General features: G+C 39.6%; 1 protein-coding gene across 1 annotated transcript; it reads right to left on the reverse strand.

Annotated features, from left to right (window-relative positions):
• Positions 1-18,870: 18,870 nt before the first annotated feature.
• On the reverse strand, positions 18,871-97,141 carry HTR2A (5-hydroxytryptamine receptor 2A). The gene is made up of 3 exons (XM_007521214.3): positions 95,520-97,141; positions 91,820-92,020; positions 18,871-21,039 (listed from the first exon to the last, which is right to left on the reverse strand). Exons 1-3 carry the CDS (start codon positions 95,932-95,934, stop codon positions 20,240-20,242), a joined length of 1,416 nt encoding a protein of 471 aa, XP_007521276.1. The 5' UTR covers positions 95,935-97,141; the 3' UTR covers positions 18,871-20,239.
• Positions 97,142-144,179: the final 47,038 nt, after the last annotated feature.

Below are 144,179 nucleotides of genomic sequence, written 5' to 3' on the forward strand. Positions count from 1 at the left end.
ATCCTATGACTCTGCAATTTCTCTTTGGAGATTTATCCTAAGGAAACAAAGGTAGTTCTCCAAAGACATCTGTTTGCATCCATATATTCATAGAAGCACAATTTCTTTTTCTATTTTTTAAATTTTTATTCTTTTTTTAAAAAAATTATTTATGAGGGGGCCAGGTGGTGGTGCACCTGGTTGACTGCATATATTACAATGTGCAAGGACACCGGTTCGAGCCCCCAGTCCCCACCTGCAGGGGGAAAGCTTAGTGAGTGGTGTAGCAGTGCTGCAGGTGTCTCTCTGTCTCTCTCCCTCTCGATGACCCCCTTCCATCTTGATTTCTGGCTGTCTCTATCCAATAAATAAAGATTAAATTTTTAAAAATTATTTATGAAATAAAAAATATCAACAAGACCATAGGACAAGAGGGCTACAACACAGTTTCCACCACCTTCTCCCTTGAAAGTTTCCCCATTCTTTTTTTTTTTTTTTAATAAAATGGAAATCTTGACAATTTCTAATAGTCCCAACTTGGAAGCAACACAGATGGGTGACCAAGAAAGTTATGATGTATTATCTATGTCTATATATTACCCATGGTGTATAGCACCAAAGCAAAGGACTGTGGGAAATGAGGTGATGGGAGGGGGTGGAGGGGACATTGGAGTCTTGGTGCAGCATAATGGTGGAAAAAGTTGGGAAGATGGGAAATTGTCCCCATGTGTCAACAACTGTACTGTAAACCATTACTCTCCCCCCCTCATATAGTGACTTGCAAAAAATTGTTTTAACAGCTTAAAAATAAATAATTAATTAAAAAGTTGAATAAAATACTCTTTTCAGTATTTGTTTTGTTTTACCAGGAAACTGCCCAACTCTGCTTTCTTTTGATTTATTTATTTATTTATTTATTCCCTTTTGTTGCCCTAGGTATTTTTTTATTGTTGTAGTTATTATTGTTGTCGTCCTTGTTGGATAGGACAGAGAGAAATGGAGAGAGGAGGGGAAGACAGAGAAGGGGAGAGAAAGATAGACACCTACAGACCTGCTTCACCACCTGTGAAATGACTCCCCTGTAGGTGGAGAGCCGGGGGCTTGAACTGGGATCCTTAGCAGGTCCTTGAGCTTTGCGCCATGTTCGCTTAACCAGCTGCGCTACCGCCCAACTCCCTCAACTCTGCTTTCTGATGGTGGGAGGGGGGATTAAACCTGGGACCTCAGAGCTTCAGGCATGTGAGTCTTTTTCTGTTTGTTTTGTTTTTTAATTGTCTGATGCTTTTAAAAATTGATTTAATAATGATTGATAAGATCATAGGATAAGAGGGGTACAGTTCCCACCACCAAATTTTCGTATCCCATCCCATCCCTTGGAAGCCTTCCTATTCTTTATCCCTCTGGGAGTATGGACCCAGGGTCATTATGGAATGCAGAAGGTGGAAGGTCTGGCTTCTGTAATTCCTTCCCTGCTGGACATGGACGTTGGCAGGTCGATCAATACTCCCAGCCTGTTTCTATCTTTCCCTAGTGGGGCAGGGGTAGGCATGAGAGTCTTTTTACATAACCATTGTGTTATCTTTCCCTATCCCAAAGATTTCTTTTTAAGAAGAAATGCCTTGGGGGGGTTGGGCCATGGCACAGTGGGTTGGGCGCATGTGGCGCAAAGCGCAAGGACCTGCGTAGGGATCCCGGTTCGCCCCTGGCTCCCCACCTGCAGGGGAGTCGCTTCACAGGCAGTGAAGCAGGTCTGCAGGTGTCTATCTTTCTCTCCCCGTCTCTGTATTCCTCTCCATTTCTCTCTGTACTATCCAATAACGAACAACATCAACAATGGCAATAATAATAACCACAACTAGGCTACAACAACAAGGGCAACAAAAGGGGGAAAATATGGTCTCCAGGAGCGGTGGATTCATGGTGCAGGCCCTGAGCCCAGCAATAACCCTGGAGGAAAAAAATAATAAAAGAAGAAATGCCTTGGAATTGTTTAGAGGACTTAGCGCAAAAATTATAAATAATTATAGGAAAGTGCTATATAAAGAGTTAAAAACTATACCCACATAAAAAATTAGCCAGTTTTGAAGAAGCTTAATATATCCCAGACACATGAATTTTTAAGATATGCATAATTTACCCATGTGACAGTAATTCAGAAAAAAATTATTTGAGTTAGCTAGGTTCTAAATTCCTATGGAATCTTCTTGAGTATTCTGACTCCTTTCTCATTCTGGATAGTGGTAGTTTTGAATGTCTTAAAACCAAGTCAGGAACAAAAGTTTTCCTTGCCATTATTCTTGGGCCTGAATGTTGCTGCAGCTTCTTTAGGTCAGGGAAATTCCATCATTTTAGTTTTCTTTTTTATTTTATTTTATATTTATTTAATTTTCCTTTTGTTGCCCTTGTTTTTATTGTTGTAGTTATTGATGTCATCATTGTTAGATAGGACAGAGAGAAATGGAGAGAGGAGGGGAAGACAAAGAGAGGGAGAGAAAGATAGACACCTGCAGACCTGCTTCACCACCTGTGAAGTGACCCTCCTACAGGTGGGGATCCAGGGGCTTGAACCAGGATCCTTATGTCTGTCCTTGTGCTTCACGCAACGTGTGCTTAAGCCACTGCACTACTGCCCAACTCCCTCATTTTAATTCTTATGAGTTCACAAATTCTTTTTTTATTTTTTATTTTTATACCAGAGCACTGCTCAGCTCTGGTTTATGGTGGTGTGGGGGATTGAACCTGGGACTTAGGAGTCTTAGGCATGAGACTCTGTTTGCATAACCATTATGCTATTTACCCCTACCCCAGGACTCTTTTTTTAAGCTCCTGGGACCAGATGTGTTTTTGAATTCAGATTGATCTGGTTTCAGAAAAGTTGTTTGTAGTCTAAACTATACATTCCATAATATCCCAGAAGGTTTAGAATAGTTCCCACAAATCATATACAATTGGTGATTGGAAAGGACAGACTTGAACTGTGTGGATTAATTTACACACAATTCTTCTTACAAACAGGAGATGTAAACTTATACTATCAATACATACAGTACAGTATTATAAAATTTTTCATTTGAACTATTTTCATGATTGAAAATCATTTTTTTCTCTAGCTTGCTTTTTTTGTAAGAATATAGTGTAGGGGCTATGTTATGCATGTACAAACTATTGTATTTACTGTCAACTATAAAATATTAATCCCCCAAAAAGAATATAGTGTGGGGGCTGGGTGATGGTGCACTTGGTTGAGCACACATAGTGCTCAAGGACCAAGGTTCAAGCCCCCAGTCTCTACCTGTTGTGGGGAAGCTTCACAATTAGTGAATTAAGTACTGCAGTTATCTCTCTTTCTCCCTCTCAATCTTCCCTCCCACTTGGTTTCTCTCTGTCTGTATCCAATAAGTGAATAAATAAATAAGATATTTTTAAAAGAACATACTGTATATAAATGTATGTATGTATCATACAAAATAATTGATAATAGACTATATTATTGACAGGGCATTAGTCAATAGTAGGCTAGTTGTAGTTAGGTTTTTGGGAAATCAAAACCATACATGAACTCTGACCCACTCGGGTTAGCACTCCTATCCTTCACATTGTTCAAGGATCAGTCATATTCTGTTCCGTCCTATCCTATCCTATCCTATCCTATTCTAATTTACCAAAGCACTGATCAATTCTGGCTTTATAATGGTGCAGGGGATTGAATCTGGGACTTAGGAGCTTCAGGCATGAAACTCTATTTGTATAATCATTAGATTTTTGGGTCCATTGAGGGTTGTTGTACTATACATCACCAAGAAAAAAAAAAAGTTTGCAGGGCAGCTCGCTCTGGGTTCCCCCACCTCACCAGCCTTGGGCGACAGAAGGTCAGAGCGGCCCCCCTGGGGGTCCCAGGGCAGCTCAGCATGTCGAGGGCAATGTGTGCAGGGAGACAAGCAGTGAGCCCTGGGAAAAGCCTCGGAGGGCAATTTGTTTATTGAAAGAAAAAGTATATATATATGCCATAACTCAGGGGGAAGGTTTGGGGTATCCATTAACCCAAGCACAGGGCAAGATAATCCATAGTTACATTTTTACCAACAGACTGTTTGATCATAAGCTTTACAATGTACATTTCACGGGAGGTAAATTGCAGGCACTTTAGAGCAATAAGAGAGAGGGGAAAAGCTGAGCAATGTTTGCTGGGGTTTTAAAGCTAACACAGACATCCATGGCTTTTAATTAAAGAAGGAAGGTGAGGGGAGGTGGCATGTGTAGAAAGGTGCCCATGTCCAAGGGTCCAGCTGTCATAAATTCCAGAGACCAGAGGAACCAGCCCTTCTCTCAACCTGAAGGGAAAGTTGGAGGTCAACCCGCTCAGATCTCATGGAAACAATGGCCTGGACTTTCCGGGACAGTGGGCCCATTCTCCAACAACAGTTCAATTCTTATTTACATTAAAAAAAGGAATTTTAAGATGAAGACTGTGTCAGCCACCAGCAACTTTAAAATCAGTTTATTGGGTAGATACAGGAGTTAAAAGGGAAACTAAGAGGAATGGCAAGCAAAAGTGCACCCCACAGGGTTGGGGGTTGGCAGGCCAGGAGAGAAAGCTCTGTCTTCAAATCAACTATTAAGATGAATTTTTGTTTCCAGAGCTTTTGAAATTGAAGATAAAGGATTTGGGAAGTGAGGTTAAATAATTTGTGGGCTTGATACATAACAGTTTCAAGAAAGCTTGATGCTGTAGTTCTTGTATCACAAGTCCATCCTTTGTAATAGTGAGCAATTTCAACATTTTGTACTCCTTCATCCCAGTTGCAGTTGCTTTGGATAATTCCCTGGCCTTAGATAATTCCACTGCAAGTGTTTGTAACTTCATTTCCCCCCACACTTTCACCTTCAACAGTGTGTTCTCACTGGTGTCCCAGTGATCAAATGTACAAATCTGATTGACTGTTATTTCACTAATTCCATCAAGCACCCCCAACATACTCTCTCTCTCTCTCTCTCTGTTCACAAAAGTAGTTTCATGTTAGAACGTGTCCACCGCAGGGGTTTCTCTTTCTGACCCTTATCTGTACAGTCCCAGGTCATGTGCATAGGTATAGAGTTTACAGTTCACAGAATGTACTTTCTACACCCTCTGGACTTGTCTGTTATTATTTATTTCTATTATTTTTAAATATTTTACTTATTTCCTTTTGTTGCCCTTGTTGTTGTTTATTTTGTTGTTGTTGGATAGGACAGAGAGAAATGGAGATAGGAAGGGAGACAGAGAAGAGGAGGGAAAGACAGACACCTGCAGACCTGCTTCACTACTTTTGAACTACTCCCTTGCAGGTGGGGAGCTAGGGGATTGAACCAGGATCCTTACACTGGTCCTTGTGCTTTGCACCACATGGGCTTAACCCGCTGTGCTACCGCCTGACTCATCTGTTATTTAAGTGTTTTCCCTCTGTGTCAGCCTGGTGAAGTTATAGTCCTTTATGATGTAACCCACACATTTCATCTATAAAAGCTCCTTAGTACAACCGAAGAAGAGATTATCACTCTTTGTGTAGTCAGTGTAACTGGTGTCCGTAAACCTTTGTAACCTTGAAGGCAATATTGCACAACTCATTTACCTGCCCTTATTTCCATCCTTTCCTTATTTCCAGGCTGTAGATTTTCTGAAAACTGAAACCATTTGTCATCTTTTTTTCTTTTCTTTTTTTTTATAAATCAAATTATTATCGATTTACTACACTGTGAAGTTTTCATCCCTCTATATATGTGTAAAATACAACACACACTATCTGCCATCTTTGCATTTCCAGCAACCAACCAGTATCTGGAAGCACTCCTGATAAATATTATTTGAAGGAAGTATAATCACACCTTCAGGTGACTGTTTTCTAAAAATATGGTCAGAGATCTAATTGTTACAGAAACGTCAAGGATATTCTAAAAACTTAGATCTCTGGGTCCAATCTTAGGTGGCTTCAAATATAACTCCAAAATGGGAGCCATAGATTTTGTACTTTAAACCAAATCTCCAATTATTCTCAAGACTAAGGAGGGGCTGGGTGGTGGTGCATCTGGTTGAGTAAACATGCTACAATGCACTAGGACCCACGTTCATGCCCCTAGTCCCCTCCTGCAGGGGGAAAGCTTTGCAAGTGGTGAAGCAGTGTTGCAGATGTCTGTTTCTGGCTGTTACTGTTCAATAAATAAAGACAATAATTAAAAAAAAAAAAAAACACTAAGGATCATTGTTTGGGGTTCCTTTGAGGCATATGTATCTGTAGCCAGGAATGAAACTGTCCTAAGTTGGTTTTCTTCCCCCATACACATTGTAGTTTTTCTTCTTGTCCCTTGATTATGGTGTACAAATATCCTTTAGAATCTATTTTTACCTATTTTCTAATATTCTGTTTTATACTATTTTGTAATAAGAAGCTAGACAAACAGTAATTAGCAGTTCATCCTGTGATCCTTACAAAAACTCTAAAACACATAGAACTTCATGTTTATAAAAGTTGTAGTTGATATAATTTTTATTACTCTCATAGATTACTCTGAGTCAGGAATTGGTTACATTTTTTTGTGGGGGAAAAAGGGCAGAATATAATATATGCTTTGATGAAAATTGTTTTGACCACTTAGAAACTCTTTTCACTTATTTTTATTCTCATATTGTGTTGGAGAACCAAGTTTGCTAAGGATGCTAAGAATGTATCGGCCAGGGGTATAAGAATATCTCTTACAACAGGATTATTCCAGGGACAGATTAACTGGAATGAAATGAAGCCTCCTTCTGCATGGGAAGGCAGGACTGAAAGTTCTGCATATCATAAAAGGCCAGAAATATCATTCCCATTTTACAGATGTGGCTCACAGGGCTTAATTTTCCTTTGAAGAGAAAATGTAACTCTATATGAAAATTATGGCATCCTTCTTGTGACAGCTCTATATAAATATCTTTATAGTTATAAAGATAGTCAAGGATGAAAAGAATAATTCAATTTTTCTAACTAAAAATAAAATTGAGACGTGCTTCTCTTATTCTCCAAGCTTTGGTGAAATGTTTGGTCACTGTTACCAGAATGAGGGAGACATTTCCAAAGTCACATGGTGTATTGCACCAAAGCAAAAGTCTCTGGAGAGGGAGGCGAGGGAGAAAACTTTGGGGCCTGGTGTATAATGAAAGTGTATACATTTGTCATTGAATCCATTGTAAAGCATTAACCCTCTCAAAAAAAAAAAATTCCAAAGTCTTAGTCCCAGAAACTGATATGCTTGTACCTGGGTGATTATGCAGTAGAGGGAAACTAGGAAGTTCACTCCTCTGTGCCTACCTCAGGCCTAGAGTTCTTTCATCAAGGTGTCTGTTTTTCTCTGCCGTTCATCATCAGCCTGGAAGAGGCCTTAATATTTCTGAGTGGGGCACAAGGTAGATATATTTGTAGAAATACTCAACCTTGAACTTTTCTAAATGTCAGACTATCATCTCAGACTGCCTCTTAAAATATTAGTTCCTATTATTTGTGTTTCTGATATGATATAGCTTAGGTGGACCAGAAACAAGTCACTCTCTCATCCACTTCATAAGAAGTCACCCTGAGGCCTCTAGATACAGGTGAAGGTAGGGAAAAATGCTTCTACTGTGTAATTCCATGTTGGTTAGAGAGCCCCAGACAATAGAGTTTTGCGGGGCTAGCATCGTGGTGGGGAGAGATGATCCAGGAACCAAGCTCCTGGCGATAGCAATACAAATCTTTGTTTATGCGGGAACCCCAGAGTCAGGCTGAGTGCAGTGGGTTAAGCCATGTGGAGCCAGCCGCAATGGCCCGCATCTGCCTCCCGGTCTGCAAGCCTGACCTCCTCTAGGTCGGACTTGAAAGAGAGAGAAACCAGAAATGGAATTGGCTTTTATACCATAAGTGGGAGGGGCTGGAAATGGTAGGAGCTTCCCTAGCAACGGTTGCCAGGGATTCAGTTGGCAGGAATTAGCAAGTACCCTGTGGGGACTAGGAGGGAGATCTTTAATCAAAGCAGAAGATTGGTATGTAGATAAAGGAATGGCCCATGCTAGCATGGAAATAGGGTGGCTTTTGGGCCCTACCAAGCTCGACCACATCTGCACAATTTCCCAACAGAGTTTTTTTCTTGATTGTTTTCATCATGGATAACTCATCAAGATGGATCTGGATTATTGTGAGGATCTTGCCAGATTAGATGTATAATTTATAACTATGGCTTGTTAACTCTGGAGGTCTTTTTGCCTTCATTTTTGCCCCCCCCCCACTCCTTTTATGGGATATTGTTTGATGGGAGAGAGAGAAAGGAAGAGAAAGAGAGAGACACCTGTGACCCTGCATCACCACTTATGAAGCTTTTTCCTCTACAGGTGGGGACTGGGGGCTTGATCTCAGGTCCTTGCACATTATAGCATGCGAGTTCAACCAGGTGCACCATGGCCCAAACCCTGGACCAGAATTCTTTATGAGATACAGAAGGTGGAAGGTTTGGCTTCTGTAATAGCTTTGCCACTGGACATGAGCATTGGGAAGGTTGAGCCATATTGCCAGCCTGTTTCTGTCTTTCCCTAGTGGAGCAGGGCTCTGGAGATGTGAGGTTCCTGGACACATTGGTGAGGTCGTCTTCTCAGGGAGTTCAGGATGAAATCATAGTAGCATCTGCAACTTGGTGGCTGCAGTACAATAAGATATAAAAGCATGTTTAATGAACAGGAACCATAAAGTAGGAATAGAGCAGATGGGAATAGGTATTTTAGGGTTGATAGAAGCTAGTCTTTTCTAGAAGGAAGTCTATTTTATGTATGCTCCTAAGGGCTTATGGCTGGTAGTTCTTGCTGAAACTTGATAGCTACCCTTCAGGTGGACTAAAAATGTTGTCTGAGAAGATGGTATCAGAATTCAGAATAGGACTAGAAAGCTGCATAAGGGCAGAGAGTAGCTCCCAAACTTGAAGAAAATATATAAATACAATTAACTATCATGTTGATCTGACCTAGGGCTCATATCTATTTATATTTAGCACAGTAGCCTATATAAATTCAAAGTCCCTGTCTGTGTTCACAGTCTATGGTTACAGCTAGGAACATTCTAGGATGCACTTATTTCAGGATCAATTTTCCTTGAGTGGCAAAGTAGAATGGCCCAACCTCTCTTTGGAAAGTAGGACAATCCTTACCAGTTCTGCCTTTTTTGTAGATAATTAAATTCATGCTTCCTTGTGCTCACAACTATAAGCTGAGAGCTAAATGTACATGTATCCTCATAACATTGGTAGTTGATGGTTGGAGGGCTACATCAGCCCAATGACAAGTACTTCTAATACAATTACTAAATGATTTTCTCCTCTACTGAGGCTAGACAGACTTTTCCTCCTGAATTGTCAATTATATATATATTAGATTCAAACATAGAGGTGTTAATCATGTTGCATTTGTGATTGCTCCTTGAGGTCATCAAATCACAATTCTCAGGGCAAGTGTTGGAAGCTCACTAAATTTGGCTCATCCCTTGCCCATTTTATTTCTGTGATTTTATATTAAGACTTCTGTAATTTTTAGCAATGACTATTTTCAGATTGCACCATAAAAGAAAATTGACTAGCTTGCTTTTTAGTGACATCCTTTAAAGTGTGATGGTTTTCTTTTATAGACTAGGTAATAGACAGGAAATTAGAAATAGTTGTATTTGAAGGTAAAAATGTAAAGTAAGAAATAGTAGTGCTATTTGAAAGAGATCATTATTCTTGCCAGAACTGGAAGTCAATAGATTCTTTTCCCTTTTAAATAAGGTGCTGATTAGACACTGTACTTAGCCCTGTGTGTGAAAACTCTTCTTCTCTCCAGGAGGATCATTCTGTACAGTAGGGGAACATGCTCTATAACCCACCACAGCTGATTTGATTGTGAAGGACATCTTGCCATAGACTACAACGGGCTCAGAATAAAATTTCCACCCGAACAGGAAGAACTTGGACCAGTGTGAGACCCCTCTTCTAATAGCATATTGAAAAGGTCAAGTAATTAAAAGTTGAGAGAGGGGGCTGGACGGTGTCTCAGCCAATTAAGAGATTAAGAATACTATGCTCAAAGACCCACCTAAGGACCTGGCTTCCAGCCCACCTCTCCCCACCTGCAGTGGGGAAGCTTCATGAGCAGTGAAGTAAGTTTACAGGTGTCTCTCTTTCTCTCTCCCTGTCTACCTTCACCTCCCCTCTCAACTTTTCTGTATCCTCTCAAATAAAGTAAGAAGGGGGGGGGGAAAGAAAGAAAGAAAGAAGGAAATAAAGGGAAAAAGGATGAAACAGGTAAGGAAAAGGAAAAGAATGGCCACTGGGAGCAGTGGATTCATAATGCAGGCACTGAGTCTCAGCAATAACCCTGGTGACAAAAAATAAATAAATAAAAAATAAAAAAATTGAGAGATGCTGTGGTGCATCAGGGCGAGAACTCCAGTTTTACTAAAAAAAAAAAGTCCACATCTTTGTATTTGCTTATTGTCTATGACTGCTTTTACACTACAAGAACATTGTTGAATGGCTGTGACCATTTGTTTGACAAAAATGAAAATGCATACAATTGGTCCTTTATAGATCCCCCCTGACTTTCCGTCTGATGAAAACAGAAGGCAATGAAAAAATTAATGACAGGGGGCCGGGCAGCAGCGCAGCAGGTTACGTGCACAAGAGAGGGGGAGAGAAAGATAGACACCTACAGACCTGCTTCACTGCTTGTGAAGTGACCTTCAGATGGAGACCCGGGGGCTCGAACCCAGATCTTTACAACCATCCTTGCACTTTGTTCCATGTGCGCTTAACCTGCTGCGCTACCACCCAGCCCTCTCTGCTTCTGAATTTTAATTCTATTCTCACATTGATTATAATGAGGCATACTATCCTGATTATATAGATGAATATTCTTAGCACAGAGTAGTTGTTGGTATATATTATAGGTACATTAGGGACTGCAAAATAACTCACTTAGATAGTGTACCCCTCTTGCCATGTGTGAGTCCCAAGTTTGTTACTGTTCCCCGCCACACTGTGAGAAGGTTTGGTGCTGTGGTGTTTTCCCATCTGTCTCTGCGTGTCTGTCTGTCTGTTTGTTGGCTTCTATCTGAAAACCCCAGTGAAGCACCAGTAAGTGACAAAAATAACTAAATGAAAATATTAATGCCAGTAGTTTCCTTTATATTCATTTTCTGTGTCTTTCTTGTAGTAAAAAAAAAGATTGAATTCTTGGACTTGTGTTTGGATATTTAGTTTGGATTCATGTATTGTTTTCAGAGTTAGTTTTCTGGGGTTGAGCAATGATGTACTGGTTGAGCACAGTTACCATACACAGAACACGTTTTCTGAACTCTGCCTCTGGCAGTTTTTTCCAGATCTATGTACATCTGATCTTTTCCTGTCCTAACTGCCATTTGACCATTTAGATTTATGCATTTAAGCTTGGTTTCTAGAGGTGAGCTGGTAGGTAGAGCTGTGGCAATATTGCTGGATTTTCATGATTGCATATGTATCATATTGGGGAGGGAGGGGATTCTATGATGTATTACTGGGCCAATGAACTGCCTGTGAAGGCAGAATACAGTTTTGTTGCCTAGGGGTAAAGGGAGCTGTTTGTTTTTCTTTTTTTGCTGTAATGAGTAGTATCTGCTGAGGCCAACACTGACATGGTGGTTTTAGTTCTCATCACATTTTTCCTGATATGCTGGTAGACACTTACTAGCAGTTCAATTTCTAGATGCTCCTGAAGTCATATCAATGTGTTCTGGAGCACCACTTCCCCAGAGCCCTGCCCCACCGGGGACAGCGAGAGACAGGCTGAATTTTGATTGACCTGTCAACGCCCATGTTTAGCTGGGAAGCAATTATAGAAGCCAGACTTCCCACATTCTGCACCCCATAATGATCCTGGGTCCATACTCCCAATGGTTAAAGAACAGGAAAGCTATCAAGGAAGGGGATGGAATACGGAGTTCTCGGGGTGGGAATTATGTGGAATTTTACCCCTCTTATCCTATGGTCTTGTCAATATTTCCGTTTTTATAAATAAAACTTATAAAATTAAAAAAATCCTACGTTCCTGTAACTGAGGATGTGCTCTGCTAAATAGCTTCTAAGATGGTGCCAGCTACCCTTTGGAACTGCTTCTAGGGGCCTGGTGGCTACTCAGCTGACTGAGTGCGCATGTTACAATGTACAAAGATCAGGATTCAAGCTCCCAGTCCTCACATGCAGGAAGAAAGCTTCATGAGTGGGGAAGCAAAGTTGCAGGTGTCTGTTTCGCTCCCTCCCTGTCTCTCCCTTCCTCTCAATTTCTGGCTGTCTCTATCCAAAAGATAAAGATAAAAAATAAAACAGCTTCTATCTCACTCTCTTTCACCTCCTTTCCCACATGTGCCTGCACTCACCTGTAGCTGGATGAATTTCTTTTCTTTTCTTTTTTGTTTCTTTTTTCTTTCTTTCTTTTTTTTTTTTTTTGCCTCCATGGTTATCACTGGGACTCTGTGCCTGCACTAGGAATCCACTGCTCCTGGAGGCTATTTTTTTCCTTTTGTTGCCCTTGTTGTTTATTGTTATTATTGATGTCATCATTGTTGGATACGACAGAGAGAGATGGAGAGAGGAGGGGAAGACAGGCAGACAGAAAGATAGACACCTGCAGACCTGCTTCACTGCCTATGAAGTGACCCCCCTGCAAATGAGGAGCCGGGGGCTCAAACTGGGATCTTTACAGGCTTTGCGCCATGTGCGCTTAACCTGCTGCACCAGCGCCTATCCCCCTGTAACTGAATGAATTTCTTTTGGAGTCCTGGTTATAGTTTGGAGAGGTTTCAAGAGTTTTGTTTCTTTAGTTGTTATTGCTTTATCTAGTTGATGGGGGGTGTGTGATTGTGAAGTTACTGTTATTCTACGACCATAGCTTTATTGCAACATTTTAATACAAATCTTATTTTTTTTATTCTTAAAATGCTTATTTTGCTTAAGTTTGACATACTTAAAATTAGTCGTGAATAAGTAACAATTTATATTTTCCCACTAAATCTTAAAAAAATCATCATCTTAATTTTTTAGTTAAAAGTTTATAGATATACCTGATTCTCAGAGTACCAGGAAATCAAACTACTAAATAAGTTGGTTTTAAACATGTGTTGTCTCAATTGTACTATTTATTTTGAGAGATGCAGGCATGATTAATTTTGATTTTTGTCATTGTTTAATTTCTTTTAATTTCCTTTTAAAAAGTCTAACTTTGAACACATTCCTTTGTTGACTTACTCCCCATCTTTTAACTGTTTCACCATTGTGAATATGGGTATTATAATGCAGAACATTAATAATGAAAACTGGAGAGCATGATATTGAACATTGTATTTAAAAATAATTTCCTATTAAACTACATTCCAATTATATATATTTAATATTTATTTTCCCTTTTGTTGCCCTTGCTTTTTAAAAATTGTTGTTGTAGTTATTGTTGTTATTGATGTCGTCATTGTTAGATAGGACAGAGAGAAATGGAGAAAGGAGGAGAAGACAGAGAAGAGGAGAGAAAGATAGACACTTGCAGACCTGCTTCAGCGCTTGTGAAGTGACTCCCCTGAAAGTGGGGAGCAGGGGGCTCGAACCCAAATCCTTATGCCAGTCTTTGCTCTTCGCGCCACATGCACTTAACCTGCTGTGCTACCACCCCACTCCCCCAATTATATTTTTATAAAATATATTATTATATTATTATAATATATAAATATATTATTATATTTTTCCAATGACCCCCATATATCTGCTTTACACTAAAGTATATAGTGACTGAAACATCAAACTTGAAACATCAAGAAAAACATCATTTAGGCTAAATAAGTAGAACTCATATAATAATTAATTTATCGTGTAAATTTGTCATGCATGAGTGATAACGGCAACCATAACTAGCTTAGCAAAGCTGGAAAGAATTACTGGCGGCATGCTTCTGAGATTTACTGTATATGAAATATACAGTATTTCATATATATATATATGTATATGTGTTAGTCATATATATGTGTTAGTCATTGAATCTCAGAAAGAAGTTTAGACATAATTGAGTGTAAATTTTTCCAATATTGTTACTAACTTTAATGATGTCACTTATTGAAGGAGACAGTTTGGGATGCATTGGATCGACCTTCTTGTGGTGCATCCCGTGAGTACCCATTCATTGGGGAAACTGACGATCCTTCCTAGCCGACTGAATCCACATGGATCCCAGTCACTTTCAAAACCAGCAACAAGCAGCTCCTGACAGCTTTCAACCTGACCTGTTGACTGGCTACATAAGGAGGGCAAACGCTAGAAGAAGAAGAAGAAGAAGGAGACAGTGATTTCATATAATATTTTGAGCAGGTATCTTTGGCCCATCTTTGATTTTTCTTAGTTTTTTGTTTTTTTTGTTTACCAGAACATTTTTCAGCTTTTGTTTATTGTGGTGCCAGGAATTGAACCTGGTACGCTACCCACCCCACCCCTTGCCCACCTTTGATTTTAGTTACAGCTTTGATGATGAAGTGTTTCATTCAACTAAGGATTGCTCCAACAAGGACAAGAACATCTGAATAATGGCATATTATTATCTTTTGATACCTGAAGTAAATGTTGAACAGGAAGTACAAATTGTGATGTTCTCTAGTGGACCAGAATAAACATCCTTTTAAGAGCTCATAATCTTAATTATAAATAAAAACTTAAATGACCTTGGCTCTTTTTCAATTACAGTATAGCTTTAAACAAGAACATCTCTACCGTGATTTTTAAATCTCTTTTGAATTTTAAGTTTTTAGCATTTTGAGAGCATTGAGCTTAAAAAGTAGGAGCACTCATCCTTAAGGAAGGCAAGGATCTGTTGAAAAAGAGAAGCTTGGTGCCTTGTAGCAGCAAGAGCAGAAGAGAGGCTGTGAGAAAAGTAGTGTAATAAGAATTATTTATGTTGATATCTAACTCTTGGTCTCATATCTCAGAAACTCCTTCGGTCATCAACAAATTGATTTTTCTTATTAGGATTTCCGTATAAAAATTAGAACTGTCATTTATTTGGAATCCTGCTGTCAAACCAAGGTGAATTGTGAATGCTGGAATTTTCTTTGCACATGATGCTGCATGTACTTTGGTTTGTCAAAATCTGATGTGAACTCCTCTTTTTTTTTTCTTCCTAAATTCTGAAGCATTAAAATAAACACAGGCTTAGAAAAGAATTCCTGCAGAAGTGGTTGACTCTTAACTCATTACAGTTGTATTGACTTGAGGAAAACTATATATTAACTTGTTCAAAGTTTGACAGTAGTTACAAACAGGATCTAAGTTTCCTACTCAATCTTTTGCTGCAGTTGAGCTACACTAAAATTTGGAGCTTCATATGGGTGTTAGCTTCCCACAATATGTTGACTCAGGTAGACATACTCATGTTAAATATGAAAACAAAATAAAACAAAACAAAAAAAAAAAAAAGAAGAAAGAAAAGAAAATGAAAGAGCCAAAATCAGGGTGCAAACAACTAGTAGAAAAGCTGTTCGTTTTTGCAAGCTACTTACACTGATAATTAAAAATAATTAACAAAGCAGCTTTTTTTTTCTTACAGGGCAAATATCCATTGCTGTAAAACTTAAGAGAAAAAGGTGCTACTATTGATGTCCTTGATTTAGAATAAAATCTTAAAATCCACAGATGTTTCTTTCAAAATTATCATTTTTATGGATTCAATTATAATGTTTAAGTTGTAAGTTAAGTTATAGAATTTTCTGTAAATCAAAATGTTTCACAAGTCATCAAGTAGTCTTATATAACCACAATCTCATTTAGAGGACTTTGCCCCTTCTTCAGGACAAGTATTAGTATTTACATATTAGAGATTATGAAATCATAGCACAGGGCTATGAAGTGACTTGTTCTAGTTCATATAACCAGTGAGCAGGGAAGCTCAGATGGGAAACAGAACCATTTGGTATTACTTTTATCCTGTACCAGATTGGGTAGAGAAAGTGATTTTTGTTGTGGAGTCAGATGATTGCAGTTTACCTTTGCCACATTCCTTACCATCTTGGGCACTAATGCTATCAATACCAGTTTATCTTTGAGAAAGGGAAGAAAATATACCTTGTAGGGTTCATCAGGTAAAGAAAGCAGAGCAACCAGCTTAATACCTGGTAATTGGTACATAAATGTATCAATACACTTGCAAAGTGTCTGAATTCCTAAATGTTTTCCTATGTGAAAACCAGAATTGTTGCATTAAGGAAATGTGATAACATATCTCCTTGATTTACTTAAATTCCTGAAACTATTCTGTGCAAATGTGTGTGCACGTGTGAGCTTGCATGTGTGCACCCATGTGCACACATGAATGTTTATGTACCTTTACATGTCCTGGAGCGTACCTGAACATGTGTATCAACAGGTACATATGTAAATGTGTACTTTACAGCAGCAGTTCTCTTTGTCTTTAGTCTGTGTAGAAACATGCATAGTTATCAAACAGGGAGTGTGTATGTGCTACAGAGAACTGAAATCTTTATCAGAGATAGGACTTGAATTTGAATCATCTGAATAATTCAACTAAGTAAGTCCTATTTCACTTAGCCCAGGAAACCCAGGTTTTATACTCTCAGAATATTTGATTAACATCTGAAGTTTTCAGCTTCATAACCTGAATATTTTGAGGCCACTCCTTTTAATAGACACAGCTATGGACTCACAAAATCGCATCAATTTTTGAGTATACTTTATTTATTCATTCTTTTTTGATTTTTTTAGGATGGACTTGATTAAAACTATAACATAAAATAATCTTTACTGTATTTGTTACATATGGCACAGAATAATTTAACACTTTATAAATATATTTCATTGATGCACAAATGAGGGGGGAAGCACCCTTTGCCAAAAGCAGTACAGTAACTTAGTTCAATACAGTGCTACAGTAGCACTTTAAAAATGACCATGAGATGGCACTGTGGCCAAGTAGATTAGGAATGCATTAACCAATTTCCCCTAATTATGGTATTTGATTCCTTTCTTAAAATGTAGAAGAATCTACCATTCAAAGTAAACTAGAAGGTTACTCTACTTAATACTGTTGACTAAGAGCTAGTCACATAGTCACAGATCCATAAATCATTCGAGAACTGTGTTTCTCTAGAGTGTAGTTTGTATCTAAAAAGTGAGAAAGTTCCCAGACTAAACAAAGAGCCCAAAGGCACCATTTTATTTAATATCAATCTACTATATATAAGGACCATTGTTTTCACTGTCCTCATAAAATTGTATTAATGTCTTCCCACAAAATTAAATCAACTTCCAGTTTATTTACAGAGGTGATACTTCTGTTACATTTTAATCTGCTTTGACAGCAATGGAGTTTCTTAGAAACATTAGAACATGAATTCACATTACATTGACATAACACAAACATGCACACAGGCGTATATACTCAGTATTTTCAATAATCATTCTTGCTTTTCCTCCATATAAATATATAAATAAATAAAGTGCATGAGAACATGTCTGTACATGTATACAGATGAGTTTGTCTATATACATTTGAATACTTATATAGAGAAAAACACATACATTTGCAATATATATGTTGTCGGAAGACACCTGCCAGACAGTATTTCTGTTTATTCTGATCAAGATTAAGAATATGGGGGTCAGAGACTATAATTTTTCTCTACTATATTATGAGATATGTGAAATTATAATCTAAGGCAAAATATATTAAAACAGAGAGTTTATAATATGTGCATTTTTAGCAGTTAGTGTGTGGCATCATCGTGAAAAAATAGTTCAGTTCAAAAGCAGCCTTGATATTAATGGTAGACTATAAATTCGGCTTTTAAATAAACACCTTTTATTATATCTATGATGATATAATTAGGGTAGCCTTCATGCATTTTAAAATTACATGGTGCTATCCCCTCCATTCTCTAGTTTTCACATTAACTATTTTTTTCAAAGGGTTAGGAAAAAAAAGATTGCTCGGAGGATATAAATGCTTCAGTATTATAATCACATATATAACATCTATTCCAGTAAGATTGTGCAATATAACCTATCGGCAGGTCAGTAGTAATATCAAACTGAATTAACTTTTACTGTGTAGCAAATGTTTATTTTTTTTCCCCTACTAGGATTTTCACTGGGACTCAATGCCTGAATTACGAATTTGCTGCTTCCAGCAGCCATTTTTCAGGGTTTCTTCTAATTTTTATTAGAAGAAACAGAAAAATTGAGAGGGGAGGGCAAGATAAAGGGGGAGAGGAAGAGAGACACCTGCAGACCTGCTTCACTGTTCGTGAAGCTCCCCTGCTGCAGTTGGGGAGCCGGGGCTTGAACCAGGTCCTTGCATTTAGTTAATATGTGCACCACCACCTGGTCCTGCAAAAGTTTCTAAAAGCACTACTTGAGTGCCTTTTTGGAGGGAGCCTTGTGTCAGTGAGTAATAAATGAGTTAATTTTGAAGGAAGTGGGACTAAAATTTTGCTCAAATCTTTGGTAGATACAGTTTGGGAGTAAGTTGAAGTGTGTATTTCTAAGCTAATTGAAAATTATAACTTTACCCCCCACCTTGGTTTAATTATTATTCATTGGCAACCAGTCAGGAAGCGTACTGAGAAAACTAATGTCAGAATTAAAACAAACTTGTTTCTTAACTTGGTAAAAATAAATAAAGAAATAAGTTGAATTGATTCTGAAAATCAGTTAACATGGACTGGGGTGAGAGCATAATGGTTATGCAAAAATACTTTCACGCCCAAGGTTCTGAAGTCCCATGTTTAGTCCCCAGCACTATCATAAGCCAGAATGGAGCAGTGCCATCATCCCCTCTCTCTCTCTCTCTCTCTCTCCCCTTCTCTTTCTCCCCCTTTCTCTCATATTAAAAAAAAGTCACCTCCCCACCTGCAGGGGGAAAGCTTCACAAGTGGTGAGGTAGGGCTGCAGGTGTCTGTCTCTCCCTCTCTATCTTCCCTTCCCTTCTCAATTTCTCTCTATCTCTATCTAATAAATAAATAAAAATTTTAAAATGTCATCTAACATTTGCTGTTAAGGACAATTTTAATCAAGTCATTTTATTTAAAGGTAAAGATTGTGTTTTACTTATGTTTATGTCTCTAGTATCTAGAAAAATATTTCTTCACAAATAGTAAACACTCAACAGACGATTAAAGTGTAACAGTCTCATAAGTGAACTTGATTATGATCTGAAAGCCAGCTTATCTGATGGGTGACAATAGGAAAATCACTTGTATTTTTTTACACTGATAGCCTATGACTCTACTGCTGTCAGTAGCCAGATCTTGAGTTTCTTTCTCAATCAGGACACAATTACATCTATACTGCTTACTGCTCAGAGGAGCACATGCAGGATGCAGTCATTAAGGAGCAAGTTACCAAATACCCCTATGGTGCTTTTAGCAGAAGCAATTTCTAGAAATACATTTGGCAATGTTAAATTACTCTTTTAATAATTACCACAGTAGAACAAACACTAAACAAGTCCACATTGGAAATTGAGAATAAAGCACAGGTTATAGAAGAGAAAGCAACAGTACTTATTAAATAACGTTTAAAACTTTTTTTTTTTACTTATGAATAGAATTAACTTGAAATGCAGCAATGCTAGCAAGTTGTGAATATTTCAAAATGGAATCTATTTAAAAGTAGGATTGGAAATTTTGTCAAGTATTTCATTAAATTACTTTAGTAATATAGATTTCAGAACACTGGTCTTAATGTCTTGCTGTTGTTCAAAATATGTAACACAAGTTTTAAACATAATTGTTCTAAGAGGCCATCATATTCAACCATTTTTTCAATATTTATAGCTATTTTTATTTACACCAATAGGTAACCAACTCATGCCATCACTTTACAACATGGTAGCAAGGTTTCCATTTGAAAATAGAAGTTAACTTGGGTTTATTTATGGCCTCATTGTAATTATACAATAAAATCTATTTTAAAGACATATCATTTACAATATTAAAAATAAGTATCATAAAGCTCACAGCTGAAATGCTGTCAGAACATTTTTGAAGTGCACATTTTGTGGCACGTAACCCTGCTTTTCATTGACAGAATAAAATGAGGCAAATAGATTATTGTTGGTTCCACTAGACTGGTCTAATGTCTTCCACTTTCCATATTTTCCTTTTTTTAAATTTATCCCCAGTTCGGTGAAGATTTGTTCAATGTGCCCTTCATGGTTGCCATGACAACAAACCCATCACACACAGCTAACCTTTTCATTCACTGTGTTGATATTGCCTGTAGGAACATCCTCTGAATCTTGTTTTCCTAGAGTAACCATAGTGCAGTCATTATCTGCCATCTTTGAATCCTTCTTTGAATTATTTTTTGGTGCCTCTTGGAGTTGACTGGACTTGTACGCCAAGGCCGGTATAGTGTTTACTAGAATTAACTGCAGCGGTTTTTTGTTTTCCTTGTACTGACACTGAATATATCGCGAGAAAGCAGACCTGTAGGTCTTATTGAACAGTGTGTATACCAGTGGGTTGACAGCAGAGGAGAGGTATCCAATCCAAACAAACACATTCAGTAGAGCTCCAATGACATCCTCGTTGCAGGACTCCTTGCAGATGACGGCCATTATGTTCGTGATGAAGAAGGGGCACCACATCACCACAAACAGGAAGAAGACGATGCCCAGCACCTTGCAGGCTTTCTGTTCATTGCTGATGGACTGCATAGTCCTCCTGCCGTAGGAACCTGGCTCCCTGTGGATTGATCTCTGGAAGAGCTTTTCTGAAGACAGGGAACTTTGAGGGAGGAAGCTGAATGAGGATAGCTTGGCCCGTGTGCCAGGATCACTCACACATAAAGTAGCTTCTTTCTGGAGTGACTTGATAGTTAGGAAGTAGGTGATCACCATGATAGTTAAGGGGATGAAAAATGACACAAAAGAGCCAATCAGGACAAAGTTATCATCGGCGAGTAGACAACTCCCTTCTTTAAAGACCTTGGAGTCATCCTGTAGCCCGAAGACTGGTATTGGCATGGATATACCTGGAGTTGGACAAAAAGTGAAACCTGATTTACTAAGGGATTGAGTACATAAAGACAAGGGTGTGACATTATGTCACCTAGTGACATAATGGTCATAGTAAAAAGGATTTTATATCAGCATTATTTATTAATTTTCAACATTATTAAAAAGCTTAACAAATAATGAGTATTGTATTGCTTTAGTATTGGTTTACAATAATAAATACATTTGTTAATTACAATAGCGCACCTTTACCTCTGCATAAACCTCACTACATCTAAAACCAAAGCTGTACTTGTATGAGATTGACAATCTCTCTACCTTTTTTCCCTCCCTGAATTTAATATAGACTTCACTGAGAGTTTAAAATTCCATTAGGCTTCTTTACTTATCTTATAAGCTATATATTATATCATATATTTAAAAAACCTTTTCCCCTTTTTCTTTTTTTTTTTTTTTTTGCCTCCAGGCTTATTGCTGGGGCTCCGTGCCTGCACTACAAATCCTATAGGCTATTTTTCCCATTTTGTTGCCCTTGTTGCTGCTGTTGTTGTTGTTAGATAGGACACAGAGAAATTGAGAGAGGGGGTGGAGGTAGATAGCATAATGGTTATACAAAGAGACTGTCATGCCTGAGGCTCTGAAGTCCCAGGTTCAATCCCCCGCACCACCATAAAGCCAGAGCTGGGCAGTGTTTTGGTGTTCCTCTCTCAAAAATAAATAAATAAATAAAAAAGAAAGAAAGAAAGAAAGAGTGGAGGGGAAGACAGAGACGGGGAGAGAAAGACACCTGAAGACCTGTTTCACTGCTTGTGAGGTGACATCTGCAGGTGGGGAGCTGGGGGCTCAAACTGGGATCCTTGCATTGGTCCTTGTGCTTTGCGGCATGTGTGCTACTGCCTGCCCCTACCTTTTCCCCCTCCCCCCATTTTTAATGATGGAGTCAGAAAGAGAGATGGAAAGGGAGCGGGAGAGTAGGAAAGAGAAAGAAAGATATCTGCATCATTTTTCTATTTCTGAAGCTTCCCCTACCACATGGGGGTGCTGGGGATTGAGTCTGTGTCTTCAAGCTTGGTAATATGTGCACCACCACCTGGCCCTTTATATCTTCTACTTACATGTTATATTAGCCTAGATAGATAATATTTCAATAATAGATAAAAATAAGCAAACCTAGCTTTATTTTTTCATGCTCTGTTTTCTATTATACATATTAATTGAAGAGAACACACACACACACACACACACACACACAATCACTCATTCCACTACCTAGATGTAGCCATCATTATTTAGTAGATACTGTTTATTTTAAACATATACACACAGTGGATATATCACACACTTTAAAAAATATTTATTATTTATTCCCTTTTGTTGCTCTTGTTTTATTTTTGTTGCTATGATTGGTGTCGTTGTTGTTGGATAGGACAGAGAATGGAGAGAGGAGGGGAAGACAGAGAAGGGGAGAGAAAGATAGACACCTGCAGACCTGCTTCACTGCCTGTGAATCGACTCTCCTACAGGTGGGGAGCTGGGGGCTCGAACCGGGATCCTTATGCTGTTTCCTTGCGCTTTGCACCACGTGCGCTTAGCCCGCTGCGCTACTGCCCGACTCCCTATCACACACTTTTAAACATGAATTGAAATTTTATATGCCATTATACAACTCTTTTCTAACCTGACATATCATGAGCATGATTTATAAAAAATCTATAGAACTATCAACTACATTTTTGTTATAGAAAATTTGGAAAATATGAAAAATTAACAATGATAAAGAAAAAAATGTATGTATTCTTGTTCATGGGGTCAGTAACCATACAAGTTATGCATTAAAAAATATATAGTATTGTAACAATCCCATTCTTACTCCTAAATGGAAAGTTAATGTTTCCTTATTATTACTGGAAATAGAGTCAGTAAGTGTAGCATCCAATTATCCCATAAAGGTTATTATATTTTCTTGGGCTTGGGAGGCAGCATAATGGTTATGCAAAAGTCTTTCATGCCTGAAGCTTTGATGTCCCACATTGGGTCTCCAGCACCACCATAAGCCAGTGTTGAGCAGTGCTCTGGTATAAAAACTAACTCTGTATACGTGTGTGTGTGTGTATGTGTGTGTGTGTGTTAGAGTATTCATCGGGATGGATAACAAAGGGAAAAAATAAGTAGGAACTGGGTGGGGTACACTCGACTGAGCACACATTTTACAATGTGCAAGGACCTGGGTTCAAGTTCCTGATCTCCACCTGCAGGGGGAAAGCTTCTTGAGTAGTGAAGCAGTGCTGCAAGTGTCTCTCTTCCTCTCTTCCTCTCTATCTCCCCCTTTCATCTTAGTTTCTCTCTGTTTATATCCAACAAATTAATTTAAAAAATATAATATAAAAAGCAAGTAAACATGTTTATTGACAAATACTTGAGCTAAGTACACAATGAAACAACATATGGGAGCATGACCTCTAGGTCATCTGTCGTATCACTTGAATTTTTGGAGAACTTGAAATCTCCTTCAGGAATAGGATTTATGCGCAAGAGGGAATATAAATGAGTAAAAGCGACACTTAGCCTCTAAGCATTGCTAATTTATCTTCCATGGTGATATGACCTTATTGAAGGAGATATATAGAATACTGCCACTTTTGTACAGTTTGGTGAGGAGTGATGTGTCTTTCTTTACTGGTCTGAAATAGGCCAAGGCAATAAGCCATAAAAGAAGAATTGGGATGACTGGAACAGAAAAAGAAAACAAATACTTGTATAAGTGTAGACACCAAAGGGGCTCCCTGGGAAAAAGTCAAAACAGTTTCTAAAGATTGATGGATAGTGTCTCTACTATCCTATCTTTTCTGATCTTATCTTATCTTATCTTATCTCATCTCATCTCATCATTGTGTGAGATAGATAGATGGAGATAGAGATAGAGAGAGAGAAGCACTGTGTAGAGATAGAGATAGATAGATAGATAGATAGATAGATAGATAGATAGATAGATAGAAAAGCACTGTGCAAGGGAGAGGAGGATCTTCATCAGGAAACTGATTTTGTGTAGTAAACTTTCTTTTGTGTTTCCTTTTCTGTTTTGTTTTGTTTTGTTTTGGTCTGTCTGTGCAAGACCTGCAGCTGCTGAAATCAGCTTTGCCTTTAATTAAACCATGTTCTCTCCAAAAAAAAAAAAAAGAAAGAAAAGAAAAAGAAAAGCACTGTGCAGCTCTGGCTTATGATAGTGCTGATATTGAACCCAGCATTGATTCTCTAACACATTTGGCTACCTCCTTGGCTCAAAACAAAGTTTCTAACTCTTGCCCATGTTTCAGAACTAGTAGAACTGCACAAAGGGAGTGCCCTGATAACTTCTGATCATCCCTTAGTATCTAAATGTGATTAGAACCTAGTCAAGAGCATAGTGCCTTACATTTGCTCTTTATCTGGAAAAAGTTTCTTTCAAACTTAGGCATACTAAAAACAAAATGCAACTCCATACAACCAACTGTTCTAGGCTCATGCCACCTCCTAGTAATCTTTGAAATGCAGGACATTAACCTGAGTGAATGTAACATTTTCATTAGTGATTTATGGAATTATAAGATAACAGGGATATAATTCCACACTTTTCCCACCACCAGAGTTCTGTGTCCCCACTAATGGGACTTTTAACACAAATCTGTCTAGATGATACTTGCCATTAACTTCACAGGCCTAATTGATAACTATTTGTCTCTGATCCCTACAGTGTCATTCCCAGTATTCTTGGAAGGTGAAGAAAAATGACATCATAGCTGTTCTTAAGGACACTGAGTGCATTAACGATTCTCATTTCCTTCACTTTTCTCTGTCCCTGGCCTCTTGTCGGGAACATTCTGTGAGCCAAGAAGAGTTGGAAGAGCAGTAACTCCAAGAGAAATCTCTTTTGAGACTTTGGATATACAACAGTTTTGTTTTTTATCTTTCAGAAAACTCTTGATTGTAAATGTTAAGATGTGACTTTTTTTTTTTTGCCTCCAGGGTTATTGTTGGGGTTTGGTGCCTGCACTATGAATCCACTGCTCTTGAAGGTCATGTTTTCCTACTTTGTTGCCCTTGCTGTATTTGTTATAGCTGCTGTTGTTGGATAGGACAGAGAGAAATCAAGAGAGGAGGGGAGACAGAGAGGAGGAGAGAAAGATAGACACCTGCAGACCTGCTTCACCACTTGTGAAGTGACTCCCCCTGCAGGTGGGGAGCCAGAGGCTTGAACCAGGATCCTTACACTGGCCCTTGTGCTTTGCGCCATCTGTGCTCAACCCGCTGTGCTACCACCCAGCCCCCAAGATGTGATTTTTTTTTAAAAGAAGAATATTTTCTTTTCCAGGTGTTTAAACATGTAGCTGTGAAAGATGTATTTGCTCTTTCATTAGAATAACAGCTTTGGCATGAGACAGACCTGGATTGATGTCCTAATCCTGTGCCCACAGGGGGGTTACTTCATCCCTGTACAACTCAATTCATTATCTGTAATAAGAGGGTGCTAAACATGTGCTCTACCACCGAGCTACACACCCCCCCTCCACCTCTCCAGAGCCCTGCTCTGCTAGGGAAAGATAGAAATAGGCTGGGGAAATGGATTGACCCACCAACATCCAGGTCCAGTGGGAAGCAGTTACAGAAGTCGGACCTTCCACCTTCTGCACCCCACAAAGGATTTTGCTCCATACTTCTAGAGGGATAAACTGTAGGGGAAGTAAATCAAAGGGCTTGTACCCTCATCCACAAAGACCTGAAGGATTTGTCACTGGGAATCTTGCTTTAAAAGGGAAGAGAATCTGGAAAACACCAGAGGAACTAGGCAGTTTCTCTTATCTGAGAAAGAAGAGGAAAAAGGAAAGACACCTGCAAGTAGTAGTAGGTGTAAGGGTGAACTAGAAAGGAAGTGAAGGACTACTGGGGGAAAATGGGGAAAATACATATACATAGGTATACATAGTTATAGAATCAGCCCAGATCGATCTTGGGAGAACTACTGCAGTTTCCAGTGGAGACGATGGGACATGGAACTCTGGTGGTGGGAACTGTATGGAATTCCACCCCTATTATCTTACAGTTTTGTCAATCAATATTAAATCACTAACAGAAAAGGAAAAAAAAGAGGATGCCACCAACATGCCTCCATGGGTGTGGTGGGGTTAGAATGAATAAAAAGTACAGGATAAGAATGGGGAAATAGTTTAATGGTTATGCAAAACCTTATGACTGAGGTTCTGAGCTCCCAGCTTTAACTCCCTGCACTATCATAAGCCAGATTCAAGCAGTGCTTGGATCTATTTCTTTCCCCCTCTTACCCCCTTCCTCTCTCTGCCTCTCTCTTATTTCTCATTAAAATAAAGTAAATAAAATTTATTATAAAAAAGAAGTGCAGAATCCTCAGGGAAGTGCTTAGTACAGAGGTTTTACCATGGCTAGATAAATGCAAGCATTTTCTCTGAAGATATTCAGATTAAATGCATTAACTAGATTTTCTTGTATTTGCTTTGCTCATATATACTAGATTTTAATATGATAGATCTTAAGAAAAATAAGTTCATTTGAGTATAGGCTATTAGATATATGGTTAAGAGTGAATATATGGTTAGATATATGGTTACTTACTAACTTCTGCTATGATGACAAAGGATGTCAATTTTAAATTTGTACAGCTAAGATGGTTGACTACTTTTTCCAGTGTGTTGTCTTGCTACTAGTCATGATACACATAATGTGTCAACTACCTAAAAGAAGTATATTGCTTTGTTTTTGCAGTCTTAGTTACACATTTTCCAGATCAATGCAAAGGAAATCACTGCCTCAAGAGCCTTTCACCTTATTTATTTATGAACTGGTGGTGTATATAAATGGAAATTTTCAGTTAAGCTGAATGTGGGATTACCTAAAAATGTCAGATTCTCAAGATATCTGGAGTTCAAGAGAGTGTCCTTGTTTATGAAACACACACACACACACACACACACACACACACACACACGCATGCACACCATCAGAATAGCTCAGTTTCTGTGATTAGAAAGGGAAAGGGAGGGTGGTGTTCAATTTACAAAAGTAGAATTTTTCCCTTTCATCTATATGGGCTGAAGAGCCATGTATGTATGTAGCCACAAGGCACAGATTGGTAGTTTAAAGGAGAAACTTAGCTTGAAGGGGGAGAATCCAATTGATTAGTCCTTTTAATCACACATTCCTCTTCACACATGTCAAAAATATCCTGAATACTCTTATCTACTGCTTTTTCTCAATGCCTCCCTCATGGTAGGGAGTCAGCAGAGTTTTCAAAAAGTAGAACTAGCTTGTTAAAGCACTCTAAACAAGGGTAACTTTTTTTTTTTTGTCAAAGAACTAGAATACTTAGATAAAATTTGTGTGTATACGGGGGTTGGGCGGTAGTGCAGCAGGTTAAGTGCAAATGGTGTGAAGCACAAGGACTGGCATAAGGATCCTGGTTTGAGCCCCCTGCTCTCCACCTGCAGGGGGGTTGCTTCACAGGCGGTAAGCAGGTCTGCAGATGTCTGTCTTTATCTCCTCCTCTCTGTCTCCCCTCCTCTCTCAATTTCTCTCTGTCCTATCCAACAACAACAACAGCAATGACAACAAAAACTTTGTGTGTATACTATGCAGTTCAAAACCCTGCTCCTATCAAGAGAGATGAAGTCTCTGAATGATACCCACGATTACAGTCACAGCCATCTCTATTGCATTAATTTTCTGGCTGCTTTGTTTGATAATAGCTGCATTTGGAGACCTGACATCTCCTCACATTTGAAATTCTGCATCTAAAGCACTTTTCTTTATGAGCAAACAGGCAGTATTTTGAGCTAGATGAGCACACATTTTTGTTTATCATATATTTTTTGAAGAGTGGAAGATAGCAGTAAAAATTTAATATCCGTATTGGGTCTCCATATGCATTTTTTCCTTTTCCTTTAAAACTCAATTAAATGAATGGAAAATGCTGAGGAATGTGAGGAATACGAAGACTTTGGTTTGTGTCTTCATTTGGGGGTCCTGTTTAGTCTTTGCATTTAAAGTTTGTACCTCTAATAGCATCTTAGCTTACCTCAACCTGACTAAATGACCTTAACTCAGAAACACTGGCTGTGAAAGAAAAGCTAATTTATGGACTTATTTTTGCCTCCAGGTCTGGGGCTAGATATCTGCACTACTAAGGCACTGCTCCCTGTGGCCTTTTCTTTTCTCTTTCCTTTTCTTTGGGAAAATGATGATATTCTCGAAGTGATCAGCATTTGGATTTAGGAGATAGAATTAAAAAAATTATTTACTTATTTATTGGATAGAGACAGAGAAATTGATAGGGGACGAAGAGATAGAGAGGGAGGGGGGGCCAGGTAGTGGCACACCTGGTTGAACGCACATATTACAATGTGCTAGGACCCAGGTTCAAGCCCCAGGTCCACACCTGCAAGGCAAAAGCTTTGTGAGTGGCAAAGCAGTGTGGCAGGTGTCTCTCTTCCTTTCTGTCTCTCTCATACCTCCTGATTTATGGCTGTTTCTATCCATTAAATAGATAAAAATAATTAAAAAAATTAAAAGACACAGAGAGGAAGAGAGACACCTGCAGCATTACTTCACCACCTGTGGAGCTCTCCCCCTGCAGGTGGGATCCAGGACCTTGCACCAGGGTTCTTGTGCATGGTGACATATATGCTAAACCAGGTACACCACTACCTCACTCTAGGGAGGTAGAATTTTTAACGAGATAATAGTAAGTTTTCAGCTTTCAAGGGGAGGGTAATAACCAGAGAATTTATTTGTCCTACTTACAGTGCACACACATGTGTGCAACACACATTTACTCTTCCATGATGCTCTAACCTTGATACTTTTGCATTCTTTTTTTTTCTTCTGGATTTAGGACCTCACACATAAAAATTTCACTCTCCTGGACACGTTTCTTTTCCAATAGACAAAAAGAAAGTGAGACAAGAGCACTATAGCTTCTTCCAGACCCACAGAAACTCCTACAATAGAGATAGAGCTCCAACCTGGGTCACGTTCAGTGTAAGGCACACACACTGGTGAATCCATGTTTTTTTTTTTTTCATTCTGTAATCTCAAAGTCAAAGTTACTTGTAGTTAGACATTGTTCTTTGTGGCCACACAGGTATTTTAAAAGGGAATACTTCATACTCAGCACCTAGGTTCCTCTCTCCCCACCCGCCCCGCCCCACACCTGCTCACCCAGAGAATCTAGTGTACAACCAGGGCTGAAATCCTGAATGTTTGGAATTAATAGCATAGTATAAATATGTCTGGTCTGAAATAAAACTAGGCCAAATAAAGTTTTACAGTTTCACCTTTTGTCTTCATTAAATAAATCTATCAATTTTCCCGCAGGCTCGGACTCACTTCTCACAGCAAAACAAAGCAGAGAACTGATAGGAAAAGAAACCTTCCCAACCTTTCTTCACCTTGGTGGTGAGTTATTGGAAAAGAAAATAAAACAATATTGAGTGACGTTACGTATGAATTCATGAACTTTTGTTTCAGTCCTGTGATGCTAACTATCCAAAAAAGATATTAAGCTTTGCTTTCTGTCCTAGTCAATATATGAAATTTGAAGAAATGCTCAAGGTCTTATGAAGTATAAGCATCTGTGTCCTTCCCAAGCGGCACTACTCCACCACTCCCAGGGGATTCTTCTTTTTTTTTTTAATTAAAAATTTTTAATATTTATTTATTTATTTATTTATTTTCCTTTTTGTTGCCCTTGTTGTTTTTCATCGTTGTTGTAGTTATTATTGTTGTTGTTATTGATGTCATTGTCATTAGATAGGACAGAGAGAAATACATAGAGGAGGGGAAGACAGAGAGGGGGAGAGAAAGATAGACACCTGCACACCTACTTCACCATCTGAAAAGCGACTTCCCTCCAGGTGGGGAGCCGGGGGCTCAAACTGGGATCCTTATGCTAGTCCTTGCACTTTGCGCCACGTGAGCTTAACCTGGACTCTTCTTTTTTCTAGTTAGAAATTGAAAGAGATGGAGGGAGAGATGGGAGAAGGGACAGGGGAGGGAGGGGGAAAGAAAGAGAGATAAGAGTGATACCACAATTACCAGTCCACTGCTTGTGATGCTTCCTATTTGCATAGTGCTCTCATGTGATGGCCAGGGGCATGAATCAATGTCCTCACACATGATAAAGTGTGCACTCTATTGGGTGAGCTATCTTCTACCAGAAAATAATTCTTTTCTAGACTGCATATTTAGCTTCATGCTCATGCAGAAGTTTGTTTACAATTAAAATCAGTCTGTCCCACATTATAAACCTTATCTCTAATATATTACCTGTTGTCTTCTAATTCATTTGAGTGGGGGCAGATTCTGGAGTGGTTCTTTCTGAAAGCTCAAACAAGAAATGTTACCTATGAGCCTAGCCCCCTATTTCAGATGTGTAGAAATATTGCTGGGGGGAGGCTGGGCAGTATCATGACATGAAGTGTAAGGACCCATAAAAGGATTCCGGTTCGAGCCTCTGGCTCCCTACTTGCAGGGGTGGGGGGTCGTTTCACAAGTGGTAAAGCAGGTCTGCAAGTGTCTTTCTCTCCCTTTCTCTGTCTTCCCTCCCTCTCTTGATTTCTCTCTGTCCTATCCAACACCAACATTACATTATATATTATAATAACAATCAGAACAACAAAAATAACAATAACAACAAAAATGGAAAAAATGGCCTCCAGGAGCAGTGAATTCGTAGTGCAGGCACTGAGCTCCAGCAATAACCCTGGAAGCAAAAAAAAAAAAAAGAAAAAGAAATATTGCTGTGTTTAGAAAGTGAGGATGTAGCATTTGCCTGCATAACTCAGGCTCACAGGCAGGCAGCTCTTCCCCAGCACAGCTTCCTAGAACACCACATTTATCATGACATGAATAGAAGTGATAGAGTCCCTGGTGCTCAAGCCACTAAACTACTCAGTTAAATGATGAACACTGAGGGTTTTCCTTCTTTCCTTCCTTCTTTCCTTCGTTCGTTCGTTCGTTCGTTCCTTCCTTCCTTCATTTCTTTCTATATTTTTTCTTTCTTTTTTACATTATTTGAATAAATTCAAGTATAGTTTCAATATTTTAGCCTTTCTGGGAGGTGGCTAGGTCATAGGACTTTAAAGTTCCATCTATGGCATGTCATGAGCAAGAATCTTCTTCTTCTAGCGTTTGCCCTTCTTCCGCAGCCAGTCAACAGCGTCAGGTTGAGCCTGATGTAAAGTTTCGAGACCTCCTTTGAATCTGGAGAGGTGGCAGTCGTTGACTATGTGGGTCATAGTTTGTCTGTAGCCGCAGGGGCAGTTCGGGTCATCTCTGGCTCCCCAGCGATGGAACATAGCGGCGCACCAGCCATGGCCTGTTCGATAGCGATTGAGGAGGGCCCAATCATAACGTGCTAGGTCAAAGCCGGGTTGACGCTTGCAGGGGTCTGTGATGAGGTGTTTGTTCTTTACCTCAGCTGACTGCCAACTCTGTTTCCAAGAGTCTGGAACAGAGAAGTTCAGTGTAGGCGTAGGGGACCAGATTGGGTGACGAGACGTCAAGCGTTGGACAGGGTGGGAGAAGATATCCGCGTATATTGGCAAGTCCGGTCGAGCGTAGACGTGGGAAATGAACTTAGATGATGCCGCATCCCGACGAATATCTGGCGGGGCGATGTTGCTAAGAACTGGCAGCCATGGAACCGGGGTAGAACGGATGGTTCCAGAAATTATCCTCATGGAGGAATATAATTTGGAATCGACCAAGTGGACATGGGGGCTACAGAACCATACTGGGGCACAGTATTCTGCAGTGGAATAGCATAATGCCAGAGATGATGATCGTAGTGTGGAAGCGCTCGCGCCCCATGAGGAGCTGGCCAGTCTTGCAATGATGTTATTCCTCGCGCCCACCTTTGCTGCAGTTTTTATGAGATGTTCGTGAAATGACAGAGTGCGATCGAGAGTAACGCCAAGATAGACTGGCTGGGCTTCATGCCGGATTCTCGTACCGCCAAGCTGCACATTAAGCTCACGCGAGGCCGAGGCATGGTGTAGATGGAAAACAGATGATACCGTTTTTGCAGTGCTAGGAATTAGTCGCCATTTTTTACAGTAATCAGATATCAGAGACATGTCTTTCGTGAGTGTTTCCTCGAGGATGTCAAACTTGGATGCCTGAGTTGCAGAGCAGATGTCACCGGCGTAGATGAACTTCCTTGAAGAAGTTTCTGGAAGGTCATTGATGTAAATATTAAATAGCGTAGGAGCCAGAACAGAGCTCTGGGGGAGGCCACTTGAGACAAGTCTCCGTCTGCTAGACTTGTCACCCAGATGCACCTGGAATCTTCTGTTTTGGAGAAGAAATGATACAGTGTTGGCCACCCATGGAGGCAGGCATCTTGAGATCTTGACTAGGAGACCACGGTGCCAGACCGTGTCATAGGCTGCTGTGAGATCAACAAAGACAGCACCCGTCTTTAAATTCTTCTGGAATCCATTTTCAATGTAAGTTGAGAGGGCCAGGACTTGTTCGCAGGTAGATCTTCCTGGGCGGAAACCAGCTTGGGCGGGTGATAGGAATTTCTCTGTAAGAGGAGAAATACACGTGACAGAAGCAGCCTCTCAAGGAGTTTGTAACACACGGAGAGGAGAGAGAAATTGGTCTATAGCTGGCGGCCAGTGTTGGGTCTTTCTTTGGTTTCAAAACTGCTATTATCTTTGCACGAGGCCAAATTTTGGGCATCGATTCGGATTCCAAGATGTGGGACAGGAATGTAGTGAGCCACTTCTTTGCTGCGGAGCCCAAGTTAAGAATGAGTTCTGGGGTGATGTTATCATAGCCAGCAGCCGTTCCCAGTTTAACCCTCTTCAAAGTGTCTTCCAGTTCAGACAGTGTAAAGGGAGAGAGTTTTGGAGATGGACAATATAAACGGAAGTGGGATGACCACTCATGGGAAATTTCTCTTTTCCAGACTGGGTCGATCTTAGCACGTCCAACTTGAGTTAGGTGACTGGCCACTGAGTTTGGAGATACGGGAGGATGGGAGACGGGAGAGGGTTGGCTACCGGCACCCAGACTATGAAGAAGCTTCCAGGCCTTCCTACTTGAGTGGGTGAAGTTCAGACTTTCCGTGAGTTGTTGCCAGCGGGCTTGGTGTGCTGCATCCAGGGAGGCAATGAGATGGTCAGCCACATCTGGGTCGCCCGACTCATCATACTGCTTTAGTAGTTGCTCGCATTCAGCATCAAGACAAGGCGTATAGTTAGCACGTCTCCCACGAGGAATAGCTTGGGAAGCTGCTTTGAAGATGGCTTGGCGGAAGCGCCTGTAGGAATCTTCAGAGGGGATAGAGTTAATTGGAATTGCAGGAATAGATTTGTTGGTAAGATCACTGAACAGACGCCAGTTTGCTTTCTGAAAGTTCCATCTTAGTTTCTCCGAGCACAGAATCAGTGGGAGCTGGAGACCAATGTGGATGATAGCTGGGCGGTGATGACTGTGCGGGAAGATCTTGAGAACTTGTCTTGTAGCGGGAAAGGCTTGAATGAGCCAGAATATGAAGCTTGAGCTCTCTCTCTTTTATTTCTTTCTCTTGTGTTATTCATCAATCTTAGAAGAGTGGTATTTTAGACTTGGTGTTATTTTTGTCTTCTCAAGTATTATCAAAATCTGAAAATTATTATTTGGGCAAGTTATGGGTTTATTTTAAACTCTGCAAAAAAAAAAGAGAAAGAAAGAAAGAAAAGGAGAAAGAAGGAAAGAAAGGGAAATAGTTTTTATAAAGACTTTATGGTCTGGTCTTACTGTGTTCTAAATTTTAAGGTACTCATGTGCTGTCTTCTCTCTTCTTTGTGGTGAAACATTGAAAACTGTAGCAGGGTTTTCATACACAGCTTGAATTTCTAGCTCATCATATAGTATGATCCAAGGAATTCATCACATGCACCTTCCAGCAGTAACTTGCTTGATGAATTGCAATATATCAATGTTGCAACAAGAGGGTTCAGTCTGTGTCCTAACGAACTCAGCAGGATTCCTATTAATCTAAGCTCAGTGCAACAAAACAGAAAAATAAAGCTGGGAATAGTCCTGAGGGCTTGACCCTTGGAAAGAAAGGCCATCAGAAGAGAGAATACAGCAGATTATTCAGAGATGAGCTCTGAGAGGAATGCAGTATTCTGGGTAATTGTCCCTGGGCCCCCTAGGAGAAGGTGTATGGAAGGTAGAGGGGTTCACTTCTCCAGTTCTGATGGCATCCCTTTCCCTGAAATACTCTACCAACCTGAAGGGGCTCCAGAGTTTCTCTGTAGAAAGGGGCTTAGCAGTGGCAGCTGATTGGTTATGGGAAGCAAGGTGACCTATCTTGTGGCTTCATTTGCGAAGGATAGACACTGCTTTTGTTCTGACTGTATGATTATTTGGGGGATAGGGAGTCGGGCTGTAGCACAGTGGGTTAAGCGCAGGTGGCGCAAAGTGCAAGGACCGCCATAAGGGGGTCATTTGGGGATTACAGATAGAGGCTATATTCCCAAACTATAGCCTATATTTATTTTTCAGACCTATCTCATGACACTTTTCTTTTAGGACAACTATTGTATAAAATATTCCTGAAATGATTTCTCTCTTTAGTAAGAACTCTGTATATTTATTTACCTTGTACTTCTTCATCACCTCCATAAATAATTCATATTGATCTAACTTACACTCCCCAATACCTTATAATTTTTTTTAGAAATGTCATTTTAACTATGAAATGATAATCTCCTTAATGGCAGGGTTATATTGACTTTGTGTTTATTGTAAGATTCTGTAGCATTAATGTAGTTCTGCTCATAATATGAGCTTAGTAATAGGCTTATGGGATTGTTAAGTAAATGAGCAAAAGATGAAGGTTGTAAATCATAATTCATTTTATAGATGTAGCTTCAATTTACTGAATCATCTCATAATGTTTTCTTTCATTTTTGCTAGGAAAGCACAGTTTCAGTCAGCTGCCAATTAGCTACAAAGACCAGAAAAAAGGAAACAGAAGTTTTGCAATACTTAACTTATACAATCTTTCAAAGGAGTTACACAGGATTAGCTAGCACATGAAAGAACCTTCTTAACAACTAATACCTCAAGGAGAAAGATTAGTGTTTGAGTGGGAATCAGGAATAAATCATGATTTATTCCTGTTGTATTTCTCAGTGCTATTTTTTTCAAGTGAATTAAACAAGTACCTATTAGGAAATCGGAGCGTGATACATTGAGGAAAACATAGAATGTGGTCTCACAAGACACAGGTCTGCACCCTGACTACCTGGTAACCTTAGGGTGCTAATTGTAAAGCCTTTATTAATAAGATAGAGATAATAAAACAGAGGCCTCCCCTAGTTTACATATAAATGATAAAACAATGTCTGTGTGATGTAGTAATGCACCCGAATCATTTTTATAAAAAAGATTTTTTTTTTTTTTGGCCATCAGGGTTATCACTGGGGCTTGGTGCCTGCATAATGAATCCACTGATCTTGGCATCCATTTTTCCTTTTTTAAAAATATATTTTTTTATTTGCTAGGGCAGAAGAAATTGAGAGATGAGGGGGAGATAAAAAGAGAGAGAGGGAGCTTAGCGGCAGTGCAGCAGGTAAGTGCACATACTACCAAGCACAAGGACCCAGATTCAAGCCCCTGCTCCCTGCCTGCAGGGGGACGCTTCACAAGCAGGGAAGCAGGTTTTCAAGTGTCTATTTTTTTTTTTTTTTTGCCTCCAGGGTTATTGCTGGGGCTTGGTGCCAGCACTTCGAATCCACTGCTCCTGGAGATTACTGTTCCCATTTTGTTGCCCTTGTTGTTGTTATTATTGTTATAGCTGTTGTTGTTAGGACAGAGAGAAATCGAGAGAGGAGGGGAAGACAGAGGGGGAGAGAAAGACAGACACCTGCAGACCTGCTTCTCCGCTTGCGAAGTGACGGCCCTGTAGGTGGGGAGCTGGGGGCTTGAACCGGGATCCTTGCATAGGTCTTTGCCCTTTGCACCATGTGTGCTTAACCCGCTGTGCTGCCGCCCAGCCCCCTCAGGTGTGTATCTTTATCTCTCTATCTCTGTCTCCCTTTCCCCTCTCAGTTTCTTTCAGGCCTATCTAATAAGTAGTAGTAATAATAACAGGGGACCAGGCAGTGGCACACTTGGTTAAGCGCACATATCACCATGTGCAGGGCCCGAGCCCCATTCCCCACCTGCAGGGGGAAGTTTCATGAGTGGTGAAGCAGGTATGCAGGTGCCTATCTTTCCCTCCTTATTTTCCTTTCCCTTCAATTTCTCTCTGTCCTGTCAAATAATAGAAAGAAAAAGGGGGGGGGGAAGGCTGGCACTGTGCCCAGCGATAACCTTGGTGGCAAGAGAGAGAGAGAGAGAGAGAGAGAGAGAGGAATACCTGCAGCACTGCTTCACTGCTCCTGTAGCTTCCCCCATATAGGTAGAGACTGCAGCTAGATCCTAGGTCCTTGCATGTGAAAATGTATGTGCTCTACTCCCCTGCCCCTTCAGTTTGTACATTCTTAAAGTAGCAGTGATAACAATGTACTTAGCACTATTCTAGCATCTGTAGGTCTCACTAGACCTGTGAGAATCTTCATGAAACTCAAGATTTTGTAGGAAAAACAGAACAAATATATATGATGAAGTAAGATAGAAGTTTAGTACAGATGATAATCAAGAGGCAGAAATGGGTGAAATGACAAACACTCCAACTTAATGTCAATAAATGAGTCTCAGTGTAGGTTAATGTCTGGGAAAGAAGAGTAGGGCATGAGACATATTGCTGAGCTGGGTCTTATGATGACTCACGTCTGGACAGGGTCAGGGCCACGGCAAAGAAATGAATATTTAATCACTGCACATCTGGGGCTGAGTGCATCTGACCTTAACTGGGGCTGTGTTCTGCCGTGTTAGGCATGAAACTCAACAGCAGGTCTACCTGTAGAGTATCAAAGGCACCGTGTAGTTCCTTTCTCCATGAGAGCAATTAGCTTTAGTCATCAATCCATCCATCAAGTACTAGTCAGATGAACTAAGTATTTTAGGGCTTTGAGATGAAGAAGGTGCTTGAGTCTACATTGATTACTTTACAATCTGAGACTTTCATTATTATTCATCAGTTTCTCAAATCGGCTGAAAACAAGATTAGAATGTAAGCAGGTATAGAGATGCAAGCAGAAAAAATATGTTTAGCATTGACATCAAGTTGTTAAAATACTGTAAATATTTAAGATCTGAATTTATCCAGGATATTTTTTAACTAAAAATATATTTTTTAAATTACCATAAAGGTTGAGGCTTGGTGCCTGCTTGATGAATCCACTGCTCCTGGTGGCCATTTTCTCTGTCCCTCTGTCCCTCCCTCCCTCCCTTCCTTCTGTCTTTCCTTTCTTGATAGAGACATAGAGACATTGAGAGGGAATGAGGAGATAGAGAGGAAGAGACAAAGAGAGACACCTGCAGAACTGCTTCACTAACTGGGAAGCTTACCCCTGCAAACAGGAACCTGCATATCAGCACTTGGTAATGTTTGTGCTCCACTATCAGACCCCCTCCCCTGGATATTTCTAAAGGTGGCTGTAGTGAAGATAGTCATCACAAATGTTTTGGTTTCAGGACTCCTTCACACATAAAAAGTTATTGAGAAATAAAAATATATTTCTGTGGGCTTTATCTATAAATATTTAGAAATAGTCACACACGCACACGCACACACACACGCACACACGCACACACACACACTCTCGTAAGAGTATACCAAGTATATGTTACAATGCACAAGGACCCAGGTTCAAGCCTCTGGTCCCCACCTGCAAAGGGAAAGCTTTATGAGTGGGGAAACAGTGCTGCAGGTGTCTCTCTGTCTCTCTTCCTCTCTACCCCCCCTTCCCTCTCAATTTATGGCTGTCTCTATCCAATAAGTAAAATAAAAATAATAAAAAGTTTTTAAAAATAAAAATAAAATGAATGGGGCTGAGGAGACAGCATAGTTTATGCAACAGACTCATGTTTGTGGCACCACAAGTCCCAGGTTTAAACCCCAACACTACCATAAGCCAGAGCTGCCTAGTGCTCTGCTAAAAATAAATAAATAAATAACAGAATAGAGTCCAAAATCTAAAAGACCTATCATTAATAATAAAGTTGTTAAGCATATAGATATGCTAGATAGACAGAAAGATATTAACTATAGAGGGACTGGGTAGTGACGCACCTGGTTGAGTGCACATGTGACAAAACAGAGACCCAGGTTTAAGCCCCTGGTCCTGAACTTTAGGGCGAAAGCTTTGCAAGTGATAAAGCAGTACTGCAGGTGTTTTCCTGTATCTGTCCCTCTCTGTCTCCCCTCTTTCCTCTCAATTTCTGGCTGTCTCTATCCAATAAATAAGTAAAGATAATTTAAAAGATAAAAAGATAACTTTTTTAAAAAAAATAGAGATAGGTCACAGTAGGTACACCTGAACATTACTGAGTATAGATTGTTCTCACCCTAAGAACAACAATATGGTAAGTGTATGAGAGGAAGGATGTATAAAATGAATCTTATTGCAGTGTATATATGTATCAGATAATCTTATTGTACTCCTTAAATTACTTTTTATTGTGTATTTGTTATGTTTAAAAATCTGGAAAACATCACTTGTTTGCCATTTTCCCTTTATCACTTTGTGAAGGTTAAGTGGACTGTTTCTGGTGTGTGTAGTTACGGTCTCAAGTTAAATAACTCAGCAGTCCTCTATTAAGTCAGCATTAAGAGGTTTTGAAAAGTATAAAACACATTTACTATTTACTTTGATCTGTATCTGGCAATATATAGTTATTTGTTCAGCGAAATGTTATTTCTGGGGACCAGGAGTTAGCTCATCAAATAGAGTGAACACTTAGCCTTAGTACAAGGTTGGGAATGTCATGTGAAGGGAAAGCTTCCCAGGCAATGGAGTAGTACTATAGTGTTTTCCCTATGCAGGTGGGACTTGAACCTGTGTCTTTGCGCATTGTAACATGTGTGCTCAACTAGGTGTGCCACCACCTGGCCCTGCTGCCCCATTCATTTTATAACTGAAAGTTTGTATCTTTTGAACAATATCTTCCTATCCTGTTCCAGATCCTTGAAGCCACCATTCTATTCTCTTTCTTTCTTTTCTTTTTTTCCTCTCATTTCTTTTCCCTTCCTTCTTTCCTTCCGCTACTTTTTCCCTTTTTTCTTTGATGAGAAAAATTGTGAGAGAGTAAAAGAAAAGGGGGGAGAGGGATAAGAAGAAAGGGGGAGGGTAGGGGAGAAGAAGAAGGGGAGAGAGAGAGAGACAAAGAGAGAGAGAGAGAGGGAGAGAGAGACAGAGAGAGAGAGAAGGAAAGTCAGCTGTAGCACTGTTCTACCACTTGTGAAGCTGCTCCCCTGCAGGTGGGGACTGGAGGCTCTTGTTGGGACCATGTTTAAGCCTGATAGAGCTTAGGGAGAACCACCCCCGTCCTTGGATGGAGGTCTGAGAAGATAACCTCTTGGTAAGTCTCTCTCAACCAAGGTGAGCTTAAGGGGGGAAACTCAGACTTGGTTCTTTCCTTCTTGACTCTCAGGCCCACAGATACCCCAGTACTTCCCTCCATTAACTGCAGGCCACATGGCCGCAGATTCACTTATTCAAAGTCACCTTCTGATCACAGAAGAACACACCTTATCACATACTTCATCACACACCTCAGACCCCAGACAAGAGAAATTCCAAACTATATGGCTCTTTGATATCCATCTTCTCTCTGTCTCACCCTGCGGGTTTAACCCCTATGCTTCTCTCAAATACCTTTGGATAATTAAGTTGCTTGTGTCATGGAGAATAACTGTCTTGTATCTCATTAATTCCTGTCATACCAGCCCCCTACCTTAGGGGCATGCCGACCGTTAAGAAACCTGTAATTTCTGACATATTTCAACAATAATTCCCTTCATTGCTTTTCTATTTAGCTTATGTCCACTTTGCTAATAAACAGATTCTATGGATTCTAGGATTCTACGGATTCTAGACACGCTAAGAGTCCCCTGGTGTCTTTTATTTCGTGTCACCCCTGTCGTGAGTGAGAACCAGCCCGTTACCTTTCCCCTGGAGACCACCCCAAACCAGAGAGAGAGAGATACCAAAAGGCTCTATTTCTGTATCTATGAGTTTTCTATTTTTAGATTCTACATCTAGATGATATCATGCTATATTTGTCTCATTCTGACTTGTTCCATTTAGCATCATGGCCTCAAGTTCAATTAGTGTTTTCACAAATGACAGGATTCCCTTCTTTTTATGGCTGAATTGTTTGATATTATATCACAGTATCATATTTTCTTTATTTAGTCATCAGTTTATTTCCTTGCCTTGGGATATTGTGAATTAAAGACAAATATTTCATTTCCGTTTGTTATTATGATGATGATGAAAATAGTATCAACGTTTGAGACTCTCTGAAAGTGTCTCAGGGAGTCTCAAAACACTTTGAAAGTTACTAATATAGGAAAAAATTCATCATCTTGGAGTTAGAAAAATCCAAATTTGGATCCCCTGTGACCTTAAACAAACCACAGAAACTCAAGGCTTTTTTCTTTTTCTCTTGTAAAATGGGAAGTATTTAACAACATCTCTTTTTTAAAGGATTATCATGAATATAAATGAGACTTACTGTGCCATTTTTAGTAAATTTAGTATTGTGTAGCAGACAGACACTGAGAATAATGTTCCACAGCCTTCCTTAATGTGCAGACTTCTTCATTCTGTCTACAAATCTTTGCTCTAGCTAAAACCTTCTACATCCCTTGCTTGGCTTTCAGAGAAATGAAAACCAGCTTGCTGCCATCCCTCCAGCTTTGCATAATGTCGTGACTTTCTTGTCTCCTTTGTGTAACACTCTGTGCTAATATGGAGCCAGTTAATCACTCAACTCAGCAGCCCCACAGAGCAAGACTAGCTTAGATCAGCGTGGCTGATAATGGACCTGTCCGCTATGTCATTTTCCTATAACAGGCCAAGTAGAAAATGGTAAGAATTTAATGACCTTTTTTCTCTAAACTGCAATAATTAAGTCAACAGCTAGGAGTACTGAGTAGTGGGTATGCAATTAGAAAGTACACACTAGGCCTCACAGAACAAGGATAAATCAGCTATTTCTATTCTGTGCATCCTCTGTGTTAACTAGGGTGGTCTTATGAAATCTGGGGCCTTTTTCACCGGTGTTGAGTTTCAAGGAAATGGGTATGAGTGGTGCTCTACCAAGGCAGGACCAGTGAAAGCTTTCAAAGAGGAACCCACCAGCAACACTGCTTTACCACTCATGAAGCTACCCCCTTCCATGGGGGACCAGGGACTTGAACCAGGATCCTTGCACATGGTGACATGTGCACTCAACCAGGTACACCCCCCACCTGGCCTGGGTATTTCTTTATTCATATTTCTATGGGTTTCTCATGTTGGCATTGCTCTTGGGGCCACTGTCCCTGCACTGATAAACTGACACTATTTCCTTCACAAGGTTCAAGTCCTGGAAAGACTGCTTCTTTCACCACTCAGGCTCTTTAGTTGTAATCAATCCAGATGGGTTTACATAACAGAAATAAGATTCTGACTGATTTCACAGACAATAAATTTAATAAAGTGATATTGAATGGCCCAAAGAATTCTTCAGGGCTGGGAGATAGCACACTCAGTAGGGTACATGCATGACCATGTGTGAAGTCCTGGTTTGGAGCCCTGGAACCACATAGTTCCACATACATGGCACTGGAGGAGCTCCATGAATGGAGAAGTGGTTCTTAGATCTCTCTCCTCTCTCTCTGCCACTATCATTCTATCTATTGGGAATTAAAATGATGAGAAAAAATACTGGCCTGGAAACAGTGAAATTGCACATTCTGTGTGGTTCCCCCCTCCTCTTCCACCACCAAAGTTAAAAGTTTCAGAAGGTTGGGTTATAGGATAAAATTCCAGGGGTAAAGTTATACAGCAGACCTAGTCCAGTGAGGAAACTTATGCTGTTCCCCTTGCCCACTAAGCACTAGAGTGAACAAAAGAAATTCCTGTCTCACCAATGCCACTTCTGTGTCAGCGCTTCAGTTATGCAACCACTAGAAGTCAGATTCCTCAGCCACTTCCATACTGAGGCAACATTTTGTGCATCCTAGTCTATTACTTTGCTTGTTGTTGTTGTTTTTTGAAATCACAGCTTAGGCAGGGTGCTGTTAATTTTGTGAAACCCAAGCTATGAGCCAATGTCCTAGGTTGGTAATTTGACTAGTGTCTTTTGGGAATTCCCGCAAATAGAGAAAGGCTACTTGAAAGTTATGAGCAGTCACAAAACGGGAGGCACCCATTTTATTTGACTTATGTATGGTATGATTTGTAGATGCTATAATTAGATTGGAATGAAGGCATGCTTCTTCCAAAGATGGAAATGCTGGAATTTCTGGCCTTTTCTTATCTTCCTGTAATTTCTCTTTATTACCCCTGTAGCCAGCACATATTCAACTGTAGTACTTAAAATTAGTCAATAAATGATCAATACATACCAATAACTGTGAACTCAGTCTTTCCAGGACTAGCCTAGTAAAGCCCTACAACCAAATTATATAAGTATAAAATGATAGGATGTTGGTGTCTGTTAAGCTCAGCAGTGTCTAAGGACAAATCAGGGTCAGTTAAGAACATATTGTGCAGGTCAAACAACATAACTATGGGTACACAGAAAACCTCATTATTTAATTAGCTTAGTAGAGTTTTGGAGCTTTAGAAAATTTATTTTTTAATTTTTATTTATTTGTTGGGTTAAGACAGAAATAGAGAAGGAAAGGGAAGCACCAGCAACACTGCTTTACCACTCATGAAGCTACCCCCTTCCATGGGGGACCAGGGACTTGAACCAGGATCCTTGCACATGGTGACATGTGCACTCAACCAGGTACACCCCCCACCTGGCCTGGGTATTTCTTTATTCATATTTCTATGGGTTTCTCATGTTGGCATTGCTCTTGGGGCCACTGTCCCTGCACTGATAAACTGACACTATTTCCTTCACAAGGTTCAAACACATTTTGTTTTGGATCCTAAATCCCATAGTCAAGCAGGGTCTCAGTGGGGGGTTCAGATGCACTCCCCCTATGATGCAGAACAATATTCAGATCAAGGCCATTGTCACACAGGTGGGTATGTTCTTTTCTGACAGTGCCCCTGGGGAAGGGAAATAGAAAGTTCTTAACCAGTCACATTTCAACCTCCTTTAGTTCCTCCTCTGCCATCATGTTTCAGACCTGAACCCTCCCCCACCCCACCCCAGAGTCTTTTACTTTGGTGCAATACACCAATTCCAGCTCAAGTTCTGCTTTGTGTTTTCCCTTCTGTTCTTATTCTTCAACTTCTGTCCATGAGTGAGATCACCCTATATTCATCCTTTTCAAACTTATCTCACTTTACATGATTCCTTCAAGCTCCATCCAAGATGAGGTGAAAATGTCAATTCACTATTTTAATAGCTGAGTAGTCTTCCATTGTGTATATACGCTATACCTTTCTCAGCCACTCATCTGTTGTTGGACACCTGGGTTGCTTCCAGGTTTTTGCTATTACAAATTGTGCTCTGAACATTTGTATACACAGATCTTTTTGGATGGGTGTGTTTGGTTCCTTAGGATATAATTCCCAGGAGAGCAATTGCAAGGTCATAGGGTAGGTCCACTTCTAACCTTATGGGAGTTCTCCAGATTGCTCTCCACAGGGTTTGGGATAATTTAGATTCCTACCAGCAGTGCAAGAGGGATCCTTTGTCTCCACAAAGGAGAGGTAAGATTTCAACCAGAAATAGGAAATGGATAATGAAACCTCTATCCTCTAGGATTATTGATACAATTAAACTTTACTCACTCAGTTCTTTAATAGAAATATCCAATTCAAGCTTGCAAAGTTCTTCTTTCCCCAGTGTATTGTTCAGCTCTGGCCTATGGTGTTCAGCTCTAGCTGAGGATTGAATCTGGGGTCTTTGCTATCTCAGGCATGAAAGTCTTTTTGCATAACCATCATGCTGTCTCTCCAGCCTTACAAAGTACTCTTTAATAAGTGACTTAGATATCTAACTACTTGCTTGGCCTCTCAACTTGGATGGATGTCTCTAATAAGCTTCCTTTAGCTTTGCATGGCTATATTAAAAAAAAAAAGTTATGAGGCTGTGGTGCACCTGGTTGAGTGCACAAATCATCATGTGCTAGGACCCAGGTTCATGCCTCTAGTCCCTACCTACAGGGGAAAGCTTTGTGATAAGTGAAGTAGGGCTGCAGGTGTTTCTTTGTCTCTTTCCTTCTCTATCTCCTTTTTCCTTCTCTATTTCTGGCTGTCTCTTTCCAATAAAGAAATAAATATAATAAAAAATTTTTAAAAAAGAGGACTACCAAATGTTTTCACTCTATATGGACTCCATATGGAATATAGACAAAGCAAACAAATTTTAAAAGTAAATAGTAACCAAACTGAAAAAAAAAAAAAGAAGAGAGGCAGTCTGTTTTCATTGTGACTTTGTTATAGTTTAGCCCTCATACTCCAGAATCCAAACATCCTCAATCCACTTCATAAGCCTGGCATCATTCAATCCTGGCTCCTGGGTCTCGGTTTTGACATTCACCTCCTTTTATCTATGCCATGTTGCAGGGATTATAAATTTAGAGCCATTGAGAAACTACCCATGGAAAGGCAAGTTATGGCTTCCCACAGCAGATAAAGAAAACAAATGAGAGAAGACAGGAAGATATTTCTAATATGAGCTTAAAGAGTAATTGCCTTCTGCTCTAGATACTTAGTGGGCTTCTTTCAGTTGAACTTTTTTTTAAAAAAAAAAAATAACAGTTTCTACCACTATTTCTTTAAGCTTTTATTTTTTGGGGGTGTGAGTTATTTAGTTTATTTGTTGTCCCTCTAAATATTGCATATAACTGAAGTCATATGGTGTTTGTCTTTCTCTAACTTACTTCACTAAGCTTAATACCTTGTAGGTCTATTCAGATTACAGCACTTCCTTATAATGTTTATTTGCATTTCATGGGTTCTTGTTGATTGGTGTGCTGCTCTGTGCTAATGTTGAATATTTTTCTTCGAATTTAGCTTGGAGATGAATTTAGGAATAGGAATGGGGAATAAACCCTCTGGAAATGAATGCAAAAAATTATACTATGTAACTGTGTAAGATTTCCATGGGGATGTAATTCCTCCAAAACTTTGTAACAGAGAAAATTCTGGACCATTGAGTCTGGATGTGCAATATCTCTGTCCTGTGTATTTGAATATGTGTACTTTTAATTATACTAAATTGGTAGTTTTACAGTCCCCATTTTTCCAGCAGAGTACTTTTTTGAGAATGTTGAAGAAATTTTTATTTAAAAAAAATTTTATATTTATTTATTTATTTACCCTTTTGTTGCCCTTGTTTTTTATTGTTGTTGTAGTTATTATTGTTATTGTTATAGATGTCATCATTGTTCGATAGGACAGAGAGAAATGGAGAGAGGAGGGGAAGACAAAGAGGAGGAGAGAAAGATAGACACCTGCAGACCTGCTTCACCGCTTGTGAAGCGACTCCCCTGCAGGTGGGGAGCCGGGGGCTCAAACTGGGATCCTTAAGCGGGTCCTTGCACTTGGCTCCACGTGTGAAATTCTTATTTTTTATGCATTAAAAAACAAGGAGTCACAGTTGAAAATCTAATGACCCAGATAGTTATTTTAATTTTTTTTCTGCTACCAGGTTTGTGGTGGGAGCTCTGTGTCTGCACGACTCCACTATTCTTGGCGACTTTTTGTTATTATTATTGTTACAAGTATCATATGGAGAGTGAGACAGAGGGAAGAAATAAAGAGGTAAAGACACAGAGATAAGGAGAGACAACATAACACTGCTGCACCACTTGTGAAGCTACCCCTCTACACGTGCAGGTTTGAACCCAGGTCCTTGCACACAGTAATGTATGTGTTCTACCTGATGAACTAATGCTCAGTTCTCTGATCCTGATACGTTTAAGAAAATGCAGCAAAATGTTGAAGAATGAACTCCCCTAAGAATGATGCATTTAAGCTGAAACATACATGCGCATACACACAGACAGTACAAAACAGAAGAACCTAACTGAGGAGTCTGGAGAGAAGTCAAGTCACTGGACTCCATAAATATATGCTAAAGAATACTTTCCGGGGGTTGGGCGGTAGTACGGCGGGTTAAGCGCACATGGTGCAAAGCACAATACCTGTGTAAGGATCCCAGTTCCAGCTCTGGCTCCCCACGTAGGGGAGTCGCTTCACAGGCGTTGAAGCAGGTCTGCTGGTATCTATCTTTCTCTCCCCGTCTCTGTCTTCTCTTCCTCTCTCCATTTCTCTCTGTCCTATCCAACAGTGATGACATCAATAACAACAACAATAATAATAACTACAACAACAATTAAAAAAACAAGGGCAACAAAAGGGGGGAAAAGCAAATTAAGAAAAAGAGATTACTTTCACATACAATAACTATGTAATGGAAACAGAACTTCCAAAAAAAAAATCACTGTAGCTTTGCAATTCCCTTTATAAGGGCAAAACAGGTTTGGAATAATGGAGAGAGACTGAACAATATTCTGAGTGTATGAGGAAGTTGTGAATTTGGTTTAACAAACTGTAGAATTCCTGATGATATATTCACCACCTTACTGTTTTTGTGGCAGTATCCAACTCCAATTCACTAAATATTTGAACCTGACACAGTGTGTAGTAGACAAGATGAAGTTTTACCTCAAAAAAGTTCTTGGTCTACCTTGAGAAATCTGCATATATAATGATTCACAGAGAGAAATAATGAAGGATGTTAATTAGCTGACCTAAAAATAGGGCTGGTAGCTCATTAACAGATCGGGTCAATAAAGCCTGAGGGGTAAAGTGGATGGGGGAGGGTGGGGTGTTAGGTCAGAGTGCTTCAGAGCTTATAGGAGGACAGAACCTCTGTAGCTGGAAGGGGCCAAACCACATTTTGTGGGTTCCCCACACACACAAAGAATGTACCCCCTGTAGAAAGAATAGAACCTGTTGACATCTTGACTTTTGCCCAATAGGACCCACTTTGAACTTCTATTTAGAATTGTAAGTAACAGATTTGCTTATGTCTTAAGTAATTACGTCTTAAGTCAGAAGGGTTGTTTCCTATTCATTGGTACAGAAGCAAAAGGAATGATGGTGGTAGAGAGCATAAAGGTTATGCAGAGACTCTCATGCCTGAGCCTCCAAAGTCCCAGGTTCAGTCACTGCACCACCATAAACCAGAGCTGAGCAGTGCTTTGGTAAAAACAAAAACAAACAAAAAACAAACAAACAAAACAATCAGTTTTCATGGCATCTGCTCAGTCTCACTGCTTTCGTACTTTCACGAGAGTTTTCGAAGGGACAAATTTGAATACTGATGTCAATTCAAATTCATTTAAGAATTTGTGAACCTCCCTATGAGTTAGTTGATTTCTTTGCTTTTCACCTTGTGTTTGCCAGTAAAATGCTATTCACTGCTGTAGGCTAGTGGGATGAGAGGGCCACTAGACTGGGAGGTGGACACTTGATTTGTTTTCTTGGCAGACTTTTTTTCCTTGTAAAGGTATAGGTGTTATGAACTTCTAATCTCCCACAACACTTTACAAGCCCTTTTAAATTCAACAGATCCCTTTAACATTTGAACTGAAATTGTGATTCACTTGGGGGAAAATAGTCTGTAATTTACAATTGGAACTTGTACCAATACAAACGTTATCCTTTTAACTAGTTTGGTTGTCTTTTATGTGCTATATATTTTTTTTCCTAAAAGTCTTGGGAATGTTAGCTTATCATTTTAGTCCCAGCATGGGGATCTTTGTAAACATGATTTTTGTTGTTATTCCATTGGATGAGACATTACTTCTGAATTGTTAGTAGAGGTGCATTTACTTGTTTTTCTTTTGTAGAGACTATGCATCTCCTATACCTAGTTATTTTTCCTGCAAGTTTATATTCCCCTGGGATATAAGCTGCCATGTTGGTTCACACTGATAAGGTAATAGAGCTTCTATCATAGCCCTTGCCTTCATGGTGATACTGAGGTGGGCCTTTGGACATTAAGAGCCTAGTATTAAGAGGCCCTATTTGTCCAGACCTTCTGTAAGCCTCCCTGTATGCCTGCTTGGGTCACTATAACAACTGCCAATCCCCTAACCTTTGCACTGGGGGAGCTGGGGGGAGCTGCAGGTGAGGCAGCTGGGAGCCAGCTGGCTTACATTTATTTGTGATTTGGTGATGCCAGTTGAAACCACTTGGAACTTAAAACTACTGACCTCATCCTATGAGGCCTAGGGTGTAAGACAAACTCCACAGGTGATTTTAATGTATCTGTTTTCATGCTAAAGCTGAGATGTTCAGCTCTGTCCTGTAGCTGCTTAATCTTGCTGGCGAAGTTGCTGTTTCTGCCTTGTTGCATCACCAAGCAGGTTCCTGCCCACACTAAAAATGGAGACTAACAGGGAACCAGATCCCTTGTGAGGCTCTCAGAACTCTTCCTCTCTGTCTGTGTGCCATCTATGTTTAAGTCATCTGCTTTCCAGGGGCTTTTCATAATTTTTATGCTAGTTCTCGGATTCACCAGTGCTCTTCTCTTAGGTTTAGAGGGGCTAAAGCTTAAAATCCGTGTTCCTGATTAATTTGTCTTTCACAGAACCTCAAAGCCTTTCTGCTTTGAGACTTCTTAGAGTTGACACTTCACTCCTGAGCTACTGAGCTAGCTGGCCTCAACTCATCAACACCATGGGCATTTTGCTGCAGGACTTCATCAAATTGAGGTGTTGGAGAGACACTGGACATGAGATGTCAAGTCTGAGATCTGATTTTTTTTTTTTTTTTTTTTTTTACTAATAACACAACTTAGTTCTTCAGATTTGTTGTGAGGGCTAAATGAAGGAAAACGAGAAAGTACCCAGCAGGAACATTAGCTGAATTTGTACACTTAGTGTGAGTGGGATTAAAATATTATGTGATAGTTTATAGTTTATCCTTTTATTCTCAGATTCCTATCTGATAATAAAAGAACCATTTAACAGGCACTGCTACAAACACCACAGGCTTGGGTGTCCGTAGTGACTGTGAGCCTCACCATCATGCTCTCTTCTATTAGGATTGGTTATTACATCTTGTTAGAGTTGTTTTTATTTGATTTCTGTTACTCTACAAGGGAGACTCTTAGAGATCAAGTGACATAATTCATTTCAGGTTGGGACTGACTTTGTAGGGCCAGACTTCAGTCTCAGGACTTTCAATTGTGACATGTGAGTATGGGCTAGAATAAAACAGCACATCTCAGGTTGAGCCCTATCTCACTTTAGCTCTTTCTAGGATGATATTTTCTCAGGGACCTTAGATTTACAGGGCTACTAATAAAAGTTATCATAGACTCTTAGGCAATATATAATTAAGACTTGATAACCTCTGGTCAGCAAATCACTGGCAACTCAGATTCATAGGATGAATTCTCCTTCACTGCTCTTTTAAGGGATCAAGCCTGCTAACACTTTTATTTTGGACTTAGAGCCTCCAGGTTGAGAAGTGCATTTCTGCTCAAGTTACACTGTTAGGTGTTTTTTTTTTGTTTTTTTTTTTTAATGCCTGGGAAATTAATACACCACTCATTTTCCTCATTTGGTCTCCCAGGAGAAATGGCAGTACGAATTGGTCAAATTCAAGGATGTTCGTGGAGTTATTAGGTTGAATCATCAAAAAAGACTGGTACTTGCCTTTTTTCTGCTTGCCTTATTTCACTGAGCAGAATGCCCTCTACGCCACTCACAGTGCAGATGATTTAATTCATGTGGTATATGAAGAAACAAAACAAAGTAGGGGCCGGTGAAATAGCTCACTTAAACCGTGTGTTGTTTCATCATGTACATGACTCAGGTTCCAGCTTGGCTCCCACTGCAGTGAAGGAAACTGGTGCTGTGGCCTCTGTGACTCTCTTTTGCCTTCTCTGTCTTTATTATTTTCTAAAGTGAAATAAATGAAACAAGCACACAAAGAGCTTAGAATAGTTAGACCAAAAGTAGTGGTTACCAGAGGGGAGGGGGAAGAAGGAAGAGGAGTGGGTAGATTGGGTAAAAGGGTCACTGCATGGTGAAAGATAGAACTGACTTCACGTGGTAAACAGTCTATACAGGTGGTAAATTATAATGCACACCTGAAACATAAAGAAATTTCACTTCAGTTATTAAGCATTATATTGATAAGATCTGTGAGAACTATAGTGGTTATCTTTGGGAAGGTGGAATATAGAACTTTGGAGGGTATGGTGTGGAATTACAGGCTATAATCTTACAATCTTGACACCTAAATAAATAAATAAATACATCAGAAAAAATATTTTGACATAAAAGCAATTGATATTTAACAACTTTGCCTTTCAGCATGGGCAGTTTCACATGACAACTTCTAATGTTTTTCTCTGGGTAGGCCCTTGTATGAGACCTAAAATCTCGATTAGGTTTAGGGTGGTCTGGGTCTGTCTTTATAAATTCTGCTTGATATCCTCCTTTTTCTGGAATAGGAAAGGATTGCTGGAGCTTCTGAACTCCAGGCTGATGTTTTCAGATAGATAGAGGCAGAGAGAGGTAAAGAAAGCACAGCAGTGGAGCTTCCTTCAGTGTAGTGGGTTAGTTTGGAGTCAGGGTTACACAGAGCAGAGCAGTGCACTCTGCAAGCGAGCCAGTCAGCCAGCTAGAAAGTGCTTCTATTGGAAGATATCCTGGTCACCTCTTTTCTTTTCTTCCCTCCCTCCATAGCCCCCTTACTCCTTCTCTTCTTGCTTTAAACAATAGTAATTTATTTTTCTTTATTTAATATTGGTTTTCAGTATTGTAAGATTTTAGAATTATAGTTTCACACACATATATATGTGCATAAATGTGTACACAACTCTACACCCAGCACCAAAGTTTCTGTGCTATCACACCAAAGACCTTCCTTCTACCTCCTTATTCCATTCTGTAACTACTGTACTTTTCACATGATCTAATGGTCAACTTGTTTATTATTATTATTATTATTATTATTATTATTATTATGTTTTAAAAAGTTGAATTTCTTTTTCAAATCACTTAATTGGTGGGAATTATAATTTACAAGGCAGCTGTTGCTATATGAGGACAGTTTTTGACCATTGTTATCACTGGGGTTCCACTGTTCTGAGTCCACATGTTCAGATAAAGACAGAAAAAAAGAAGAGACGGTAAGACTCCACAGTACTGAAATGTTCTTCAATGCAGTGGGGGCTAGGCTTGCATCTGGGCTGTGTTCATGACAAAACAGGCACACTATCCAGGTGAGCTATTTTTTCAGCCCTGTTATTACTGTTTTTGCAAGTTCATTTGTTTTCATTATTTTTTTCAAGTTCATTTCATATATGCTACATACTAGAGAAACTGTGTGACAGTTATCTTTTACTTCTTTATTCATTTAGCATAATCATCTCCAGTTCTAACCGTTTTTGTCCCACATAATGGTCACCTTTTTTTTTTTATTTTATAGACTTTGCCTATGTTTTTGGCATCTTGTCCTGTATTTCATATAGTTAGATAAAATTTGGAAAGAACCCCCAAATTAAAAAAGTTTTGAGATAGGACAGTTGAGAGATAGGAACCTTTTGATATTTGGAAGAGCCTATTCACATTTTGTGAATTGAAAAAAAAATGTTTCCAGGTAAGCATGCTATCCCAAAATGAAATAAGATTTCACTTAAATACCTAAAAAATACATTATATCAGATAATAATAAATAAAAAAGATAATAATAAATAAAAAATTTAAAAAAACAAGATTGAACATTGCCTGTGCCCCTGCTAATATGATTGCCCCCTTCTATCAGAGTAGCCAATTGAATAATTTGTATAACATTTTTTAAATTTACTTTATTTAATTTCTTTTTTATTATCTTTATTTATTGGATAGAGACAGCCAGAAATCAAGAGGGAGAGGGGTGATAGAGTGGGAGAGAGACAGAGAGACACCTGCAGCCCTGCTTCACGACTCGTAAAGCTTTCCCCCTGCAGGTGGGGACCGGGGGCTCGAACCCAGGTCCTTGCGCATTGTAATACATGTACTCAACCAGGTGCGCCACCACCCAGCCCTCTGTATAACTTTTTTTTTCATTAAAAATCCCTCCTTAGTCCTTTCTGACTTTATAATCAAGCTAATAAATAATTTTGAAACAAACTTGAAATGAATGCCAATACCTCAGTACAATTGTATCTTTGCAATGGAATTTCAGTATACCCAATTTCCATTATTCCTGGCAAAGAAAGGCAGAAAAAATTTTTTTAAAGGTGTCACTTCACTCACAGTGACATAAGCTTATGAAACTCAGGCCATATGCATGGATATTGTAGTAATCTTGACAGATCAAAATATTGTGTGCATTGTAACAACTCCAGTTGATTAAAAGGTGGGGGTCGCTCTAAGAAAGCAGAGACCCAGCAGGTGAGGGCTACTCTGATAAAGCAGTACCCTGCTGATGTAAATCTAGGGGCAAGAAGGATAGTAGCCTTTTTTAAAGTGGAAGTACAGATTTGTTAAAGAAGCAAAAACAGACTTAACATCTGACAGCACAGGAGACCCCGTGACAGATGGTCCTAATGACAGACCTCTGACTTAGGGCATAAGAAGACCAAATACTAGATGTCTTTTGGACTCTGCTCTTGACCCAGCCATCTTCTGCATGGAGAGCTTCTGAAGACCATCAACCAGAAGAATGGTTCCTCCTTCCTTGTGAAGGGAGAAATCTTGGGACATAACCTATCTCCTCCTTTTACTATTCATTAAATTCTGTGTTGGGGATTTCTCCCAATACAAATAAATTACAATTAGCCTGAGTTGTAAAGTGAAAACTCCCATTTAATGTACAAGGGACACTGTTAAATGGAGACTGTTATAAAACTACTCAAGAAGGGGCCAGGCAGCAGTGCACCTGATTGGTTGAGCTCACCCATTACCATGCACAAGAACCTGGGTTTCAGTGCCCCCTCCCCCATTTCTCCACCTACAGGTGGGAAGCTTCACAAGTAGTGAAGCAGGCCTGCAGGTGTCTTTCTCTCTCCTTTCTCTCTCCCTCACTCCTCTCAATTTCTCTCTATTCTATTTAAAAAAGAAGAAAATGGCCACTGGGAGCAGTGGATTTGAGCTCCAGCAATAACCCTGGTAGCAATATATATAAAAAATTAAAATTAAACAAACAAAAAAACTCGAGACAGAAATTGTGGCAGGATCTTGAGGAGGACTTTTGGGCTTTTTATATGTATGTGAATTTTCTTATATCATGAATTTGAAAGGGATCTAAGATCATCTTGTACTTCCCCAGCAGCTCTTTTCAATTAAAAAAAAATTTTTTTTATTACCATCAGAGTTATTGCTGGGGCTCAGTGCCTGCATGATGAGTCCCTCTCTCCAGGCCAATTTTTCCTTTTATTTTCTTTTTATTTGATAAAACAGAGAGATTGAAAGGGTAGGGGGAGGTAACATGGGAGAAGAAAAGAGAAATACTTAATTCACCACCACTTAACAAAGCTTCCATCCTGCACGTGGGGACCAGGGGCTTGAACCCAAGTGTTTGGATATGGTAATGTGTTTGCTCAACTTTCTTAGAAACAAAATCCAGCAGTGACCAGGCTTCTAGTATAGTCTTCTATGAAGACCATTAGTATATGACTTAAAATATTTTACCCTGGAGTCAGATATATATATACTGGAGTAAGATATATATATATATTACTTATATTACTTACTATATATTGGGTAGAGGCAGAAAGAAATTGAGGGGAGGGAGAAGTAGAGAGAGAAGCAGAGAGACACCTATAGCACATGAGCCACAAAGCTTTCCCCCAACACATGAGGACTGGGGACTTGAACCTGTGCCTTTGCTCATGGTAACATGCAAACTCAGTTGTACCAGCCTTAATATATATTTAGTGAGAGACCAGAGCAATGCTCAGCTCTGGTATATGCAGCCAGACATCACAAACCTGTGATGTCAAGCATGCAAGTCCTGTGTTCTACCACTGAGTGTCTCTGATTTGTGATGTTTATTTAAAAGTTTTCAGCTTAATTAAAGAGCTATCATTATTTTACTTTTGTATTCATCCTGCAAGTATTTTTGAATGCCTACTAAATTGTAGGATACTGGCATTTTCAGAGTGTTATGAAGAGCACCAGGGAGGGACACTTGCCTGGGATTTTGGGACTGACCAAAAAAGCTTTTTGTAGAAGCTGACTGGAAAGTGAGAGCTAAAAAATAAGGTTTTATCCAGACAAATTGGATAAATTCCCTAGAGGCAAGAAGCACAGCCCATAATACAAATTGAAAGTAATGTGATATAAGACTCATTGGGAGAGATGAGCCTGGAGAAATATTCTAGAGCCAGATCTTGAAGGGCTCTGTGAGCCATTTGGAGATGTTTTAACTTTATCCTGAGGGCAGTGGACAGCCATTAAATGATTTCAGGCAGAGAAAGGAAGTAATCAGATGGATGACCTGGCAGTATGGCAAATGGATTAGAGCAGAACTAGACTAGTAACAGTGCGGCTGAAGTAAATAGGGTGAGAAATGATGGATGGAAGAGAGAGTGGAGGATTCATATGACATTAAGAAATCTGCCAGAATTTAGATCCTGGCTGTGGGCTCAAGGGAGGGGGGAGAAGACTAAAGGATTTTAGCTTTGCAGAATGGTAGAGCTGATGGAACTTGAAACCTCAAGGAGAGAGGATATAGTTGAGGAGGAAGGTGGAGTCAGTTTGGAATTCCTCCAGGAATTTTCCAGGACTGAGCATGTCAGACAGTTGTCCAGGAAGGACTCCAAAAAGAAGTGAGCATTTGCTGGGGCTTATGTGGAGTGGCTCCAATGGGTGGGGGTGGGGGTGGTAAGCCTCCGACCCTCCCTCACCAGCTCTAGTGGCTGCATGAATTAGAAAGAGGCATTGGGAAACATTCTGGTATGAACATTCATTTATTTGGAGAAGGGTACAGGCCTTTATACTGAGTTAAACAAATAACATTTTGTCATAAATTAAAGGCTTCTTAAAGGTCAGCTTGCCCCTATGGTAGAGGGCTGGTATGACAAGAATTGATGATGTACTTAAAGGTCAAAATGATTAGTCTCCATGATGCAGGCGAGTTAATTATCCAAAGGTATTTGAGAGAAGCATAGGGGTTAAACCAATAAGGTGAGGTAGAGAAGAAGAAAAACAAAGCTTGATGTGAATCACAGATATCAAAGGGCACAAAGAAATAGAATATGGGGATCTCACTGCCTGGTATTGGTGGGGGTGTATGATAGAGTGTGTTCTCCTTTATGATCAAAAGGTGAAGTAGATGTGTGAACTTTGAGTGAACCCTCAAGCAGGCAACCATTTGGCCTGCTAGCAGGGGAACTAAGTGTGAGAGGCTTGCAGACTTTTTGTGAGCTTCAGAGATTAACAAGGAGAAACTGAGTCTGGGAGACTTTTCCCTCTTGGCTCATCTCTTTAAGGAGAGAGGCTAACAAGTGGGGTGTCTCTCCTGACCTCCATCCAAGGCTGGGAGAGCTCCCCTAAGCTCTACCAAGCTTTCACATAGTCCCACAAGCATTGAGCTATATGTCTGTGAATAGCAGTGATAGGTGGTAAAGAGGAAGCATGTTGGTGAAAGAAGTCAAAATGCAATGGAAGATTTCAGGTAGTCTAGAGGGGCACATGTGGAATACGATGGCAACTTGCTAGTTTTGTCCAAAAAAAGTCAGATACAGATGTCTTTACAAACGCTTTCAATAATTTGTTTCAGGTCTCAAGATGTTTGAGATGTAACTGATTTTTTTTTCTCTTACTCAAGTTTCATCAAGTTCATTAGAAAAGCCTTTCCTGAATTCTCTAAATTCTTTTATTACTATCATTTTACTAAGTCCTATATTTATAGTAATAGAACTTCCATCAGCTTCAAATTATTTCCATTTACATATTTGTCTTTATATTCTTTTGTTATTGGATAGAGACAGAGATTGAGAGGGGGAGGAAGAGAGATGAAGAGGGAGAAAGAGAAAAGAAGAAGGAAAGAGAGGCACTTATAGCACTTACTCACCACCACTTGCAAAGCTTCCCCCTGCAAAGTGGGACCAAGGCCTTGAAACTGGGTCCTTGTACAATATTGTGCTTAATCAGGTAAGCTAATGCCTATCCGCCTATCTTCCTTTATACTCCAGTGCTCTGACTGGTGTCTATGTTGTATAGATTGCTAAAGTTTTTAAAAAGTATTATTATTATTACCTCTGTGGTTATCACTGGGGCTTGGTACCTGAACTATGAATCTACTGCTCCTGGCAGCCATTTATTTCCATGTTGTTGGATAGGACAGAGAAATTGAGAGAAGAGGGGGAAGACAGAAAGGGAGAGAGATAGACACCTGGAGACCTACTACACCACTTGTGAAGCGACCCCCCCCTGCAGGTGGGGAGCTGGGGGCTCGAACTGGGATCCTTGAGCCAGCCTTTGTGCTCTTCACTATGTGCACTTAACTCAGTGGGCCACTGCTGGCCTCCTCTGTCTTTTCTTATTGAGAAGGTTAGTGCTTTACAGTGCAGTCACTGACAGTGGACACATGGGTACAGTTTCAAAGCTTTCTTCCACCTCTCCTTCCCTTTCCTTCCTCAGAGTCTTTTGCTTTGATGTAATACACCGTGCCCAGTCCATGTTTCACCTTGTGTTCTCCCTCTATGTCCCTATTCATTAAGTCCAACTTAGGAGATCATTTGGTTTTTGTCTTTCCTTTTGGTTTATCTTACTCAACATGATGTCTTCAAGTTCCATCCAAGGTAATGCAAAGATGATGGTTTTATCATTTTTAACAGCAGAGTGGTAGTCCATTATGTAAATACACCGCATTTTAGACACTTAATGATTTTGAACGTCTGTGTTGCTTCAAGTTTCAGTGATTACAACTTATGCTTCTATGAACACAGGTATACATAGATCTCTTCTGAGAGGTGTTTTTTGCTTCCTTTGGGTAAGTCCCTAGGAGAGAAACTGCTGAATAGGTCCATTTCTAGTGTTCTGAGAAATCCCCAGATGATTTTCCATAAAAATTGGATGGATTTATACTCCCACAGGCAGTGCGGAAATGTTCCCTTTTCTCTCCACCCTATGTAACATTTGTTGTTTGTCTTTTCTAATATAAGACATCCTCACAGGTGTAAAGTGGTACCTCATTATTGTCTTTATGTACATTTCTCTTTTAATGAGTGACTTTGAGCACTTTCTCAGTTGTCTGTTGGCCCTCTGGGTCTCTTCTTCAGTAAAATTTCTGTTCATGTCCTCAACCTCAATCTAAGTTCTAGTGCTTTTCTTTTTTTAAGTTATTGAACTCTGTATTTTGGCTATTAGTCCTTTACTGAAATATAAAGATCTTCTCCCACACTGTAGGATGTCTTTCTGTTTGGGTGATGGTACCCTTTGCTGTGCAGAAGCTTTTCAGTTTGGTGTAGTTCCATTGATTTATTTTTGATTTTGTTTGCTATGCTTTAAATTTGAATCTTTGAAGGCTTTTTTTTTGAAGGATAGATTGTAAGGTGTCCTGCCAATGTTTTCTACTCTGTGTTTGATTGTTTATGCCCTAATATCCATGTTCTTGATCCACTTGGAGTTTACTTTTGTGCATGTTGATATGTGGTGGTTCAATTTCATCTGTTTGCATATTTCAATCCAATTTTCCCAACATCACTTGCTGAATACTGTCCTTCCACTAAATGTTTTAGCCCCACTTGTAAAAACTTAGTTTTCCATTAAATTTATTAAAAAGGTTTTATATATATATATGGGGAGGGAGAGACTGACTGACCCAGGTTATAGCACTGCTCAGCTCTGGCTTATGGTGGTGCTGGGAATTATTCATAGGACCTGAAGAATTTCAGGGATGAAAGTCTTTTGCAGAATCATTATGCTGTCTCTCTTGCCTATGGCATCTTTATTATCTAATGGTTCTATCAACATATCTGATCTCTTCAAGTTAGTCAAATGCCAGTTGACCAAGGGTAAACTCTCCTGCCATGGTCCTCTCATCTATCAAGATGTTATATGAAATTATATGTGAAACAAAAATTAGCTAACATAGGGCTTAATACATATGATAAAACACTTATTAACACAATGCAACAAAGGTGATTAAAGTGCAGATCCTGGACCACCTGGAGACCGTGGGCTCCCTGCCAGGACTGGGCCCCCTGGCTGAGATCCCCAGCTTGGCTCTGAAAGCAGAGGAGCTAGAATACGCAGAGATCCCTGCAGAGATCGCAACCTACAATTCCTGGAGCTGAAGTTGCGCAAGAAGCCACCGCCAGACAACACCCCCCTCCCCCAACAACTGAGACAGTACAGATCTAAATTTGTGTTTAAAATGACATGTCTTTGTAACAAAAGTTTTTCTCCTTGTGTATTGAAGACCATGTTTATGTGTGTGTTTAAAGTTTGGTAAACATTAACTTTAAGGTTAAAAATGTAACTTTAAGGCTACATTCTTACCAGGCAAAGTTAAATGAAAAAGGTTTTCAACATAGTTCTCATAAAGGTAAAATTAACTTACATTTAAAGTTGGAGGTAAAAATTAGTTAAAAATCAATATATTTTAACTAACTTAGTCTAAAAAACCTGTGCACACCTAGGGTGTGTCTTCATCTTATACAGATGTAACAAAAGGTTAAATAAGACGTTATTGATATGTAAAGCTCTCAAATACCTTCTCAATTAGAAATGGTGGATTGCACAATGGTTATGTTAATGATTCTCATGCCTGAGGCTCTAGCAGTGGTTCTTTGCCTCACCACATTTTATTGTGCTTAAATTGGTTAAAGAGACTTAAAATGAAACAAAGACCTTCTAAATTTATAAAGATACTTAAACCAATTATAATCATCGAGTTATCAATTGTGGTAAACTTCTAACCTGCTACAAGTTTTGTTTCATAAGTAAGTGAATTGCAGCTGTCAAGTTCTCTACAGAAAAGCGGAATTCCAGCAGCTGACCTTCCTCATACAATGTTCTACCCCCTGGCATTCTTCCGTGGACATCTGCTTTGGACTGGCACTTCTATTAGACTCACTGGTACACCTCCTGGACACTTTGCACAAAACTAGCAGCTTCCCTTTATGCTGCTGGGTTTCTCAAAGACTGACTACAGCCAGCTGCCATGGGATTCTATAGGCCATACCCCCCCATGCCAGGTAATGCCTACAGAGACAAGAAACGCCCGTGGAGGCCAGAAACGCCCCAGAGGCAAGAGAAGCCCACAGAGGCAGGAAATGTTCTTTAGCTGATAAACCTTGTCCACAGAGGCAAGAAATGTCCCTCTCAGGCCTTCCCTTGGCAGCACACTGGTTCTTGTTGCTTGCTTACTTGTTCCTCCATGTTTGTGCCAGTTTCTTTTTTGAAAATGCTTGAACGATATAGGTTTCTGTTCACCCCACACTCCTGATACTATGGTCAATTAGTTAAAAAGAAAAGGGGGAATTGTTGGTATGCTTCTGGGATCTCTTCTGTTACATTGCTTGACGTTGTGGTCTATTTACATGATCTCTTCTATTACATTGGTTTGGTCTCACTCCCCCTGCCTCTGGGAGATTTGGTTTAGTCTTTGCTAGTTGGTGCTTCTTTCTCCCTGCCCCCTACCCTACATACTTCCTGAGTTCCTGACTCTGCTGCCGGAGGAAAAAGATGGAGGAGCACATTGTGTGGTGATTAGGTGGTGGACTGTTTGCCCGCTCATGAATAAAGATTAAACTGTGTTCTCAGCTCAGCCATGTATTTCTGGTCATCTGTTACCTGCCTGCGAAGCCAGCCTGGTGAAAACAATAGTATCACATGTGTGCAACAGATGATGTGGTTCCCTTCTCTTTCCTTCCCTTCTTCCCTCTTATAAATAAATTTTTAAAATTCTTAAATTTCTTTAAGACTCACAATTGATCATATAGGTGTTTCTTTTTTTTTTGCCTCCAGGGTTATTGCTGGGGCTAGGTGCCTGCACCACAAATCCACTGCTCCTGGAGGCCATTTTTTCCCTTTTGTTACCCTGGTTGTTTTTATTGTTGTGTGGTTATTATTATCATTGCTATTGAATAGGTGTTTTTTTTTACCAGCTTTTAAAATCACCGAATCTAGGGGCCAAGCGATAGTACCTATTGCAGTACAAGTTCCAATGCACAAAGACCCTGGTTCAAGCCCTTGTTTTCCACCTGTGGGGGAAGCTTCATGAGCAGTGAAACAGTGCTGCAGGTATCTCTCATTCACTCCTTTTCTCTATCTCTCTTTTCCCTCTCAATATCTCTTCTCTGCAAGGTAATTTAAATTAAAAAAATAACCATATCTTTATCAGATGTACTTTAGTTTTACAGGTGATGGAAAAGCAGCCTTTCAAAGAAGTTAGGTGTGAGGTCTATTGAGTAAACTGAGATCTTTTGCCTCTAGACCTGGCCAATTCCCACTAGAACAGATTCTGCCTGCCCTTCAAACATTATAGCTAATTATGCTCTCACTCTCATTTGGATATAGAAGGTTAATTTTATGATGATTCAGAGTGGAATCCATCAAGATGAATTGCTCTAAGTTTCATATATCCGGGAACTGTCAGCCAAGGAGGAGGATAGGAGTGAGTGGTGGGGGAAGAGCCGTGACTGAGTTACTGAGTGAATGAATAACAAAAAAATAAAACATTTGTGACCTCAAGATAAGGGACAAGATGAAAAAATGGCTCAAAGTTCTCCAAGGGGAACATGTAGAAGCAATACTTTGCTTAAGTTTTAGCACCAGAGCTGCCAGGAGATTCCCATAGAAAACAATTCTGACTCCCCCAGGCTGAGATGCAGACTAAAACCAGTTCTGCATGATACAGGGTGTTGCCACCCAAAGGAACTTGTGACGACAGTGACATTTTTCCCTCTCTAGAGTTAACTGCTTATATTACAAGTTCACTATTCCCAGTGGCCATTTCTACCTGCATCTGTTAGTTTTGATAGACCAGAGAGACATCGAGAGGGAGAGAGAAAGAGAGACACTTGCAGCACAGCTTCACCACTCCTGAAGCTTCCCCCTTCAGGAAGGTTCCCTTTGGGAACCAGGGACTTGAGCACAGTATTATGTGTGCTCAAACGGATAGACTACCTGACCCTACACTGTTTTCTTACAAGCCAATTTTTATTTGTGATTAATAGTGATATACACAACTATGATATTACAAGATGAGTATTGTTCCATACTGCACCTACCATCCAAGTTCTGTGGATGGAGGCACTTTTATCTGAGCTGTCCAGTGCAATAACACTATATCAACTGAGCATTGAAAATATGGTCCTGTAGGAATCTGGGTTATTTATTTTTTATGGTAAGCAATTTGTTTCTATATACATCTGCAGTATATATGTCTACTGGCTACACTGTAACCCCAGAACAACCTGATTTAAGAACAATATATCTGTGATCATGTGTGTACACACATACTTATGCAGGGTCTCCTGTATAGGCTGCTGGTCAGGATTAACCACTGACTTGAAGACATGTGGACAACTAGGGTTGAAATGCTGGACATTGTTAGAAGTTCTGGGAACATTTGTGTGCTCAGAATTGGCAAACTCTTCTGAGTTCTCTCCAGCCATTTCATGAGGCCTTTTTTTTTTCCCTCTATCTTTCTTTTTCACTTATTTCATTATATTCAAGCATTGCTATCTTTATCTTGCCCACATTTTGGGAATCCTAAGAGGATTCATTTGTGACAGTTTTTTAAATTGCTTTGGAGATTACAATTCTCTCATAAGGTGTTTATGACTATGGGCAGTTCTGACTTAGAGAGATTAGACTTCTGACAGTCCACATTTGCAGGGTTCAGAGAAATGTGTCTGGGTTATTAACCTAGGAGATTGGCTCATACAGTTTGACGGGATGATCTACTCCCTGATATGCTTACCTGTAAAGCTGGTCTGCCTTTCAGCCATAGTCTGACCTCACATTTTCTTCTTTCCCTGGGGTCTCTGCTGCTAAGCAAAGCCAGACTAGAGCTGCTTCGTGGCCTTAGGGTAGAGAGAGGCTACATAGTGCTGTAATGTAAATATTAACAGTAATGGACTTGAAATAAAGACACATACATTTGAATGCCAGTACTGTCTTACAAGCAATCCCTGAGTAGGCACTTGGTCTTTGTGAACTTTACTTCTCACACTCACTTTACATGAGTGTTGAGTATAGGCTTATTCTGTCTGGGACTAAAGACTATCAGCAAAGTAGACTAGAAACCTCTAGCCTTAGGAACATCTATGCCAGTGGGGAAAGCTGAATGCAGACTGTAAAGAGCTATGTGAGGTGATAAGCTATGGGGAAAAATGAAACTGGGTAAAATAAACGTGGGCTAGATGGGGACAGAGTGAATATAATTTCTTGGGATATAGAGGGGAGGAGGGACCAGAGTAGATCTCACCAAAAAATAAGCATTTGACCAAGGGGCCTGAAGGACATGATGAGAAGACATGCCTCTCTGTAGAAGCATTTGCTAATGAATGCAGGTTTGAGTCCTCAATTATCTTTAAAGTGCCTACTATATGTTAGGCATATAGTAGACATAAAGCATTTAGCACACATCTCATATCTAAAATACATTTACAAGTTGGTGCTAACTGAGCAATGGAGGTGCAATTGGTATTTCATCCTGGATTATGAAGACACCACTTCAATCACTAGTCTCAGGGAAGGGCTATTTTCTCTTCTCTAAAAAAATTGTTTATTTATTATTGGAAAGAGACAGAGAAACAGAGAGGAGGGGGGCAATAGAAAGAGTAAGAGACTGACACCTACAGTCCTGCTTCACCACTCGCAAAACTTTCCCTCTGCAGGTGGGGACTAGGAGTTTGAACCTGGACCTTGTGCACTGTAATGTATGTATTTAACCAGGTGTGCCACTGTCTGGCCCCAAGGGCTATTTTCATGTTGAATCTGTCTTAGGCCACATTTTGCCATTCATGAAATCATGCCAGCAGTTTGGCAGAGCCTCTTTCATATGTTCATGAGAAAATGAACTGTTACAAGACAATTTCCCACAGGACTCTTGAGTTACTGCTACTCCAGAATATCTTTTTCACAGATGTGTAGGTGGTGAACATCCTTGGATGACAAAGGTAGTATTTCCATCTGGAGCAAAGGGCAGATTGCTTACTGTTTTGTATAAAGTATTCAAATGTGTTAGGCTCAGTCTACTTTCCTATAAGGGAACCAACCGCACTGTCTGCAGTTGTTACCCTGCCTTTTTTACATAGAACTTTTTATTGCAGAGAATCTGATCAAAATGCCTTTTCTGCCACTATTGATGAAATTGTGCCAGGTTAAGATGTTAGTCTTGCAAGTGGAGTAAAATATAGATCTACAGTTTAGTCTTCATGGGTACCAGCTTGAATTAGAGATGTCGCTGAAGAGGCTAGGTAATAAATATAAGAAACAGTAATCTTAAGGCAAGACAGTGATGCACTCAGTAGAGTGGACATATTACAGTGTGCAAAGATGCAGGTTCAAACCCCCATTCATCACTTTTTGGGGGAAGCTTCACAAGTAATAAAACAGTGCTGCAAATCTCTCTCTCCTTTATCTTACTCATTTCTCTCAATTTATATCTATCAACAAAAAAAGAAAAAGGAAAAAATGCCAGGCAGCAACTGTGGATTTGGCATGTAGACATTGAGCCCTACTGATAATCCTGGTGGCAATGAATCTTTATAAAATTTTTTATAAATAAAATTTTTTATAAAATAATTTTTTTATAAAATAAAAAAAACCTTATAAGCACCCATTATGGAGTTCCCCAAAATTTGAATTAAAATTTCTTCATCCCTACTGAAGTATAAGTGCCCAGATATAAAGTAGGAAATATAGAGGGTAGTTCATCTTCTGTTTGAGCACTGCTGTAGTGAGAGGGTCTGCGGTAGCTGGTGAAATCAGGCAGTGAAAACTCAGATTATTCAGTGGGCTGTCAATAGGAAAATCTGTTTTCATTTTCAAACAGTTTTTTTTCTCTATTTTTCTAAAGCTGTGGGAATATCTTTTCCTTAGAGATTCCATGAAGTACATAGCATTTGACCTGAAAGCTCAGCAAGTGCTGGGTCAGAGAGTTAAACTGGATGGAATTACCAAAGGGCACCCTGTGGGGGAAGTACAGGGAGAGGATGAGATGAAAGGCCCAACACTGACAGTTTAGTATTGAGATTGAAAGTTTGGAGAAGGCCTTCAAGGGTTAAGTCATTGCTAACAATGACAACAAACAAAAAACATAAACAAAGATTCAGGTGATCATGTGGTCAGAGGAATCAAGAAGATCAATGCCAAATGAAACCCCAACTAGAGGAATTTCAGATTATCTAATCTTCACTAAAATATAGTTGTTAGAATTAAAACATTTTATTTCTTTTTCACTTTTTTTTTTTAACCAGAGCACTGCTCAGCTCTGGCTTATGGTAGTGTGGGGGATTGAACCTGGGACTTTGGAACATCAGGCATGAGAGTCTCTATCTGCATAACCATTATGCTATCTACCCCCTGAATTGAAACATTTTAAATGATGGAATTGATACCCTCAGATGTTTAATTATATACTTTTTGAGAGAACCTTGTCACAAGAAGTATATTAAATATATATATATATGCATCAAAGTAAAAGACTCTGAGGTGGGGGGGGAGAGTACAGGTCCAAAAAAGGATGACAGAGGACCTAGTAGGCATTGTATTATTATGTTGAAAACTGAGAAATGTTATGCATGTACAAACTATTGTATTTACTGTCGAATATAAAACATTAACCCCATATATATATATATTTACTACTTACTATCCATTAGACAGCACCATCTTCACATACTTCCCCAACAAAGCTTTAGAGTATCTTTGGAGTATCGAAATACTCTGTAAACTATGCCTATAGTCATTATATACTGAAATAGTTCCTTTTAGTTTCCTTTTTTCCCTCTCTTTGCCACTAGCATTATCACTGAGATTCAGTACCTGTATCACCTCACCACCATTTCTCATGACCATCTCCCCCCAATATTTTTTGATAGAGGATGAGAGACAGAGTGATATAGAGAGAAGCAGAGACACTTGTAGCACTGCTACACCACTTGTGAAACTTCTTCCCATAGGTGGGGGTTGGAGATTGAACATTGACCCTTGCACATAGTAACTAACTTATGTGCTCTACCAGGTGGGCCACTATCTGGCCTTACTGCATTTCTTAAGATGGGAAGTTATCTACTGATATTAACCTTGCTAGGCAGGAAATTTTTAATGCTTTAATAAGGAATTGTAGGAAATCAACTTTTTGATAGCGATTGTTATTTATTTATTTATATTTAAGAAAGAATTAATTAACAAAACCATAGGGTAGGAGGGGTACAACTACTCCACACAATTCCCACCACCCAGTCTCCATATCCCACCCCCTCCCCTGATAGCTTTCCCATTCTCTATCCCTCTGGGAGCATGGACCCAGGGTCATTGTGGGTTGCAGAAGGTGGAAGGTCTGGCTGCTATTTTTATTCACTATTCCTAATCAATGAATTAACTCATAGTGAAATGACACCCTGTAAATAGGAAAATATTTTCAAATCACATTTGATAAGGGTGTAATATAAAAAAGACATAAAGAACTTCTAAAACTCAAAACAAACCAAGAAAAAAAATTCCAGTTAAGTCAGGCAAAGGGACTGGATAGTGTTATCCATGTTTTTTTCATGATGGAAATAAAAGATCAAAGCCACAATGAGTTGTTCAATATACCTACTGGAATGAATATAGTAAAAAGTAAAGACTGGTTTTGTTAATGTCTCCTTTTTTAAATAAATAAAAAAATTAAAAAAGTAAAGACTCACAAAGTAGGTGATGCTCCTTCTTTGTGGTGCCTGCACCCCAGTTTCTAGCCAGGCCTCTATCACATTGGAGGAAATTTTGGTACTGCAGTGTCCCCTCTGCAACCATCTGAAATGGCTGAGCCATCTGAAATCCCAGAGAGATGACCAAACACAACAAACCCTAAACTAAAGTAATTATTGGAACCATGAATATACCAGAATGAATATATGTAACATAATTATGAACAGGTGATTATGACAGGTCAAATGTATTGCTATAGGGGTAGTCTAGATCAAATGCCTAATTAGTATTTTCAATATATTTTTAATAGTCAAAACTAGACATGGGATTGAGAGAATGGTTAATAGGTTATGGTAAACCAACATAAGGGAATAACTTTCAGTAATTAAAATCATAATTATAAAACTCATATGGAAAAATAGTACACAAATGGCAATGCTATATTGTGTGTGGGAGATAAAATACTCAATTTGATGTTCTAGGATTAAGACATTTCTAATGTAGTTGCTTTATCGATAATTAAAAATTTAATTGCTTGCATCTCTAGTAGTCACCACCTATTATGCATAGTAACTTTGGAATTTTGAGTTAATTCCCTTGATTATGGAGTTTATAAATTATAATCATTTTTAATCTGAAGATTTGCTGGACTTCAGTTGAGCTAAAAGGAATATTTGGGCTTCGTTGTTTGAAGATGTTATAGGTTAAATTCCAGATCCAGTTTTGCTTGGTATTTCACTAATTATTCTCATTTAATAATGAAGCTCTAGAGATGAAAATTAGTTTAGGAATCTGGTAGTCTACCTGCTCATTTTACAAGTGAGGAAAGTGACATACACAGCCCACATGCTGACAAAATCAGACAGTAGCCTAGTTGTTTGGTCTTTAATACTCTGCTCATTTCTGCCACTGAAGTTGCTAACCTGATGTTGAACTTTGATTAACAATGTACTTTAAACAATATATTTATAGTTGAGAAGAACTTGGTGATGGAAGACATCAGATTTTTCCTAGCTTAGAATTATTGCTATTAATTCATGCTAAATTAACTACATTCATCATACATTCTTTGCTCCTCCCTCTCAACTTTTGGGATATTTCTTTTTATGAGAACATTTTTAACTTTTTAGTAATTGGACTTATACATTTTGCAGCTCAACAAAATTAAAAGTTTCTTAAGGGACAACCTTACTCACATTTCTGAGTCTATCCTTGTGAAATACTTATTGAAAGGGGACTGAGAAATAGCTCACCTAGTAGGATACATGTTGCCTGAGTAAAGCCCAAGTTTGAGCCATGGTACCACATGGAAGTGACATTGCTTTAGAGAAAGCTCCAGTGCTGTGGTATGTCTCTGTCTCCATCTTTCTTTTGGCCACTAGTTTGTTTTTTGAGGAGGTTGGTGTCTGCACAATTCCACCATTCCCAGTAGACATTTCTTTTTCTTTCTTTTTGGAAAGACAGAGTCATGGAAAGGAAGAGGAGAGGAGAGACACCTGCAACATTGCTCCACCACCTGAAACATCCCTCTCTGCAGGTGGGGGGCCAGGAGTTTGAGCTGGGGTCTTTGCACATGGTAAAGTGCACCACTGCTGGCTCCCTTCTGTCCATCTCTCCTACATTCCTTTCTCTGTATCTGAATAAAAGTCACTGCCTAGGAGTGGTGAAATCATGGTCGCAGGAGGCACTAGCTCTGCAAAAAATAATAGTAATCTAAGGAAATCTTAAGTGGATCAAATTTTACCTGAAAAAAAAATAATGGTGGGGCAGGACTCAATCACAGAACCTCTCTTTCTCTTCACTTCTACTTGAAGCAGGGAAAAGGTTAAAAGAAACTTCTGGTCGACTGGTTCCCAACTGGTATAATTCTGTTGCAGTCCTATTATTTCAGGCTGCGGAGCTACTGATTGGATTGCTAAACAATCAATTGTCTGCTTTGCATCCACTCATTATGGAAAGGGAAAACAAGCAAATCATCTGAAAATAATCTCTTTAGCTTTGTTCTACCTATAGGGCCTATAATATGGTGTATTCATCCAAGTGGCAGTCAATTTCAAAATAATTAGAATGTTAGTAAACTCTGGGTAGACTAACGAAGATGAATTGCAGATAACACTCTTGTGTTTTAGGCATGCCAGCAAGAGGGTTTAGAGACTTTGTATTTTGATAGCTGACTTGTTTTGAGCAGCTTCTCAAAGTCATATGGAGACAGTAGAATCCCTTGCTACTAGAACAAGGCCTCTTTGTTCAGAAGCTTGCTGGTAATCTTGGTATTGAGACTTAACAGTAGAAAATGGAATTATAGAGCTGAAAAGGATTATAAGAGTGTAATCTAATTCTAGACAAATCCCACATAAGACTTACGATTTTCTAAACCATTTCAAAAAGGCTTTAGGGAAATTACTTGAGTTGTACCTTTTTAATTCTGGTAATATGTTATTGATGGGCATTGGAATCTTTTAAAATATCATGGTGTTCTTTTTTTCTTCTTTTGAGGTGTGAGAAGACACATTTGAAATAAAATCTAAAATTAACTAAATTTAAGAGAAGGTTTCAAATCCAAGATAATGTGAGGCAAGATCATAAAAAAGCAAGGTCAATATACCTGCTAAAGAAAAATCCTAACTGGCTCGGAGTTGGTTAGCCATTATCGAATGCTTATGTGGTAGTCAAACACAACTGAGAGATAAGACATAGCCCCTCTCTGGCCTTGAAAGACTAAAAAAAACCTAGCATGGTTGAGTGCCATTGTTTTTACATCTCTGTCACACTGTTGTAGCAATTGGCTTGGGAGTGGTCATTATGAATGATCAAAACCATTTTATTTTAAAGCTCAGTTTTACTTTCACTGAGTTTTTGAATTTACTTTAACCTTACAAATGCTTTTTTTTTTTCTTTCTAAATCTGGTGAAGAAAAGTACGTTGAAATAGTTTATCAAGAGCTGGCTAAGAAATTGATAGTGGGGAGTTGTAAAGACCATAGCCAGAATCTGAAAGTTCCCCATTCTCATGAGGAACACTCCATATTAACACTATTCTTATAATTGCTCCCAATTTTATGGGAAATGTAAACAGTTAAAAATGAAACCTCATTAATATAATGAAAATATTTCTTACTTGAATTAATAAGGCTTTCCCCTGCTGAGTTTAAAACACTAAGTTATTGAAAAGCCTAACTGAGACTTTTAGATTTTGCTTGAAGTTAGAGCATATAATTCTCATGATATGATTTTATTTTTACCTTCTGTGGAGAGTCTTGCCAAGCCTGTACCTATACAGATATTAAGTCTGAAAATACTGGAAATGCTACTATACACATGTTCATCCAAACTTTGCTTTGCTTGCCAGGAGTGATCCCATAGCAAAAAGTGAATGCGGTTAGACATACTACTTACACAATGATTTGCAGTCAGAAGAAACTACAAGTCCTTTCAGGAAGCCATATTTCTATCCCTCCCTACATTTTCTATCTCATCTGTCCTTGTCCTTTTCCTTTTCCCTCTTTTTTCTTTCAGTCAGCTAACATAACTGAATGTTTAATACATGCATACCTTTTTCCCTTTAGTAAGAATTAAATTCTTATGTCTTTAGGAGGCAAAAATATCAACAAGGATGTTTCCAGTGTATCTGGAGTAAATGGTAAAATGGAATCATAGAAGGCTAGAGATAGTTTCTGTATAACTAGAATCCACATATAATAGCTCAGTATACTTGTAGGAATGGTGATGTAGAGTTCTGGTAGACTTATAGAAGAAGGTGTTGGAGTGTTCCAGTAGCTAAGGGATATAAACAAACAGGGCCTCTCTATTCCCTTAGGAGGAGAAGTTCTAGGCTAATAGTTTGTGGAATGCCATGGGCATTTAGCAAAGGATTTTAGTTTGGTGCCTATGACAGAAACATTAGCTATAATAACCACAGTACTTCAAACAATGACAAATTAACACAAATTCTTTCATCAAGAAAGGCTTGGGTATCTTTCACCAGATGAAATAATTTTAATAAGAAAAACTCTTATCAAACACAGATTAATTATTGTATTAGAGAGCAAGTGAGCCTTTTTTTTGTATCAATTGGGTAGTTTCCAAAGGTTCTATATCAAATATTTGTATAAACTAGGCAATTCCTTTCTTTCTTGCTCTCTTTCTTTCTTTCTTTCTTTTTTTCTTTCTTTCTTCCTTTCTCTCTTTCTTTCATATTTTATTTATTTATGACAAAGATAGGAGGAGAGAGAAAGAAGCAGGCATCACTCTGGTACATGTACTGCTGGGGATTGAACTTAGGATCTCATGCTTGAGAGCCCAATGCTTTATCTACTGTGCCACCTTCCAGACCACTAAACTAGGCAATTTCCTTGAATGAAAAGCACAGAGAGAATTAATTTGGTAGTATATTTTTTGTGTGTTTCAGTGTAGCCTATAAGCTTGGCCACTCATATAAATCTTTGCAATGGTCCACTTGAGATTTAAGAAATGAAGAGAGATGACAAGGATCCCATTCCATAGAAAATAGGGAAATCTGAGATACAAATTAGCATTTTAAAGTTCAAAGTAATGGCAAATATTAAAGACTCTTTGGACATATTCTAATAGGAGTGAGCTAAGATAGTTCTGCCCACCTATACACCACAGCAACACTGTCTTAACTCCTGAATCAAGTTTTAATGAATTAAAAAAAAAGTATGAGGGGCCAGGCAGTGGCTCACCTGGTTAAATGAACACATACAGTGTGCAAGGTCCTAGATTCAAACCCCTGGTTCCCACCTGCAGGGGAAAGCTTCACAAGTATTGAAGCAGGTCTGTAGGTGTCTCTCTGTCTTTTTTCCTCACTATTTTCCTCTTCCCTCTCAATTTCTCTCTGACTATCCAATAATAAATATAACAAATAAAAATATTTTAAGTAAAAGTATGAAGGCAGATTAGGAGCCAACTTTAGGAAGCTATATATATTTTTTGGAATTTTTCTTTTTTCTTTCTTCCTTTCCTTTTGTTGCCTTTGTTGTTTTATTGTTGTAGCTATTATTGATGATGTTGTTGCTGTTGGATAGGACAGAGAGAAATGGAGAGAGGAAGGGAAGACGGGGAGAGAAAGAGACACCTGCAGACCTGCTTCACTGCCTGTGAAGCGACTCCCATGTAGGTGGGGATCCAGGGGCTTGAACTGGGATCCTTACTCCAGTCCTTGTGCTTTGCGCCACATGTGCTTAACCCACTGTGCTACTGCCCGACCCCCAGGAAGCTATTTTAAGTGCAGAACATACCTCATATTTTTTAACTTTACTTACAACAAAGGGTGCTGCAGAACCCTAACCAAGCATAAGTCCAGACTGCAGAGGGAGTCTAAAGAATAAAATATTAGAATTAAAGTCAAGAAGAAGCATAATGAAACGTAAAAATTCCTCATATGTAGAAATTTTCCTAGAAGTGACTTCGGAATAAAGGTTTAAAAATATTTCTGATAAAAAAACCAGACTTCCCTGGACAGACAACCCCACCAATGTGTCCTGGAGCTCTGCTTCCCCAGAGTCCTTCCCCACTGGGGAAAGAGAGAGACAGGCTAGGAGTATGGATCAACCTGTCAATGCCCATGTTCAATGAGGAAGCAATTACAGAAGCCAGACCTTCAACCTTCTGTGTCCCACAATGACCTTGGGTCCATACTCTCAGAGGGATAAAGAATAGGAAAGCTATCAGGGGATGGGATGGGATGGGATGGGATATGGAGATCTAGTGGTGGGAATTGTGTGGAGTTGTACCCCTCTTATCCTATGGTTTTGTCAATGTTTTCTTTTTATTAATTAAAAAAATCATATATCCTTGGGGCTGGGCGGTAGCACACCATGTTAAGTGCACATAGTACATAGTGCAAGGACCTGCACAAGGATCTGAGTTTGAGCCCCTGGCTCCCCACCTGCGGGGAGGGGGGGTTGCTTCACAAGTGGTGAAGCAGGTCTGCAGGTGTCTACCTTTATCTATCCCTCTTTTTCTTCCCATCCTCTCGATTTCTCTTTGTCCTACCCCCCCCCCCAAATGCCACAGGAGCAGTGGATTCTTAGTGCAGGCAAGAGCCCCAGCAATAACCCTGGAGGCAAAAAAAAATCTCCTTATTCATTCAAGACTCCATAAAGCTTTCATAAAAGTGAGCAAGTGTGTGCATCGTTAAGAAAAGCATTAATGTTGGAACTGTAATTAGACTATATAATAGATTATTTTGATCACTGAACTGAAATACTGAAAAAGAATGACAGTTAAGAAAATTCAGTATTCTTTCATTTCTGTGTAGACCAAGATGTTCTGATTATAGAAAGATGGTCTGTCTTACATAGACACAAATATCCCTAGAGTGGAAAAGAGAAATATTTGAGGCATAATATATGATACTTTATATACATGTCTTGCTATTCGTTTATAAAGTCAAATCACATTTTTTTTTCTACATTGTCCTCTCTTCCTAGAAAGTTCTATTTCATGCTTCATTTTCCCACAATTCTGCCTGTCCTTCAAATATTAACTGTACATGTCCATTTTCAGTTTTTTTCAGACCCCCCACTCTTTCAAGGTGTTTGCATTTGTATTATAGTGGTGAATTCTGGTTTTGGTATTAGCTAGACTCACATGCATTCGAGAACATAGGTATCAAACTCTGTCAGTAGAGGTTTCTTCACCATGTCCCTTGCATACCTGGGCTGCTCCTGGCCCACTATGAACTCTCACTAAATTAACATTGCTATTCCTTTTTTAAATATTTAAAAATATTTTATTTATTTGCTGGATAGAGACAGAGAAATTGGTTAGGAAGGTAGACATGGAAAAATAAAGACACCTGCAGTGCTGCTTCACCATTTGTGAAGCTTTTCACCTGCATGTGGGCAACAGAGGCATGAACCTCGGTCCTTGTACACTGTAATGTGTGTACTTCACCAAAGGAGCCACCACCTAGGCCCCCTTATTGCTATTCCATGTGATATTAGACTAACCCTACTGGGGAGAAGTGTTTCATGGATGAATGGAACCAGAAAGTGAGTATATATTACCCATTGTCAGTTTATCAGCATTTAACTTACATAAGACACCTTCCCAGAGTGTGATTGCCCCCCCCACACACACACACACAAACAAAGGACCATAATAGAAAACTGAACTTGGATAGCTGGGTCTGGACTCCAGTATGAACATCTCACTAATGACTGTCATGTGACATCCTATCTGGGGTTCCCATTAGACCTCCAGAAGATACACTACATACTTATTAAGGAAGCTAGCTTAGAGAGAGAGAGAGAGAGAAAGAGAGAGAGAGAGAGAGAGAGAGAGAGAGAGAGAGAGAGAGAGAGAGAGAGGCCTGGATTGCTAGCCTGAGAGACGACGACCTAGATGTTGTTTTCTCCAGGCTGGCTTCATGGGCAGGAGACAGAGACGACCAGAAACTCATGGCTGAGCTGAGACTGCAGTTTAATCTTTATTCACGAGTGGGCAAGCAGTCCAACAACCTAATCACAACACAATGGGCTCCTCCATCTCTCTCCTCTGGTGGCAGCATCAGCAACTCAGGAAGTGTATAGGATAGGGGCCAGGGAGAAGCAAGAAGTACAAAATGGCAAAGACTAAACCAAAATCTTCCGGAGGCAAGGGGAGTGAGACCAAACCAGTGGAACAGAATGGCCATGTAAATAGACCACAATGTCAAGCAATGTAATAGAAGGGATCCCAGAAGCAGAACTAGAAGCATACCAACACCTAGAAGTGGGTGATTCTCAGGCTAGTGAAATAGCTCACTTGGATAGTCTGCTTGCCATCCCAGCAACACAGGTTCAAGCTCAGCCTCCACCAAACTGAAGGAAGCTTTGGTGCTGTGTCTCTTTCACTCTCTTCTCTGTCTGCCTCTATTAAAAATAGTTAATGATTCTCACACTCCCTAAAGGTTAGAATCTCAAATGAAGGTTCACTAACTGATGAAGAAGCTATGCACCAGCATCTTAGCTATACCTCCTTCTCCCTCTTCCCTTCCCTTCCCTTCTCTTCTCTTCTCTTCTCTTCTCTTCTCTTCTCTTCTCTTCTCTTCTCTTCTCTTCTCTTCTCTTCTCTTCTCTTCTCTTTCTTCTCTTCTCTTCTCTTCTCTTCTCTTCTCTTCCCTTCCCTTCCCTTCCCTTCCCTTCCCTTCCCTTCCCTTCCCTTCCCTTCCCTTCCCTTCTCTCTTTCTCTCTCTCCCCCTAGAGGACTGTTTAGCTCTGGCTTATGGTGATATGGAGCATTGAACCAATGACTTGAGAGTATAACTCCCTTTAATTAGGCATTTATAGAAAATCCAAAATTATTAGTATTAAACAGAAAAATAAAGGTGGTTTATTTTTATATAAATTTTGCAACCAAGAGCACAAGGAAACAAAAATTTCTTCTAGGTACTTTCAGTGTCAGATTTTAGAAATTACATTTTATACACAAGCATATCTAGATAGACATTTATTACATAGTTTGTGTCCAAGATAAAATGCATTTATTTTTCCTCTCATTTTTTTCCTTTCTGAGAACTCATGGTCTAGTCAGGAAATAAATGGGTGATTACACTATAACATGTGATAAGACAATATATGAAAGTTAGGGAAGAGCAAATTGGTGCAAGTACCTAATCTGTAGAGGAAAGGGAAGAAGTCTTATTTGGAGGGAGTAATGTCTCAATAAATAAATAAATAAATAAATAAATGGAAAGCAGAAACTACTTGGACAAGATGAGAAGACATTTGTATCACAAGATGGAAGAATGAAAGTGAAATGACATTTAAATCATGGGAAACTTATTGTAGTTGAAGAATAAAATGCATCACAAAGTATGGTAGCAGAAATAGGTGTGTGAATAAGACTCAGTATTGCACTGGAAACAGAGAGAGAGAGCTAGAGTTTTAAGCAGATAACATTTGAGTTAAATCTGTATTTCATATGGTTGACTTCTGTGGCAAGAAAGAAAATGAGAGCAAGACCTCTGTAAAGACAGGACAAAAGAATAGTATCAATAATCCTATGGACAGGGTAGTAATTGCAGTAGCACAGGAGAGGTGAGGGCAGAGTGGAAAAAGGCTGATTTGGGAAATGGGTAAGCTGAAATAAAAGTCTTAAGTCAATTGGGTGTAGAGTGGAGGGCAGTGGGGGGGGGGGTTGTCCAGTGACTAAGGGGATATTAAAGTCATATTAAAAAATAGAGATTTCTCAAGGAGGAAGGAGCAGATGTCTAGCTTTTGATCTGGTAATAAGGTTTCCTGTAGGGCTTCTGGCTAGAAATATCTATCATATAATTGGAGTCTAAAGGCCCAGGGAGCACTAGAATAAAGAACCTAGTCATCATTGTTTTGCTTGTAGTGGAATTCCTGGAAATGGAGAGGACCCAGCAAAAGTGAGGAGAAACGTAAATTAGGGAATAGGAGAAAAAAGATCACAAAGGCAACAGAAGATCAGAGAAGGAGATAAGGAGACAGCTTTGAAGAGGTAAGACTAATTTAAGAACTAAGTATGTTGGGGAGTAACAATAGATAAGGACTGTTGCATACATGTGTGTGTGTTTATATGTACACACATATATGCATCTATTATAACATGTTTAATATAAACTCAAATATTTTGGTGGATTGAGATGCTATTCAAATACATGCATTGTATTACTTTCCTCCTAAAATTCCATTTCATGATTAAAGATAAAAGTATTAATTAAAATAAACCGTAACAGAGGAGTATTATCTCATTGTTATTTCACAAGTTCAGGAGCTTCTGAAATGCAGATGACAGAAGGGACAACTATTGTAGAAAATGTCAAAATAAAAGAAACTGCAGCACATGTTATTCAGTGACTATTTAAAATGCAAACAAGTTATCAAAGTAGAACCAAATGGAAGAGAATTGAGGAAGCCTAAAGGGCTGAAATCTGAGGGAGTTTGCTTGGTAAAACTCAGGCCATCCTCTCCTATTTATGTTCTGAATTACATGGAAACAGGGGCTCTGGGTCAGCACAGTGCCTGCACATGCTGATTTGAAGTAGCAAGGAAGATAAAAGGCTACTTCACTTTGTATTCCATGTATTCTGAACTGCTTTATTCTTCCACATAAAGAATGTATTCATGAATTATTTGAATCAGTCACTGAGCTGCATATAAAGCCTTGTGGTTTGATTGGAAATGTGGAAGGAATGACTTTGGTGAATAGTAGAAGATGGGGCTGAGCAGGGATGCACTCAGTTAAGCACACATATTACCAAGCACAAGGACCCAGGTTGGAGCCTGCTCCACACCTACAGGGGAAACACTTAAGGAATGTTGACGTATGCAGATCTGCAGGTGTCTCTCTGCCTGTCTCCCTCTTTCTCTACCTCCCATCTCAACTTCACTGATCTATTCAATAAAATAGAAGAAGAAAAAAAAAGAAAAAAAATGGCCACAGTGAGTAATAGATTTGTAGAGCTGGCATTAAGCCACAGTCATAACTCTGGTAGCAATGAAAACAAACAGTAGTGGGAGGTAAATAGAGATCAGATGGTTGTTTCGAGCATAAGTAAAAGGCAACACAATGGGTCAGTAAGGTTGGGACTGTGTGTGTGTATGTGCATGTATGTGTGCACGCATGCAGTTTACACATATCTACAGAGATAGGTGAGGGTTCTTAGTGAGAAGTATTGGTAATAGAGACAGGAACTACAGAACAAGAGTATATCTGCTCTTGGAAATTGAAAAGTGAAAGTAGAAAAAGGGAGATTGTGCATAGTAGCTTTTTCTTAGAGAAAGGGTTAAACTCATCTGTTTCCAGGGTAACAATCCAAGAATGAGAAGGCGTAAACAGGAATGCATTTGTAAATATCCCACTCAGGACCACTAAATGACAGAGCATTGATGACAGTCCAGGTGAGGTTGGTAAACACAGAGGTGTGTTGACACCCAATTCAGTGTGACTTCCTTAGCAGTTTCTGGTTACATGAATATGCAACAACTGTAAGAGCTGGGATACTGGGATGGTGTTTTAGGTCAATAAGGAAACAGCAGGGAGGCGGGGCTATGGAGCAGCAGCAGCTGTGTTTTTCCCCTCTCTTCTCCCTGGTCAACTAGGAATACCAAAGGAGATCATCTGGGACTGCAACGAGACAGGACTAGAATGACTTTAGGAACTCACCAAATCACCAGTGAGTGCAAATACGTGTGGCTCATGGACAGAGAGGAGCCTAGGGAGAGATTAAGTGGCTGGTAACAGTCTGTTAGTTTACCAGTTGAGTCACTACCTCCAGTCTGTTTCACCAACAAAAAGAAGGGAGGAGAGGACTCCCCTAAGACTCACTAAATACAGCTGTGAATCTCCATTGCTACTGCCCTCAGAAGCTGGAGCAGCAGGGAGGAGGCCCTGTGCTGACACCAGGGGACAAAGAACTAAGGAGGAAACTCAGGAGAAGACCTATACCTCGGTGGCCTAGCAGTGGGGCTGTGAGAGTCTGTTTGCATAACCAATGGATTATCTCTGCCCCACCCTACTTTATCTCTTTGTTAGGAGCCAGGGATTAAGCTAAGAAGCCCTCTTATAGTTTAAAAGCCCTCAGGCTCCCATAGCCTACAGGGAAGAAAAAGAACAAAAGAGGCTTTTAAGCCACTGTGCTCCAACTCAGGGATTAAAATACTATTGAAACAACTGTCAACTTCCACAACTGTGAACCCCTTAGTTACTTAGACACAAGTCAATCCAGGCAAGAGTGATCAGTAATTTGAAAAGTACCTAGAAAGGGGCCTCATAACATACTATATAGAATGGTTAAACCAAGTAGAAGAAATACTGGAGAAATGAACCAGGACAAGAGTTCAGCTAAAAGCCCCCCAAAGGGTGAAGCACAAAATAATGCGGTCAATATCCAAACACTAGTTAAGGAAATAATCACAGGACTGATTAAAGAGTTTGAAAGAATTGTAATCAGAAATGCAGAAACAAAAATGAGACTCTGGAATAAAACAATAATTATCTCAAGGTTATTAGAGAGCTGAAAGCTGAAATAGCTAAGCTTAGAACACAACTAGCTGAACAAGCTAAAACAGTATCAGAACAGGGTAACAAAATAGATGAACTCCAGAAAGCAGTAGAAGGGAGAGAGAATAGAATAAATGAGGCTGAAGACAGAATTAGCAAGATCAAGGATGTATTAGAGACAACTAAAAAAGAAGAGATATCAAAAAAGAAATTAAGAGATACTGAAAACAACAACAGAGACCTATGGGATGACTTCAGAAGAAACAATATACGCATTATTGGCTTACCAGAGGAAGAAAGAGAGGGAGGGGAAGAAAGCATTCTTCAGGACATAACAGCTGAGAACTTCTCTAGTTTAGACAACATCAAAGACACAAAAGGTTCTGGAAGCCCAGAGGGTCTCAAACAGAATTAACTCAGACTTAAAGACACCAAGACACATCCTATTTAGAATGGAAAGGAATAAGGATAAAGGGTCCTGAAGGCTGCAAGAGAAAAAACAGTCACCTACAGAGGAAAATCCATAAGATTAGCAGCAGATTTCTCCACACAAACACTACAGGCAGAAGAGAATGGCAAGATATCTATCGAGTGCCCAATGAGAAAGGAAAGATATTCCATGGGTTGGAAGAATTAACATAATCAAAATGAATATACTACCCTGAGCCATATACAAATTTAATGCTATCCCCATCAAGATCCCAAGCACATTTTTTAGGAGAATAGAAAAAAAATACCACAAATGTTTCTCTGGAACCAGAAAAAACCTAGAATTGCCAAAACAATTTTGAGAAGAAAGAACAGAACTAGAGGCATCACACTCCCAGATCTCAAATTGTATTATACGGCTATTGTAATCAAAACTGCTTGGTACTGGAACATGAATAGACATGAATGACCAATGGAATAGAATTGAAAGCCCAGAAGTAAGCCCCCACACCTATGCACATCTAATCTTTGACAAAGGTGCCCGAACTATTAAATGGGGAAAGCAAAGTCTCTTCAACATAAATGGTGTTGAAAAAATAGGTTGAAACATACAGAAGAATGAAACTGAACCACTATATTTCACCAAATACAAAAGTAAATTCCAGGTGGATCAAGGACTTGAATGTTAGACCAGAAACTATCAGATACTTAGAGGAAAATATTGGCAGAACTCTTTTCCACATACATTTCAAAGACATCTTCAATGAAACGAATCCAATTACAAAGAAGACTAAGGCAAGTGTAAACCTATGGGACTACATCAAATTAAAAAGCTTCTGCACAGCAAAAGAAAACACTGCCCAAAACAAGAGACCCCTCACAGAATGAGAGGAGGTCTTTACATGCCATGCATCAGACAAGAGACTAATAACCAGAATATATAAAGAGCTTGCCAAACTCAACAAAACAACAAATAACCCCATCCATCCAAAAATGGGGAGAAGACTTGGACAGAATATTCACCACAGAAGAGATCCAAAAGGCTGAGAAACACATGAAAAAAATGCTCCAAGTCTTTGATTGTCAGAGAAATGCAAATAAAGACAACAGTGAGATACCACTTCACTCCTGTGAGAATGTCATACATCAGAAAAGATAACAGCAGCAAATGCTGGAGAGGGTGTGGGGTCAAAGGAACCCTCCTTCACTGCTGGTGGGAATGTCAATTGGTCCAACCTCTGTGGAGAACAGTATGGAGAACTCTCAGAAGGCTAGAAATGGACCTACCCTATGATCCTGCAATTTTTCTCCTGGGGCTATATCCTAAGGAACCCAACACATACATCCAAAAATATCTGTGTACACATATGTTCTTAGTAGCACAATTTGTAGTAGCCAAAACCTGGAAGCAACCCAGGTGTCCAACAACAGATGAATGGCTGAACAAGTTGTGGTATATATACACAATGGAATACTACTCAACTATTAAAAATGGTGACCACTGTTTTCAGCTCATCTTGGATGGACCTTGAAAAATTCATGTTAAGTAAAATAAGTCAGAAACAGAAGATGAATATGGGATGATCTCACTCTCAGGCAGAAGTTGAAAAACAATATCAGAAGAGAGAAAACAAGTAGAACCTGAACTGGAATTGGCTCATTGCTCCAAAGTAAAAGACTCTGGGTTGGGTGGAGAAAACCGGTCCAAAAAGGATGACAGAGGACCTAGTGGGGGTTGTATTGTTATATGGAAAACTGGGAAATATTATGCATGTACAAACTATTGAATTTACTGTCAAATGTAAAGCATTAATTCCCCAATAAAGGAATTTAAAAAAATAAGGAAACAGCAAGGAGGATATGAAGGGAACTGATGATAACATAATGTTCAGATGACTCATTCTGCCTAATGACTTGGTGACAGCCTTTGCCTTCTTGGCTGTGTAACAGTGGTTTGGAGAAAGGAGATACCTGAATAGCCTACAGGTTTCTGACAGCCCTAGTCAGGAGATCGGCAGGAGATTGCTTTTTTTATGGAAGCTTTTCATCAGCTTTTAATGTTGCTAAGAGCAACAAAAGTCCCAGTCTTGCCCCTACCCATCTCCTACAAAGAATGACAAGTGAATGAACAAGGAAATGCACCATCATGAGGCATGCCAACTCAACATCCTGACAAAGGGTATAAAGCATTTCTTTTTATCATGGGATCATTTAGTGCCTCACTGGTTTCTAGTGGCCACAAAGCATTTTTTAAAAATTCTTATTGAAATGTGTTGTCTCTACAGTCTGTACAGAGAGAAGATGTCATTTTCTCAGGTTGAGCAACCTGTGAAAGATATACACCTGCAGACCTGCTTCACCACTTGTAAAACAACCCCCACTGCAGGTGGGAAGCCAGGGGCTTGAACCCCAATCCTCATACTGGTCCTTGTGCTTCGTGCCATGTGTCCTTAACCCAATGCGCTACTGGTGGCTCCCAACATATTTTTTAAATTTATTTTTATTTTATTGGATAGAGATTGAAATAGGCCTGAGCACACTGTCACTCTGAGACAGAGATAGAAATAGAGGAAGAGAACATGGAGAGGAAGAAATAATCTGCAGCATGGCTTCACCATGTGAAGCCATGAAATACCCTCTTACTTATGCATGACAGTTCTGAAGGGCAAAGACAGCCTCCCAAAGCATAGTCTTTCTATGATGTGCTCTACCACATGATGTTTATAAGTGTTTGGATTGGGTCAGGTGGGGTGTCCTCTCCCAGCTATATTTTCTGTGAATAGAGCAGGGAAATGATTGCTACATTTAGTAGACAAGAGAAATAGATGGAGACCAAGTGGTGGAATCTTTGTTTAGGGTAGTGACAGTATGACTAGCTACTTGAATTCTCGTTGTAGTAACTTAGCCTCTGTCCACATGATTGTGGGCATCCCATTCCTGGACACTGACCTACTCACTTGCAGGCCTGAGTGATACTCAGAGCTCCCTCCTAGATCTTTGGGTATGACAATGCAAAAAAAGATGAAGAAAGGGAGATGATTCATGTCTACCAGGAGAGAAATAAGATTAAAGAAGAATTGAGGGAAAGGCAAGTCTGGACTAATAAAGCTGTCTTGTTTTCTTTTTATATCCTGGTAGATGCTAACCTATAATGTGATCTCAAAAGTGATAGAAGAGAAAACAGCTAACCCAGTTTCATTCTATCCTACTTACTTTGAATCTCTGAAATTTACTTGTTAAACTGACACCTGGCAATAAAGGAATAGTCATAATCTTGAAGGATTCATTTTTTCAATATTTATTTATTTTCCTTTTTTGTTGCCCTTGTTTTTTATTGTTGCTATAGTTATTGTTGCTGTTACTGATGTCATCATTGTTAGATGGGACAGAGAGAAATGGAGAGAGATGGGGAAGATGGGGGGGAGAGAAAGATAGACACCTGTAGACCGGCTTCAACACCTGTGAAGTGCCTCCATTGCAGGGGGAGAGCCCAGGGCTCAAACCAGCGTCCTTAAGGGGGTCCTTGCACTTAGTGCCACCTATGCTTAACCCGCTGCACTACCGCTCAGCCCTTTTTTTTTTTTTTTTTTTTTTGCCTCCAGGGTTATCACTGGGGCTTGATGCCTGCACTATGAATTGACTGCATTATATTTTTTAAATTTATTTTTATTTTATTGGATAGAGATAGAAATAAAGAAAGAGGAGATAGGGAGAAATACTACACAGCACTGCTTCACCATGTGTGAAGCTTTCCCTCTTTGAGAACTGGGGACCTGAACCTGGATCCTTGCACATGGTCATGTGTATGCTCAACCAGGTGCACCACCACCCGGCCCCTCTAAATTCTAGAGGGAGGAACCTAAAGGGTTGAAGCTTCTCAGAGGCTTTTCTCCTTCCAATGGGAGCTGGGGACATGTGCCAGCACCAAGTCAGCAAACAGTACACCTTCCAGTGTGAAGTCCAGTTTGTTAAACAAATTTACTCTGACTTTTCTCAAGCATTCTTTTCAGCAGATAGAGTATGACAGAGTAAAACCAATAGATAGAGTAAAACCAAACATATATTTCACTATTGTGCCTCTTGCTTCTAAATTTGTATGCAACTTTTCAAGACCTGAGTGCTAAAACTTTAGTTATATTTATTTATACAATTTATTTAGTTCCGTAAAGAATTTGAAGCTGCTCAAAAACAGGAAAAATTGGACCAAAAAAAAAAAGTTTATAGACATGCAAGACAGAAGGTCTGGAAAGTTGACTTGTGTAGTTACATGTGATTCCAAGAAAATATTTTTTTCTCTAGAACAATTAGAAGTGAACAATTAAAATCATCTAAAGTGGCAGGAGAAAGCAGGTTTGCTGCTTCTAAGATCATAAAAAGGAACAAAAATGACCAAGAAAAACTAGAAAAATCAGAGTACTGAGGCATTCTAGCACTAAGATAATAATACTCTCAAATATTCTATAGATTAATGAGTAGGTTGGTCAAAAGGTCAGAAAAGAAGGTTCAGAAATAAACCCTGATACACATGGACATTCAGTAGTAGGTCACACAGGTGCATATCACATTAATAGACAAGTATAATAAATAGGCTTGGGGTAATAGGTAGCTGTAAAGAGAAAAAAACACTGGTTAAATTCTAAGTGGTAAAGACTAAATGTGTAAAACAAAACCATAAAAGCAATAAATAAAAATACATCAGAATTTCTTTATAAATCTGTAGTGGTAAAGGAAACTGTAATAATGAGTCAAAACGTAGAGTGAGTTCATGAGTTAGGGAGATAACACAGTGGTTGTGCCTTCGATTGTCATGTCTGAGAGTTCAAGGTCACAGTTTCTATCTCCAGCACTACCATAAGCCAGAGCTGAGCAGTGCTCTGCTCTTTTCTTCCTCCCTCCCTCCCTCCCTCCCTCCCTCCCTTCCTTCCTTCCTCCCTTCCTTCCTTCCTTCCTTCCTTCCTTCCTTCCTTCCTTCCTTCCTTCCTTCCTTTCTCTCTCTCATTCTTCTCTTCTCTTTCTTTCTTCTCTCTCTTTCTTTATTTCTTTCTTTTTAAAGATTTTATTTATTTATGAGAAAGATAGGAGGAGAGAAAGAACCAGATATCACTCTGGCACATTTGCTGTCGGGGATCGAACTCAGAACCTCATGCTTGAGAGTCCAAAGCTTTATCACTGCGCCACCTCCCGGACCACTCTTCTCTCTCGTTCTCACTAAAATAAGACTTTAAAAAGTTACAAGTTGTAAAAGAAAAATACTTAAGATTATATAAAGGTTATATATGTGAGGACAAAAAAACAAGCATTGTCAGATGACTGGTAGTGCATTAAGAATGCATAGCAGGCTAAGCCCTCATGGCCACTGCCTGGCCTCCTATTTGCCCATTTTCCCCCTATGCTTCTGCCTTCTCTTTCTTTCTGAGTAATACCTACTATTCTGAGTGTTCTTATTGCCCCCCTTCTCTCTCTGGGTCCTGATGGAATTGGAGTTCAGAAACCTCTGAGAGTATAGACCAAAATTCTTTAAAATTTTTTAAAATTATATTTATTTATTGGATAGAGACAGAAATCAAGAGGGAAGGGGATGATAGAGGGAGAGAGACAGAGACACCTACGGCCCTGCTTCACTGCTCACTGTTCTATGATACCCATCCTGGTAGCAGGAAATCTAAAAAAACAAATTTAGTGCAAGGAAACATGAATTATCTGTGCTAACAAATGACAAATTAAGGCCACCATGTGTCAGATTCCAGAAAACTCTTACAAGTAGCCACCACCTCCTCAAAGCCATGTCTCCCATGAGGGACGGGTATAAATATTTCATTCTTAGTCATCCAAAGCAGTTAGTTTATCATCATTGGAACAGTAATTATGACAAAACCATATAAATGTGTATAAGGGACAAACTAATAACCCAGACAATCTTTATACTTCCATCTTCTTGGCAAGTGTAGAGTGTTTCAAGTTTCCCAGCATCAGCACATGTATATCCCTTGTGCTCTTGCACACTTTACCAGAATGGGCTTGAGCCATGCATGCTACCCAAGACTTCATTTAGCATCATGAGTATTTATTTCTCCAGCAGGATATCAAGTATCTTCAACCCTTCATTTACCAGCTGTAAAATACTCTGTAATTTAGGTAAGAATAATATATACAGGAGCTAGGTGGTAACACAACTGGTTGAATGCACACATTATCATGTACAAGACCTGGGTTCAAGGCTCCAGCCCCCACCCACAGGGGGAAAACTTCACAAGTGGTGTAACAGTGCTATAGGCATCTCTCTCTCTCCTTCCCTCTCAATCGCTCTCTCTCTATAGACAATAAATAAATATTTAAAACTATATATATAACCATAACCCAGCCTTCCCACTTTTCTTCCATCACCCAAAATTGTGGCTTAAATAGTCCTTAATATTCAATGTGTAGGATAGAGCTTACAGTGGGATTTGGTAGGTCAAACTTTTAATAACTGTTAAGATATTGTCCAAGAACAAAAAGAATTCATGATCTGACCATATCTGGCACTGCATTTGAACCCACACTGAATATTTTCACTCATTTTAAATTTTGCCAAGCAAATAGGTAAATGGTGATAATGCATTATTGTTTTTTGTTTTCTTTTTTAATTTTTTTCTTTTATTTATTTACTGGATAGTAACAGAGAAATTGAGAGGGAAGGAGGAGATAGAGAAGGAGAGAGACAGAGACATCTGCAGTCCTGCTTCACCATTCCTGAAGCTTTTCCCCTACAGGTGGGGACCAGGGGCTCGAAAATGGGTCCTTCCACACTGAAATGTGTGTGCTCAATTAGGTGCGCCACTGTCTGGCTCCTTTTTTTTTCCTTTTTTTTTTTTTATACAACATCAAAGGAGGATATCTATTTAAAAAATTTTTTTTGTTGTTTATTTATTTTCCTTTCTGTTGCCCTTATTGTTTTTATTTTTGTAATTATTGCTATTGATGTCCTTGTTGTTGGATAGGACAGAGAAAAATGGAGAGAGGAGGGGAAGAGAGAAGGACACCTTCAGACCTGCTTCACCACTTGTGAAGTAACTCCCCTCCAGGTGGGGAGCCAGTGGCTCGAATGGGGACCCTTATGCCGGTCCTTGCGCTTTGTGCCACATGTGCTTAACCTGCTGTGCTACCACCCAACTCCCTGATTAGTTTTCAATTGAATGGTAATTATGGTTAGAGACTGAACATCTTTTTCATAAACTTTAGTGCCATTTCAAATGAATTATATGTGAATTACCTTATTTATTTATTTTTATTTGCCACAGGGGTTATTATTGGGGCTTGGTGACAGCATTATAAATCCAGCACTCCTGGTAGCCATTCCTCCCCCCTTTTTTCTATTTTAATTAATAAGACAGAAAAATTGAGACAGAAGGGGTGGCTAGATAGGGAGAAGAGGGGGATGAACCTGGGTCCTTGCATGTGATAATATGTGTGCTTAGCTGGGTGCACCCTACCAGGCCCGCCATGAATTACTTCTTCTTCTTAGACATTTTTTTGTTTATAAAAATGTAGGTGCTCGGGCCTGGGTGGTGGCGCACCTGGTTGAGTGCACATGTTACAGTGCACAAGGACCCAGGTTCGAGCCCCCGGTCCTCACCTGCAGGGGAAAAGCTTTGCAAGTGGTGAAGCAGGGCTGCAGGTGTCTCTCTGTGTCTCTCCCTCTCTGTCTCCCCCTTCCTCTCGACTTCTGGCTGTCTCTATCCAATAAATAAATAAAGATAATAAATAAAAAAATAAATAAAAATAAATAAAAATAAAAATAAATAAATAAATAAAAAAAGGAAAAAAAAGAAAAAAAATGTAGGTGCTCTTTGAACATTAGCAAAATTAATCCTTGGCCTATTATTCATAATATACATATACATACACATATATCTGTTTTTACTCATTGATATTAGCCATGTCAGTTTATTATTTTTCATAAATTAGGTTTATTTATATTTGATTTTATGATTTCTGTTTTTTACTTTCTTAAAAATATATATTACACTACTAGATTATTCTTAACATTTTAGAGATAGGTATGATTCAGAAAAAATGAAATAAAATTATTTAGTGGAATTACTATTTTAGATATATTAATAGAAATATCAGTGTACTAATAACTTTTTGGAGTGAGAATATAATCATAAAGTAATGGAAAAGACAAGTAGAAATAGAAACAAATTAGGACTTAATAGAGGAAGCAGACATCTTGCAAATTAGCAAATACATTAAATGGGAAAAAAGAAACTATTACAAAGAATGTATAGAAAACTAAAATAAGGGGAATAAAATGTTCATAGAAAACAGACTGAATTTCAGTATTAAAAGGTAGAGACTGCCAGATTTAGTTAAAAAATAAAACACCAGTAAGTGTACATACAGAAATATATATATATATATATATATATATATATATATATATATATATATATATATATATATATGGCAAAGAAGCAAAGATAAAGGCAGAAGAAAAGAAGCACTAGAAAACTTGAAACTGAAAGGAGAAGGCATGGTAATATTACTATCAAATAAAGCAGATTCAGTGCCCTAGAACCTTGTGTCTGGAGTTTAGCTAGGGCTACCAAGGCAGGAAGGATTTAAGATTGAACATTCTGGAGCAAAATACAGAGCCTCAGAGTAAGATGTTACCTTTCCCTTCAAGGCATTTACCAATTTGTTAGAGGAAGAGTCTGAGAGTGAGTAGCTAATAAAGTTAGCAGCTGTGTCCTACTGAGAGGATAAAAACTAGAATTCAAACTGCTTCAAAAAAGAAAAGTGCCTTGGGCTTTTATCTGGGATGGTGAAGAAACACACCTAAAGGTAAACTAAAGACAGGTCAGTATTAAAGTAAATTCAGCCCTTGACTGGTGGGGTGATTTATTCTTACTGCCTGCTAAAAGACTACTTTATGGAGGAAGAAACTCAGTATGGTCACCACATGTTTGTAAGCAAAGAAAAAAAAAGCAAAAATAAAAAAGTTTAGGGGAAAACTACATTTTAAAAGTTCTCTAGAAATAAGGCATATAGTTCCAGGGAGACCATAGTAATGACAAAAACAATAAACAGTAACAAAGTGTCAACATGGAATAAATTCTGAGTAAATAGAATTCTTATATTTTACAGGTTTTAAAAAGGTATATAGAGGGGCCTGGGAAGTGGCACAGTGGATGAAACATTAGACTCTCAACCATGAGATTCCTGGTTCGATCCCCTGGGTTGCATGTCCTCTCTTCTCTCTCTTTCTCATAATTAGATAAATAAGTGCACAGAATTAGAACCGAGGAACAAATTAAACAAAACCCAGTGGAAAATAAAGTAAAATAGTCTAATGATTTCATACTACCTAGGAAGTGGTAGAAACAATAATTTATACAGGGCCAAAGCTAAAAGTTGTATCACTAAATGGATTTAAAAAATAACTAACAAACTTAGGAAGGGGAAAAATGAACTGACAGACCTTGATTAGAAGAGAGACTAAAGACAGAGAGTTTTGTAAAAGTATACATTTAAACCCAAAGACCTGAGTTATATTAAATGTAAATGGAGTAAAAGTTCTAACTTCAGTGAGAAAAATTAACTACATTAAAACAAGCAAGCTTTTGTGCTGGCAAAATAGCCCACTTGACTACAGCACTTGTTATGCACACAACCCAGGTTGGAACTCTGTTCCTATCACACGGAAAGAAACTTTGGGGCTGTGGTGTTTTCTGTCCTCTCTCTGTTTCTACCTCTCTATCTGGAAGGAATCAACCTGGAGTAGTGAAGTCCCATACATGGGGAAAAAAATCAACAACAAAAAAAGCCAAACTTTTATGTGACTCACAAGAAATAGATTTTTAAATATTAAGTTAGAAGTTTCATCATAATAGAAGTAAGATATGTGTAAGAAATATAACTAAGAGAAAACTCGCAGAGTTTTCTAATGTTATGCTAATACCATATGATACAGACTTTTAAGACAAGAATCATTGTATTTAATAATAAAGCAATCATTATAAAATATTGCATCTTAAGATTTGTATGCACCTAGTAACCTGAGATGAGGTGGAAAATATGTGATTCTGTGTCTATTCATAATAAAAACTTAAAAAAGAAAATATAAGTGAAATAATTATTACACAGGTTAGATATCAAATTAAAAATGTCATTTGAAAAGGCATTAGGGCTAAAGTTTTGAACCATATTTTCCATATCCTTTTAGGAACTTTCCTATTTAAGTATTTCAGGTCTACAGGGCAGGAACAACCCCCCCCCCTCCCAAATTTAATGAGGCTAGAGAAAGAAACCTTGTAAGACTAAGAAGAACAAATAACGTAGTCATCCATAGCTAATCTCCTTTATCACTATATTCCAGGAATGCAGTGGCAGTGCAGTATTTGTAAATTCATTAAGAATTAGATATTGATAAATGGAAAATTTGATCATATCAATGGGTACTGATATAGCTTTAATAATTGGTAGAAGAAATCAAGTTAGACTTCATATGTACCCTCTACCAAGGGCCTACATATAAAGCAATGTCAACAAACAAAATAAGGGATGAATGCAGTAGGAGAAAATTCAGTAGAATAATTGTGCTAAGTTTCTAAAGGCTTTCAATTACAACTAATTTCAAAAATATTTTATTGATTTATTGATTGACTGGGTTGAGACAGAGAAATCATGGTAGAAGGGGAGATAGAAAAAGAGAAGGCAGAGGGGTGGGGGGAGGGAGGTGAGGGGAAGAGGAGGAGGGGGAGGGAGTCCTATAGCATTGTTTCACTGCTTGTGAAACTTTCCCCCTGCAGGTGGGTACCAGGATGTTGAATCCAGGTCTTTGCACATGGTAACATGTGTACTCAGTTGGGTGTGTCACTGAATGGCCCATAATCTTTTAAATTTCCTCACTGTCCTTCCTTGGTTATATATCTATCTCACAGACTGGTAGTCTAGAATCTTTTTAATCCTCCCCTCCCCCTGTTTCCTTATCTAGTTTTTTTATATCTTATTGTAAGCAATTTCTAAAAGTGTATTTTATTCATATTCATGTATCCACAAAGTAGTAGCAACACAGTAAATGTTTGACCAGATGGATAAATTGGGTCTCTGACTAGTACCTCCAAACCATTCTGGCCTCCTTGCCTCTTGAAGAGACAGCTAGGGGAGTGGGAGCCAGATTCCTATTGGGATCTAGAAAGAACATGGGTTAGGGAGTGAAAATGATCCAGGTTGACTTCTACTCAGGAGCTCTGTACACTATTAGGCTGTAATCATTGCTCAGAAATACCCATAACTACTGTTACCACTATTAAGCTTGGTGGAGGGGTAGGTATGGCTGTGATGGTGAAAGTTAAGTGTCTGTCCCAGTATCTGTCTCACCAGTGGGGCATATACTACAAGAAGAAACCACAGTAAAGTTGACAATAGTTTGGCTTCATTTGCACAACTGCATCTTCTGCTAATTGTACCCTCTGCTTTGATAGTCAGTCTTACAGTCAGTTCTCAGTTCAGGCTTTTCCTTAGTATCACTTACAATGGGTCCAACTACATCAGCATGTTCCCCATGAGTTCTTACTGCAACTGAGACTAAGACCCACTAGATCTTAATTCTCTTCCTCCTAGTAGAGTGAGTTCAAGGTTGCATAGGCCCAGAAACCACAAGCAATTGGGTGAGCAAAGAACATACTACGTAAGGAATATGGTTTCTTCATCACTAAGAGCACTGCTTGTGCTAGAAGCTTAGAGTTGGATAGGTGACCAACAAGTCTCAAAGCCCATTAAACTCTAATCTCCTAACCTGTCAAATAAGTACACTATATCTACCTCAAACTGTAATAAGAAACTTATGTTGGACAATAGACAAGACATCAAAAAATTTGAAAATCATAGGAATGTACCATTTATTGGTTCACTCACAATCTAAAATCTTCACTGTGCAGCTTACTAGTTGTGGGGCCTTGCACAAGTCAGTTAATTCTCTCTCTCTCTCTTTCTCTCTCTCTCTCCCCCTCTGTGTGTGTGTGTGTTGGGGCCGGGTGTGGGGGTTTGAGGTCCCAGGACCTTGAATATGCAGTTTCTCTGCTCCTGGGGTGACTTTTAAAAAAAATACCTTTTTTTTTTTTTTGTAAATCCATATTTATTTATTGGCTAGATATAGCCAGAAATTGAGAAGGAAGGGGGTTATAAAGAGGAAGAGAGACAGAGAGACACCTGCAGCCCTACTTCATCACTTGTGAAGCTTTCCCCCTGCAGGTGGGGACTGGAGACTTGAACCTGGCTCCTTGTGCTCTATAACATGTGCGCTCAACCAGGTGTGCCACCACCTGTCCCCCTGGGGTCACTTTTGTATTTTATTTTTTATTTCAGAGGTCATGAAAAGAGGAAACAGAAGGAGTGTCATTATAACACTGATCTACCTCTGTGGAGCTGCTATAGTGTCATGGTGCTCCGTGTGGTGTCTGGGTATGAACCTGGAATTTTGCACTCAGTAAAGTGCTTGTTTCACTGGCTGAACTGTTTGATTTAATTTTTAATTATTAAAAAAATGTAGCTAGCCCCCACACAAACCCTTAATTTTAAACTGCCATCATGTCCTGAATTTTCTCATGCTAGCTGATAGTGGTACCTACATGGCCACAAACAGATGCAGCGTTTCTGTCTGCAAAAACTTTGCCACTTGAAGACAGACCCCATGAATATTTGATTATAAACCAAACCTGCTGAGGTAACAGTTACAATTGACTTAGCTCCCTGGAACTGCCCTGTTAACTTCCATTACCTGGAATTTTCAGACTAGACTGTTGGGTGACAGAAGATATCAATATTGGCAAGAGGTAAATGTGTAATCAACGTGAGGGAGGCAGGTTGATATCCTGTGCTGTCCTAACAGGAAGGGTGTCAGAGACACTGACTAGCCTGACATGTCCTTACCCCTGAGCAAGTTCTGCCACCTTCCTCCTCCCCCTCTGACTTTGAGTACCTGGTTGTTTTTTAGACCTCAGAAACTCACATATTGGGTGTGTGTGTGTGTGTGTGTGTGTGTGTGTGTGTGTGTGTGTGTGTATGTTTAGATGTTTAGGTATGTTCTCTGGGAAATTTAAAGTTTAGGCCTATTCTCTGGGAAATTTAAGAATTAAAGTGGTAAATCTGAAATACAGAGGTTGGGGGGAGTTTTTGGGACTGAGTTTATGGCCATTAGAGGCAGGTTTGATTCTGTTGGTATAAGTAATTTTTACCTGTGCAAAACAGTACACATTTGTATCCTCAGTAGCACTAATAGACTGGGCTTTCATAAGGCAAATCTGATAATTGGCATTTTGTACCATTATCTTGTAGCAAAGAAAACAGATTAAGGTAGACAGGTTCCAGTGCAACAAAACATTAAGTCTTTTGGGAAGGCATGGAGTGCCATTTGAAGTGAGATCCAGAAATAGTGTTCCCACTTACCTACTGATATGGTCCAAACTGCTATTATTTTCAAAAAAGCCTTTGTTCTGGAGTTGAATCGGCTGTGGTGTATGGGGTTCTGGATGGCAACATAGCGGTCCAGAGAAATGGCACAGAGATGCATGATGGAGGCCGTGGAGAAGAGCACATCCAGATAAATCCAGACAGCACAGAGTTTGCTGGGCAGAGGCCACCGGTAACCTGCAGTGCAGAAAGTTGGCATGAGTGTATAGATAGCCTTGTACCTCCTCTGGTGTGTGGATTACACCCTGTGATAGCAGCTCTGATTCTGGGAGATGGCCCAGGTAGCATCATAGGGCAGCACAAGCCATTTTTAGTATTTCAGATATGGTGAATAGCAACTGTACTTATTATATACAATTGTACTGGCTGACAAAGCTTTGCACATTTGATGTGGCTGGGATTTATATAGCAGTGTGTTTACCCCCTTCCTTTAAATTTTTTTTTATTTATAAAAAGAAAACATTGACTAAACGATAGGATAAGAGGGGTATAACTTCACACAATACCTACTACCAAAACTCTGTATCCCATCCCCTTCCCTGATAGCCTTCCAATTTTATTCTTTAACCCTCTGAGAGTATGGTCATTGTGGGATACAGAAGGTAGAAGGTTTGGCTTCTGTAATTGCTTCCCCACTGAACATGGGTGTTGACAGGTCGATTTATACTCCCAGCCTGTCTTTCTCTTTCCCTACTGGGGAAGGGCTCTGGGAAAGCAGAACTCCAGGACACATTGGTGGGGTTGTCTGTCCTCCTTTTAATGACTTAGAGTAGAACTGTACTATTTGGAGGACCTCTCTGGAAGCTTGTCACACACGCATGCACCATCACTGTGTGTCACACATCTCTTAGAGATTGTGGCTTCCCTGAGGTTACCTCTTTATCAGGGTCGTTGTTCTAATAGCCCAGTCTCCCACAGTGATGGCATTTAGTATCCTCTTAATAAATGCTATTGGTATAAAGTTCAAATAATTAGATAATTTGATTGGGGTTTGTTTATTATGAAAAGGAGAGATAATTATATAATAATACTTTGAATTTTATTATTATTATTATTTTACCAGAGCACTGCTCAGCTTTGGTTTCTGGTGGTATTGGGGGTTGAACCTGGGAATTTGGAGCATCAGGCAAAAAAAGGTCATTTTCATAACCAATCTATTTCCCTGCCCTCTAATGCTTTGGCTTTTAAACTCAAATTCGGAGGAAGGCAGGAGATGGAAAAAAAAAAAACTGAAGAAAAGCAGGGTGTTCTTCTAAGAATCACTGCAGGGCAGTGGTTTCAAACTTAAGCATCAGTTTCTCCTAGATGGCTTCTTAAAATGAAATCACAGGATCCTACTCAGGAGGTCCTAATTCTGTCAGTCTGCAGTGGGCAGGTAAATTTTCGTTTTTTTTTTTGCCCCCAGGGTTATTGCTGGGGCTTGGTGCCTGCACTACTCCTGGATGCCATTTCCCCCCATTTTTGTCGCCCTTGTTGTTGGGTAGGACAGAGAGAAATGGAGAGAGGAGGGGCAGACAGGGGGAGAGAAAGATAAACACCTATAGACCTGCTTCATTGCTTGTGAAGAGACTCCCCTGTAGGTAGGGAGCCAGGGGCTCAAACCAGAATCCTTACCCTGGTCCTTGCACTTCATGCCATGTGCACTTAACCTGCTGCAATACTGCCTGCCCTCCCCCGCCCCCGAAATTTTCATTTCTAATGTGTTCCAAGGTGGTAGAAATCCAGAGAGCACATTTTTTCAGCTTCTGTTTGAGGCACTGGTTCTCAGCCCTGGTTGTAAGCTAGAATTATTTGGACAGTTTTCCTCTAGTTCTTGACACACAATAGGATGTACAGTGGCAGATCCCTAACATTAGAATGTTTTAAAGCCCACCTCCCCCTTCCAGTATAAAGAGCACTATAGTAGGTTGCCTACCCTGGGAGGAGGAGAATGTCTCACAGGCAATGTATTGTAGTTTGGTTTTTGGAGAGAGATCACAGTAGTGAGCATTTGTGGTAGATTTGTATACATGAGAAAAATCACAAAGACCCTTTCCTTCAGGATGGTCCAGACGGACAGGAGACACTCAAACACATTCTCAAGACCAAAATACCACCAACAACATAGAGGAGAATAAAGGGTGCAGCATAAAAACTCAACTAGCTGTCTTTCACTCTAGTTATTTGTAAACAGCATAAACTAAAATGAGAGCTCTTTCCTTAGCAGTGCCAGGGGGAAGTCATGCTCAGCCTGGTCGGAACTGATGTAGTCGATTGCATTTTTTTTTCTTTCTGCAATGAGGTAGCCTTGGCTGGAATCCAGGTTTCTGCGGAGGGGATAAGGATGGTGTATTTTCTGGCTCATCTGAGTAGAAAGGGAGGGCCAGCTCAGAGAAACTCCCTCCGAACAGGCTATGCAAGGAGTATCTGCCACTAGAGGGTGACATTGCATCCTGAAAGGAGGGAGATTCCCAGCTGGTCCCCTGCAAGCAGGTGCCTGCCACCAACTCAGGCTGTGTGGCTTTCGTTCCTGAACAGGTCCATTGGGAGTCAGCTCCTACTCCCAGACTTTGCCTTTGAGGGGGTCGAAGGGGTGTGGCAAGCCTTTCTAGAATGTCTGGGAAATGACAGTGAATTTAATGAAATCATCCTGCTGTGACATTTGAATGGTCAAGTGGCAGCTGACCTTGCAGTGAGCCAATAACCCTGTGCAAACTGGCGCCAGCTGTCTCCCTTGTTCAGATCTTTCCTCTTTCACACTCTTCAGGGGGTGGTTTTTATTACTGTATTTATTTACATTTTTAGCCCCCTAAAATTTGGTCAGAAAAGTCCCCTTTTAAAGACAGCATTCATAAACTGTTTCTAGTTCTGGAAACTACTGATCCACCATTTCAATCAGTAGTTTCAATTGTCTTCTTTTAAAAGGAGAAATATCACCTGGATTACTCATAATTAGGAAAGAATATCACATTCTGCTTCCTGCTGAAGTCATCCTAATGTTTGCTGACTTGCTGAGATATCTGACTGTTTCAAACTCTGCTGAGAAGAAAGCAAGATTAATCTCTTCCACTTTTGTTTTCCATTTTCCCCCACACCAGAGGAGTTGATGCATATGCATTTTTAGAGTTGGATGGGGGTTGGCAATGGAGAGGCATGACTCCAAATTAGCTTTTCTGGGCAGGGGACAATTAAAGTTGTAGTATTTCATTTATTATAATGGAGACTCTGTATATCTTAACATTAAATCCAGGAGCCACTGAAATATCTGAAATCACTGAAAATATCTCAAGATATTTGGAAATGTTTTACCACTCCATTAGAAGTGCTGAAAACTGTGTGACAATGATAAAAACTGTTCTGCCCTGAAGGCTGGGGCATTTGGGAACTTAAAGGAGAAAAAATTAAGTAAATTTAGAAAGGTGGGCAAGTTACTCTTTTATGATTATCTTGGATCATTTGTAAACATTTCTGCCTAAAATGGCATGTTTCAAAACAAAAAATTCTCCAGTGAGCACAGCTAGTAAGCTGTCTTTTATATGTGAAACTCCATCAGAGTGAAATTTAAGTAACTAGTACACCCTTGTCTATAAACAAAGCTTTGCACTTAGTTTGTCCCCAAGCCCCAGCTCATCTGCTAATGACATGCACATGCTTCTTATTACCAGTGTGAATACAGCCAGGAAGTAATGCCACTCACCATATAGGATGGTTAACATGGACACGGGCATGACAAGGAAACCCAGCAGCATATCAGCTATGGCAAGTGACATCAGGAAGTAGTTGGTGGCATTCTGCAGCTTTTTCTCTAGAGACACTGCCATGATGACAAGTATGTTCCCAGCAATGGTTAGAATAATCACTACAGTTGTCAACAAGGCAGACCAGTTTTTCTCCTGGAGTTGAAGTAAGGAGAAGCATGGTGGTGAGTGACAGCCCTCACAGGAAAGGTTGGTTCGATTTTCCGAGTCCACGGTCCAGTTAAATGCATCAGAAGTGTTAACTTCTCCTCCCGAATTAAAGTCCTTGCTGTAGAGCCGTGTGTCATCATTTAATTGCATTAGTGAGTTCGTAGGTGAGCTTAGAGAAGTATTTTCTTCACAAAGAATATCCATTTCCAAGCTGGGACGTGCAGCAGATGAAGTGTACAAAAACTAGCAAGTTACAGGCTGTGCTGGCCATCCATCTTTATAAAGTCTGAACACGCTGTTACTCTGATGCTGGTTACATGCTGGGGTCCTTCTGCTGCCTTTCTTTCTTGCATTATTATAATAGTAGCTAGAGACGTGCAGTGGCCCTTTATACTTCCTTCCTTTGCAATTTTAGTCCGGTCCACTATTTGGTGTCATTGTATTCTCCCCAGTAAGGTCAGGAAAGCAATATGAACTTTTAGCATAGAGATTGCAGAGTTTTGAGAATTTGGGGAGAAAACTGTGATCTAGTCATAAAAAAAAAGTTTTGTAACTACCAGGAATCTCCACTATCTCTCATTCTGTTGGTTCTGGTGATTACACTAGTTTAACCACAGTAGTATTAAAATAGCATGCTGCCCAATACAGAGGGGCTGTGTGCATTCTATATTAAGAAAGTCAATTAAAAATGCATTCAGTGTTAATCCCATAGAAATAGGATGTACTTTGGGCTATAGTGCTCAGTCAGTCTTGGGCTGAATTGCCACAGCTGCTGCCAGGAATTCCAGCTTGTGTTATGTTGCTTAGTTAACAAAAGGGAAAAAAAAGTCTTAAGCAAAGATTAGCAGCCAACTTTCCACACTAGAAATTCTCATTGAAATGATTACATTTTGGCCAAGCATGACTTCCAGCCAGGAAGAAAATTACACAGCAATAAAACACAGCAGCATGAGAAAACAGGAACTTACATTCTTCTTCAGGGTCCACATGTTAGACATTCTTCACTCTTCTGTAATCCATTCCATCGCTCGTTATAATTAAGCAGTTAGAGTGCCCCTTTTCCTTGAGCTTCCACCAGCATAATAGGAGACTAATTTGATTTCTGTTTTTGCTGACTTCAGAAACTGCATGCAATAAGAGTCAAACCAGCTCCGGTGCGGTACTGTGAGGTCCTTGCTGGCTTCCTCTGCTCCCACTCGGCTGGGCTACTCCCTCTCCAGGCAGATGGCTTGCCTTAGCCAGGCACACACTGAGAAATCATTTGCGAGCCCCTCTCAAAGTCACACAAAAGAAAGCATACAGGAAAGTAGGAAGAGCTGCCTGCATCAAGGGACTCGTGGTTTCCACGGGGATGGACTAGCTTTCAGGCTGCTTGTTCATTTCATCAAAACTCCCTTTCTCTGTATGTCATAAACTGAAAGGTGGCAATAGCTACAGAGGGTGGACCAAACAGCCTGTTTCGCTCTGCTTTTCTTCTCTTCTCTTCTCTTCTCTCTTCTTCTCTTCTCTTCTCTTCTCTTCTCTCCTCTTCTCTCTCTTCCTCTCTCTCTCTCTCCCCTTCTTCATGCTAACACTGAGAAGTTTTACTTTGTTTTTGAAAGTAAGAAATCCTCCCTTTTTTTCCAGATTCCCAAGGCAAGTAAGCCACATTAATATATATATATATATATATATATATATATATATATATATATATATACATATATGGAGAAAATAGCATATTCTGGGAGCACTGTGTGTGGTTCTTTGCCCAGTATCTATAGTGCTTCTGCCTAAAGTGGTATTTTTCTTTCTTCTTCCTTTTTTTTTTGCCTCAAGGTTATCGCTAGGGCTTGGCGCCTTCACTACGAATCCACTGCTCCTGTAAGGCTATTTTTCCCATTTTTGTTGCTCTTATTGTTATTGCTATTGGATAGGACAGAGAGAAACTGAGAGAGGAGGGAAAGACAGAGAAGGGGAGGAAGAGAAATACAGACACCTGTAGACCTGCTTCACTGCTTATGAAGCAACCCCCCCACAGGTGGGGAGCTGGGGGGCTCTAGCCGGGGTTCTTGTGCTTCATGCTATATTCGCTTAACCTATGCCTACTGCCCAGTCCCCAGGTGGAATAATTCTGACACCTGCCTGTGAGTTGGATTCAGGATGGCAAAGTTGATATTGGTGATAAGTCTGATAAATTACTAGTCCCATTTTAATTATTGAGCCCACTATTCAAATAGCTTAACTTCAGCAGAACTAAATGAAGATCTCAAAAACTTGGATGTAGAAGAGAATAAAATTTTAATTCATCTTTATTTTTTTTAGAGTTCTTAAAGACAACTTGCCTTATTTATAAAATAAACCCTTTCTTATATTTCTAAAAAGGCATATGCTTATATAAATATGCCTACAATCACACACACACACACACACACACACACACACACACCTCTTATTTTTACAGATGAAGGAGTGAATATTTCAGGAATACTTAGTCTTTTTATGGCTTCTGTTCATCATTGTCTTTTATTTTCTTATATAGTCTATAGGGAAATTCAGGTACCCTTAATGCTCTCAGCATATGGCTAGTGCTCAGAACTTTACCTTCACAGCATTTAATTTTCTTCAGCTTTTGACTTAAATATCCAGTTGCCATTAGCAGCCTTGGGGACTTGGTCCTCAGCATCCTCTTCCATCCACCTCTAGGAGGGCAGGGTTTTGTTTGTTTGTTTGCTTTATTTTCCCCTCTCATCTTCATGGAATTGACATCTCTCCAGACAGCTGGGATTTATTCCATTGCTACATAGACTTAGCTTCCAGAGCATCTCTGTATACACATTTTATAAATTACTTTCCCAGATCATAGCTAGAGCTTTTTTGGTTCAGGGCTACAATCTGCATTTCCTGTGCTGTTGAATGAGTTTTCTCTCCCTGTCATTTCTGCCATTCTCCTGGCCGTTTGTACCCTACCTCCATATGAGGGAGGACGGTGGTAGTTGCCACATGCTGTAAAACCGACTTGGGGGGTGACTCCATTTTGAACCCCAGCTCTGTAACTCAAGCAGTAGAATGTGGATGACCCAGTCAATCCTACAAGTAATCCATATGCACTCGCAGAATCTGTACTGGATAGTAGGAATGTAAAATGGTCCAACCCCTGTGGAGAGCAGTCTGAAGGCTAGAAGTGGACCTACCCTGTGACCCTGCAATTCCTCTTCTGGGGATATATCCTAAGGAACCAAACATATGATGAGATCCAAAGAGATCTATGTATACCTAAGTTGAGAGCAGAACAATTTGTAATAGCCCAAACATGAAAGTGACCCAGGTGTCCAATGACAGATAAGTGGCTAAGAAAGTTGTGATACATATACACAATGGTATACTACTCAGATATTAAGAATGATAATTATCTCCTTGAATTTGGGTCCTTGCACATGGTAATGTGTGTGCTCAATGTGGTGTACCACTGCCCAATCCTCTTTTTTTAGATGACTGGCTGGCTGGCTGGATAGATGGATGGATAGATGGATGGACAGATGGGTGGACATATGGATCGATGGATGATACCACAGCATTGAAGTTTCCTTTAGTGTTTTGGGTGCTAGGCTTTGAATTTGGTTGCACACTTGGCATAGTGGCACACTATCCAAATTTGGTATTTTGCCAGCCCTCAATGGAGTATTTTTCTACTTCTGCTTTGTTTTGAACAGAGCATTGCTTATTTCTGGCTTATGGTGGCAGCAGGGTTTGTATCTGGGACTTCAGAGCCTTAGGCATTTAAGTCCTTTTGTGTAATCACTTATGCTATCACAATTTGCTGTCATCTGTAGGTGAGCATTTAGGTTGTTTCCGTATTTGGTATTTGGGCTCTTGTGAATAAGAACACTTAGGAGCATTGAGGTGCATATATCCCTTCAAAGTAATGTTTTCCTGTCTTTGGATGTATCCTTGAAGTGGTTTTGGAGTATCATATTTCTGTTTTATTATTATTATTTTTCCTCCAGGGTTATTGCTGGGCTCGGTGCCTGCACCATGAATCCACCGCTCCTGGAGGCCATTTTCCCCCCTTTTTGTTGCCCTAGTTGTTGCAGCCTCGTTGCAGTTACTATTGCCATTGTTGACGTTGCTTTGTTGTTGGATAGGACAGAGAGAAATGGAGAGAGAGGAGGGGAAGACAGAGAGAGGGGAGAGAAAGATAGACACCTGCAGACCTGCTTCACCGCCCGTGAAGCGACTCCCCTGCACGTGGGGAGCCCGAGGCTCCAACCGGGATCCTTACGCCGGTCCCTGCGCTTTGCGCCACGTGCGCTTAACCCACTGCGCCACCGCCCGACTCCCTTGTTTTATTATTTTTTATAATTTTTATTAATTTTATTTGGCAGGGCAGAGAGAAATTGAGAGTGAATTGGGGGAGGGAGGAGAAAGAGACAAAGGCACCTGCAGCACTGCTTCACTGCTCATGCATAACATTTCTCAGTTCTCCATATAACAATACAAACACACTAGGTCCTTTGTTATCCTTCTTGGACCTGTATTCTCCCCCCACCCACCTACCCCAGAGTCTTTTACTTTGATGCAATGTGTCAATTCTAGTTCAGGTTCTACTTGTTGAACCATGTTTTTAATAGTTTAAGAAATCTTCATATCCTTTTCCATAGGGGGATGCACCAGCTTTCAGTTCCACTGTCAATCAGTGTGCCACAGTTTCATTTTCTGTACATCCTTTCCAGCACTTGTTTCCAGGATTTGAGGTAGATTATGTACACTTAGTGGTTTGAGTGTAAATTTCATTTTTTCTCTAATATGTGATGTTGTGCATTTTCTCCATGTGTCTATGTCTGTATGTCTTCTTTGGAGAACTGTCTATTCAGAAAATTTGCCACCTTTTAAAATTAGGCTATTTGGTTTTTTGTTGTTGTCAAAGTGTATTTCTTTTTTATATTTATTTATTTATTTATTTATTCACTTTTGTTGTCTTTATTGTTTTATTGTTGTAGTTATTGATGTCATAGTTGTTGGATAATACAGAGAGAAATGGAGAGAGGAGGGGAAGACAGAGGGGAGGAGAGAAAGATAGATACCTGCAGACCTGCTTCACCGCTTGTGAAGCGACTCCTCTGCAAGTGGGAGCTGGGGGCTCAAACCAGGATCCTTATTCCAGTCCTTGTGCTTTGTACCACTTGCGCTTAACTTGCTGTGCTACCACCCGATGCCCTAAAGTGTATTTCTTTATTGTATATCAGTCTCTTGTCAGATGTATGACATGCAAATGTCTTCTAATATTTTTCTATCTTTGTGGTAACTTTTTTTTGTTATATATTTTTTAAAACTTTGATATAGTCCTATTTGCCTATTCTTGTGTTAGTTTTCCTTGCTAATGAATCTCCAATTACATTTCCAATATGGTTCTGGATGGATCAACTTTGTTCTATTTTTTTTTTCATAACCTCATATCTGATATTCAAGTCTAATTTCTTTTGAATTTTTTTGGGGGGTATAGCTTTAGGATCAGTTTATTTATTTTTTTTAACACCTGGATGTCTACTTTTTTCATCACTCTTTGTTGATGAGGACATATACCCTGTATCTCCTAAAGGTTCTGATAGTCAATGTCTTCATTTTCATTGTACTCCAGGAATGTTTTTTTCTTTTAATTTCTTGATTGACCTAAGTGTTAGTCATAAAATATGGTCTAATCTCTTGTGTAAGTGTTGTGTTAAGATTCCTCTAGTATAGGGCCAGGTGGTGGCACACCTAGTTGAGTGCACATGTTACAAAGTGCAAGGACGTAGGTTCAAGCCCCCAGTCCCCATCTACATGGGAAAAGCTTCAAGAATGGTGAAGCAGTGCTACAGGTATCTCTCTCCTTCTCTTCCTCTCTATCTCCCCCTCCTCTCTTGATACCTGGCTGTTTTTATTCAATAAATAAAGATAATAAAAATTAAAAAATATATATTTCCAGTGATAAAGCTTTGGACTCTCATGCGTGAGGTCCCGAGTTCGATCCCTGGTAGCACATGTGCCAGAGTGATGTTTGGTTCTTTCTCTCTCCTCCTATCTTTCTTATAAATAAATAACATCTTAAAAAAAATATTCCCCTAGTATTACTATCTTGCTGTGAGTGTATCTCTTATGGTCAGTTAGTACTTGATTTCTATGTTTTGGTGCACTCCTGTTAGCTGCCTTATGATATACTGATCTTGTTGGATAGATTTTCTGAACATTATATAGTATTCATCTCTGTAACTTACTACCTTTTTAGACTATGCAGTCTATTTTACCTGACGTGAGAATAGCAGGTCCTATCTTGTTTTCTGTATTATTGGCATGGGATATCTCATTTCCAACCTTCCATGCTGAGCCTATTCTCATCTTTATAGTGAATGTGAATTTCAGATATTCCTAGAGTAGATGGACCCTGCTTTTTTCATTTGTCCGGCTATTGGACTCTTTCTTTTGATGAGTTTAGGCTATTAATATTTAGCATCATTATTAATACATATGTATTAATTAAAGATATCCTTTTTTTGGTGTCTTTTTTTTTTTTCCCTCCAGGGTTATTGCTGGGCTCAGTGCCTGCACCATGAATCCACCGCACCTGGAGGCCATTTTTTCCCCCTTTTGTTGCCCTTGTTGTTGTAGCCTCGTGGTTATTATTATTGCCATTGTTGATGTTGTTCGTTGTTGGATAGGACAGAGAGAAATGGAGAAAGGAGGGGAAGACAGAGAGAGGGGGAGAGAAAGACAGACACCTGCAGACCTGCTTCACCGCCCGTGAAGCGACTCCCCTGCAGGTGGGGAGTCGGGGGCGTGAACCGGGATCCTTACGCCGGTCCTTGGGCCTTGCGCCACATGCGCTTAGCCCACTGCGCCACCGCCCGACCCCCTGTTTTATTTTTTTATATATTTATTAATTTGTTAGTAACAGTGAGGAGGGGGGAGAACCAGAGCATCATACTGGTATATAGGTGCTGGGGGTTGAACTCTGGAGCTCACAATTAAGAGTCGAAGCCTTTATCCTCTGTACCACTTGTGGGCTCCTCTGGTCTTATATTTTTTCCTGCTTGTTTATGACTTCCTGTGTAAATGGTATCCCCTAGTGATTCAGTTTATTCATTTTTTAAAAACTTTTTGCTCTGTATATTACTTTGTTACTACCATGTCGGTTATGTCCTACATACTGTATCTAAACCATAATTTTTGTGCTACCCAACTCAGTCATTTGATTGTTTCTTCTATTCATTTTTTCTCTTTTATGCTTTCTTGCTTTCTCATATTGCTGTTAGGTATCTGGTGCTATTTCACTGTTCAATGCATGGCTCAGGGTTTCATATTCCTTTGATTTTTTAATTTTCTTTTGAACTCCTTTCAATAATTCTTTTAAAAATATTTATTTGTTTGATAGAGACAAATTGAGAGTAAAGGAGGGGGACAAAGAGGGAGAGAGAGAGGAAAAAGAGGGAGAGAGACAGTTACCTGAAACATTTCTTCACTGCTTATGAAGCCTTTTCCCCTGCAGGTGGGGAGAGGGGGTTTGAAACTGTGTTCTTGTGTACACGTGCCCTCAACCAGGTATGCCACCTCCAGTCACCCTCAATAATTCTTTTAAGGTAGGTCTCGTGATGACAAATATTATTAATTCTTGTATGTCTGGGAAGACTTATCCATCATATATGAAAGATAATATTATAGGATAAATTATTTGTGTCTGACAATTTTTATATTTCAGCACTTTGAGCAGGTTGCTCCACTCTGTCTAGCCTGTAGGATTTCTACAGAGAAATGATGAGAACTTGATAGTAGCATCTTTAAATATCACTGTTCTTTTCTCCAGCATCCTACAATATCTTGTCTTGGTTCAATGCAGTGTCTTAGTGTAGGTCATTTTGGGCTCAGGAAGTTAGATCTTGTTTTCTACTTCTTAAAGATATATATTTGATTACTCCACAGATTTAGGAAAAATTAGTGATTATTTTCTTAACTGTGTGTCTTTTCCCTTCTCTCTTTTCTGGAATTCTGTTACACTTACTTTTCTTTTTCTTTTATTTATTTGTTTGTCATCACTGGGGATTTACCATTCTAGGTTGATTTTTTTTTTTTTTATTATTGAAAGAGAGAAGGAAAGACACCATAGCATTGAAGACTTCCCTAATGAGACAAGGGTGGGACTCTATCTAACATGCATTATAAAAAATGATATTTGCTTTTTTAGTAGTCATGTACTTTGTGCAGAGTTGTTTCATTTCCCCCAAACTTTGCTTTACTCTTTTCATCCATTTGAGAAATTTTGTATAGTAGTCCTGGTTTTCTCTCCTCAACATGTTGAGTCTACTTATTAAGTTTTAATTTTAACCTGAATTTTATTTATTGTGCTCTTTTTTTTGTTGCCTCCAGGGTTATTGCTGGGGCTCAGTGCCTGCACCATGAATCCACTGCTCCTGGAGGCCATTTTTTCCCTCTTTTGTTGGCCTTGTTGTTGTAGCCTTGTTGTGGTTATTATTGTTGTTGTTGATGTTGTTCGTTGTTGGATAGGACAGAGAGAAATTGAGAGAGGAAGGGAACACTGAGAGGGGGGGAGAAAGATAGACACCTGCAGACCTGCTTCACCCCTGTGAAACGACTCCCTTGCAGGTAGGGAGCTGGGGGCTCTAACTGGGATCCTTGGGCCCGTCCTTGTGCTTTGCACCACGTGCGCTTAACCTGCTCTTTATACCCTGTATCTCTGTTGGACATTTTTTTCTTTGAACCTTCAGTCTCTTTAGCTGAATTCTTTAGAATGCCTTTTGTTCCTGCATCTTGCTTCCTTCTTTTATTTCCCTCTTACCTCTTGCTTTTTCTTTCTCTTTCTTTCTCTCTCTTCCTTCCTTCCTTTCTCTTCCTTTCTCTTTTCTTTTCTTTTCTCTCTTCTTTCTCTCTTCTTTCTTTCTTTCTTTCTTTCTTTCTTTCTTTCTTTCTTCCCTTTCATATAGTCCCAGATCTTTATACATGCATTAGTTTACCACTCCCAAACCAACCTTTCATTTGTTTTGTTTTAATATATATGTGTGTATGTGTTCACACATATTTGTATATATACATGCATACATATATACCCAAATGTGTATACACACATAGAGAGAAATAGCATGAATCTTGGAATCCTGGATCCATACTCCCTGAGGGATAAAGAATAGGAAAGCTATCAGGGGAAGGGATGGGATACGGAGTTCTGGTGGTGGGAATTGTGTGGAGTTGTACCCCTCTTATCCTATGGTTTTTGTCAGTGTTTCTTTTTTATAAATAAAAAATTTTAAAAAGCAAAAAGAAGCAAAAAATCAATAAAACTAAAAAAAAAAAAGAAAAAAAGAAAGGGAGATATACTGCAACATGGAACTTCTGTCAGTGCTCTGACACTCCCATGTGATACTAGAACTTGAAACTCGATTGCATGTTTGTCAAGGCACATATTCTACCAGGTGAACCATTTTCCAGCCTATTCCTACATACGTGTGTCTAGAACCTTAATTTTTAAAAGACATATATATATATATTATATATAATATATATATAATATATATATATGTTGAATCTTCTAAATTATTTCTCTGATAAGTCCTAAAGTTCTGTATCTTTTATGGACTAATTTCTTTAGAGAATTTCATGCTTTTACATGGGTTCTTGTTCCTTTTTTATATTTGGCTGTAGAGACTGTATAGTTTCTTCTAGGGCAGGGAGAGGGGAGGAGATGGAGAGTCAAACCAAACCAAACCAAACCTGCAGTGGTACCTGGCATTGCTTAGGGGTTGCCCAGTAGGAGGGTTCTGCTCTGTGCACTGGTTCCTCTAGACCTCCAGTGTAATCAGTATGACGTAGCTATCCTCTCCAGGCATCTGTTGTGCAGAGTGTGAATAGTAACTTTCAGGTCTGCTTAGGCTGCTTTTGCCCGAATGATTCTCCATTGGGTGAAGGGAATTTCGTTAGTCTAAATCTATTGGGCTTAGTTACCTGTTTTCATCTGGCCTGCTTTTCTGCCTCAGAGAAGAGTTCCATATGGATAGTTGAGCACCTTGATTCCACTAGCTTTTCCCTGTGACTGGTGCTTAAGATGCCACAGCCTGGGGCCTTGGCAGTGACTCACTTGTTGAGCACACACATTACCTTGTTGCAAGGACCCACATTCAAGCGCCTGCTCCTCAACTGTGAGGGGGAAGATTCATGAGTAGTGAAGAACATCTGCAGGTGTCTTATCTTTCTCTCTCCTTTCTCCCCTCTCCTCTCAATTTGTATCTTTCCCATTAAATAAAATAGAAAGAGAAAATAGCTACTAGGAATGGTGAATGTGTAGTACTGGCTCTGAGCTGCAGGAATAATCCTGGTGATCTTCAAAAACTAATGTCGGTGTGTCCTCTGTCCCTAGGCTATGCTGCTGCACCTTACTAGCTGCAGTGCCATGGCATCTGCTGGGCACTGCATCTTTATCCCTGAAATATCCACTCATTGCCATTCCACCACCTTCAGAGGATAGACTGCTTTCTAAGTAAGCCTACCTATGCTATTGTGACACTCTTCTATAGTTCATTGTTCTTGCATAGTTGCTTTAGGGGGATATGGTTTGCTAGCATAGGAGTCCCTAGAGGGTGGCTTTTTATTCATCTCCGAGCATGGTATCTTTGGGGCAACTCCATTAAATTCATTTTCTAAAAATAATCTTTTTAAAAAGCATTTACTATAATATAGAATGAGAGACTGAGAGCATAGTGCCACTTGGTCATAGGTAGTGTTAGGAATCTTCCCCAGGGCTTCATATGGGTTAAGTATTCATTCTTCCTGATACACCACTTCACTTAGTAGGTACACTTTGAAGGAATAAATGAGTGTGTGTGTAATAAAAAGCAGAATTACAGAGAAACCTCAACCTTCTAACTCCCTTTTTTATTGCTTTGTTCATTAGAATACTAATTAAATTTATTAAAAAGGAGAAAATGTAACAAAAAGCTCCAGACTTGAAAAGTTATGTTCAAGGGCTTTTGACATGAAATTTTATTATGAATTACTGTTCTAACTCTCCTTAGATACATTTGATGCACTTAGGCTGCTTTTCCTCATAAACTGTACAACTAGGCTTTCAGCCATTGCAGAATTGGTCAATGAATTTCTTTATATTGTAAAATAATTTTGTTAGTAGCCTAAGCTCAGATTATTTGCATTTGATGATTTGTTACAGACAGAGAATTACTGGCAAAATCTTTTCTCCTGATACTCACACAGAGGATGGCTGGGGATTAGTTTTGGTAGGCAATGTCTCTTGCAGGTCACACATCCCTTTAGAATTTTGGGGCTCCTGTGGTAGACACTATGATGTGCGGCTCCCTGCTCTATATTGAGACACTCATTCTTCCTGCTGCTGAAAGTGTTGGTGTCAGATGCCTCTCAGATGATTCTTCCTGTGAAAATTACCCGTAGCCAAAGAGGCCACTGGGGCCATTCTAATGCTCTGCTCCTAGGACAGCCAACCTACTTTGATTAGCCTGTTGTGAGCATATGAAAGTTCGGCCCTGTGCCTCAAGACTGTACAATCATGAAGGGCCACACAAGCTCCAGTAACTCCTCACAGGTTGTGCTGTGGTTTTTATTGTGACTGCATCACAGGGCACAGGAGTTGAATTCATTCTCCTCCTGCAGTTTCCTTGGTTTCCCTGCAGGTACTGGTCTTGATCTCTCCCCACCAAATATCTTATACACAAAATTGTCCAGAGTTAAGTTTCCTGGTGAACCTAAACCAAGCTATAGTTCTCAAAAAATGTGTTTTCATGCCTTCACGCCACCTCTGGATCAGACACACATCTTAACAAGAAGATAAATAGTACATATTGATGACTGATGCTTTAGAGTTCTTTGTATTTTAATTGCCACCAGGCTTAGTCCTGGGACACAGTTCCTGCACGATGAACCTACTACTCCTGGTGGCCATTTCCTTTTTCTTTTACTTGATAAAAGAGAAATTGAGAGGGAGAGGGAGCATATAGAAGGAGAGAGAAAGAAGCTCATGACACCTTTTCCCTGTAGGTGGGGGCCAGGGGCTTGAACCTATTCCTTTTAGCATGGTAATGTGTGTTCTTAATCAGGTGTGCAACCATCCAGCACCACTTAGAGATCTTTTATGAGTGGAAGACTTTACTATCCCAGAGGACTCAGAAATAAAAAACTCCAAAATTATTCTCTTATTGTAGTTTGTATAAAACTGATGTAGCATTTAGTTGGAGCTATTGTAGGAGTATATTTTACAATTATTTTACTTTATTTTATTATTATTTTTTTTGCCTCCAGGGTTATTGCTGGGGCTCAGTGCCTGCACCATGAATCCACTGTTCCTGGAGAACATTTTTACCCCTTTTGTTGCCCTGTTGTAGCCTTGTTGTGGTCATTGTTATTGTTGATATCATTCACTGTTGGATAGGACAGAAAGAAATTGAGAGAGGAGGGGGAGATGGGGGGGAGAGAAAGATAGATACCTGCAGACCTGCTTCATCACCTGTGAATCGACTCCCCTGCAGGTGGGGAGCTGGGGGCTCGAAATGGGGTCCTTACACTGGTCCTTGTGCTTTGCGCCACATGCGCTTAACCTGCTGCGCTACCCAGCCTGACCCCCTACAATTGTTTTATATTGGAAGGTCCATCACAAAATGATCGCCTAACATGAGGTGTTCATTAATTAATTAATATACTTTAAAATATTGATTTACTTTAATGAGAAATGCAGAGAGAGACTAGAACACTGATCAGCTCTGGCTTATGGTGGTGCTGGGGACTAAATTTGAGTCTTTGGAGCCTCAGATGTGAAAACCTCTTTTGCATAACCATTATGCTGTCTCCCCAGCCCTTAACTTTCTTCTCTAATGGCTCCAGTGATCTTTCTATCCCTTACTTGAATATCTTTCAGGCAAAATAAATTGTTTTTTTTGAAATGTTAGTGTCTTGTCAATATGTATGAGCAAGAAAAAGTTCCTTGAACAATTAAATTTGAAACACGTTGTATCCTTCAATTTCGTCTTAGCATCTACAAGTCTCATTACCATGTTGGGATCCTCTATTAAGAATGTTTTTCCCATCATCCCCACACTCACTGGAAGGTACTTCTATAAGCTAAAATTTTCACTTATTTATTTATTTATATTTATTTCATTTATTTATTCCCTTTTTGTTGCCCTTGCTGTTTTATTGTTGTAGTTTATTGTTATTGTTATTGATGTCGTCATTGTTGGATAGGACAGAGAGAAATGGAAAGGGGGGTAAGACAGGGAGAGAAAGATAGACAACTGCAGGCCTGCTTCACCACCTGTGAAGCAACCCCTGCAGGTGGGGAGCTGGGGTCTTGAACTGGGATCCTTATGCCCAGTCCTTGAGCTTTAGCACCACCTGCGCTTAACCACTGTGCTACCACCTGACTCCCTTATTTATTTATTAATTAATACTACTACTACTATCACCAGGGTTATTACTGGGGCTTGCTGCTTGCATGACAAATCCATTGTTTCTGGTGGCCATTTTTCCTTTTTTTTATTTGATAGAACAGAGAGAAATTGAAAGGAGAAGGAGGTAAGGGGGGCAGGACAGAATCCTGCAGTAGTTGCTTCACTGCTCCTTGAAGTTTCTCCTTTGGAGGTGGGGTTTGGGGGGGTGGGAGCTTGAACCAGGTCCTTGCACATGGTGTGTTTAGGTGCATCACCACCTAGCCTTCCCCATTTTTCACTTATTTATATTTCAAGATTTCAAGTATACAGTTGGAGTTTTATCAACCAGGTCATAACTACCATTTCTGAAAGTTTTGCATTGCTTCTTTTGATCTTCATTCTATGGAAACCTAAAGTTTATTAGGACTTTGTGTCTGACTTCTGCTCAGTAGTTTGTCTATGAGACTTAGGATGCCACTGTTAACAATTATTGATAATAGTCTGAGAAACTGCTTATTGGATTGTATTTGTTGTTTAAAGGAAAATATGCTAGATCCTTGTTCTGTCCGCCTTTTTTTTTCTTCTTCTTCTTTTTCTTTTTTTCCTCCAGGGTTATTGCTGGGCTAGGTGCCTGCACCATGAATCCACTGCTCCTGGAGGCCATTTTTCCCCCTTTTGTTGCCCTTGTTGTTGTAGCCTCATTGTGGTTACTATTATTGCCATTGTTGATATTGTTGGTTGTTGGATAGGACAGAGAGAAATGGAAAGAAGAGGGGAAGACAGAGGGGGAGAGAAAGACAGACACCTGCAGACCTGCTTTACCGCCTGTGAAGCGACTCCCCTGCAGGTGGGGAGCCAGGGGCTCGAACCGGAATCCTTATGCCGGTCCTTGTGCTTTGTGCCACATGCGCTTAACCTACTGCGCCACCGCCCGACCCCTTTCTTCTTCTTTAAAAATTTTTTTTTTAAATTTATTACTGGATAGACACAGAGAGAAATTGAGACTGGAGAGAGACAGAGAGGCACCTACAGCTCTACTTCACCACTTGTGAAGCTTTCCCCCTGCAGATGGGGACCAAGGGCATAATCCTGGGTCCTTGTGCACTGTAATGTGTGTGCTTAACCAGGTGCACCACCACCTGGCCCCTCCTTTTATTCTTTTTGAAGAACATGCCAACCTTAACCTCTCAATTGATTTCATAAGATTATTGTATATGACTTTGTTTTGAATTGAGAGTATACAATCTTTTATTTCATGTTCTCTAAGAATATACCCTTGATATTTGTTATAAAAATCTTACTAGTGGCTTGAGAATAAGAAACACAGTAATAGATTTCTTGAATGATAAGCAATTCATCATTTCATTTGTATGCTCCAATTATCACACTTAAAACAAAGCCAACCTCATGACCATTGCATGCTTGGTCAGGAGAACAATGCCTTATTACCTTCTGATACTCCATTTGCTTGTGTCAAAAGAAATGACTTAAAATTAGTTAATGACCATAATTTATCTTTTTAATTTTCCCACAGTGATGTGTAGTTCAACAGTGTTCATAAATTTAATAGATAATTACTGAGTGCTGTGTCAGGATCTGTTCTAGGTGTTGTGTATAAACATGAAGAGGGAGAATAGTCCTGCCTTGATTCATTACCTAAGATAGTTTGCACTATCTAATGTGAGTGTAAGATTTAGGGAAAATGTTTAAGACGTCAATGGCATACTGATGGTATTCAGAGTGCAAAATTTGGTGAGATGATCTAGAGTGTGAATTAAGATGAAGGGAAGTAGTCTGAGGACCAAACCCTGCATTTTGCTATTTTTGAGACTAGAGAGATGAGACTATTGAAGCTTTCAAGCACATTGCCAAGGTCATGACAGTGAAGAAAGGACACAAAAAAATGAGGCATCACAGCAGTCAGCTAAGGATGTCAAGGGTAGAGTGTGCTTAAAGGGATAAGACCAGGGATAACTTTCTGAGAACAAAGTAATAATGACTGTTTCCTTTGTCAAAACAAAAGCCTGTTGGCCTTGCTTGAAATTAATTTTATTTTTAGGATTTTGGTTTTGTTTTTCTCATCAAGTAAATATATATATATATACACACATGAGAATAAGGTTACAGAGAAATTAGAAGGTCACACAACTTTGTATATATATATATAGTGTTCTAATTATAAAAATAATTCTAAAACAATAAAAAATGTATGGAATATATATGATGGATCACTAGTGTTCTTCTGCTAATAGGAACAATTTAGTAGTAATGCATAATTAATAGTGTAATAGAGGCAAGAGTTAATTGTTGGAATGATGTCCCTTGATTTGGTAGGAAGGGATGGATCAAGGGCACAAGTAGAGGGATTCCTCCATCAAAGCAGAGAGAAGCTAGCATATGGGTTCAGATGAAGGCATGTGGTATATTTTGTTGCTGTCACATGATCAGTTCTTATGAAAGTTGCATTTTAACTTTGTATGATTTTTGTATGTTTTTTATTGAGAGTGTTAATGCTTTACAGTAGGTTTATTGATATGTGCATATGATTTCATTATGTGAGAAGGAATTATGTTAAGTGAAGTAAGTCAGAAAGACAAAGATGAGTATGGGATGATCCCACTCATAAATAGACATTGAAAAAGAAGAACAGAAAGGGAAACTCAAAGCAAAATCTGACTGAGTTTGGAGGAGGGCACCAAAGTAAAAATCTCTGAGTGGAGGCTGAGAGTAGATGTTCAGCTTCATTGGGTGTGGAGTGGGGTGGTGCAAGCAGTCCTTTGGTGGTGGGAATGTTGTTGAAAAAGAAGATAAAAATAAGAAAAAGTAATAGTTTCATTATGTACCAGACCTGCCACGCCCCACTCAACTCCAGAATGACAGGTCTGACAGGGTCAGCACTCCGGAAAACTCTCTTTAAGGAAGAAGAATTCTGGGAGTGGGTCTTGGCATCCTGAGCAGATCTAAATTGGAAACTCTGATTATTGTTTTCATTATGTACATGGTAATGATGCCGTTTTATCAGGGAGGAACAGCTCCTGTTCCCAGATTAGATACAGATGAACAGGAAATGAGGTGGACGAAGTTATGGGTCATCAAATACATAAAGTTTTAGGAAAAATTCTTAATAATACTTACTCACCTCCTCTTATGAAATATGTTAAAACTCTACTTAAAATACTATCTGCTAAGCCTATTACTCAGAAATGCATCACCCCATAAAGTACGACATTTCTGTGTAAAACCACAAGGTCATCTAATCAAGAAATGAGCTTTACTTTCTGTTTCAGATACTGTTTATGTAAGACTGAAAGATATATAAACTCTCACTGGCTGAATAAAAATGGAGCTCAGATTCACCCTCCAACAGAATGTGGTGTATTCTGTTCTCCCCTGCGAGGACTCCTGACCCACCAGGTGGTCGCCTTCGGAGTTCCCTGATCCTTTCTGCTGCTCTTCCGCTGTAGCGGTCCATCGCACAGACCCCCAAAGTTTCCCCCCTCTACTGCACCCACCTCCCTCTCCAGAGTCCTTTGCTTTAGTGCAATAGATTTTATATCAATTAAAGCCTACAAAGGAAGTTGTGCTGTGATGGGGAGGTTTTGTGACTGAGTGTGCTGAAGTTAGGGGACTGCTTTTTTTTTACAGGGTAGCCAGAGAGGCTCTTTTCGGGATATATCAATAACATAAGAGTCGAGACCAGATGGATGAAAGATGGAGGGGCACCTTTCATAGTAGCAGCAGCAGATGGGAAAGGCCTGAGATTTCAGCAAACTGGGATGGGCTAAGGGCTGATTTTTTTTTGTTATATAAAATAAATAATTTTGAGCATTTTAAATCACAAATGCCATTAAAGGTTAAAGATTTTCTGGAGATTTCAAGTGACCTAAAAACTTTCAAAAGCAAATAATTATGTAATTACATCAGGTATATGTCATTGTAGATGTTTAACAAATGCACTCTTACACCTAAAAAATATTAAGTTGTGGGACTGGGTGGTGGTGCAGCCAGTAGTGCACACACATTGCCATGTGTGAGGTGTTGGTTTTATGCATCTATTCCTTATATGCAGGAGGAAAACTTCACAAGCAGTTAAGCATATCTGTTTTTCTCTTCTGTGTCACAAAAAAAGAGAATAAAAAGGTGGGGGGAAGGTGGTGGTGTGGCTGGCTGAGCACACATGTTACAATGTACAAGGACCTGGGTTCAAGCCACCAGTCCCTACCTGCAGGGGGAAAGCTTCACATGTGGTGAAGCAGTGATGCAGAACTCTGTCTATCTTCCTGTCCCCCATTTCCTCTCAATTTCAGGCTGTCTCTGTCCAATAAATAAATAGATAAAAAATGTAAAAAAAGAAAGAATATTAAAAAAAGAAAAAAAAAAGGCCACCAGGAAGGGTGAAGTCATTGTGCAGGCATATACATCTACATCAAGATATATCCCTACCTTCTTACTTCCAGGTGTGATTTTTGCCAGTCCTTCAGCATTTTCTTTTTCTTTCCTTTTTAATGGGGGGAGGGATTAATGGTTTACAGTCAACAGTAAAATACATGTATTTGGTACATGTATAACATTTCTCAGTTTCTATATAACACTCTAACCTCCCAGTTATGTCCTTCTCCACCATCTTGTTCCAGGACCTCCTCCACCCCCCGAGTCTTTTACTTTGATGCAGTACACCAAATCCAGTCCAAGTTCTGCTTTGTATTTTAAGGATGATTGTGGTGGAGCAATGGGTGATATAGGTAAAGGCAGCATGAGGCCTATGAGATTGTCAAGCATCATGTAAAACTTTATGGTTGTGACAATTCGGATTGAATTTCAAATGTAATTGGGAGTCTTGTTGAGTTTTAAGGAGCAGTACACCATAATTTTCTTCAAATTGTTAAAAGTTGGTTATGGTGGCTGTGTAGAGAATGGATGGAGAGTGACGAATTAAAGCAAGGAAATCAGTAGTTAAACTGTAGTTGTGTAGTTGTTGGGGTGAGAGAAGGAGGCATCTCCGACAAAGATTGAGATAGTAGAGATGGAGAGTTCACAGAGAAAATTTAAAAGCAGAAGCACCAGGCCTTGTTGATTTATTGGGATTGGTGGTTTAAGTGCAGGTGTTGGAGATCAAGATCTCCTCAGTTTTTGTATTAACAACTGCTCATCTTTGGAAATGGAAAATGACAGCAAACTGTGTCTTTAAGGATAAATGAATAATTCTGTCATGGGTAATGTAATTTTCCTAGTTAGAATGAAATTCTGCTGCATGTGATGAAATTATTAGGATAAAATGAATTAAATAGCAGAAGGTTTTCTCCTTCTCACATAGATGAAGTCTGCATATAGTTGGTCCAAGACTGACATGAAATTCTCATGATCTTCATTGATTTAGTCTCCGTCTGTCTATTTACTCTGCCACCCTCATTGTGAAGCTCTGTGGCATAAGATAGATGCTTGAACTCTAGACAACTTGTCTGCATCCTAGTCAGTAGGGATTAGGAAGAAGTCCCCATCCCCTTCTTTCAGCATAAAATAATGCTAGTCTTGCAATTTCCTATTGGGTAGAACTTAAGAGACATGCTTGTTTTAATGACAAAGGGGTTGGGGAAGGAGTCTGGAAGAAGTAGTTTTTATCCCAGTACTTGTGTTCGGCTGAGAACCAGGATTATATTACCAAGAAGGGGAGAGTGATGTGGGGTAACATTTAACAGGCTGTGTCTTAAGTAGATGTGTATCTAATGGAGTTGCATGAAGGTAGTTGAATATCAAGAGTTACAGAAGCAATTGGGGCACGGGGTATACCTTTTGGAGTTGTCAGCCAACAAAGGTAGCATTTAAGATTGTGAATTCATTACTTTTCTTTCCAAAACAACCATCCATAAATTTAGCGAATTGATTTACTATTTAATCCTGCCAGGGATCTCGGGCTAAAATCAGGATATTGACAGGTTACATTCTAATTGGAGAATCTATAGGAATTCCTTTCTCTCTCTACCTCTCCTCCCCACCTCTCTCCTGCTGAAGTTATTGCTGGGGCTTGGTGTCTGCACAGCAATTCCATCGTTCCCAGAAGTCATTTTTTTTTCTTGTTCAATAGAGGGTGAGGCAGAGAGGAAGAGAGACAGCTGCAGTAGTCTCTGCCATTCGTGAAACTTCCTCTCTGCTGATGGAGAACATGGAGGCTTGAGCCCATGCTCTTGCCCATAGTTATGTGTGTGCCCTACTGGTGTGCCAGCACCTGACACCAAGTATACAGGAATTTCCACTTGATTTTCTTTTAGTTTTCCACAGTCATTTGCATTTCTTGATCTCCATTCTCAAATCCAGAAACTCTAAGCTGAATGTTTCTCTTGTTGCCATTTCTTTCATTCTCCGTATATGGGAAATGGCCTCTAATTTTAAGACCTTTATGATTAGATTGGGTCTGCCTATCAAATCCAGGCTTATCTCTCCCTCTCAAGGTCATTAACCTAATAATGTGTGTTAATTCAGGCTTATCATTAAAAGCAACATATTTACAGATAAGGGAAATTAAGTTATCAGTATCTTTGAGGGTCATTACTCTACCACATACTTTTAATAAATTTTATTTTTTATTAGTGATTTAATATTGATTTACACAATTGTAAAATAGGGGTATAATCCCATAGGGTTTCCACTACCAGAGTTCTGTGTCTCCTTCCTCTCCACTGGAAACTGCAGTGTTTCTCCCAAAGTCATAGATATGGGCTGATTCTAAAACTGCTTAGCTCAGTCTGTCTGTCTGTCTGTCTATCTGTTTGATTTTTTGTTGTTGTTGTTGCTCATTTTCTTCAATGGTACTGCTTTTACTTTTTTCTTTTTTTATTGATTTAATAATGATCGACAAGAGAGGAGGGGCTTATGTGGACACTGGGGACCCAAGGCACAATAATGTACAAGAATCTAAGCTGGTAGTGGGATCAGTGCAGACACCTGTCGCAGAAGAATGAAAGACTGTGCACATGTGAAAACTGCCCTGCAAAGTATTATTTCCCTAGATATAGAATAACAAATAGATAAGTGGCCATCTGGGCTGGCAAGATATCTCACTTGGAGAATGCACACACTTTGTCATGCACATGACCCAGGTTCAAGCTTGGTCCCCACACCACATTGAAGTTCTGGTGTTGTGGTCTCTTTCTCTGTCTTTCTATTGAAAAAGTACTGGAGCAGTGAAGCCCCAGTGATGACAAAAATTTTTAATAATAGGTGGCCATATTTTAAAATCCAAAATTATGGGTATATTGGTAAAACATAGACAACATAATCCTGAACAGCACAGCTGAGTATGATTTGAGAAAGAAAACAGAGCAGAGAGTGATTTCTATTTGATTATACAGTATGGCCTTAGGAGAAACTAAATTGAATCAATGTTCTTATCCATTTCAGTAGTTTCTGGGTCCTAGCTGAGACATGTACAAAGGGTCTTAGGAAGTTTAATTGCCTCAATCATCAGTAGGTGGACAGAGGAACAACTTAGATTCAAAAATTAGCTTCATGGAGGTAAAAAAAAAATTCAAATACTGAGAACTGAATATATGCCCTTCCCGCTTATCCTGTCAAAATGCAACACTTCCTTACTCCCACACTGTCATTCAAACACAAAGAATGGAAAGCTCCAACACAGGTCAAGCCCAAGGACACTACAAAGACTTAGTGCTAAAAGATACAGCCATCACTGAAAGGAGCACAGAATATCTATCTTCTGAACAGAAAGCTCTTGATACTTGCTTTTCAGATATGTTTATTTCCTCCCACAGGCTGCTTTCCTCTAAGTGCTACTAGTCTTGGAAAGTACCTCACCATGAATCCCCCACCCCCTATGACATTGTTAAGTGGGAACCAAGGTGGGACAAAATGAAGGGGAACAAATTTTTTTAGGAATGGTTCTGATGAGATATAACCCTACCAATTTATGTGGGTCCAGTCTAACTTCATGCCCTGATTATGAAACAGAAATAAATTTGCCTAGGAAATTCCTTCATCACAGAAACTACAGACACCTAACAGGGTGGCTGTGCCCAGAGTTGTTTCCAAAACAAAATTTGGGATTCTGTTCAATTTTTTTTTCCATGGAGATTCTACTAACAAGCATCAGCGAATTTTTATGAGGTTAATTCTTTGGTACTAACAAAAAAATTACCTCAAAGGGTTCTGTGTTTTTCTTGTAAGATGTTATCTTACTCTATAATGAGAATGTAAGTGACAATACATTCATTTTTCCCAAACCTAGGTCATGTCTGGTAGTAAATTAGATATTTCAGGAAACACACTTACACTTTTAGATCACTGAACGACTGGAGTGCCATTTACCTCCAAAGTAAGAATGTACCAAATGGATTCCTAATGAGAGATGCACTGACTCTTGAAGCACCTAAGTATGACTCAGGCCCCAGAGCCAATCTGAATGAATAAAAATACTTAGAGCAAAAAATAGACACATTCAAGCAGTACCTTCCACTAATAGAATGTATATTTATCATTTTACCTACCTGGACAGAGTCTTTATTAAGGAAGGAGTCCTTTCCTTATACTTCCAACAAGCAGTCAATCATCTTACCCTGACCTCTCCCCATAGACATGGCACATGGCAGAACCCATACTGGCCAATTCGGGTTCTTCACTTGGTACCCTAAGCACTATGATTGGTTCAGAAACATGCATGCAACCCATGTAGGTCCAACCAAGTTCTTCTCTGTAACTGATCACAAACTGTTACAAGGTTAAGTCCTATCTCATAAGCTAGAATTATATATATACTTTACAGGGCAGTTTTCACATGTGCAGTCTTTCATTCTTCTGCGACAGGTGTCTGCACTGATCCCACTACCAGCTTAGATTCTTATACATTATTGTGCCTTGGGTCTCCAGTGTCCACATAAGCCCCTCCTGTCCGCTTTTTCCATATCCTGACCACATATTAATTTATTAGTTAAAATGAGCCATGTGGCATCCTGTTTTTACCTTAAGCCAGGAAACCCAACAGCTCCCTTTTGAAACCCATTACTCCTCCCCACATCACTTCATATTGGCAAACAATTGTAGTGTCTTACACCAGCGAGGTCAGTCTTGCTTCAAACCTCCTTTGAAGGGACAAGAGAAGTTGACCAGCCACTGCCTCTTGCTGGTACTTAACGTAAGAGAAAGCTACTTGCTGTTCTTTAAAAAAAAAAAAAAAGTCGGAACTCTCTAGGGGAAGATGGCGGACTGAGAAGCTGCTAGCAGCGTGTGCTCTGATCATATCTGGAAACGGTAGGATTTTCTGCCTTTAGCAGGCCAGTCAATAATTATAGTCACCAGAGAGGTGACTATAATTTGGGTTAAGAATTAGAGTAAGGGGGAGTCGGGCTGTAGCTCAGCGGGTTAAGCGCAGGTGGCGCAAAGCACAAGGACCGGCATAAGGATCCCGGTTCGAACCCCGGCTCCCCACCTGCAGGGGAGTCGCTTCACAGGCGGTGAAGCAGGTCTGCAGGTGTCTATCTTTCTCTCCTCCTCTCTGTCATCCCCTCCTCTCTCCATTTCTCTCTGTCCTATCCAACAATGAAAACAACAATAATAACTACAACAATAAAACAACAAGGGCAACAAAAAGGGAATAAATAAATAAAATAAATATTAAAAAAAAAAGAATTAGAGTAAAGGTGGCACGGACTAGCGGGGCTCCAGACTTCCCAGGCGGCGCCAGGCAAGGCGGGTGTGCCGGGCATTGTCCTCCGCCCGGGAAGGCGGCTCCTCCGCCGGTTGCAGAGCGCTGCTGGGCAGCCTGCAGAGGACCCGAGGGAGCACTGTAGCTCAGGGGCTTTCTCTTGGGAGTCTCCAGGGACCACCGCGACCCTGAGGGTGGATCCAAAGACTTCTTAAGTATAGCTCTCATTGGATCAAAGGACTTGGAGCTAGTTTTCATTTTCGAGAAATCCTTTAAAAAAGTCTAGAGGGGGGGGTTTCCCGGAAGATGGCGGACAGAGAAGCTGTTAGCCGCTCAGCTCCGAATACATCCCCTGGAAACAATAGGATTTTCTGCCTTTAGCAGGCCAGCCAATAAGGTGTCATAGCGGTGACAAGGAGATGACTATAACTTAATTTGGGTTAAGAATTAGAGTAGGGGAAAAAAATTCTTTTTTCTTCCTTTTAATTTTCAAGCATACCTCCTCCCCCCCTCCCCCCCCCGCCATAAGCAGTCCCTGGGGACCAGCTCCTAGCAGGATACCCCACAACATCAAACAGGGTGCTTTTTTTGAATTCACTGATACACATTTGGGAAGTTCCTTGCACTGCTCTTTAATTACAACTCTTTTTCTTATCTTCTCCCTTTTCTCTCTCTTGTCACTCTCTCTCTCTCTCTCTCTCTCTTTTTAATCTTGTCATACACTTCTTCCTTCTTTTTTGCCTTTCTGAATTTGTGAATAACTTTGGGGAAGAAATCTGACTCGGAGTGGACTCTCTATGTGTGTATCTCTGCTCTAGTTCCCTTTCCCCTCTTGTTACCCCTAGAATATACAGTGGATAGTAGATTTGCATAACTGTCTATTCTTGCTATCCTCTCTTTCTTTTCTCTTTCTTCACTGGGATTTGGTTACTATTTTTTCACGGACTGGAGAAATTGTTTGGCTAACTGGTAACGATTAAACTACTTCAATACTTACTTCAGTTGCTGCTGTAATTCTGGAGGTTGGTGAGTGCAATTGTCATAAAGGTATTTAGTACAGTGTTACTTGTACTCAAGACACAACAACTGAGGAACAACAGAGCATAAAAAAAAGAAGAAACACATAAATCAAAAAAAAATGGGTAGATCAAAAACAAAACTGCTACTCCAATGAATGAAGACAAGAGCCCAGAAAAAACTACAAATCAGCCAGAAGTTGTTGGTATGCATGAGACTCTTTCTGTTTCATTTGGTTTAAATCCCCCGTGCTTAACACTATTCTATTTACATAACCACTTCATTCTATTTACATAACCACTGTTAACAAGTTCCACCCTCCCTCCAGGGCATTTGTGGTTCAGTGATAGGATTCTCGCCTAATCTGCCCCCTCCTTGTCACACTCTGATTTTTACCAGTCACTTTTCTCTCCACCCTCTCTATGTCACATCCTGTTTCCACCCTACTTGGCAAGTATATATAAAGACAAAATTGTGAATTTTACTGTACCTTGAGTTTAGCTTAGCTCGTCTTAGATTGTGCTGCGTCCTTCATGAATAAAGAGATACTGCCTACAGCTCAACCATGAGTCCCTGGTCGTCTGTTACCTGCCCATGAAGCCAGCCCGGTGAAAACAACATAACCCATCGAAAACAACATATGACGCCCAACGTGGGGCCGGGCCTGTGCAACTCCCAGATAAGTGAAGACTTTGCCTACCTATGCACTATGGTCTTCTCTTCTACTTATGAAGAGGTTTGCCAAAGCCTCTACTGTTTCATCATGAGACAGTTACTCTGTCTCTGGAACATTTTACTCTGGGCCACACTTTGTTTCCCTGACCGGGAACTTTGGTTTCTTATGACCAGGATCATAGAGCTTGGGAGATGCATGGAGATTTCTCCTTGGACTTTCTGGATTCCCTCCCCCATATTTCCTGAGGAAAAGGACTACATTTTGCTCTGGGCCACAATTTGGTTCTTTATGACCGTGATCATAGACCTTGGGATATGCATGAGGATTTCCACTGGGACTTTCTGGACTTCTTCTCGAATGTTTCCCATGGAGAAGGACTACTCTAATTTGAAGAACATTCTCAAGTACCCTGGCAGTTCCCAAGTATGGAGACACGTGGTTAGTTCTACTCTCCTGATTGGATTCTTTCTTCGATGGCAAGACACTTTTAAAAATGGGTGCCTGAAGCAATCCAGCAGAAACAGTCCGAAGCACCCTAAATGGAATTTCGAGGAGCTTTTTGAACTAGGACGCCCTCCAGGGACTCTTAATCCTACATGGTGAGATCTTGATAATCTGGTTCAAGTTGCATTTCATAAGAGAATGATTTGAATGACTGAATTTTTGTTTGACATTGACTTAAAAAAAATGCTGGACGCAGCCATGATTTCTAGAGACATCCAGAAACAATCCAAAAAAATTGTTTTTTTCCCTCCTTTGATTTCTCTTTTATCTCTTGACATAAATCTGAAACGTTTAATTCTGAAAACTATATGAGTTATGGGTGGGCCAGATAGTGCAATGATTATTTAATTATTCTCATGCCTGAGGCTTTTAACTGTGGTTCTTCTGTTTACCTTTCCACATTTTATTGAGTTTAAACTGTTTAAACAACCTTAAAATCATACTAGAAAGGACTTCCAATTTTAATGGAGTTATCAATTATAGTAAACTTCTAATCTGCTACAAGTTTTGTTTGACAAGTAAGTGAATTTCAGCTGTCAAAGTCTTCACATGAAAAAGCATCTACTCAAATGAAAATTTCTGGAAATCCATTTGGACCCCTGTTCTCTGACATCGCCCCCGGAAACCAATGATGAGACCTGGCATGACCTGAAGAAACAGATTCACAGACTCCAAAGCTCACTCTCTACAGAAAAGCAGAATTCTGGTGGCCGACATTCCCCATCGAGACAGACGTGCAGCGTTTCATCCTCTGGCATTTTCTTCTGTGGTCAGCTACTTTGGACTGACACCTCCATCGGACTTACTGGTAGATGCTGCTGTGTTTCTCAAAGACTAACTTCAGCCAATTGCCTTGAGACTTTATAAACCATGTACCCTCGCCTGCAGGCTCTTCCCCAGAGGTAGAAAACTCCCCCTCCTTATTAGGTTATGCCCACAGAGGCATGAAGCGCCCCAAGAGGCAACAGATGCCCACAGAGGCAGGAAACGCCCTTTGAGGCAAGAGATGCCCCCAGAGGCATGAAGCATTCCCAGAGGCAAGAAATTCTCTTTCGCCTGCTAGGCCTTGCCCTTTGAGGCAAGAAACGTTCCCCTTGGCATCACACTGGTTATTGCTGCTCACCTATTTTGTTTTCCATGTCTTATGCCAGTTCTTTTGAAAACGCCTGTATGATATAGGTTTCTGTTCACCCCACAATGGCCATTAGTTAAAAAGAAAGGGGGAATTGTTGGTATGCATGAGACCCTTTCTGTTTCATTTGGTTTAAATCCCCCCTGCTTAACACTATTCTATTTACATAACCACTTCATTCTATTTACATAACCACTGTTAACAAGTTCCACCCTCCCTCCAGGGCATTTGTGGTTCAGTGATACTATTCTCGCCTAATCTGCCCCCTCCTTGTCACACTCTGATTTTTACCAGTCACTTTTCTCTCCACCCTCTTTATGTCACATCCTGTTTCCACCCTACTTGGCAAGTATATATAAAGACAGCATTGTGAGTTTTACTGTACCTTGAGTTTAGCTTAGCTCGTCTTAGATTGTGCTGCATCCTGTATGAATAAAGAGATACTGCCTACAGCTCAGCCATGAGTCCCTGGTCGTCTGTTACCTGCCCGTGAAGCTAGCCCGGTGAAAACAACATAACCCATCAAAAACAACAAGAAGTAACCATAGATAAGAAAAGTATGCAAGCAATAATAAACTTATTAATCACGGAAATGAAAACAACATTGGAGGAAAGGAATGGCAGTATTAGGGAAACAACAGTTGAGACCCCCAAGGAAAATACTGATTATCTTGAGGCAATTAGAGAACTGAAAGCTGAAATAGCTGTAATGAAGAAAGAAGCTGAGGCAAGGGAAAGCAGACTAACAGAAGCAGAAAACAGAATTAGTCAGACAGAGGCTGAGTTAGAAAAAACTAAGAAAGAGGTGAAAGAGCTTAAAAAGAGATTGAGAGACACTGAAAACAACAACAGAGACATATGGGATGATCTCAAAAGAAGTAACATTCGAATAATTGGCCTGCCAGAGGAAGAAAGAGAGGAAGGGGAAGCAAACATTCTAGAGAAAATAATAGAAGAAAACTTCCCAGACCTGAATAACACAAAGGATATCAAGGTTAAAGAGGCCCAGAGAGTACCAAACAGAATCAACCCAGACCTGAAGACACCAAGACACATCATAGTCACAATGAGAAGAAGTAAGGATAAAGAAAGGATCCTAAAGGCTGCAAGAGAAAACAAAAAGTCACATACAGGGGAAAACCCATAAGATTATCTGCAGACTTCTCCACTCAAACTCTAAAAGCCAGAAGGGAGTGGCAAGATATCTATCGAGACCTGAATGAAAAAGGGTTTCAACCAAGGATAATATATCCTGCTAGACTTTCATTCAAACTAGATGGAGGGATCAAAACCTTCTTAGATAAACAACAGTTAAAGGAGGCAACCATCACGAAGCTGGCCCTGAAAGAGGTACTAAAAGACTTCTTATAAACAAGAACATCACTATAATACTTGCAATATATCAGAGTAAAAAAAATTTTTTTAGAACAATGGCACTACAATACATTAAATCCATAATATCAATAAATGTCAATGGCTTAAACTCACCCATAAAAAGGCACAGGGTGGGGGGATGGATCAGAAAATAACCCAACCATATACTGCTTGCAAGAATCCCATCTGTCACAACAAGATAAACACAGACTTAAAGTGAAAGGATGGAAAACTATCATACAGGCTAACGGTCCACGAAAAAGGGCAGGAACAGCCATTCTCATCTCAGACACGATAGATTTTAAATTAAATAAAGTAATAACAGATAGGCAAGGACATTACATAATGATTAGAGGATCAATCAGCCAAGAAGACTTAACAATTATTAACATCTATGCACCCAACGAGGGACCATCTAAATACATTAAGCAACTACTGAAAAAATTTCAAAAATACATCAATAGTAATACAATAATAGTGGGAGACTTCAAAACCCCACTCTCACACTTAGACAGATCAACAAAGCAGAGAACCAATAAAGATACAAGAGAATTGAATGAAGAGATCGACAGATTAGACCTCTTGGACATTTTCAGACTCCTCCACCCCAACAAACTGGAATACACCTTCTTTTCAAATCCACATAATGCATACTCAAGGATAGACCACATGTTAGGCCACAAAGACAGCATCAATAAATTCAAGAGCATTGAAATCATCCCAAGTATCTTTTCAGACCACAGTGGAGTAAAACTAACATTTAACAACAAATGGAAAATTATTAAAAGACACAGAATTTGGAAACTAAACAACATGCTCCTTAAGAACCACTGGGTCAGAGACTCACTCATGCAGGAAATTCAAATGTTCCTGGAAACTAATGAAAATGAAGACACAGCCTATCAAAATATTTGGGACACAGCTAAAGCAGTACTGAGAGGGAAACTTATAGCCATACAATCACATATTAAACACCAAGAAGAAGCCCAAATGAACGACCTTACTGCACACCTCAAGGACTTAGAGGAAGAGGAACAAAGGAACCCTAAAGCAACCAGAAGGACAGAAATCACTAAAGTTAGAGCAGAAATAAACAACATCGAAAATAAAAGAACCATACAAAAGATCAATGAAGCCAAATGTTGGTTCTTTGAAAGATTAAACAAAATTGACAAATCCCTAGCCAGAACACCAAACAAAAAAGAGAGAAGACTCAAATTAATAGAATTGTAAACGATGCAGGAGATATCACAACTGACACCACAGAAATCCAGAGAATCATGCGAAACTTCTATAAAGAACTATATGCCACCAAGCTAGAGAATCTGGAAGAAATGGAACAATTCCTAGAAGCATATGCCCTTCCAAAACTGAACCAAGAAGAACTACAAAATCTAAATGCACCGATCACAGACAAAGAAATTGAAACCATTATTAAGAATCTCCCCAACAACAAAAGTCCTGGACCAGATGGCTTCACAAATGAATTCTACAAAACTTTCAGGAAACAGTTAGTACCCATACTTCTTAAGCTTTTCCATAAGATTGCAGAAACAGGAATACTCCCTTCCACCTTATGAAGCCAACATCACTCTGATACCAAAAGCTGATAGGGACAGAACAAAAAAGGAAAACTACAGACCAATATCTCTGATGAACATAGATACCAAAATATTAAACAAGATCTTGGCCAACCGGATACAGCAACACATCCAAAAGATTGTTCATCACGACCAAGTGGGATTCATGCCAGGAATGCAAGGCTGGTTCAACATCCATAAGTCAATCAATGTCATTCACCACATCAATAAAAGCAAAGCCAAAAACCACATGATTATCTCAATAGATGCAGAGAAAACCTTTGACAAAATCCAACACCCGTTCATGCTCAAAACTCTACAAAAAATGTTAATAGTTGGGAAATTCCTCAAGATAGTGGAGTCTATATATAGCAAACCTACAGCCAACATCATACTCAATGGACAGAAGCTAAAAGCATTCCCCCTCAGATCAGGGACTAGACAGGGCTGTCCACTGTCACCAGTACTCTTCAACATAGTATTAGAAGTTCTTGCCATAGCAATCAGGCAAGAGAAAGAAATCAAAGGAATACAGATTGGAAGGGAATAAGTCAAGCTCTCACTATTTGTTGATGATATGATAGTATACATAGAAAGACCTAAAGAATCCAGTAGAAAATTACTGGAAGTTATTAGGCAATATAGCAAGGTATCAGGCTACAAAATCAATGTACAAAAATCAGTGGCATTTCTTTATGCAAACACTAAATCTGAAGAAGAAGACATCCAGAAATCACTCCCATTTACTGTTTCAGCAAAATCAACCAAATACCTAGGAATAAAGTTGACCAAAGAAGTGAAAGACTTGTATGCTGAAAACTATGAGTCGCTACTCAATGAAATAGAAACTGATACCAAGAAATGGAAAGATATCCCATGCTCATGGATTGGAAGAATAAATATCATCAAAATGAATATTCTCCCCAGAGCCATATACAAATTTAATGCAATACCCATCAAAGTTCCACCAAGCTTCTTTAAGAGACTAGAACAAACACTACAATCTTTTATCTGGAACATGAAAACACCTAGAATTGCCAAAACCATGTTTAGGATAAGAAACAGAAATGGAGGTATCACACTCCCAGACCTTAAACTATATTATAAAGCCATCATCATCAAAACAGCATGGTACTGGAACAAAAATAGGCACACAGTCCAGTGGAACAGAATTGAAAGCCCAGAAGTAAATCCCAACACCTATGGGCATCTAATCTTTGATAAGGGGGCCCAAAGGATTAAATGGAAAAAGGAGGCTCTCTTCAATAAATGGTGCTGGGAAAACTGGGTTGAAACATGCAGAAGAATGAAATTGAACCACTTTATCTCACCAGAAACAAAAATCAACTCCAAATGGATCAAAGACCTAGATGTCAGAGCAGAAACAGTCAAATACTTAGAGGAAAACATTGGTAAAACACTTTCCCACCTACACCTCAAGGACATCTTTGATGAATCAAACCCAATTGCAAGGAAGACTAAAGCAGAAACAAACCAATGGGACTATATCAAATTGAAAAGCTTCTGCACATCCAAAGAAACTATTAAACAAACAGAGAGACCCCTCACAGAATGGGAGAAGATCTTCACATGCCAGACATCAGACAAGAAACTAATCACCAAAATATATAAAGAGCTCAGCAAACTTAGCACCAAAAAAGCAAATGACCCCATGCAAAAATGGGCAGAGGATATGAACAAAACATTCACCTCAGAGGAGATCCAAAAGGCTAACAAACATATGAAAAACTGTTCTAGGTCACTGATTGTCAGAGAAATGCAAATTAAGAGAACACTAAGATACCACCTCACTCCTGTAAGAATGGCATACATCAAAAAGGACAGCAGCAACAAATGCTGGAGAGGCTGTGGGGACAGAGGAACCCTTTTACATTGCTGGTGGGAATGTAAATTGGTACAGCCTCTGTGGAGAGCAGTCTGGAAAACTCTCAGAAGGCTAGACATGGACCTTCCATATGACCCAGTAATTCCTCTCCTGGGGTTATACCCCAAGGACTCCATAACACCCAACCAAAAAGAGGTGTGTACTCCTATGTTCATAGCAGCACAATTCATAATAGCTAAAACTTGGAAGCAGTCCAGGTGCCCAACAACAGATGAGTGGCTGAGAAAGCTGTGGTATATATACACAATGGAATACTATGCAGCTATCAAAAACAATGAACCCACCTTCTCTGACCCATCTTGGACAGAGCTAGAAGGAATTATGTTAAGTGAGCTAAGTCAGAAAGATAAAGATGAGTATGGGATGATCCCACTCATCAACAGAAGTTGACTAAGAAGATCTGAAAGGGAAACTAAAAGCAGGACCTGATCAAATTGTAAGTAGGGCACCAAAGTAAAAACCCATTGGTGAGGGGTAGACATGTAGCTTCCTGGGCCAGTGGGGGGTGGGAGTGGGCGGGAGGGATGGGTCACAGTCCTTTGGTGGAGGGAATGGTGTTTATGTACACTCCTAGCAAAATGTAGACATATAAATCAGTAGTTAATTAATATGAGAGGGGGAAAATCAATTGTATGTCTCAAAGTTTCTCAAAACACAAACTGAATCCTTTTAATATATAGGCTGTGTATTTGATACGCGGACTCTCTCAAAAGCCTAGACCAAGCAGATTAGAACCATCCAATAGTACAGCTATATACAAGATACTGGATACTGTACAGCAAACCATAACAAAAGGACTTTTCAAAGTTAACCCAATTAACAAGTAATGTGATGATAACATTAACTATCGATTGTCTTTTTGAACCCAAAGACAGCAGGAACCTCACATCTCCACTATAGAGCCCCTACTTCCCCCAGTCCTGGAACCCTTGGTTCTCCCAATCCATATCACATAATATTGCATCCGCCTACCACAACCTAAGCAACGCAACGATTGCCACCTCAACATGCTTCACCTCAGACTGTGTCCAGAGACTTCACGTGTGGAATGACAACCCTTCAGCTTCATTACTCGGGTGAGACCTTTCCTTTCATAGTATACTCTAATTTCATTTCAGGTGGTTCACTTTCTAACAAAGTCCCAAAACCTAGATATACACCAGTTTCTGTGAGAGAGAGCATATGTTCACACGTATCTATAAACTACTGCAAAATATATACCTGAAAGCAGAAGTACACTAGAGTTTGCAGTGAGTACCTCCCTAACACTTCCTCTCCACTATTCTAAGCTTGGGATCCATGATTGCTCAACAAATTGTTTGGCTTCGTATGTTAACTCTCTTTTTAGTCACCAGGTTCCAGATGCCACCAGGATGCTGGCCAGGCTTCCCTGGATTGAATACCCCACCAATGTGTCCTGGAGTTCAGCTTCCCCAGAGACACACCTTACTAGGGAAAGAGAGGCAGACTGGGAGAGTATGGACCGACCAGTCAACGCCCATGTTCAGCGGGGAAGCAATTACATAAGCCAGACCTTCTACCTTCTGCAACCCTCAACGACCCTGGGTCCATGCTCCCAGAGGGCTAGAGAATGGGAAAGCTATCATGGGAGGGGGTGGGCTATGGAGATTGGGTGGTGGGAATTGTGTGGAGTTGTACCCCCTCCTACCTTATGTTTTTGTTCATTAATCCTTTCTTAAATAAAAAATTTTAAAAAAAAGTCACGTATTTTATATAGATAACCTTGCTCAGTTATGCCCTGTCTGAGATATAAAAGACCCTGGCAAGTTTAATTGCTTGAATCATCAATATAAGATGGACTTTGGGTTCAAAAATTAGCCTGATGAATGTTAAAAACTTTGCTCAAAAGGTAACAAAGCAAATGTCTGCACAATTCATCTATATTTCATATTTGAGATATAATTCCTTCCAATTATACTCTTCATATTTACTGATGCAGTGTACGAGAGTTATTTTTTGCTACATCCTTACCAGGATGTATCTTTTTTTTAATGATAGCCACTGTAACAAGTAGAAGATGATCAATCATTGTTTTTAATTTTAATTTTCCAGATGTTCTTTTTAGATGTTCAATGAGATTCACCAGTAAAGTCATCTAGTCTTGGCATCGTGTTCTGTTGCGTAATTTGGCTATGGCTTCACTCTCCTTACTATTAATTGTTGTATCTAAATTTTCTGTTTCCTCATTATTCAGTCCTGACAAATTGCATGCTTTATAGAATATTTTTATTTCATCAGAAAACTCGTTGGGGGTCTTAATTCAAGTTTACCCTGTGCTTAAAGTTCTCTTGGTAAGACTCCTCTTGCTTTCCAGACTATAAATTTTACTCCTAAACTTCTGTTGAAGTATTGGTGGAATATGTAGTTCCCAGGTGGCACTGTTATCCTAGCCATATGGTCATTGTGGAACTGTTTTGGTTACTCTTACAATGCAGTCTGTCATGATCTCTGTAAAGTATGGCACTTCAGATACACATGCATGCATGCACACAATCACATGAACTTTGTTCCAGGTTTCTCTCAGTGGTATCTGGTTCAAGAATTGTTGCTGATTGTTCTTGTGTGTGTGTGTGTGTGTGTGTGTGTGTGTTGGGTGGGGGGCAAAGTCAGTAATAACCTAAGCCACCATCTTGATGATGTTTTAATTATTTAAATAATTAAAATTATGTTGGCAGTATAATTCTGATAGATTATAACCCAGTTCTTTTTCTATTCCTGCCAGCAACTTAGTACATCATCTCAACTAACAAACTTCTTCTAAAATCTTCACATCTTATGAATCACCAGTTGGTTATTCTAATAAAACTTATCTCAATAAAGACATAATTATTTGAAATTCTAATGACAGTTGTGAAAATGAGTATGAATCCTTTGTTGTACTTAAGCTTTTTTCTTTTTATTATTACTTTTTAAATATTTTATTTATTTATTATTGGATAGAGACAGAAATTGAGGGGAGGTAGACAGAATGGGAAAGATACAGAGAGACACTTGCAAGCCAGCTTCACCACTTGTGAATCTTTCCCCTTGCAGGTGGTGACCAGGTGCTTGAACCTGGGTCCTTGTGCATTGTAGCATGTGTACTCAACCAGGTGTGCTACCACCTGGCCCCCTTAAGCTTTTTAATTTACATATAAATTATCAAAGTCTAAAATTGTAGCAAGTTGTAAGTTAGAATATTAGTAACTAAAAAATCAATTTAGACTTGGAGTATCCCTGTCCTAAAGTTTGATATTATCTACAATAATATCAATGCTCTTTTTTTTTTTTTTTTTTTTTTTTTGCTTCCAGGGTTATCACTGGGGCTGCCTGCACTACAAATCTACTGCTCCTGGAAGCCATTTTTTTCCAATTTTTTTTTGTACTGACCTATTTTCCCTTTTGTTGCCCTTGTTTTTTTATTGTTATTGTACTTATTGACGTCGTTGTTTTTAGATAGGACAGAGAGAAATGGAGAGAGGAGAGGAAGACAGAGGGCAAGAGAAAGATACCAGTAGACCTGCTTCACCGCCTGTGAAGCAACCCCTTGCAGGTGGGGAGCCCAGAGCTCTAACTGGGATCCTTCCGCAGGTCCTTTCACTTTGTGCCACATACGCGTAACCCGTTGCGCTATCGCCCGACTCCCATTTTTTCCCTTTTGTTTCCCTTGTTGTTGTTATTGCTGTCGTCGTTGTTGGATAAGACAGAAATTGAGAGAGGAGGGGAAAACAGAGTTGGGGAGAGAAAGACATCTGCAGACCTGCTTCATTGCCTGTGAAGCAACCTCCCCCACCTGCAGGTGGGGAGCCAGGGGCTCAAATCAGGACTCTTGCTCAGGTCCCTGTGCTTTGCACCATGTGTGCTTAAAGAAGGAGACCACTTTCCCGTATGCCTCTCCCAATCCATATCAAATAATATTGCATCCGCCGATCACAACCTAACCAATGCAACGATTGCCACCTCAACATGCTTCACTTCAGACTGTGTCCAGAAACTTCATGTGTGGAATGACAACCCTTCAGCTTCATTACTCGGGTGAGACCTTTCCTTTCATAGTATACTCTAATTTCATTTCAGGTGGTTCACTTTCTAACAAAGTCCCAAAACCTAGATATACACCAGTTTCTGTGAGAGAGAGCATATGTTCACATGTATCTATAAACTACTGCAAAATATATACCTGAAAGCAGAAGTACACTAGAGTTTGCGTGAGTACCTCCGTAACACTTCCTCTCCACTATTCCAAGCTTTGGGTCCATGATTGCTCAACAATTTGTTTGGCTTCGAATGTTAACTCTCTTTTTAGTCACCAGGTTCCAGATGCCACCAGGATGCTGGCCAGGCTTCCCTGGATTGAAGACCCCACCAATGTGTCCTGGAGCTCAGCTTCCCCAGAGACCCACCCTACTAGGGAAAGAGAGATGCAGACTGGGAGTATGGACCGACCAGTCAACGCCCATGTTCAGCGGGGAAGCAATTACAGAAGCCAGACCTTCTACCTTTTGCAACCCACAATGACCCTGGGTCCATGCTCCCAGAGGGATGGAGAATGGGAAAGCTATCAGGGGAGGGAGTGGGATAAGGAGATTGGGTGGTGGGAATTGTGTGGAGTTGTACCCCTCCTACCCTATGGTTTTGTTAATTAATCCTTTCTTAAATTAAAAAAATATATATATAAAAGGAGACACTGAGAAGGATAGGGAGGGGGCTGGAGTGGGAGTGAGACAGAGACATTTGCAGCACTGCTTCTGAAGCTTTCAGTCTGCAGTTGGAGACCAGGGACTTGAACCTGGCTTCTTAGGCATTGTAATGTGTGCACTTAACCAAATGTGCCACCTCTTTGTACCTCTATCAATGCTTATTCTTACCAAATTATAATCTTAGTTCCAAATAATTTCTCCACAAAGATCAAGTGCCTTTTATCGGCTATCAAGAAAAGTCAAAGGCTCCTATGAATTTGGAGAAATTATTTCACCTCTTAGTGCACTATGGAGTTTTTTCTTTTTTTATAGGACAGAGAGAAATGGAGAGAGGAGGGGAAGACAGGGAGGGGAGAGAAAGATAGACACCTGCAGACCTGCTTCACTGCCTGTGAAGTGACTCCCCTGAAGGTCTGGAATTTAATATAGAGAACTGCTTGTTATAAATGCTTTCCTAGACATAATGATGGATTTTGACATATATAAATAGCTCTATTACTTGATTTGTTAATGTTAAATAATGCCTCTAAAGGAAGAGAAAATCACATACTACTATGTACAATGGCCTGGGTTCAAGTCTCTGGTCCCCACCTACAAATGGGAAGATTCAAGTGGTGGAACGGTGCTGCTAGTGTCTCTCCTCCATGGCTATCTTTCATCTTTCCTTCCCTTCCTCACTCTCTATCTCTCTCTTCTCATCTTTTAAATAAAAAAAATGGGTGCTATGGGTGGTGGAGTAGTTGTACAGATATAGAACCCTAGCTATAACTCTGGTAACAAATAAATAAATATAAATTTCAAAACAAGAGAAAATCAGCACACTGATATTAGTTTTCACTTTGTAACTTCTCCTTCCAACTTCTCCTTCCAATTATATTTTAATTCTATCATTTCTAAACATTTTTATGGCTCATGACATTAAATCCTTTTTTGTGATCATAATCTTCACACCTGTTTTGGGCTTAGTTCTACAGTTTCCTGGGAAGAATACACACCATTATCTATTGTACTATAGTATTTAGTTGATCTCTTGATTAGTTAAAGATCATTCTTGGTTAGTGGCTTCTTCAAAAATGACTTGTGGGGGCTGTGCAGTGGTGCAGCAGGTTAAAGGCACACAGAGCAAAGCTCAAGGACCAGTGTAAGGATCCAAGTTTGAGCCCCCTGGCTCCCCACCTACGGTGGTGGGGTCACTTCACAGGTAGTGAAGCAGGTCTGCAGGTGTCCATCTTTCTCTCCCCCTCTCTGCCTTCCCTTCCTCTTTCAATTTCTCTCTATCCTATCCAACAATGACGGCAATAACAACAATAATGATAAACAACAAGGGCAACAAAAAGAAAAGATTTGCCTCCAGGAGCAATGGATTCATAGTGCAGGCACCGGGTCCCAGCGATAACTCTGGAGGCAAAAAAAAAAAAAGTTTATATCCTGAGTGCTTAAGTTCAGTAAAACTTCTCTGTAATCTTTACACTTGAACAACATTAAGCAGTCTGAAATTCGTGTATCATATTTTCATTACTTGAGACTACCATCAAATATTTTTGTAAAATGACTTTATTCACATACAAAAAGCTGTGCTTTCTTGATATATACAGTCTGATGATTAGGTGATAATGAGGCATGTGTGAGAATATTAGCGCTACTATGCTGTAACCCTATTCACCACCTCCCAAGTTTTTATTCTTTTTTAAAAATATTTTACTTATTTACTTATTTTCCTTTTTTATTGTCCTTGCTGTTTTTATCATTGTTGTGGTTATTATTATTGTTGTTGCCAGAGAGAACAAAGAGAAATGGAGAAAGGAGGGGAAGACAGAGATGGGGAGGGAAAGATAGACACTTGCAGACCTGCTTCACCGCTTGTGAAGTGACCCCCCTGCAGATGGGGAGCCGGGAGCTCGAAGCCAGATCCTTATGCTGGACCATTTCACGCCATGTGCACTTAGCCCGCTGTGTCTATAGCCCGACCCCCTCTATTGTAAGAACATGTAGACCCATTTAAGATTAAACCAATAAGGGATTTATTTAGAAAGTCACAATAATCATGAAGAAATGATTCTAGTTAAGAGAACAGGCAAAGTCTAAAATCTGCAATCAAACCACCCAAGATCACCATGTGTAAGGATAAGTCTGAAATTCAAACCTGCAGGAGCGTGCTGCGGTGAAGGTGACCAGGCCAAGAGAACGTGCTGCTCTGAGCCCCTCCTTTTATGCATTCCCCTCTATGTCTCCTCCTCAGGCTAATAGTCCCAAACTCCTGTTGGGGTCACAAAAATTCCCCACTTCTGATTATAGACATGGACAAGATGTACAGTCTGTATGAGCATAGAAGAAATAAGCAAATCTTCAGTGATTCTAGGGTTACCCCTGCAAGCTCTGCCTTCACCCCCAGAGTGCGGGCGCAATAACTGGGTATCAGATAAGGCCCTGTTAGCCAGAAGACCTGTGGTCTGGTATCTGTCTAACCCCAGAGATGGTCCACCACTCAGGGAAGCTCAGAACAATGACTTGCAGAGGCATCCCCAAGTTCAAGTAGCTCCTGGGTGGCAATCATGGCATATCCAGGGTGTTGGACTACTGCAATCCATGCTTCAACTCCTTGTGTTCTTGTGAGGAGTTTGCAGAGGAATTGTAGAACTATTTCAAAAAAGCAGAAAGTGTAGTAAACCTGCTCCAAACACCACCAATATGCGGAAGTTAAGTCCAGTAAACCAGTTTTTGGGGTTTAGCCAATATGTCAGATCATCTAAACTGCTGAGTGTCATATTCCTAGCTTCAGACTTGAGTCTGTCCAATTGTGATTTTAACAGTGTACTTAGATCATTTATATCTCACCCAAGATGGTCGTGGAAGGCCCCATGAAGGTGCCTCTGAACATCTTCCCAAAACTGGGAGTAATTGAAAGGTACTTGGGTGATACACATAGACTGATACTCTGTGTCACACGTTAGTTTACTGAGCATCCACAATGCCTGCTGGTGTTCTCCCAGCCAGGAGACTGCAGCCTTAAGGGCGTCAAGTCTCTCCAGGATTTCCTGATCAATTGTTGTTTGGGCTAACATCTCAGAGGTCATGTTTTGAAAGTATTCGTTCATCTGATGTGCTGTTTGAACAGAATGGGACAATGCTACAATAGCAGTTGAAGCCATAGCAGCAATTGCTGTAATGGCAGTTATAGATGCTAGTAATAATGCTAAAAATCTCTTGCTCCTATGAATGTGTTCTAAAGCTCTAACAATCTGAGCCAGGGCAGAGTCACCTGTCCACTCTCAGATTAGACTGACAGGTAGCCAGGCTTCAGCTCTCTGAGTATAAATAAGTGGGATATATTGAGATGTGTAATATTTTGATGAGTGACACAGGGAGTAAGCCAGGTTTGTTTAGCTAGAAGTGTGACATTAAATGTAGAAAGAGTGAGGATTAAAAAGAGAGGTTTTATCAAACTTACAAATCATAGTAAAGATAAAGGGTCAAGAGGTACAGATCATGATTTCTTGAACAGAATCCTTAGGAACCCATGATATTTTTTCCAGTTTGGCTATGATAAATTTGTCTAAGAATTCTTGGAAAAAAGGGAAGTCCAGCTCTCCAGATATGTTTTTTGGTTGAGGATAATAGACTGGATTTGTTTAAACAATGCCAAAAGGGATTAGGAAAGATCTGCCATTGATGTGTCAGTTCCATCCTGTTTGTAACAAAAAGAGAACTGTTGGACTTCTATCATTTAATGTCTTCTGGAGAAATGAATGTTTCTAGCTGTATCTGACATCTGCCTCCATAGGCATCTTCTCTATGCTTTCTCACCACTCTCTTACTTCCCCTGGATCTGGCAGTCCTTTCTCATCCATGGAGTTCAAGTTTGCAGCAGCCTAGTAGGAACAAATACAAACTTTGTTTCTAATTCTTGGTTTTACAGTGACCCCAAAAGAACAAAATGGAAAATAGCCATAACCACATATTTTAGAAGTGAAAATCTTGCTATAATATGATGAATCATGTTTAAATCAGATTGAATTTTCTTCCCCTATCAATTATATTTTATGCCAGGGCTTTATCTTCTATTTTAGGGTTTGGGTAGTACACTTCCTAAGCTTTTGAAAGCAGGTGAATGTGTGTTTAAATATCAGGAAGAGGAGATCTTTTGGATATTCTAAATGTAAGGAGACTTGAGTAAAAGATTGTTCTCCTGTTCAAGCTTATGCCAGGGCATTGAGAACTGATTTCTGCTCACTGACAAGTTTAGTAAAAAGGTTGCTTGACTTACTACATCTATTGCACTCAATAGGAAGGTGGTGTTAATTATATGATCTAGATTAGCAGATGTCATACTATAGCTATCTGGGCAGATACTACTTGTGGTTCATTTTTCAGTAAAGTTTTGTTGAAACACTTCCATATTCATTTTCTTACATATTGTCTGTAGCTTCTTTTGTGCTACAATAGCTAAGTTGAATAGTTGTGAAAAAGTATTTTTCTGTCCCTATGCAGAAAAATATGTGCTTTTGAACTAATTATCTCTTTTTAAAAACTTTATCTTTTAAAAAATTTATTGGATAGAAACATCCAGAAATTGAGAGGGAAGGGGAAGAGGAGAGAGACAGAGAGACACCTGCAGCACTGCTTCACCACTTGCAAAGCTTCCTCTCAGCAAGTGGAGACCTGGTTCTCGAACCCGGGTCCTTGCGCATTGTAACATGTGCACTCAAGCAGGTATGCCACCGCCTGGCCCCCTGCTTTTGAAATCGTTTTCTATCACCCAGTTTTATTTATTTTTATATTACACTTACCCTATGACTAAATAAGAAACCTCCATTTCCCATCGCTGTCATCCCAGTAGATAGGATGTGAATGTTTGGAATGTTAACAGAACTTTTTTTCTTAGTCATTTTTGAAAGTCATTCATTTTTGGAAGATGTCAGAAAATTAAATTTTAAAAGATCTAAAGGCAAAGAGCAAAGACTATGGTATTTTACTGTTGTCTTTAATCATTCTTTTTGTTATTCAGAAATCTGTCATGTAGTTTATTGATTTTAATGGCAGAATAACTGTACCTATATATCATTTCTATATCTCATATTTTGGGGATAGTCATGGTCTGTGACTTTAAAGACATTAGCTGTTGACCTTGTTGATCAAGTAATGTAAAGGATGATGGTGTAATATAAGCCAACTTTGTTTATTCAACCACTACTTTCTACTTTTTTTTAACTTTCATCGAGGTATATTTTGATTATTGTAATCAGAATTTACAATAATTATCCTAAGAGTATGCTATACAAATAAAGGGCCAGAGAGATGATCCTGCCGTAGAACCTACAAGGCTTGCACTCATGAAGTCACAAGTTTAATTCTAGGCACTACATTTGCCAGAGCTGAACAGTACTCTGGCGCCTCTCCCACTCTCATGAAATTTAGACAAAATAAACTAAGATAAAGTCAGTGGAGAATGCATCCTTTTTTTTTCATTATTATTGTGTCAGGAACTAGGTATGGCACTAAAACACAGTGAAATTGATCACTTTGGTAACTTATAATGAAGATATACTTCTGTTTTTTTTCCCCCACCTAAGTCATCATTTGATTAAAAAATAAGTAGAAACAGTTGCTGTCCCTTACTTTACCTGTTGCACCATACAGTTTTCAACTTTTGCTCCTCTCCAAATCTTGTTTGCTAAGAATCCAGATGAGAACTGGGTGGAGAGGTCAGAAATCCCACAGACAAGGAATTGTTGAGTCAGTGCTCTATGACTAACAGTGAAGCAGCTCTCAACACATCTGATAATGATCTGCCTTTATAAATGGAAACATTGTGGTGCTGACTGCTATTCAGCTCAAAATCTCTCCAAACTAAGATATGTAGATATGTTGCATTTTCTGCTACATTTGAATTCGGTTGCTGGGGTTTGATTATCACTTCTCTCAATGACATATTTTAGTGACACCTTATTGAGTCTGGATCACAGCTCCTGGTTGTCAAAAAAAAAAAAAAAGTGTGTCACAGCCAGTGTTCTTTCAGATGTTACATTATGTACCCCTGTGGATATGGTTGTTGGAGATCTTAAGATGTCTGTCTGTCTGGGAGCTTATTCACCATACCATTTACTTTCCCATCACTGGAAAGCATGCAGAATTGGTAGTATCTTCAAAAAAAAATTTAGAATCACTTAATCCTGAATTTGAATAAGCATTCTTTTGTCTGCAAGCTATACAGTGTTTATACATGCTTACTACACGTAAGATGTTTTCAGGTCCTGATTCCTGATGGCTGAGCAGGACATAAACTGGTGGTGAGAGTGACTTGCATAAAACTGGGAAATTTTACCTATGTGTCAGCAACTATATTTAAACTATCAATCCTTCCAATTAAAGAAAACTGGTGAAAATGGAAAAGAAAAATTCAGAGGGAGTAAACAAAATTGAAGCACACAGAAAGACTGAGTTGAGAGATAAAGTTAGGAAGCAAAATCATAAAAACAAAAAAGACAAAGGGAAAAGAGGAAGAAGAGATATAAACAGAGTAGAACAGTGGCATAAAACTGGGAGTAGAGGAAATAGCCAGTTTTTTAAAAATATATTTGTTATTGAATAGAGACAGAGAAATAGAGAATGGAGGAATAGAGAGGGAAAGAGATCGATACCTGCAGCCCTGCTTCACTTCCGAAAAGCTTTCCCCCTGCAGGTAGGGACCAGGGGCTTGAACCTGGGTCCTTGTGCACTATAATGTATGTGCTCTGTAATGTATGTAGGTGCTCTACTGTCTATCCCCTGCCAATTTTTTTTTAAGATCACTTTTACACCATATTTTACTACCTACATTCTATTGTTTCCATCTACATCATTAGAAAAAAATGATGTTAAAGAATATAGCAGTTGGGGACCAGGCAGTAGATTAAGCCCACACAGTACTAAGCATAAGGACCTACAAAAGGATCCTGTTTAAGAGCCCTGGCTCCTCACCTGCAGGGCAGTAGCTTTGCAAGTGGTGAAGCAGGTCTGCAGGTGTCTATCTTTCTCTCCCCCTCTCTGCCTTCCCCTCCTCTCTCCATTTCTTTCTGTCCTATCCAACAACAATGAAAAAAAAAAAAAAAAAAAAAAGAAGGCCGCCAGGAGCAGTGGATTTGTAGTGCAGGTATGGAGCCCCAGGGTTAACACTGGAGGCAAACCATAAAACAAACAAAATGTTGCTGTATGAAACTTGTGTATTCATATCTTGTTTTAGAGTCAACAAAAGAAGGGGGAGGAATGAATTTTTATTGAACTATGTGTCAAGTACTATGCTTTATTTATGTGTGCTATTCTTGGCAAGAATAGGGATATAAGAATCTGTGACACTCCCATGGCGCAAGGGCACTGACTGGCATAGGATCCCAGTTCGAGCCCCCAGGTCCCTACCTGTGGGGGTTGGGGGGGGGTTTACTTCACAAGCCATGAAGCAGGTCTGCAAATGTCTATCTTTCTCTCCCCCTCACTGTCTTCCCCTCCTCTCTCAATTTCTCTCTGTCCCATCCAACAATAGCAATATAATAATAACAAGGGCAACAAACAAATGGGAAAAATAGCCTCCAGGAGTAGTAGATTCATAGTGTAGGCACCAAACCCCGGCAATAACCCTTGAAGCAAAAGTAAATAAATAAAAAAAAAAATCTGTGACACAGATTAAAGTACTTGAGTTTAATCTCATAGGCTAATGCTGATGTTGGGATCACAGCCTCTCTAGTAAAATTTCTTTCTGTTACACCATGTACAATTTTTTGTATGTGTATGTTTTGAATTTCATTAAGATTTTTTATGAATACATTGCATTTATTTTACCTTCATTGTATTGCTATATAATTGATGACAAAGAAGTGTACTAGAGGTAAATAGCATAATGATTATGCAATGGACTCTCATGCCTGAGGCTCCAAAGTCCTAGGTTCAGTCCTCCACACCATCATAAGCAGTGCTCTGGTATTTAAAAAAATTAAAAAGAAAGAAAAAAGTGTACTATCCACTTAATTATTGTAAACTGAATGTACCCAAGTGTATATCACTCAGGTTGAGACAGAAAAAGGTCAGCATAGAAGACATGCTTCATTTTCACCTTCAGTTGTTCTCCCCCCCACTTCTAGGGTAACTATATCCCAGCTTCTAACAACAGAAATAAATTTGATCAGTTCTTTTAAGTTTTTTAAAAATATTTATTCGCTTTTGTTGCCCTCATTGTTTTATTGCTGTAGTTATTATTGTTGTCGTCACTGTTGGATACAAAAGAGAGAAATGGAGAGAAGAGTGCAAGATGGGGAGATAAAGATAGACACTGGCAGACCTGTTTCACCACTTGTGAAGTGACTCACCTGCAGGTGGGGAGCTGGGGGCTCGAACTGGGATCCTTACACTGGTCCTTGCACTTTGTGCCACCTGCACTTAACCCGCTGTGCTACTGCCCGACTCCCCTAGTTCTTTTAAGTTTTATGTTTATAATATATATTTTTTATGTCTGGTCACACTTCTAGCATTATATTTGTGATATGCAGTCTTAATTGTTGCATGAAAGTATTGACTGTTCGACAACATCTCAGTGTGTGTATAGACACAATCTGTTGTCTGTAGACTTTTGAGAGTTTTCCAGTTTGGGGCTAAAGTAAATTGTGCTACTGTTATTTTACTAGTCTTTTGTTGTAGAAGAGATGGAGGGAGCAGAGTACACGGTATAGAGGCCCCTTTTAAGCTTCTCTGGTAGGGTTCTAGACAAAGATCTACATGGAAAAATCACAAGAGAGTCGTCATTTTCTAGGAGATGAGCATTTATTAAAGCAAAGCAAAGATAGGAAAGAGGAAGTACACATATAGATACGTACGAGAGAGATAGGGAGAGGGAGAGGGAGAGGGAGAGGGAGAGGGAGAGGGAGAGGGAGAGGGAGAGGGAGAGAGAGAGAGAGAGAGAGAGATGGAGAAAGAGCCCTGAGATATTTCCTCCAACTTCTATAGATACTGAGGTGGACACTAAGGGGATTAACTTTAACCGTTGTCTCCAGATGCATTTGTCTAAACTTTATGGCCATAGCCAAGTGGAAGGGGAGATGCCAAGTGGAAAGGGGGACATCTTGTTGTCTGATTCCTCTTCCAGGTTACCTGCAGGGGGAGGGGGCTTGCTAATGCCCTTCCAGCACCCAGCAGGAGTCTCTCCCTATGTAGTCCCCTAACATTTTGGTAAACATGAATATTTTATGTTGAATATTTCCTAGAAGGTGATATTTCGAGTTTTAAAAACTGTATTTATTTATTATCAGGAGAGAGGGAGAGGGAGGGAGGGAGGGAAGGAGAGAGAGAGAGAGAATATGAATGCACTACTCAGATCTGGCAGAAGGTGGTCCTGGGACCTCTGGGCCATCTGGTATGCTAGGTGAGGCTCTTAAACAGCCTGAGTTATCTCCCCAAACTGAGATTGAGTCGCAAAAATTATACTATTACTATTTTTGGAGAATGGGGGCCTCAACCCTATGTTGATTGCAATGCTCCTGGTTTACTGTGGGGTTATGTGTAAGCTTGATAGAGCTTAGGGAAAACTCCCCCCATCCTTGGATGGAGGTCTGAGAAGATACCCTCTTGTTAGTCTCTCTCAACCAAGATGAGCAAAGGGGAGAAACTGTCTCTCAGACTTAGTTCTTCCCTTCCAGACTCTCAAGCCCACAGAGACCTCACTGCCTCTCTCCATTAACTGCAGGCCACATGGCTGCCTGCCTTAAGGTTCATTTACTCAAAGTTGACCTCACCTTCTGATCACAGAGGAGAACACACCTTATCACAAACTACATCATACACCTTAGACCCCAGACAAGAGAAATTCCAAACTCTATGGTCTTTGATATCCATCTTCTCTCTGTCTCACCCTAGTGGTTTAACCCCTATGTTTCTCTCAAATACCTTTGGATAATTAAGTCGCTTGCGTCATGGAGAATAACTGTATCACATCAATTCCTGTCATACCAGCCCCCTACCATAGGGGCAAGCTGACCTTTAAGAAACCTGTAATTTCTGACATGTTTGAAATATGTTCTTTGTCTGAATTCCTATTTAAACCCACGTTCTTCTGCCATTAAAGGAGAGTGCCTCCATTCTCCCCGGTTTCTCTTGTCTCTATTTTGAGTCATCTCTTGAGTGAGCGAGGGAGAACTGGATGGTTTGCACTCCCACGGGAGTGCTGACATTTTTTTTTCTCCTCTATCCAGATAGGGAAGAAGAGAGGCAGAGAGAGGAAGAGTGCACAACACTGGAGATACTTTTAATGCCTTTCCACCTCCCATATGGTTCAGTGGCTCAAACCTGTGTTACACACATGGAAAGGCATGTGTCCTTCCAAGTGATCTTTTTGACTTTACAGATGATTTTTTCCCTCCTCAATAACAATTTTTTTAAGAAAATGTTTTATTTACTTGTTAATGATAAAGATAGGAGAGAAAGAACCAGATATTAGTACCAGATATCTGGTACATGTGCTGCCAGGGAATGAACACAGGACCTCCTACTTGAGATTCTAGTGCTTTATCCAGTATGCCATCTCCCAGACCACCTCCCTAATAACAATTTTATTTATTTATTTTTTCTTTTCCCAATAACAATTTTAGTAGAATTTCCTGGTCACTGGTCTACTCAATATCTGTGGGTATTTCTCAAAATCCATATACCTGAATTCTACTTTAGAAATGTAGATTCAGATAATCTAGAATGGAGCCAAACCTCTACAACAATATAATCATAACTAGAAGTTACAAATCACTTTATTATTATTATTTATTTTCCCTTTTTGTTGTCCTTGTTTTTTAATTGTTGTTGTAGTTATTATTGTTGTTGTTGTTGATGTCGTCATTGTTGGATATGACAGAGAGAAATAGAGAGAGGAGGAGAACACAGAAGAGGAGAGAAAGATAGACACCTGCAGACCTGCTTCACCACCTGTGAAGCAACTCCCCTGCAGGTGGGGACCTAGGGGCTCGAACTGGGATCTTTACACCGGTCTTTGCACTTTGTGCCACGTGCACTTAACCTGCTGAGCTACTGCCTGACTCCCTGTTGTTGTTTTGTTTTTCCAGTGTCAGAATAGTATTAGTTTGTATATCTGAAGTTACTAAGGGGGAAGGTTGAGAAGACCTGAAAGGTTTCAGGTAAAGGGATGGCATATTGTTGGTCACTGATGAAAAATCTGAAATGCTTCTCTAAACAGCTTTGTCAGACGATGTTACCTCAGCGAAAATGTATATTTATATGTATGCATATATCTTTATATTTTTTAAGGTATCTTTATTTTTATATCAGGGCATATATTTATATTCATATATAATCTATTGATGCTTTACAAATATGATACAGACATATTTATACTTAAGCTAATTATTTATTTTTTTAATCTTTCATTTTTAAAAAGAAGACTAAAAGCTTGTAAGCCAGTTCAGCTCTATCCAGCATTCACTCTGTACCTGCTGTGTGTTCAGCACTCAAGAGATTTACTGTTTGATGCAGCAGGTGTTTTATTAGGTCAGGGAATTCAATAGTTTTTATTATAAAAGCAATCTATTCTCCTTGTTAAAAATGCAGTAGATATGTAAAATGCAAGTGAAAGCTTTGCTTGTTTACCCACCTTCTCTGAGGTTCACTTCCCAGACAATTGTCATGCTTCTCTTTGTTGTTCTAAGTGTTCATAAGGTATTTCATCTGTGTTGGTGGCGGTAGGGAACTGGAGTTTGTGATATTAGGCTTGCAAATCCTTGCTAGTCACTGTTCTTTTATGAATGTGTTTTGGTGACATCTTATAGAATGTGATGGCATCCGGAGAGTGTTGAATATTGAGTACCTGGCAGCATGTGATAGACACACAAATGGAGCAATCAGAATTATAATCACAACAGTTGATAATAATAATCTGTTTTCTTAACAAAGCACTTTAATGAAGTCAGAAGGAAGGTTCTTAGTATGATAAAACCAGGCAGCATTGTTCAACTTTATTAAGATGTCTATTCCATTTTAATTCTATTTCCATACAAGCAGAAACAAGTTAAATGCTTGTTCCATCAATAGAAAGTGTCAAGGATGATGATTTTATAATTTTCTCCATTAAAAATATGCCAAATGCCTGGAGGTATACTTTCTGGGGCCTAGAAATTTTGCTGTCAGATAAAAGATTCATCTTTAAAAATATATATATATTTATTTTATTTGATAAGACAGAGAGAAATGGGGGGTGGAGGACATAGAGATGAAAAGAAGAATGGAGATACCTGCAGCACAGCCTCACCATTCATGAAGCTTCATTTCTGTGGGTGGCTACTAGGAATTTTAATTTGGGTCCTTGTGTGTGGTAATGTGTGTGCTAAACCCTGTCCCAAGTCCCACCTTTTTATTCAGAGTTTATGTGACACAGCATATTTTACTATTCAAAAGCACCTTTTTTTTTGCACAGTAGATCTCTAATTTCTAAAACAATGTCACTTTGGGGGCTGAGTTTTCTATTATTCATAGA

The sequence above is a fragment of the Erinaceus europaeus genome, chromosome 7 (genome assembly GCF_950295315.1).
Source record: "Erinaceus europaeus chromosome 7, mEriEur2.1, whole genome shotgun sequence".
Classification (NCBI taxonomy): Eukaryota; Metazoa; Chordata; class Mammalia; order Eulipotyphla; family Erinaceidae; genus Erinaceus; species Erinaceus europaeus.

Bases quoted from the DNA above. Each gene is read 5' to 3' on its own strand.
- HTR2A (XM_007521214.3), bottom strand. From the start codon at position 95,934: ATGGATATTCTTTGTGAAGAAAATACTTCTCTAAGCTCACCTACGAAC. The intron at 92,021-95,519 runs GTGAGTGGCATT...TCTGCACTGCAG, and splicing joins CATGTTAACCATCCTATATG to GTTACCGGTGGCCTCTGCCC. The intron at 21,040-91,819 runs GTAAGTGGGAAC...GTCCAACTCCAG, and splicing joins AGTTTGGACCATATCAGTAG to GTATATCCATGCCAATACCA.